At 44.5% G+C, this 106,571-nt stretch overlaps 5 protein-coding genes across 16 annotated transcripts in view; 1 reads left to right on the top strand and 4 right to left on the bottom strand.

Moving 5' to 3' along the window:
* The window catches only part of fam131ab (family with sequence similarity 131 member Ab), an 8,330-nt gene extending 77 nt beyond the window's left edge, over positions 1 to 8,253 (bottom strand). The window contains exons 1-4 of the mRNA XM_076100839.1: positions 8,160 to 8,253; positions 7,884 to 8,066; positions 1,966 to 2,097; positions 1 to 696 (exon numbers count right to left, since the gene is read on the bottom strand). The exon at positions 1 to 696 is cut by the window's left edge and continues 77 nt beyond it. Coding sequence (XP_075956954.1) covers positions 5 to 696; positions 1,966 to 2,097; positions 7,884 to 8,066; positions 8,160 to 8,229 — 1,077 coding nt within the window. The 5' untranslated portion in view covers positions 8,230 to 8,253 and the 3' untranslated portion in view covers positions 1 to 4. The remainder of the gene's footprint in view (positions 697 to 1,965; positions 2,098 to 7,883; positions 8,067 to 8,159) is intronic.
* Positions 8,254 to 23,408: 15,155 nt separating this feature from the next.
* alp3 (alkaline phosphatase 3) lies at positions 23,409 to 36,451 on the bottom strand. Its single transcript, XM_076100494.1, has 11 exons — positions 36,382 to 36,451; positions 34,449 to 34,565; positions 34,028 to 34,143; positions 32,871 to 33,045; positions 31,248 to 31,420; positions 31,003 to 31,143; positions 30,436 to 30,505; positions 28,839 to 28,973; positions 26,527 to 26,718; positions 24,203 to 24,319; positions 23,409 to 23,704 (listed from the first exon to the last, which is right to left on the bottom strand). Exons 1-11 carry the CDS (start codon positions 36,449 to 36,451, stop codon positions 23,409 to 23,411), a joined length of 1,602 nt encoding a protein of 533 aa, XP_075956609.1.
* Positions 36,452 to 47,225: 10,774 nt separating this feature from the next.
* eif4g1b (eukaryotic translation initiation factor 4 gamma, 1b) lies at positions 47,226 to 82,878 on the bottom strand. Of its 12 annotated transcripts, none has more exons than XM_076099882.1 (33): positions 82,833 to 82,878; positions 77,044 to 77,098; positions 76,781 to 76,902; positions 76,166 to 76,252; positions 74,695 to 74,727; positions 74,154 to 74,174; positions 73,459 to 73,653; positions 73,003 to 73,096; positions 68,258 to 68,400; positions 63,553 to 63,645; positions 63,041 to 63,122; positions 61,082 to 62,209; positions 60,867 to 60,955; positions 60,479 to 60,665; positions 58,916 to 59,049; positions 58,565 to 58,729; positions 58,048 to 58,464; positions 56,485 to 56,631; positions 56,081 to 56,317; positions 55,840 to 55,944; positions 54,698 to 54,985; positions 54,435 to 54,546; positions 54,230 to 54,350; positions 53,704 to 53,945; positions 53,435 to 53,562; positions 52,859 to 53,031; positions 51,507 to 51,632; positions 51,302 to 51,383; positions 51,033 to 51,131; positions 50,649 to 50,795; positions 49,602 to 49,683; positions 49,286 to 49,426; positions 47,226 to 48,924 (listed from the first exon to the last, which is right to left on the bottom strand). In XM_076099882.1, the coding sequence occupies exons 3-33, from the start codon at positions 76,853 to 76,855 to the stop codon at positions 48,737 to 48,739; spliced, it is 5,361 nt and encodes a 1,786-aa protein (XP_075955997.1). In that variant the 5' UTR covers positions 76,856 to 76,902; positions 77,044 to 77,098; positions 82,833 to 82,878; the 3' UTR covers positions 47,226 to 48,736. The 12 variants fall into 12 exon arrangements, with proteins under 12 accessions (XP_075955997.1, XP_075955996.1, XP_075955995.1 ...); XM_076099881.1 differs by having other exon boundaries at positions 68,258 to 68,403; XM_076099880.1 differs by having other exon boundaries at positions 68,258 to 68,403; positions 72,994 to 73,096.
* Positions 82,879 to 83,782: 904 nt separating this feature from the next.
* psmd2 (proteasome 26S subunit ubiquitin receptor, non-ATPase 2) lies at positions 83,783 to 92,894 on the bottom strand. Its single transcript, XM_076100069.1, has 21 exons — positions 92,685 to 92,894; positions 91,579 to 91,635; positions 91,314 to 91,478; positions 91,092 to 91,213; positions 90,534 to 90,758; positions 90,271 to 90,429; positions 90,007 to 90,151; positions 89,276 to 89,336; positions 88,988 to 89,134; positions 88,805 to 88,911; positions 87,806 to 87,933; positions 87,515 to 87,602; positions 87,262 to 87,424; positions 86,846 to 86,947; positions 86,594 to 86,745; positions 86,416 to 86,499; positions 85,695 to 85,863; positions 85,321 to 85,415; positions 85,088 to 85,214; positions 84,837 to 84,955; positions 83,783 to 84,489 (listed from the first exon to the last, which is right to left on the bottom strand). The coding sequence occupies exons 1-21, from the start codon at positions 92,808 to 92,810 to the stop codon at positions 84,307 to 84,309; spliced, it is 2,724 nt and encodes a 907-aa protein (XP_075956184.1). The 5' UTR covers positions 92,811 to 92,894; the 3' UTR covers positions 83,783 to 84,306.
* Positions 92,895 to 93,366: 472 nt separating this feature from the next.
* Positions 93,367 to 104,940, top strand: prss59 (serine protease 59, putative). Its single transcript, XM_076100952.1, has 9 exons — positions 93,367 to 93,620; positions 94,076 to 94,257; positions 95,536 to 95,768; positions 96,866 to 97,001; positions 98,747 to 98,861; positions 102,246 to 102,447; positions 103,226 to 103,316; positions 103,393 to 103,595; positions 104,630 to 104,940. The coding sequence occupies exons 1-9, from the start codon at positions 93,420 to 93,422 to the stop codon at positions 104,734 to 104,736; spliced, it is 1,470 nt and encodes a 489-aa protein (XP_075957067.1). The 5' UTR covers positions 93,367 to 93,419; the 3' UTR covers positions 104,737 to 104,940.
* Positions 104,941 to 106,571: the final 1,631 nt, after the last annotated feature.

Consider the following 106,571-nt stretch of genomic DNA (forward strand, 5'->3'; position numbering starts at 1 on the left):
GGGATTAAACACTGTTGTTGGGCTCTCCTGCCCTCTCCTCCTCCTCCTCCTCCTCCTCCTCCTCTTCATCCTCCTCATCCAGAGACACAATCCCGGAGGAGGCCACATCGGAGACCCTCCTGCGCGGGTCGTAGGCGGGCGGGTACTCCGCTCCCTCCGCCTCCAACTGGCACACGGTGCTCTCATAGTCCTTGCAGGGGGTGTCGTCGTCCTCGCCGGGTGACAGGTACGTGTCAGAATAAGAGTAGCATGGAGAGTCCTGACCCCCGCAGGGCCTGATGCCCCGCCCTCCCCCGCCCAGGCTGTGGAAGCCGCAGTCCCCGCCTCCGCCGCGCCCGCCCTGAGCCGCCCGCTGAAGCCGGGCAAGCAGCAGCTCCTCCCCTCCCTGCAGCGCCGCCAGGATCTTGGCGGCGAGCTCGGCGGCGTTGCTGTAGGAGTGGGTGCCGCGGTGGCCGCCCAGGTCACGCAGGAGCGGATGGTGGTCGTCCAGGCTGTAGAGGCTGGAGCCCAAGGTGTCTGGGGAGCCCGCCGTGGGGGAGGGCTCTGCGCTGCCGCCTCCCTCTCCGCCGCCGCCTCCTCCTCCTCCTCCTCCTCCTCCTCCTCCTCCACCCTCGCCACAGGGCCCTCGCAGGCCCAGATGTTGGCAAAGCTGACTGTGGATCAGGTCCTTCAAGTAAGGCGGAAACGATGACACATCTAGAGGACAGGAAACACACTGTGAGCATGAAGTCATGCAGGAAGAAGAACATTGACGAGAGAAGAAATACGAGATCACCGAGCCTCCTGTCGGGTCACCGAGAGGTTGCAGCATCAGCAAAATCAACTTGCTTCTTTCTAGTCTTTATTTATACATCTTCGACTTTTTATGTACAATTATGCCCGAACAAGAGTTTCATGCTCTTCCACAGATCGATAGTTGGCGGCAGTAACACAAGAAACGTAGGGATGCACCAGCAAAAGGCAGGAAAAGAAGCCCGCTAGCTAACAATCACAGATGTAAACAATGCAGCTTTTTAAAAAGATACACTTGATGTGAGGAAGAAATATCCATCACTACATTTGTTAGTCCTCAAAAATGTTTTGCTGAATGTAACTTTAGCTCCACTGGGTGCCTTTAAGAAGAATAGGTTTGCTCTGGTTTGGCAACAGGAGCTCAAACTCACTAAAAGAAATGACTGAAAAATAACGGCAAAATACCATTAAAAAAACCCAATACAGAATTGAAGGTAACAGGACCTGTTAAAAAACCCTGAGTAAACAGATGTATTTACCGAAATATGTCAATGAGAAGAAGGAAAAATACCAGCAGTGGAAAATCATGAGAAAGAATAAATAATGTATGTATTAGAAATGACAGTAGTGATAAGAAACCAGCTGCAAAAATGAAAATGTGACATGATAGAGAAACTAATTATCATCTTTGATTTTCCACATTTTGTCCACCACAAAGTCTTAAACAATGGGCCCTCAGTCCGAAGAGTTAGAGTGGATTAGCGTCGTATACAGGCCGGCTGGTACGCGTGAAGCTCCAGTCACTAAACGGCCTTTCATCCAGAGAGTACGAAGCCACAGATGAAGACGGAGAAGCAACACTGAGCAGAATGTTATTAGCTGCAGTTCAGGTTATTGGTGGTTCAGTGTAATCAAGATGAAAGCTCGGGTGTACACACACACACACACACACACACAGCCATGGTCAAATACACTGTGTATTTATAACCTGCTCGCACACCATCCTCACACAGACGCCGTCTCCGCAGCAAAGGAAATGATATTAAAGTTGCAGGAGGGATATCAAATTGCGCCGAGGAACAAAAAAAAAAAGAGAGGATGAAAACTAGGGCACTGGGACAAGGAGAGATACAGGGAGAGAGGAGGGTGAGGTATTAGGAAAGAGAGGGACAATATGAAGGAAACAAATGGGATTTAGTGTGTGTGTGTGTGTGTGTGTGTGTGTGTGTGTACCTGTGCTCTGTGTGGTGGGCTCGTTGGCAGGCAGAAAGTCCTCGTCGTATGAGTCATCGTTGGACTCATCGCCGTCCACAGACGACCAGGCCCTCAGCTTTGCCTCCGCTATGGCAAACTGCTCTGCAACACCTGCACACAAACACACACACATATATATATATATATATATAAATATATACACACACAAGCTGCACATGTACACACACAAATACATGGTTGGCATGGTAGCAAGGAGGCAGCGGTCCCTCGCGGCTCCTTGTCGTGTAGCTGTTGGTTTGATTGGCAGGTCCGAGTGCAACAGCGTTGTAGTGTTAGACCGGACGGAGACAGACTTCCCATCACAGTCAGAGTTCTCTCAGTGCTCATTACGGCCGCTGCTCTTAAAGAAGGCTGCGTTTGATGCTGTTGTTCTGCAGAGGACGTTGGCAGAAGCACAAAGACGATCCCACGAAAAGCCCCGGACAACTTCACTGTTACGCCAGGAGAAACACTTTGTAATCAGCGTTGACATGACGGTGATTATTGTATTGATGAGAAGTCATCAAAACTCTATCGGTGGGACAGATTGACTTTTAACAGAAATATTTCATTCACCAATGAATTATCTATCTTTGCATTTTGATTTTTCTCTATCGATACTAATCTACTGTCACTTACATCCAACACACCATGAAGGAAGTGTTGAACCTGTGTGAACATACATTGATGTGTTTGCACGTACAAAAACAGCGACAATCAGAAAGAACAGCCCGTCTCTGACATCAGGACATGAAGGCATCGGCCAGTCTTTCACAATTTACAGTGTTGGTCTGTTTTTACGGTTTAGTCCACCCCACTTATATCCGTGATGGGGACAGAATGTTAAATGCACCTCTCTGTGTAATGCACTAAAACAACACACCCACTAGCCCCAAAACATGACCACATGGTTAAATCAATACCTGTTACACGGGGAACACAAACGAAACATTACATGCTTCACACTGAGTTATTGGATTTACAGTAGAAATCAAATAAACTGTTTGCAAAGCTACACTGTATTTACAGGGTTTATCTATCTGACTGTGCACGTGCATGTGAAACCACTTCCTCTGCTTTTTGTAGCTTGTACACACAGTAGCTTTCGTAGCTATTGAGGCGTAATCCTGTCGACAATGTTCTCAAGTAAAACGAATAAAAATATCATCTTCAAATCACAAGGTGTTGAGTTGAACGAGTTCATCGGTAGCTGTAGTCCTGTCGTGGTTATTTGCCCTCGCTACTATAATAATAAATCACCATATTTTGCAAACACACACATATAAGGCCACAGAGATGACTGTCAATCTGTGTGTGTGTGTGTGTGTGTGTGTGTGTGTGTGTGTGTGTGTGTGTGTGTGTGTGTGTGTGTGTGTTTCTGAGGTGATTCAGCATGTGCCAGAACCAATAAGGTCCAAGTGACCAATCGCCTTCGATCATCATCAGGAGCTGGCCAATCAGAGAGTAACACTCCCTCTCTCTCTCTCTCTCTCTCTCTCTCTCTCTCTCTCTCTCTCTCTCTCTCCCTCTCTCTTCTTTTCTCTTCTTTTCTCTTCTTTTCTCTTCATCTCTGCCTCGTCCACTTTCTCTCAATCCATCTGTTTTGTATTCTTTCCCGTTCATCCACTCTCTCCTGCATGTCGTGCCTTTTCTTCCCATCGTCTATCGACTCACCTGACTCTCCTCACTCCTCTAACGTTGGCTTCTCTTTCACCCGTTCCTCGTCCCTCGCTTCTCATCTTGATTTCTATCTCTCTGAATCTCTCTCCTCAGTCTCATCCTCTTCATGTCTCTCTCTCTCTCTCTGTCTGACTCTCTCTGTCTGGTCAATGCTCAGTATTCATGCGTCGTCTCCCACACAGAGAGAGAGAATCGATGCTTCCATTCATCTTCCACTGTAAGCTGGGCTCTGAACTTTCCTCACAAACACTGGGCACATCCTCCGGCAACTGAAATGGTGCAGGGCAGGCTGCTCTTTAGTTCTCTCTTGAAAGCCTTTTTTCTAATTCCTTTAACTCAGGATGAAAGGCTGTGTTCACCTGCATACATACTTTTTATGTCACTGACCTGCATGCCCCACATTTAATGTCTGCAATAGGGATAAAGAGATACTGTACGCCTACAGAGACACAGGGAACCACAGCTGTGCTCCTTTGTCTGTACGTCCAAAGAATCATACCCAGCGACCGTGAGGATATAATCACTGGTGCAGAACTGTTACTTCATAAAATGTCTCACAATAAACAATATGACTAAATGTAATGCAAATCTTAACCCTAATCACAAACTGTGCTATAAAGATGTTCAAAAGAATTAGATTATCTTTCTTTCTCTGTCACACACACACACACACACACACACACACACACACACACACGCTTGCTACATTTCTACAAAGACTTCATCACTTTATCTGAAGGTGTCTGTACACAGTGATACAGTTTGGCTGTAGGTGGTACAGTGGTTTGCAGTTTTATACTTGTCAGCGCTTATATATATATATATTTTAAATATTCAGTGGGTTAGAAGGCAACAGTAACTCCTGCACATGGATTGATCAGGCCCCCCTGTCACTCGAAGAGACACGTAACAACGAGCAAAAGATGCAAAATGATCATAAAGAAAGATAAAACGACTACAAAAAGACTCAAACTGATTACAAAGAGACACAAAACAACAACAAAGAGACATAAAATGACCACAAACAGACAGAAAACAACTACAAAATGATGCAAATAAACTACAAAAAAGCGGCAAAACCACGACAGACAAAAATAATTACGAAAATACCAAAAACAATAACAAAGTAACACAAAATAACTACAGATGGACATAAAACCACAGAGAGATGCGTAACGACTACAAAGAGACACAAAAACAACAACAACAAAAAAGCTTAACAACTATAAAGTCTTCTAGGAGAGGTGGTGGAGCCGTCCCATTGTCTCATAAATCATCCGCCCATGTGAATATAAAGCACAGCAGGATCGGTAGATTGGGCTGTCACTTGGAGCAAACACATCTTTTCCCAAAACCTAATGCCAATTTCCCAAAATTGCCAATTTGCCAATTTGCTCAGGCCACAAACACCTCTGCTGCACTACAGTGCACACACATACACACACATACACAGATGTACTTCCAGCAGATACTCTCTGTCACACTCTTTTATATATATACAAACACACACACACACACACACACACGCACGCACACACACACACACACACACGCACACACGCACACACACACACAGACACACACACGCACACACACGCACACACACACACACACACGCACACACGCACACACACACACACGCACACACGCACACACACACACACACACACACACGCACACGCACACACGCACACACGCACACACACACACACACACACACACGCACACACACACACACACACACAAACACACACACACACACACAGTGACATAAGCTTTCTGTGTCGTTCAAGGCTTGGCAGCCAGTTTCATGCACTATGGAGAGACACTGCAGGATTACCTTCAAAGAACGTGTGTGTGTGTGTGTGTGTGTGTGTGTGTGTGTGTGTGTGTGTGTTGGCAGAAGTCAGTCCATCAATAGGACAACCCCACCTGCATTTTCAATTCTCAGGATGCCTCCCTACACAAACACACACCGTTGTGTTCTGCAGTAACTAGCTTGTATACACACCAAACATTCACACTTCACACGTTCACACGCGCTCACGTTACACACTGACATGCTCGCTGACATTCACGCAGTGACGCCGTCACCGGACTACAAGGAGAGAAGGAAAAAAAGAAGGAGTCAGCACAACTGGCTCCCTGATGAAATGGACGTGCGATGATGTAGGCTGAAGAGACAAGGAGCAGTACAACGCATATAGTTCAGCGTGGTGTGGGGCAACCGTGGCTCAGAGGTCGTCTTCCAATCGGGAGATCGGCGGTTGGAGCCGCGCCTCCTCCCGTCCCTGCTGACGTGTCCTCGGGGAAGACACTTAACCCCAGACTGCTCCCGAAGGCTGTGCCATCAGCGTATGAATGTGTGTGTGAATGAGTGAATGATGACATGTAGTGTAAAGCGTTTTGAGTGGTCAGAAGACTAGAAAGATGCTACACAAACGCAAGTCCATTTACCAACATGTCTTCCCAACCCTTGACTGCTAGTCAAAGTACACTAATGAACAAAAGAAAGGGGTGTGCAGAGACCTCGTTATTGTGTCATTTACAATGAAGCAAAGCTTCATAGTACATGTGACTCTACCATAAATCTATCTATCCATCTAAAGAACTGTTTTGTGTCCCTTTAAAAATCTGCTTGTTTGACTCCCTACAGTCGCACATGAAAACAAAAGTCATGTGAATATTACGATATCAGAGAAACAGAAAAAAAAAGAAAGGAGAACAGAGGAGGCCCGTAGGAAAATGGCTCAGTCACGGTGACACTATAGCCAGGAGCGAAACGTTACTGTGCAAATTAACCTTGAGAGTCTGCATTGCAGGGAGCGAGCGAGAGAATGGGGGGAGGGGGGGAAGAGAAAAGGGGGCAGAGAGGAACTTTAAAAGAGGGGACGGCGTGAATAGGTTGAAGGGGGTAATCAATAGAGGGGGCGGGAGAGAGTAAGAGATAAGAGGAGGGGGGTGAGCGGCGCTCTGAGAGGAGCTGCAGAATCAAACATTTACACCTGGAATCAACACGCGATCTGTATCTGGAAGCTCTATCTGGATTATAACATCTAATCTTTTTATTTATCACCTGGTATTAAAAAGAAGGGATCTTCTTATCTTGGCTCTGCCCGCGCTGTGATTCAGAGAAGGTCAGGTGACCTCTCAACTTCCTGGGAGGATTTCGATTTGGCAGATCTCAGAAAATAAACCTCGTGATGTAATCAGGATTATCCGAGTTTTGTGCTTTAAAACACAACAGATTTGATGAACAGAAAGCAGTTTGAGGTGCGTGTCTGAAAGATGCTGCGGTGAATGCGTGACGGGTAGTGCAGGATCCAGTGTTTCTGGGAGCGTGACAGGATGACTTGGCCTCTGCTGTTTGGGTAGATGTTTTAGCATTTTTGCCTTTTTGCCTTTATGAAATAATGACGGACAAAAACCATACGGACAGACAGGTTGGGATATCCCCAGCCAGAATCAAAGTGGGGGACGTTGCTGTTAAATGCGTTCCACTACTACCACACTATCTAGTATGCCAGACACAGATTAAATACGTCCCAATACAGAGCATGTCAAATGCAGTGTGCGCCAGAAATACCAGGATGTCCTTCTACACACGGTCGCATTGTGAAGCATGCAAGACAGCATGCAGATATATGAGCAAGAGGGTCAAAGTTCAAGGTGTCATGTTATGAGGAAGAAGGATGATCTAATTGAATGCATGAAAACAGTACGCACTTTGTAAAGAACGGCAGCAGTGTGTATTAAAAGTATGCAGCTTATATGTCTCATATATGCTGCATACTAATACACTGGAGTGCCATGTTAAATGAGTTCATGCCGTACAGATTACATTCACACCTCGCTGAGATCTGATCACAGATGTGGTCCGCTAGACCCTGTGAGCGTGTTAACGGCAGGTTTAAATGGGGAATGGTGGAAAAAAATAAGCTTTTTTTGAAGATAAATTCTGCAAATTCTCTTTTTGATTTTGATCTGCTCCTTATTTACATATGTTTACATTGTGGTCATGGTTTTTCATTTAATTGGGATTTGTTTCTGTGATCATTATTTTGATAAGCTGTCTGGCCCGAGGTGTGTGAGTCATCTCTTCGGTGTGCTTGTCTTCAACTCATTCGTGCACATTCAAAAGCCAGCTCTCTCAGCTCAGACTTTATGTAGTAAAGCAAGGTTGTTGTTTTCTGTTTGTGCAGAAACAGAAGTCTTACCGGCAGCGAAGCGGGCCTCCTGCTCTCCCTCCGTGAGGTCCGAGTAGGAGTTGAAGTCCGATTCCAGGGCTGCTGGAGTGTCCATCGGCTTAGACCAGCCTTTCCACTCTATCAGGCGGGCCACCCTGCCCTGAGCCATGGCTGTAGGCTTTGTCACATGGTCCTTCACTACCTGGGAAATACCTGCAAAAACAAATATAGCACGGGTGACGCTACAGCATAACCTTTGAGATGAAATGCACTCGTGAGCTTTTAGGTTGATTGTCGCACACTCACCATGCAGGGAAGATCGCGCTAACGCAGCGATCTCTTGAATGGTGAGAGCTCTTCTTGATTTTGGTAACATTTCAACGGTGTCATCAACATTCACCTGAAACGACAAGAAAAATAAAAAAGAAGTGTGAGTCAGGGGGAGAAAACTGGTGCAGTAGCTCAGCTCAGCATGAATGTGAGCCGGAGTCTGAATGAACATCCCGGGACACAGTGTTGTCTTTTCACGGAGAAGGGACGCCTCTGCTCACAGCACTTCAGTGTACTTTGAGGCCTTATAGAAAGTGAATAATTCTCTCTTTACCCACCTATCAATGTATTTAATGGGACACAAGCTGGCAACAACCACGCGTGTACGTGCATGCTCGTACGCACACATACCGCGTCTTATGTCAACACGTTGACGCTCCCGACTCGTCAAACACCGACGCTTGCTCAGTGCCCCTCGGCCTCAGGTACCATGTAGCGTCTGTGTGACGCGCCAAACTTTCAACTGACGCCGATTCAAACCCGTCTGCGTCATTATTAGACAGTCTGAAAAAAACTGATGTAGAAATAGCACGGATGCGAAAAGGTCCAAAGGGCTGGTGGGAGGGGCCAAACAAACACAGGACTTTCACCCAGGTGACCACCTTTAAACGTTGACTTAGTTTTGTTACCGAACTTATTCACCTTTCCTATTTCCTCTTTCACATGTGAACTCAACCATTCAGTCTGTCTATGATTATATTTTATATTTGTTGATGCACTTTACCCTTTAATGCTGTAATGCTGCAAATTTCCCCGATGTGGGACTAATAAACGACTGTCTGATCTTATTTTATCTTATCTCTTACCTTACTAACACCAGTTACGTAACAAGAGTACTTATTTTAGGCAACAAATATACTTATTTGGACCCAAACCACAATCCTTTCTAAATCTATACATGTAATTTTGTTGCCTAAACATAACCAAGTAGTCTTGTTGGGTAGGTAAAGCTACTTTGAAGTTTATTTTGAAATGACACTAACGAGCAGAAACTGTCACAAATAATTATGACCTAACATCTGTTCAGCTAATTGTTGCCATCTTACTGTATGAAACACGTCTGGTTTGCATGTTACTTCGTGAGGAAGAGTGGAAACAAAAGCTGAAAAAAACAAGAAGTCAATGACACTGAAGTGGTTTGTTAAATTAGCCTTCTGGCTAATGAGCTAATAGTGTGTTAGGGTAACGCTGACTCTTATCAAGTTTCAACTAATGGATCTATGGCTGCAGACAATAAGTCATAGATAGAAGAGGAGGAAGCATCTCTGGTTCTAGATTATTTGCTGCATGTTTGCACATTATCTGGACATAATCAAGTGGACCTCTCCAGTGGTGCCAGATGTTTCAATGCAACTGAATAATATACAAGTAATAATACATGAAAACGTGTTGAAAGGAAACTGATGATGTGTCCAGACAGCTCGGTCCGTGAGTTAACAGAACCAGACAGTAGAACAAAGATGGAACCCCTCCTTCTTGTCTGTCCTCCGTCAAATCTGTCTCCTCTGTAAAGTCTAACCACAAAGGGAGTATCGGGTGTTGACAAGTTCCTTTGTCTGCTCTCTTTTTATAGCCCCACCTGTACTCACGTGGGAACCGGTCACGTCAACACCAAAGAGCTGACGCCACCGTGTCGCCACTCAATATGGGTCAGCACACTCGGCCGACTGAGCAATTGGATGACGTCTACAGGGACAGGTCGAGTCCGGCTCTAGTTTCACCTGCTTTCATTTGGAAAAACAACTTCACTCAAAAGAGCCGCAGTAAAAAAACATGAGAAGCGTTTGAGTATTGGAGTCATTTTGAACTTAAATCTTTCATTATTTGGGTCACGACCCAACACAAACTGATCTGCATGGATCAGCAGCATCACCCTGACCTTGTCCCGTCAATTCCACTTAATAGCAACAAAATACGAGCCACAGTAACAACTACGAAATACAAAATCATCCGTCAGAAGGGGCCCTGCGAGAGCGGAGGGGAATCCCGAGCTTGCGGCGGTATCAGCGGCCGCCGCGAGGCGCGATAATCCTCTTGTGCCGCAGAGCAGCTCACAGATCAGAGGGAGGATAATCTGTGTCACACGGCCTCCGGGAGGGCTAGACAGAGATATTGCGTTGGTCTCTAATTAAAAAAAAGAAATCTGATGTCAGACAGGCAGTTAATGTTGTCCACCCACAGCTGAATATATGTTTTATTTGTTTTCAAATAGTGGCCCAGAGAAATAGTATCAGCATGGTGTGGGAGGATTTCATACATCTCCAGGGATATCCGACTCACACTGCTCAATGCCCATAAACTTGACTCTATCAGTATTCTCTTCAAGTAGTGATGATATGAATACTCTCTCAGGGACATCGCTACTCTGATAAGAGTAAAGTTTGAAAAAAACATGTTTTAGTGTACAGGTAGGCTTTAACAGCAGAGGACATGAGCAGCACTCAGAGCGGACCGACGCTTCAGTTTGCACACTTATGAGGGAGAACACTTAGTAAAGATATTTAGCCTTCATAGGAATAGTGGCACAAACACACACATGCATACATGTCAGGAAGTCGGTCTGGTGAACACAGACAGTGGAGAGGCTGTCATGATGCTGCTCAGGTTTGACTTTTAGGAGGCAGAGAGCAGGCTGACAGACATAAAAGAAACTGAGCTGACTTGTGTCTCCCACACCCACAGAAGCACTCTTCAAGGATCTCAGTATTTTGTTAGAATAAACAGAACGCCACAGGTTTACAAAGTGGCTATGGCGCATTTATTTTTTTAAGGGTAATTAAGGTGTCATCACAGCAGGAATCTATTTTGTGTCATTATAACTGGCTGATTGAGTCAAAAATACCCTTTTTTGTATTTATCAAACGTCAACCGCGAAACACAATAATGCAGACGCATTCTGCCTGTTGCTGTTCAGTAGCACATTCTTCTGTACACACACACACACACACACACACACACACACACACACACACACACACACACGTGGAAGACATTATCCAAAATTATATGATTGGGTGGAACAGATTGGCGTGATATCTGCTTCCCTGGTGGAAAATAACCTGAACATCCACCTCTTCCTACACTCCGTCTCTCTCTCTCTCTCTCTCTCTCTCTCTCTCTCTCTCTCTCTCTACGTCTCAACTTTTTCCACAATGGGAACATTTCTATGGCAACTGGTCACCACGGAACAATTCCTCCCCGCGCTGCCTCATTCACTGACGACGTCACACACACTCAGAGCGCCAACCGACGGCCCACAACAGCCAAATTAATAACTCCTGCACGTGCCTTCCCTGCTTTCAAATGACGTAGACGTCGCTGCTGATCACGGGCGTCACAGACGAGGCATTTGCATCAGCGTGGATAAATTCAACCTCTTTGAAGCTGGGGAAATGTCAGATATCTGGTTTAAAAATGTGTTGCTCCAAAAATGTGATTCCTAATACAAAATCTGACCAAACACAGCTAATGTTGCTCTTCTGGGGTGCCTGATGTGTAAAGCATTAGAGATGCGTCCGAACCCGTCTCTCACGGTGCCCACTATTCAATAACAGGCCTGAGTGGCGTGATAGCGAATAGTGAGAGGCTGCATCTCATAATGGATCACTTAGGCGCCGCTAATCGTCGCCTGGCTGGCTCGCTGCGACACATCGGATCCACACCCAGATGGCGCGCTCTGACGGATAAAAGAAGGTGGATTCATCATCATCTCTGTGGCACTAAGCTAACCCGTGAACTTCAGCTCCAGAATTTCTAGACGCAAAGGCCGGAGGGTGTTAACTGTTTGGCTTGTACTGCAGTAGATGATGATGGTTCATTGTGGATGCACCAGTCTAACCAAAGAGCCCTCTAAGCCACTTCTTGTCTCATCTAATATCTTAAGAGTATCCTGTCAGTCCATCTGCTTTTTGCGATATGAAACCCCAGAATCAACTGCATCAGAAACTCTGGTGCAACCAGTGGAAAGGAAAACGTGATTCTTCCAGGTTCTTTGAAGTCAACTAAGCATTCAAGTGAGCCACTAAAAAACAATGTAAACAGCTCACAGCTGAGTCGATCCAGCCATGCATGTGTGAGCTAACGGAGTAATCAGTCTGGCTGTTCAGTAGTAATATCTTCAAGAGACTGCGTGTTGTCCACATTACACTCAGTGACACTGACAATCCATTTGAAAATCCCAAATTAAAAATGATTTGCTAATTTCTGCTGAATGGCTTGCAAATAATTAGAAAGCAAGTGGTTAACATTAATGAGAAACTTAAATGGAGAAAGAACTCCAGAGGTTGGAACACACGTTAATAAGGTAATTAACAATCCTTGGAAAGGGATGAGAAAACAATGTTCTGCTTCGTGTGACGAATTACTGAGAGACTGTCATCTTTGATTAGGGTCTGTGTGGTCCGCCGCCAACTAGCTTATAACACACTGGAGGTTGATTGTCGCTTTGCTCAAATCATAAAGTGATATTCAAAGGACATCCAATAGTCTGTGTAACAATAAATACAAATGTCTACAGAGATTGGATTATATTTTTCTTATGAAGTAGGTCAAACAAGACTGCAGGCTCATTCAAGCATCACAGTTAACTGACATTTAACAGTTATATTAGCTGATTATGACTGGAATTGCAGTTATTTAACATAATATATATATATATATTTTATATTGCTATGGTTTCCACAATAGGCGATTTTTCAGTTGCCTATTTACAATCTGAATTTACACAGTAGGTTGTTTGTTCTGCAGCCTAATGCTTTTATTAACCCTTACTGCACATTTAAGGGTCACAATAGCAACACTCCTGGTTTAAGAACAACTTTGGGCTCTTTGGGACTTTTTACCTTCAAGCACCTTGAAGTGGGAAACGGTGTCAGAAATCTATTTTCTAAATTATCCTTTTAATGTCATAAAAAATAAGTTAAGAAGCGAGGTACACCTTTCCACTTGAATGCCGCATTTGCTTGATTTGAATCGTCTTCATCTATTATAAAACTCTTAGAAACATCAACTGACCCGTGTTTTAATGAGTTAAGGCACGAGGCCTAAGTGAGCTTAACTACATTAGCTAGGCTGCAGATTTGACCCAAAAAAAGAATTAAGGGGCACCTCGCTGAAGTCCAGTGCGCCCAAAGGTGCTGTCAGAATCAGTCTGCGCGCCAAGCAGGTCCGCGTGTTCCCCAAAAGCGCGAGGTCAGACCAGGAGGTCGCAGCGCTCCAGTCCACGCGCAACGAACCGTCAACGGCCACTGTCAGGAGGAAGAGAGCCACGTGAAGATTACAGAAAATACAAATAAAAAAATAAAAAATCATAGTCGCCCCGCATCACATTTCTCGCTCCAAAATAAACAAGTTAAAATTAATATTATGACAACAATGTTTCCACTTTAACGTGGCAATAAGACATTGTTTCATAATATGTATATACTTATTTATTACTGGAGCAAGAACAACTATCCATGTGTTGCTTTATGAGCAAAGTTGCAGCCACCATGCCATCCAACCCATGCCTCCAGGGGGACCCCAGGGCAGCACTGAGGGGCGATGACCATATAAGCGAATGTAATGGTGTCGTATCTCACTGCAGTTTTCCCCCCAAAGGAAACCACATTCAAACGGTAAATTCATTTTTGGGAAAAAAGGTAATCCACCAAAATAAAATAGAAAAAGAGGGTCTGTGATCGCAACTGTGAGGCAAACAGATCTCTTTGATTTGAATAGAAAATATTTAAATGGGATAATCTTTTTTTTTACAGCACCATCAATCTGTAAAGGCTTGATAATATTTCAGAGGGGTGGGGGGGGGGGGGGGGGAGGGTGCTGCAGAAATTTAAACTAAGAATCCTTAGGCTTGTACCACGCACGTCCAGAAAGTGTTTGCAATCACTATGAAGTAGCTCTGTTTCATCATGTATGGTACAAGTCTAACCCTTTACTGCAGCGTACTATGTAGTGGAGACTTGTAGTGAGATAATGTGTGTGTGTGTGTGTGGGGGGGTTCTACTTCCATGCACTTCAAAAGCCATGCCATGTCATGCAGGTAAGGCTCTGGCAGCAGCCCAAGCCTGTTTGATGTTTTATGAAGTTGGTTCTGCTTTTGTCAGCGGGAGAGAAGCAGTAAAACACGCGCACACTTAAAAACAAAGCGCAGAATAAGGGACACGCCTGTGATGGTCTGATGCAATTGTTTTGTTTTGTTTTTTACCTCCCTGATGTTCAATCCACATCATCAGACGTACGAGACCATATATGGATGGAGCGCAAAAATATCACTAAGCAACCTGCAAATGTCACACAACAGATATAAGACTATTCAGGGTTGACTACATGGGTTTAACCTTTTCATAACAGCTGCCCTCGTCATGACCCATGACACGCTCGTGGACCATCGGGGACTGAAAGTCACGCGCGCTCCTGTGGGTCCTTGCACAGTTCCCCTCCAGCGTAGCAGAGCCATTTCAGCACCTGGACAGCTCCCAGCACAGCCACATACTGAAGCTCCCTCACATCCTCACATACACATTACACACACACACACGCGTGCAATCCTGCGCGTGCTCACCACTCTTCAAATCAGATTTGCCAAACGAGATTAAGAGGAGGTGGTTGGGGTGAGGGTGAGGGGGGGGGGGGGTCTAAATGTCAGTGCCTGGCTCTTCTTTCCACCCTCGCCGCTTCAGGGAGGCGTTTCTAGTTACCGTCTGTGAAAAGGACAACTCGCTCGATTAGTCGCCAGCATCCATCTCGAATATAGAGTGCAATATCAAGACCAATCACTCACCCACACACACACACACACACACACACACACACACACACACACACACACACACACACACACACACACACACACACACACACACACACACACCGGGTCACAGACCTGCTGTTTAAGCACGCCGAGATCAAGTTGCCCCACCAGCAGAATTCAATAGGCGCCGTTTAATGGGGGTGTGATGAGATCAGATGCCCGGGGTTTTATTGTCTCGTGGAATCTAGGCCACCTTGGTCAATGAAAGTATTGTTTGGAGGAGTGAGAGATGCGCACGTGTTTTTGTATACAGGCACGAGATTGGTGTCCAGAATGTGCCCTGTGTCATTTGAGCCCGGCACACACACACACGTAGGCGGTGTAGCTGTTTGCACGCGCACCCAGAGAGGGATTTTATGGCGACACGTCAGCAACTAATTGTCAGGAAAAAAAATTGCATTTCACCACATCCTTCTCCCCGTCTGTCAATTAGTTTGCTGAGCGGGTTTTTTTTTTTTTTGCGCGACGTTGCGCACACCTCAACAGAAATGTTTTTTTGCATTCACGTCCGCAATGCACAAGTCCGCTAAGTCATCGCAGTGCACGCGGCTTTGCTGCTGCGATGACCCAGAGAGTCAGACCCAATGATGCAGTTTGAGAGACACACGGTGATGGGTTTATAGATCTAAACGGACACGAGCAGTCTGACAACACGAGACACGTATAGATGTGCTGGATCAAACTGAGAGGTCACACACTTTTTTTTTTTACTCGGGGAAAACAGACTGGAACCTGTGGCGCGGCTCCCCGGTGAGGCTCTGCGGGCAATCAGCCTCCATCTGTGGCTAATTTGTTAATTTGTTCGACGTCTTTTTTATCTTAATTAATCTCCTTCCTCCCGACTGAGCTGCGGCTCCAAACGTGTGTCCTCTTCCCTCAAAGCAATTGCAGTTTTCATTTTTATTTATTTATCTATTTATTTCACTTAGGTCTTTCTCTCTCACACACGCACACACACACACGCACACACACACACACACACGCTCCTTCTCTCTCTGTAGTTCCCGTTGTCGTGGAAACTGCAGACAGAGAGACCTCACGGTGCATCTCTCTCTCTCTCTCTCTCTCTCTCTCTCTCTCTCTCTCTCTCTCTCTCTCTCTCTGTCTCTCTCTGTCTCTCTCTGTCTCTCGCTGTCTCATGTCTTCCGGGGCTCTCTGAGAGACTTATGAGCGAATCAACACAATTAGGTCAAGACCAGCAGCAGTGTGATGTTACACACACACACACAAACACACACACACGGGCAAGATATATGAGAGTCAAACAGGTGGCTGCTTTATCGCCCCCGCTGTGTGTTACACACTCTTGATTAACCATGCACACGCGGTGGCTATGTTGAAGGGTTGGTGTCCTTACGCACTCCATGACAAGGAGACGGGACGAGGCGCCATACTCATCAAGCGACTACGAGGCGACAGATTACACAACCAATTAGAGGTGGAGAGAGAGAGAGATGTGTGAGCAGGGATATGACGGATAAAGCAGTGTGACAACGTTTACATCACCAGAAGAAGTGAGCGCGCATATACACGTCTGTCTGGGTGACAGACACGGATGGATGGATGTATGGATGGATGGGCACCAGGTTTGCTTCATGGATGCTACAGAGGAGACCCAGTCAAATGAATAACAGGAGGGGGGTTATTGGAGGTGGGGGGGGGTACACGCGTCAGAGGTCGGGTATCACGTAGAGGACGACATTTAGCCACCAGCGGAACGGATGGGAGACCACGTATGAGCCCATACAGCCAATGTGTAAACAACCACGAGTGTGAAAAGATGCGGTGACAACAGGGAGCTTGTTTCTTGGCAACAAGCGGGTGATCTCTGCTGCAGGTGTGTGTGTGTGTGTGTGTGTGTGTGTGTGTGTGTGTGTGTGTGTGTGTCTCGGAGCACCGATGGAGTCCGTTTACTTCAAACGAATCTATGCATTTTACTTTAAGAAGGAGAGGATGATCCCGGAATCCAGATTTTTTTTTTTTGCTCGGTCGCGTGCGTAAAGGAAGACACGAGCAATAACAAAACCAACAATTAAAAAAAAGCTGTCCTACCTTGCAACTAAACTGGGTCAGCGCGGTCAGAACCATCGTGTCTGGATGAGTCGATCTCGTCACAGATACATAAAAGCCGTTTAAAAAAAAATCAGCGCATCTCCTCCTCGTGTCTAGAGCACCTCTCGTCTCCTCTGCCGTCAGAGGCGTGCTCGCCAAAATAAAAAAAAAGAAGCTTCTTGCAACTCTCGAAGCATCGCGATGTTTAGGCTGCAGATACCATCCCCTCGAGCTCCCCCCCCCCCCCCACCACCACCAACCCCACTAAAATGCACCCAAAACAACACCATTTATCATCTAATAGACTGTTTGGATTCCAGTTATTACAACAAAAAGGCTCCTTTTTCGCACGTGCATATGATTCAGCAGCGCTATCACATGTCTCGCATCTCGCGGGCACAGCATGCTGTGCACTTCAAGCACCCACATTTCACTCTATAGCCTCTGCAGCCGCGGAAAGGCTGCAGCAAAAACACAATGCGAAAAATAAATAAATAAGAAATCATTCAGGCTTCCTCCAGCGTGCGTGAATGAAGAGCAGATTTAAAAACAACAAACTCTTACCAACTGGCGCTTTGGAGCTGATACAGCCCATGTTCGCAGCTGCATGTAGAGCCTTTTTTAGGAGAGCAATCTATCACATCTCTTCTCGCCCCCCAAAACACCCCCCTAAAAAGAATTTCCCTGCGTAAGAGACGCCGAGCGTACCTCACTGATCCAAAGCCTGTGTCACTCTCCTCTTCTACGGAGGCTCCGCCGGGTTCGCGCTGCTGGGCACTTGTGCTCCGTGTTTTCTGTCTCCTCTTTGTTTTTCACCTGCTTCAAATCCATATATAATGTTTGTGCAGCTTTGTTTTTTTTTTATTTTATTTTATAATTTTTATCTTGAGTTTCTTGGATGAGTCTCAGTTCTACGTCACCGGTTGAAGGGTCGAGTCCTGCGGTTCAGCACCACAGCGCAGACGGACAGCGCGCTCTGTCAGTCCGCGGCAGCATGGGTCTCTGTCTCCCTCCGTGCCTTGGCGGCTGCAAGGTGGCCCCCACACACTTTCTTGGTCACTGCCGGTGAAAGTCCACACCACCCCGCTGGCACAGATCTCCGGTCTCTGTGCGCTCTCGTGCTGTCACCCGGTTAGACTGAGAGGCATTGGAGGGTGACGCTGGTACAAAAATCCCACGCTTAACTGCTTATATACAACCCCCCCTACACTCCAAAAAAACGAGTTTCCGCCTCCTTGTTCTGTTTTCCCCCTGCTAGGTAGAAGCGGATTGAGACGTGATTGGCTGGTGTCACCTTACATGCCCGCCGACATGAGGAGAGAGGGCGGAGTTAGCTGGCGGCGCACACACACATTAAAGAAGCAAGTTGTCAACCAAAGGACTGTGTTTCTTCTCATGTGGATATTGGCTGTCACTGTACCATACTGCATATTTCAACAGGTCTAAAGGGGGAAATAGAAGAGTTGATGACAGCCTGCAGCAGAGTATGATGCGGGGAAATAATAAGAATAAGAATGCAACAAATAAAAAAAAACTTGTGCTTATAGAAGGTGAGATGTTTTGTCCCTCCTGTCAAGATCAATTCACCAGTTGGAGGGAGAAAAGGTCGTGTTGGACCTTCACGCGGCCACAGGCTGTATACATGGTGTTGTGCAGCCATGCAATAATAGGGGACCGTCCAATTACGGCAGCAAATGCACGTGTGAGGAACATTTTTCAGGACATCAGAACCCCATTTCACACTCTCACACCCACCGTGTGGTAGCTGCAGGCTTATTACGACCTCGAAATATAGGAAACGCTTCTAAAAATACGCCTTTGACGTTCCCTCTTCATGCATGTTCAACCAGCGCACTCGAAGAACATGAATAAAAAGAGAGTGGACCATTGTGGCCTATTTGTAAGCGACCCACTCTCACTCTCAGCGTCTTTCTGTCCTCCGTCTCTCTTAACGCCCACCAGGACTCTCAACCCTGCAGAGCTGCTGACCCACGCGGCCGCATCCCCCGCTACGCCTATTACCTTTCACCGGAGGACAGATCCGGGGGACCTCTCACAATTCATCCACCCAAAACCCGAGGACTGAAACGTCCTCTGAATGGCTTTGAACCACAATAGTGATGATAATATTGACTTTGATCCCTGAGCGCAGAGAGGTGCACCGTGTGGCACTATGTAAAGACGTGGAAGGGTCTCCCACATATATGGGTGCTTGGCACATGCTTTCAGGACTAGTGCCCCCCCCCCCCCCCCCCCCTCCTCTGCGCGTCTCTGGGTGAAAAATACACTGACCTCGGTGTGTTGTCAGTCATTACATGTCCACACAAATTGTCCCCAGAGGTGTGATCTCACATGGCGGCTCTTTTAGTGGCTGGATGCATTTTACGTCTTCGTTGATTGCGATCATAAGATCAAGTGAAACAGAGTCACCTTAGATGTGCACAGTAACACAATAACCTGAAGATATTTAGTCCGCAAAATGTGCAAAAAGATCCCCAAAAAGAGAATTTGGATCGACGCTACGGCGCGCGCTGTGTGCAGACAGAGGTAGAGTGAGAATAGAAAAAACCGCAGATGATTTCCCGCACTGTGAGTGCGTCCTTCAGTGCCATTATGAGAACATCAAGTGGTCATAAATGACCACATTTATTGACAGAAAACACTGGGGGGATACTGGGAGGTAAATGTGCAGTTTGTGTCACTTTGCTCTTCACACATTCAACACGTGGGAGGATTCGTCTCGCCGTTATCCGTGCTCAGGTGAGGTCTTCTCATGTTCTGTGGTTCTACAGTTCAACGCGCAGAGCCCTTTGCTCCTCCGTGCTTCCTCCTTTCCTGCAATGCGCACCCAACTTCTATTTCATAACACATGGAAGTTGCGGCAAAAGCCACAGAGCTTCACGGAGCCCGATCCGCCCCCCTCTTCTCTCCGCACCACATGGCGCTTTTGTCTGGTGCTCTAGCGCCACCGGAAGGAAGGATGCACTACGGGCAGCAGCGGGAGCGCGCAGAGCCTGTTGCGCAGTACAGTTCAGTGTACAGTGACTGCAAAGCTGAAGGCGCGTGGCTGTGTGCTGGCAGAACATGAGGGGATGCTACTACCAGAGCCGCAGGGCACGCTGTGTTTCAGGCTGCATACATGCAACCTCCATAGCTCTTCATCTCACGAGTGCAATGGAAAAGGTGTGAAATAATAAGGAAAATATTTTTACAAAGGTCCGTTTGAAAGACAAATAATCCAAACCATAAAATGAGCAGCACACATAAAATGGCCAAATGTCCTGGTTAATATATATTATAGTTATATATTTGGTAACGGATAAATGAGGTCACAAGCTCTTTCTCATTTTCAAATATGCTCGGTAAGGTGTTCATTGGTTAACTGCATAATATATGCATATTAATATAATGTATATTATGAGGTAAACCAAGATAAGGCTTGAGATGACAGTTGGAGTGACAATTATTCTTGTTTTTTACAGATAATTGCTTTACATGCTCCTTATTTTTGCATTTAATTAGCGTACAATACAAGCTGCTGATTCAAGTTCATCTCTGACTGAATTTGAGAAAAAAAAAATTTTTCTGGAGCTTTCAACCGCACTTTACAGTCTTCATCAGCCCAGCCTTATGGTCCTGACCAAACTCCACCTGATAAAGGTGAGATGAGAGCTGAATGTGTGGAACAGCAGCATGAGTTCAACGGAAGTCTGCACTGAAGCTCTGCATGAAAGCTCCTGCAGCATCCCTTCTGCTCAATTACTAAATGAATCAAACTTCTGGTGCAAGTCAGTGGATAGAGTGTTAGATGCACTTGTTTTCTGTCAAGTCAAACTGTAGAAAAGAATGTTTAAAACCAGTTTGCTACAAGCCTACAGCAGCCTCTCAGCTGAAGAACAGCTGACCGACTGGGCAACACGAGACATGGGAGCAGATCCTGAACCTAAAACAAGCCATCAACCGCACAGAAGGACCTGCTGCTGGTGCCATTCAACGAGACTGAAGCCTTCAGCCAGCAGAGCAAACAGGCCTTATGAACTGTTCTAGAGTTCCAGTGCTGAGACTGCAGAAGGAGGTCGTGATGGAGAGAAACCTCAGGAAAAGGAAAATGAGGACGAACGGCATCAGAGAGGTGAAGAACACGAGAGGAGAAGAGAGTGACGGGTGCTTTGACCCAGACTGCTGTCTCCAGCAGGCGGGAGGACACTTCCTGTCCCCTCGGGGCGTCGAACGAGAGTTCGGTGGAGAGGCAGCAAGTGTGGGACGTGAGTGCTGTGATGGAGCAGGAGATGTGTGTGGGGGGGGGAATAACTATCCAGAAATAACTAGAAGAATATGATTAAGAACCTAATTTAGATTTCAGTTTAATCTCAGTGCTGTAAACAGTTTAGTTTTAATTGTAAGAACAGAATAATATCCTCCAAACCATTTCTGATCTATTAAGAACTTGATTTTAATTGCAATTTAATTGCACTTTTAAAAATTATTTTCCTTATGAATTGTTTCACCTTTGCTTCCTGAAATATGATAATACAATTTCATGATTGTTTTAACTTGTGTGAAAGGAGTCGTGTGTTCCTGCTCGCTGCGGCTGATCATCCTTCATACCTGCGCCTCCTCTCAAGCTGTTGAAGAGGTGATCTATAAAAGAGCACGGACCGAATGTGTGTGAAAGATGAGATCACCTGAAACCAAAACGATGCCCCCCCCAACCAGACTAAATGAGTACAAGGAGGTTTAACAAACTCCAACCCCCAACAGATGTCCACAATAATTACTACAATCTGTCACCCTGCAGATAAAAATAGGTGCTCTTTAAATACGTTCTCATTATTAAAGGACTGCTGAAGGAATGTCGACGCTCCCCACGAACCTCAATTAGCACTGCGGATATTGGAGAGAATCAAAGGAATGAAAAATTCGTTGGCTTTTTTACACTCATCTTGTATCAAAGGTTGGAAGATCATCAGCTTTTACAGACTGGAATCTTATTGGCCGAGACAATATCAGCACCCTGTGTGGTCTCACAGAGCAAATATAAAATATGTAATAATATAAATATGGTCTGACGTGTTGCATCTGAATATGTACACGTGTAAGTAAAGCTCTTTCAAAGTGGAGCCTGAGGAAATGAATGTATGCAATCACCTTGTAATGAACAGACTTATTATAGGTTCATATTTCAAATCATTAATATAAACGTATACCTTAAAGGAAATAGTTTTACATGTTGGGGAATATGTGCTTATTTCATGAGAGTCAGATGAGAAGAGTGATACCGCTCTCAAGTGAATGCTAAATATGAAGCTAACAGGAGATTAGTTTGGTTTAGCATGAGGACCGGAAGCTGAGTCTGACTCCCCAAAATAAACACAAATCCACCTCTGGAGCTCCCGACTAAGGCGTCATATCTCTTTTTTTAAAATCTGTAAAGAAAAAGAAGTTGTGATGTTACTTGAAATTACCAACTGGAACTATTTTTTGCCGCCATGCGTCACCAAAACTCCAGGTTGTAGCTCCTTGATTATAGTGCTGAGATATGACAGCGGTATGAATCAGCTGAGTCTCAGCACGACAACCATTTCCCCAAAATACTAAACTGTTCCTGTTGAATGTGGCATGACGATCGCATTCTGTGAAATGCATTTTTAAACATAAGAAACATAAAGCAGGAAATGGAAAACGGTTCATTTGTAGTCAAAGCTGGCACGCGCACCTCTCCAGAGAAAACCATCTGTCATGTTTGGCGATGTTACATTTCTCAGATGAACTATATGATTAGTCGTTGCTCTACATTTAAACTTAAATAAACCATTTTAAATGAATTAGATTAAAACACATTGTTATAAAGCTGAAAACAAGCGCTTCTCTTGCATCTAGAAAAATTGACCTTTTGGAGTTTTTCATATGGCGACGAATGATCTGATTAAAAAGATTCAATGTTTTTATATATTGTATGAAGGAGCCATGAATGTCACTACATGATATTTACATTCTTATTATGTATTAATCAGTTTATAAAAGAGCAACTCTCTCTCTTCGAGGACTGCTTTATTGATCTGACAGGGATTCAACACGTAAACACAAGATTCATTTACATTAAATAGGTTCTTATCGAGTTTCATCTAGACTTGAACAATTACTTTTTTCTGAATTTCAAGAAACATTTCTTAGTTTGTGACTATTAATAATCAGATTCTCTCTGTTTTAACATTATGCAGTCAGGGCAGCAGAACCCCGGTTCAAGGGTTCACATCCCAACTCTGCTGAAGCGTGTCTGAGCTAATCCCTGCTCACCCCTCCGTGACCTCTGACCTCCCAGATGTGGCGAGTGGAGCGACATCAACACTACGGGAAAAGGGACCTTACATCAGCGCCATAAGCGCCAGCAGAGCACTGAGCAGAGCGACCGAGCCACCAGCCGCCCCGGCTCCGTTGGCGACGGTGCTTTGCACCACGGGGGCCTCAGTGTGGCTCTGGCAGTGCCTGAGGTCGGCGCCCACGCAGGCGGCGTAGGCCATGGCGTGGGCGACGTAGTTCTGCTCATTGACGCCCTGGAAGAGGTGGGCCATGGGCCCGCGGGCGAGCACCGCCACGTCCTCCCCGCTGTGGGTGGCTGACTTTGTGGGGACGGCGGCCAGCTGGACGTAGTCTTTATCCTCTGGAAAAAGAGAGAAGTGTTCGTAACTCGTTGCGCTGCCCCTAGTGGCCAAACAAAAATCAGTTAATGCAGCTTTAACGGAAGCGCAACTCAACTTTTTATTACTGAAGCTGAAAAGATGAGACAAAAAACAAATCTTCCATATCCAAGAGGGATATTTCTCTTTATCCTTTTAGTATTTATTCTTACTGGAAGACTCCTATCTATTGTCTTTCTTGGTTTATAAAGAAAATTAAGCAAATTAAATTAGAAAGAGAAAGTACAACTGATTATATTATGAGGAAAGGTCACTACGGGACATGGATCCAAACACAGAAGGGTAAAGATGTAAAGGTCACTCCAGTCGTTCCTCGTTTCCTGCTGTGTGTCTCCAGCTTTCCTTTGTGTCCTCCAACGCTCTCAAGATGGAACTCTGAATTGCCGACCGGTTCAGGAGCGTTTTTGTAAGTCTGTGGCATTCTTGAGACGAAAACAAAGAAGTAACAGGCTCCATCTTACTTGTGTTGACGTCGCGGATGTCTGGACGCATGCCGTTGGTGATTTTGTGTCCGGGTCCGTTGCCGTACATCAGCGTGGTGTAAGGCAGCGCGTCAGAGGCCCACAGCGGAGATTTACCTGCAGAGTCCAGAAAGAGCATGAAACATTTATCCTTTTTTTCTGCCTCAAAGTTCTAAACACATGCATACATGAACACACACACACACACACACACACACACACACACGCACACACGCACACACGCACACACACACACACACACACACACACACACACACACACACACACACAATCCTCAGGGGGCTGCAGGAGGTCCAGAGCTTGTTGAGTGTTTCTCTCCAGATGAGCCATTAGCCTGGCGAGTCTCCCTGCTGATGAAGAGCTCAGAGTTTCACAAGCACATTAATCACTGCTGCACTGCTGGGAGGGGGAGGAGATGAGGAGGAGAGGAGGAGGAGAGGAGGAGGAGGAGATGAGGAGGAGAGGAGGGGTAAAATAAGGTTATGACCGGAAAGAGAGTGAGGCAAGCTGGGAACAGCACAACATAACACAAGTGCCCGATCGATACAGAGTTGTGAAGGCTGATACAGACGGGTATGTGGGCTGAATCTTTAAAAGTGAATATTTTCAAGCTAAGATGTAGCAACAACTCTGAAGCCTTTAGGAGACACTAAAATTCAGGGTAACGCTTTATATCACGTGATACATTCCAGTGTAAATCCAATGAACAACGTACTGCCCACTGGTAGGGAAGACCCACATGAAGTAAGGGGGTAACAGATTCAGCGTTTAGGAGAGACCTGGAAAATAATTACACCACGAGTAGCTTTGTAATTACCCCCGTACATATAAAGCCTTTCAGGGTGCCGACATCCCTAAAGGCTTAGCCTATATTTCCCTTCACAATAGCAGTGTAATGAGCAGGAACTATGTGTGGCACAACCAGCTCCTCTAACATCTCAAATAGGAGCACAGAACCTCCAGACTGTTGCCCACTACTTTCAAAAAACACAAACAAACATACAGACTATCTTTAAAGCTAGAGTAAGAGGTAAACACGTTTCCCCCTTTTTCTGAGCCTGTTTTTCTTAATTTAACCATTGGTTCACGAAATGTCTGTGTTTTTGTGTCAGTCTGAACGACTTTTTTTTAGGGACATTACATTAGAGATTAAAGTTAGGTTCAGGCAACTAAACCACGTAGTTAGGTTAAAAAAACACATCATGGTTGGGCTTAAATAACTACGTACAGTTAGGTTTAGGCAACTAAACCACTAACAGTTAGGTTTAGGCAACAAAAACAAGAATAGGTTTAGGCCATTAAATCACAACACGGTGTCAAACACCGGTCTTCTGGTTGAAAGACCTGTTTGTTGGATCCACCCCCTCCCGTCCACCAATAGTGGTCCTTTTGGACACTATAAAGTACATCACTTGCTCTGATTGTTGGTCACATAGACACATTTAATTTGTGTGTCCACCACAAATAAGGTTCCTCGTTGACTTTCCATCTGCATTATTTTCGCCCTGAGCAAAAAAAAACAAAAAAAACAGCAATTCGTGCACAAAACCGTTGTGACTGTTTCATGATACATGATACGCGGCTGCATATCACCACAATCAAGCGTAGACAGAATTGAAGTTAGTACAACAGTCTAGCAGAGGAGAACATTTAATTTTGACTTTCATTTGGCTTAATGGATGTTCCACATGGGTCTGGTAGTCCCACGTCTTTATAACATTCAACAGTTTTAATTTCAGAAACCTGAAGGGTTTGGATTCATCAGCATCTCAAGGTTTAACCCACCGGGGAAAGGAGGGAGAGCGAATGGAGGTAAGGAGTAAGCGAGGTCGACGAAGAGACGAAATCAACAGGCGAGAACGACTGATACAGCGAGGAGAACTCGGAGGGAATAAAGTCAGAGAGAGGCGTCAACGTCGATGGTCAGAGACAGGCAGAGGGAAGAGAGACGAGGACTGAAATAGAAAGGCCGCCGGCTATATGTGTTTACGCGGGCTGTAATTGCAGAGGAGAGAAAGCAGAGGAAATGTCAAGCTGCTGGTGGCGGAGGCACACTGAATCTGATGGGAAGCAGGCAGAGCACTGAGAGGCGTCACACACACAAAGACACACGCAACAAGCACAAAATGCCACCTCGGGGTGTCTATTGTCATGGCAAATGAACACACCTGGAGGAGGGGGGGGGGTGGAGGTAAGGATGGAGGTAAGAGAGGAGAACTGAAATAAGTGAGCTGATTTCAAACGCCTGCGGCACATTTTTAGGAAAGCAAGAACAGAATATAGGAAATTCAGTTCATAATTACCCAGAATGCTCTGCCCTCGAAATGGGTATCCATTGAAGGTGAAGGGGTGGGAGTGGTCGGCCATCACTACGGTGAGAGTTTCGTGCTCTTTGGTGAGTTCAAGGCCCTTGGCGATGGCGTAGTCGAAGGCGACCGTCTCGTGGAGCGCCATGGAGGCCCGGCCGGCGTGGTGAGCCTGGTCAATACGCCCGCCTGACCACAGAGAGACGGAGGGGTTAATGAGGGGGGGGGGGGAGTAATGGATTCTGGGAACTGCTTGGTACTTGGTGAGAAAAAGTGCTTGGTTTTCGATAATTTAGCAGTTTAGACAGTTTAATTAACCAGAAAGCACTCATTCATTTATCTCATTTATTCGAATATAATTAGGCTGACTCATTAACACAAAGAAATATTTTACTCAGAAGCGAAAGAAAGTGATGTGATTCCAGCAAATAGTAAAGCTAGTAGAGCTTGAGACTGCAGACTTGGACTTGAGCCAGCCTGAAGTCACAAAGATTAGGATTTGGACTGAACCGCTGTGAGACTGTTTGAGACTTGACTTAAGATTTTAAGTCTAAAATGTTGACGTGGTGAAAACCATCGAACATTGAAGAACAAATAAGAAAAACGAGAGACATGCCTTTCATTGACACACATTGTTAATATGTAACTGTTAGTCCTGTACATTAGTTCATGAAATTGTTTAAAAGCCTGTGGTTGTGATGGACAGCCTTCAGAGACCTAAAAGACGTGTAATCTGCACTTCACTTCTGAAGACTCGTGACCTGACTTTGACTTGTCCTTACAGACTTGAGATTTAAATTGGAACTCCTCTGGAGTGACTGAAGTCTTGATTTAGAAACTGAATCGAATTACTTGATATTTGCTTCAGACGTTTCTCTGATGACCCGAGACTTGACGCTGATTAGTGCAAATGTGCGAGCCAACAATTGCTTAACATGGGGCGACATTATCAATTCATTTAGAGACATGTTTCTGAGCCACCTGACACATATGAGTCCAATATCCACCATCCGTTTAGCTCTGCTTCCTCTCTACCTCCTCCTAAAGGGAAATATCTGGCTCTAAATGCTCCAATATGTGCATCAGCTCGCTTGTCTTGTGTTACTTTAGTCTAGACTTGGACATGTCTGAAACTGACTTGGACTTGATTCAGACTTGTCTCTAATTACTCAAACCTTGTCTTGGACTTTTCTCAAATAATTTGACACCTAATTTGATTGGTAGCTATTTACTTGATAATTGACACCGACTTGTCTCGGATGACTTGAGAGTTACTTTGATTTGTATCTTTTTACTTGACACTTGACTAAAACTTGCCTTCAACGACTTGCGACTTGTCACCAACACGCCTTTCATTTCTTGACACTTGACTTGAGGTTTGCAATTACAAGATTTGAGACTAACTCGTACTTGATGACTTGGGACTGGACTTGTCTAGAGATTGTGATAAATCGCTGAGGGGGGATAGGGAACTGTAATTTTGAGTTGCCAAGCCTGTAAAGTATCAGATGTTACATTGTTAGAGGTGAGCAGACAACTTTTTTGTTATTCAAGAGAGTCTGAAAATTATCTCTTGGAATAAAACATAAATTGGGAAAGGGGACCTACTTCCTCCAGCAGAGAATTTCAGACAAAGTTAATGTTATTTTGTTGCCATTTGTTTGTTTTTTACTTCAGCACATTCTTCCTCTCCTGTCCTCTCCCACCGGCGTTTCGAAAAGTGAAGTAAACTCTGGTTAGTAAGTTGCGGTCTCGGTGAGCTGTCAAGTGATCGGGTGCACCATATGCCCGCTTCTATTTATACATTTGCCTGTTATTTTAAAGTCATTGTGAAGACACTCGGTAGCACCACGGAGTCCCCAGGCGGCTGCCTCAGATTAAAAAGGGAGAGATGGATGAGGAGGCCGGCGAGGCAGCCGTGTGGAACAGAAACCCGTCAGCCAACCACACTCCGCTGTAGCACACACTGCGGCAAACTCATCGAGCTGTATGCAGAATCGATGTCAAGTCACCTGATCCACTGCAGGCTCACGCTGTTCTCCAACGTGGTGGGTACTGAACTACCGTTAAAACTCAATATCAGGGCTGAAGTCGCTACAATATAAACGTAAACACGTATTGATGTTTTAGCAAACCACAACAATTACCAGCGTTTAATTGCCACGTGGGGACCCTTTTGTGATCAATGATTCTATTGATCCACTAAGACCGGCCAGGTGAGGGCTTTTCTCTCAGGGGATTTCATTACCCAACCTTTGACGGATTAATTGATGGGTGTTTTGGAAGGTTGGTGACGCTGTTGTCCTCACCCTCCACTAGCAGGAAGAAGCCTTTAGGGTTTTTCTGGAGGATGCGGATGGCCTTTTCTGTGGTCTCTACGATGGACGGGTCCATGTTTGGGTCCCTTTCCGCCTCAAAATGCATATCACCGGGTTCAAACAGAGCTGGGGGAAGAGAAGGGCAGACCAAAATCATTTTTATGTAAGAAGGAAAATACAGCACGTCAGTTTTATCAGCCTACAGTGGAGGCGCAGCAGAAAGGAAAGTCCCATTTTCCTCCTACTACTACTGCTATTTTCAGCACACAGGAAGTGATGAACCACAGTGAGAGGCTGACAATCCAAAGTCTCTACAGCAGCAAGTGAGCACTCAGTCCGGAAAAAGCATGATGACTGAATCACAAAGAGCTCCACAGAATACCTTTTAAAATCTATACTGGAGGAGGCGGATGCAAAGAGGAAATACCACGGTTTGAACATTCGGACACAAGTGGGTTTACACTTGGAGCTCGGCCATTTTATTTTATTTTCTGTTGGCAGTGTATACTGGTTGGTTAGAGTCACTTCACAAGATGAAGTTAAATTAATAATTCTACAGATTTTCTGCCAAGAGTCAGATGTGAAGATTAATGCCAATCACAAGTGTGTACCAGGCGGCAACCTCCGGTTCTGAAGAGTGAAGTCAAAGCTTCATGTGTTAAACCTGCATTCTCTCTAGTGTCCACCAGGGGGCGCCTCCTCTGGTTGTGTAGAAGTCTATGAGAAAATGACTCTACTTCACTCTTGATTTATTACCTCAGTAAACATTGTAAACATGAGTTTATGGTCTCAATCTCTAGTTTCCAGTCTTCTTCAATACAGCATGACGTTCATTTAGTGAATGATGGTCCATTTAGAGTCAAACAGACCATAAAGCAGGGGATGCTTTAGGGGCGGGGCTACACTGTGAATGACAGGTCTCTACCAGAGACATATACGGCGTCTCTATGTCACTCCTCTACCGTCCAAATATGGTGACTTCCGTGCATTGGTTGCAAACAAAAAGCCAACATGGCGACAGTAATCCAAAAAGTTGAAGGCTTCCAAACGGCAGTCCACAAACCGATGGGTGACGTCACGATAACTACGTCCACTTCCTATATATATATATATATATATATGGTCTGTACCATAAATATGAAGCTGGATCCAGCAGCCAGTTAGCTTAGCTTAGCATTTGTGTACAATCTGTAAAAAACAACTGATAAAACAAACCAGTTTTGTTAAGTTTTAGAGCTGCTGGTGGTTTGATACCTTCCAGCAGAGCCATTCAGCGATCACAATAATGTGAAAAGAATCATGACATCATGTCTGTTATTGTAACCACAACTTTGTTTTGATGACAGATTTGATACATCTTCAACGCTGAGAATGTTTTTGCTCCTTGAAAACGTGATGCAGGTCAGGCGCAGTAGTTTCGAGGTAAAACATTGGAGACTGACATCACTAGTACGAGATGAAATGAGGAAGCTGGTGGATGAACCAAGGACACTACTGATGGTGTCTTCTTCAAGGGAATGCTCTGCTAGAGAGAAAAGCATAAAACAACCATGGGAAACGTAAAAATAAAAAAAAAGATAAAACTCACCCATGAGGTAGTCTGTTTTTTCAGGGTCGACAGCATTGAAATCAGTTGTATTCCACACGTAGTGGGCTACCTGTGTCAGGACACAGACATTCACACACTGAGTGGGATTCGTGCTCGCTGTGAGTCACCCAATGAGCTTTTCTTTGCCGTACGTTCTAGTACGCTGTCCTCAAAGGCAGTTTCCTCACCCGACCGTGAATTAATGTGTAGCATTTGAAGAAAACAAAAACATGATGTGTTAATGTTAAACCATCTGTGAGTGATTACAGACGGTGCACTCTACAGGCCACTGTCAGTCTGCAGGGGGATGATATTCATGACACATATTGGATGTATTCCTTTGTCATTTAAGTGGCAAAAAGCTCCTTTTATTAAGTGTTTGCATGAAAAGTGTTTTCAACAAGGAGAGCTCCTTAAAAAATAAGTGTACTTGTAAGTGTGATGGCATTCAATTCCCATTATTTTGTCATTTTTGCAACCTCCCTTTTGTCCGAGAGTTCTCCCGCATGCTGCTGCTATAATGAAGTCTCCTTCCTTGTTCACTGTGTCTGATTGAAGACGTGTCACCTTTCCAGTCTTCATGCTCCGCCACTCATCGATGAGGTTGCGCCCGTCTCTTCGTTTGCCCCTGGAGGTGTAATCCTGGGGGTACTCTGGGTCCTTAGTGCCCCTAGGGGTCATGTACATCCTACCACCACCGATGATCACCTGCAAACACACACACACACACACACACACACATATATATATATATCGTAATGTGTGTTGCAAGCTCACGGCGTGAGACTGATCTGCGTTACGGAGAACCTCACATCTATGTCAGTGTTTTTGAGGAGCTGTGAGGAGATGTCGGTGCAGCCGTCCCTCTTGGCGGCGGCGGACATGTCGGCGTCACTGTACCACTTCCTGCTGGCGCTGTGGGCGTAGCTGGTTGCCGGGGTGGCATGCTGCACCCGCGTGGTTGTTACAATGCCGACAGACTTGCCTACGAGACGGATTTCATGCTTAATGTGGGTGTGTATCAGCTTACATGTACAAAATATAAACTCTGCTGCAGGCTTGTGTGATAATAATAACACAGGATCCGTTAATCAGAGACGTTCTCAACCCTCTGCAGATACTGTATATTGTGATTCTGTTGAGTTGTGGGGTAGTAAATATTCTTTAATCACCTTGATGTCCAATATTAATCCCCCTTAAAGCCCCCCAGTAGCAGAGAGTAACACAGTGCAGGGACACTGAGATGAACGGGCTGGAAGCCACACTGCACCAATGTTTTATGGGATTGTCTCACTTTACTGCAAAATCTATACATATCTATAAAATGAATGTACGACTTCAGATGTGGCTTTAAACAGCTTCGGCAGTTAGACCCTTTGTCCATATTATACTGACTGTTAATCGTCCCAACACTTGGAATTTCCAAGAGAAGATTAAATTATGTTATAAGATGAGAGACATTCACACATTCCCAAGGCTCCAGAGTGCCAAAGCTTCCTTTGTTTTCACTCAAATCGAGATTCTAAATACACCAGGACAGAAAGCTTAAGGATTGTCACTTTAATAGAGTTTATTTCAGCATAAAGAAAGCAACAATTTAAGAAAATTGCAAAAAGATAAACTAAATTTAGTGTACTATTTGAGGAATTTGAGATAAGTACCATTTCTGAAATGTGTTTTTATGACAACAAAGACTTAAATTAACAAACACAGGGTCAGGGCCAGGGCACGCCGTGTGTGTGTGTGTGTGTGTGTGTGTGTGTGTGTGTGTGTGTGTGTGTGTGTGTGTGTGTTATGAGATATTTATGGCCGTTGATAACACGGGAACACGATAAGAGTCAAGGTGCTTCCCTGTGCATCACATTCCTCTGCAGTATAACCTGCAGGCTGCCCGGTGGCCCATGTAAGACCCGCTCTGACGGACTCGGCGCTCAGCGGTAAAACCGGGTTCTGCTGAGACCTGAGGGGTTTAGTCTCTGAACACACTATTATGCGAGTAGTTGTACCGGTAAGTACATTTTAAACTGCTTATTAATGTCTATTTTGTAACTATAACTCGTCCTGATGTTGTACAGATTGCAAAGCCCTTTGAGGCAAACTTGTGATTCGTGATATTGTGCTATACAAATATCATGAAATTGAATAGTTGTACTGTGTTAAAGTGTGTGTGTGTGTGTGTGTGTGTGTGTGTGTGTGTGTGTGTGCGTGTGTGTGTGTGTGTGTGTGTGATGCCTGATGTTTCAGCTTGTATTGATCTCATGGTGTCCTGGTTTCAGGGAGTTTACTTCTGCTTCTGTGACCTCGATCGGCTGTTCCAACACTCGTATTAGAGCATCATCATTGTCATCATCATCATCATATTCTCACATAATAGCGTCGGGGTGCGTTCCATAACAATGGTAATAGACGTCTGTACTGTCCTGCACGAGTCTCACCAGCATCTTTGGCCCACTTCAGGATGGACGTGACCTCGTTGCCTTTCTGCGTCTTGCAGACTCCGTTGCGAGCCGCTGCATTGACTCCGATGGTGTTCAGGTTGGTTTTCACTCCACACAGGTACGCCGTGGCCGTGGCTGCACTGTCTGCAATCTGGAAGTCCACACTGTAGGTCTACACACACACACACACACACAAAGATGAGCCTAAATAGAATCTAGTGTTGGACAAAATTAACTACAACTTCTATGTTTTTCCGTGTGGAAAAATTGGTCTTGCAGCAGAAAATAATAATACAAAAGACAAAAATGTAATATATTAATAAATTAGCAAATGAAGCATTGAGTGTAACAATAAGAAACAATTACAGGATTATAATCTATCGAGGAAATGGAGCCGTAACAATGAACTGCACATTTATCTTTTAAATATAAACTTTCATTCACTAAACGACTACTTCACTCTTAGCCGGATCGTTCCAGTGACATCTTGTTTTGAAAGTCTGTTTTGTCTTTTCGAAACATTTGACAAACTCTTGTTGAAATAACATTCAAAAGTATCACTTCTTTGCATGAATAGGAGTGTGTGTGCAGAATAACTGCTGGTAAAAATGAATGCTTTACAAACTGATTTTGTTAAAAGTATATATTTCCATGGCATAATAGCTTTTTATGTGGTAATATAACAGATGGTAAGAAGTCAGAATCACCTCATAACTCAATTTTGAGCAGAAATGTATTTGCCTTAGTTGGGCAGAAAGCTTGATATTGAATGCAGGTTGTCACTGATCACACACAGATGATGTGCTGCATAATGCAAAGGCTACTCCAAGATCCCACATGTGCACTCTCACATGTATTTACACATCAGTGCACACGTTGAGGAGAATATTGAAGCTGACGTTATCCTTGCGAAACTCTTAAAAGTATACGGAATGCATAATTTAATATCATTTCCATAGAACTACACTTCTCTCACATGACATGGCCGATCACATTTGAGCCTCTATCGAGCACAGCAAACAACTCTATATTAATGAGTAGATATGAATGCACAGGTACCTCTACGTCTGTCCATTCATCCATTTATGAGGTGTGTGTGTGTGTGTGTGTGTGTGTGTGTGTGTGTGTGTGTGTGTGTGTGTGTGTGTGTGTACCTTAGCCAGTCCCACATTGGGGAAGGTGTCCATGGTCATCACCGTCTCCTCTCCCGTCTGGTTCTCCAGCTGTCCCTTGAGAATACGGGCCGCCGTGAAGGTTGTGATTCCCATACCTGATACACACACACACACACACACACACACACACACACACACACACACACACACACGTGTCTTCTATTCATTCCAGACTCGATAAATAAACTCCTAACTGCTCTGCTGGGATTGAACCGTCCCTCTGGAGTGTTTTCCTGCTGTAAAGATCAAAGTCTCACTGAACATCTTCTTGTTTTCTTTGAAATATTTTGTTGGTTTGTTGCGCTGCACATCGGTGGAACAGACAGGAAACGGGGCACAAAATGCTCGACAAAAAGGTAGATCAGAGGGTAATTCCTATTTCAGATGTTGTGAAACTCACCATCTCCAAGGAAGAACAGGATGTTCTTGGCCGCATTGGTGTTGAGCTTCCTGTCCAGCGCCGACTGCAAAGTCTCCCGGGCCTGTGACCTCCAGAACTCCGGGTTCTCCTCCTCGACTGTAACCGAACACACAGATCAGACCGGGCTCAATAGTATTCCTGTTGTTAATCTGTATTTTTCATGCGATGTTATGCTTTGTAGGTTTTGCAGCGTAATAACCAAAAGATGAGTAACTACAGAACAAAAAGCTGCAGATTAAAGCACAAACTTCAAACTTCAATGTGACAGAGAGAGAGTCAGAGAGCCTGCAGAGATCAATGTGAGCATGAATAAAAAAACAAAACACTCCACTGATCTTTGTTCAGGCCCTCTGGGTTTCAACCGTGTGTGTTAGCCTGTTTTATTTTTCTCCAGCTGTCAAACCTCCCACACATGCCCTCTTATCTGCTCAAGTACACGTCCCTGTGCTGTAACAGGTATAGTTTGATGCAGTAGTCCACTAACAAGCAGTAAATGCTGATTGCAGCCGGTTGCACAACTCCACAAGTACTGAGTGTGCTGATTTTCAAAAAGTTTGGGAAGCCTCTTACAAAATGAGTAAATGATGAAAGGAAAGGTGGAAGCTGAGGACAGAAGGAAAGTGAAACGAGGGTAAAAAGAGAACAGAGTGAGAAGAGACAGTAAGCCCTGAATGCTGGTGATTAAGGTTTGAAGCAGCAGAGAGAAAGAAGTAGAAAGGAAGCCTGACTCCAGGGTAAAGGGGTGAGGATCATACATCATGCTCAACATATTCAGGTCTCTGTGATCTGAAGGAGGAATCTGGAGGTTTGTGTGTAAGCAGAAGGAAGGACAACTACAGTGAAAAAGTAGGTTATATTTATGTACCTTCACTGCTGGAAATCTACAGATGAAACACTTAAATAACTGAAATACTAACGGTTGAAGTTGTAGCTGAAGTGGAAGTCGAAGTAGCGGTTCAGGTGGAAGTGCTGAAAGAAAACTCCGGGTCCACCGGGTCCACCGGGTCGGGTCGATGAGGTTTGATTACATATGTACACATGTGTACGGTTGGAGGGAGACACATCTGCATATCAATTTATTGCAGCCCTAACAAATTCCGTTGGTGAAACAGTCATTTCGCAGCACATCTGAGACTCAAAACTGTTCATCCAGCGCTTCACAGCAGCAGCATGGAGGAATCTACTGCTATGACGGAAGCACAAGTTTGTGACCTGCAAATCCAGCCCCGGAACAGGCGTGCAGCTCGCTATCGACAGGCTCACAGAGATGGGCCATTAGAGAGACGGGGCCGGACAGCCGGTTAAAACTTTATGGATTTGTTTTTGACGTTTCACCGGCTCACTGATGCGGCACACCACCCTCGTCCCCTGTAGGACGGAACGCCAGGACACCACTGGTGGAGGACACCTCTGTTCAGGTGTCAGTTAGCACCTAACGAGTGAAAGCAGTCGAAGTGTCGCTGAATTTGTAAGTTAAAGAGACAGAAACACTGAGTATAAAATGTGACCCGAGATTAAGAAAATGAATGATGTGAAAAACGTGGAACTAATATGATAAAGCACAAAGGGTGGATAAGGGTTTAAAGTAAGAATGTAAAGTATTAATGGGTTCAAAGGGGGTGAAGAGGAGATGACAAGGTTCAAAGATGAATGGCATTTTGGGGTTTGAGTATTCAAAGCAGCAAAAAAAGGTTGAAAAAAGTATGAAAGATAAACGTGATGAAGAGTTTGACTAAAGTTTCCAGAAGAATGTGTGAGAATGTTGAAACCTCACAAAAAAAAGTCCAGTAGAAGAAGAAGAAGCTGAAGAATAATAAAGACCATTAAAAAAATGTGTGTGCGCGGCTGAAGTGAGCAAACTGACGAGTTCACAAAAAAACAAACCTGGTCTTCTTCTCTTGTTGTTTCTTACCTTTGGCCCTGGACGATCCAAACGCCAGCAGCAGAAAGAGAGCCGGGACGACAACTCTCGTCAACTCCATGGTCGTGTTCTCGCTCCTCTAAACCTCTCCCAAAGATCACCTCTTCCACTGAAATAATGCTCCAATCACGCCAGCTGTCAATCATCTTTAACAACATGTCATAAATGCATTATAACCCTGAGGCCGTTAATGACCTCTGACTGTAAAGGCTGCGTCAGGGTTTTGGTCGGAGTCGAAACTTCGTATAAAAAGGGTATAAAAATAATACACATAGAGCTGCATGATTACAATTATAAATGGAGAGTTGGGATTCTGTGTTTCTATAGGGTTTGATCCAGTAAACAGTTTAAAACTAAGGATTGAATTAATTAATAATTAACAGTTGTTAAAGCTTTGATGATGGTGGTAAACGATAAAAGCTTATTAAGGACATTATTTATGGCACTGCTAAAAATCAAAGGGGTGGCAAACAGCTGTGGAAAGTGTGTGTGTGTGTGTGTGTGTGTGTGATTTGCAATCATAAATGAACTGTACCTGACAGGGGGGGGGGGGGGGGGGGAACACTGTTGTGTAAGTGAGAAAAGACACACTCCCGCTGGGACTGAGCTGAATGGCACAAAACACTCTCGCCATCTATTTTCCAATGAATACATTAGCCAGAAGGGGAGTATTTGTAAATCGGCAATCATGTGCTGTTCGATTGCTTGTCCAAAAGTTGTCCATCGCTGACAGTGACGGAATAAAAAGGTAGGACGGCAGCTGGTGCAAAAAGGGGAGCGTGTTGTCCTTCTTATTCAACAGGTACCGTGCGTCACACTGCTAATGGGGACATTCATTAGAGATGATTTGATCCCTTCATGTTCCCAATGAGGTCACTAATTATAGCCTCGCGATTGCGGACGGGCCACTGATGACGAGGACTGTGGGGTCATTTGTTGAGATGCAAAATGGGTTAAATGCCATGAATCAGCTGGGGAATGTGTTTTCTTTCTTCTTACTGCCGTTAAGCAGGTAGAGCAACTAAAAGGAAACATATTTACATGTACTGCTGCAGACCAACACAAATAAGAACACGTTTGTGTGATTTGAGGTTTATAATTGTTAATAATGTCTAGAAAGGTTTTCAAGCAATACATTTTTTTAAATTTTAGATGAATTACTTCCACATAAGTACATGTCTTTAGTGCCCCACGTATGCAGAAATTGCTGCGCCTTTTGGCATTCTGAGCTAAATGCTAACATCAGCGATGCATGCTCACATGCAGATGTTTAGCAGGTATATTGTTTACCATGTCAACTGTTAGCATGCTACCAAGTTAACGCTAAACACATAGTTCAGCTGAGACAGATGGGAGAGTCATTAGGTTTGCAGGGATTTGGTTACAAACGAACGTATTGGACAACATTCTGATCCGATGGTGGCGTTGGAGGAAACGTCAGGATATGAAGCGGTCATTAGGGTTCATCCTCTCGGGACCAAGACCGTCTGGACAAAATGGAAAGGCAATCCATCCGATGGATTTTGAGATATTTCAGTCTGGACTAAAGCAACCAGAAAACCAACAAGGCAGCGCCACGTTGCTATCTCTGGTAGAATGTCGCTCTGTGTTTGTAGTCTGGTCACCTTCAGTCACACACTGCTGGAGTCGGTCAGTGGGACGATGTTGGGTTTTGGGGACTTCAGGTGCGATGAACTGGCTGCTGCTGCCAGTGGAAACAAGTCAGGATATCGGTACGATTCACAAAGTCAAATTTCAGCCCAGTATCGTTGCAGGTCGTGAAAGTCACCAAATTGAAATCTAGTGATTCGTGTACATTGACACAAATTTCACGGACTTTAAACTACGAGACCAGTGTTCGAAACCGTGTGTCCCAAAGTGTGGTTCTGTTACCCAATGCTGTGGTCTGACTAAGTGGCTTTGTTGGAGATCGATAGATTGTATTTTGTGACTTTTACACAAACTGCTGTGTTGCAACTTAAGATGTTTTTAAATCCAGGGGTTGAAAGTAACTAAATACATGTACTCAAGTGCTTTATTTAAGTACACATTTGAAGTACTTGTGTTAGGTTTTTAAGAACAAAGGATGAAGGAGCTTGCAGGCCGCAGGTACTTCTTACTGCGCACGCGCATCAGAAGAATGAGCTGGACCCGGTCCAAAATTAAAACAATATTTAATGTACTACACAAAGTTCACTTACAAACTGAATTAACTATCAATAGTAATGTTCTCGAGAGCAGAGACCACATACACGCATCTCCTCACAGTCCGGCGCGGCCAGTTAGCTGAAAATGAGAGCTGCAGTGATCTGAGGTAAACTCCCTAAAACATTGTCTTTTGTATCCCCTGAGAGTCGGAAAGTGTCCGATACTGTCATAAAACATGTGAATGACCCTCCGTGGTGATTAGTGATTGGCTTCATTTGAATTCTGTCCCCTCCCATTATCGATCCCTTAGCAAAACATCTTGAACTCCTCCTCTCCGTCGTGGTCAGTTTTGGCATTTGACCGTCCCACTGGCCCCATCCTCCATCGATGAGGTCGCCTCCATTTGCTGCTGCATGTCTGACACCTCACTCAGAATCCCTATCTGACCCTCAAGACTATTCTTAGTGTTTTAATACCTACAGTGACTATACTTCTATGATTTAATACATTCAATGAGTTAATATACTGCAACATATAATATCCTCTATAAGTAAGAATATTGTAAACCTATAATACATTCCATATGGAAACATATTGTGACTAACATATTTATTATTGTAACACTTCTACTCACCACTAGGGGCGTTATTAAATCCTACTAATAATGCGTTTAATACTGAAATTCTCCACACTTGTAATTGAGTATTTTCATTTTATGTTCAGAGGGAGATTTTAAACGTAACCCACTACATACATTTACACAATGAGACCCACATTTACCAGCTGCAACATTAAAGTGATACACACAATATCTTAGTGATTATCCATACTTGAGCACCAGATCATCACCTGAGTACCTCTGGTGAAGGTCCACTACGTGAGTCCAACCGGCTGACATGTTTGCCGGTGAAGAGACGCGACCACACTCACCGGTTTGGGTCTCAGCAGCCTGCGGGACGGCACACTGTTGCACACACCCGCTGCCATCTGCTGCAGTGTTATGAATCATGTCGGTGTGATGTAAGCTCATTACTTGACTGTTGCCTACACACGGTGGTGTGGCGGCACTTAGCCGTGAGTCATAAAATAACAAAATGGTCTATTTTATTGTTACAAGAATACAATAAGTAGAAAGCATGAATGTATTGTGAAAAATAAGTATACAAAATAAGAATAATTAGTTGGATATTTTTAGAAATACCATTTTTCTTTCTTACTTGTTTATACTTTCTTCTCCAGTGTCATGTCTGTACGCTAAATTAGGAGCTTACTCCAGCAGTCGGTTAGCTTAGCATAAAGAGTTAACAGGGAAACAGCTAACGTAAGCTAACACAATCTGTCTACCAGCGCCTTTAAAGTTCTTAAGTTAAGTGAAAAGGCGTCATTCCAAATGGATCTTCACTCTAAAAGTGTACAATTATTTTGGAGAGATCTTTTATTAATGCAGTGTTCCACATTAATTTATACCCAATAACATGGATACCAAGATTATTCAAATAGACTTTGCCGTTGCAGAGATACACTCTTTTCATTTCTTCTCATGTCTTTTTGGAGCCTCAGCCAGAGGACTCGGGCTCAAGAGGCTAATTAATGCATTTTCCCAAAATGAGAAACTATTACCTTAATGTGATGTTATGTGATGTTGTGGTTTTGTTGCCTAAACCTGTTTCCTGTTAAGACGGACCGTTACTTTGAAAACACTGTATTAACGTAACGAGCGGAAATTGACACTTGTAGGAAAACTACAAAAAAAAAGGGGAGTAACTTTTCGTAGGATATCATAAGAACTGTTGTATGAGGATAGTTGATTCATTGATATAAATACAACACACAGGCCTATGCACATGTATAACTGAGATATGGAAACTTAAAGAAAGCAAAAAAGTAAATATATACATATTATGCTATATTTATAAGTGTGTGAATGCATTTGAGTCTCCAACATTAATCCTCCCGTAAGACATAATGTGAACTCTTTTATGTGTGTGTGCTCAGTGTTTGTCATGTGGGGTTTGGGTCTGCTGATGCTGTGGATGATGAGGATGAGGATGCTGAGGATGCTGCGGATGAGGATGCTGAGGTCAGGGCAGAGAGGTGTCGGCAGCTGAGCTTTATCACTGACCTCCGGGGTAAATCCTGTGAGACGGGGAGGGGGAGGGAGACGAGGGGAGATCTTCAGCCAGCCAGAAAGAGAATGGCTCTCAGAGTAAGTGCTGTTATATGTTGGTCCAACACTCACAACAGTCAATTTTCCATATTCTCACAGTAGCAAATAAGATATAAAATGGGTCTGGATTCATCTGAGAGAAGCTTTTAGTGATGCTACGGGGTGTCGTATGGCATTGGGAGTTCAAAGCAATCATGTCATCGTTTAAACCCTCCACGGTCGGCTGATTGGTGCAGCATTAGCGGCCAGGCTTTGTCCAATGTGAGCAGATGTTCCGGAGAAGTATCTTGGAGTCTCTGAGTCACGTTTTCAGTTGTAACGCTCAGTCTTCGTCCTTACTGAAGAGGGTAAATATTGTTGAAAGTGGACCGTCTACCATTGGACAGGTGAGGAGTGAAAACACAACACACACACACACACATCAGAGACGATTAGAGACAGAATCAATAAGCAGACACAGAAATAAAACATTTGACTGAGCAAGTGACAGACGTCAACTCTGACGGGACAGAAACACGTGACTTAGTTCAGACGTTTAAACTCTCAGACTCAAATGAACTCAATGGGTTTGTTTTCAGATGTTTACTCACTGAAATTGGTTGAAGAAAGAAAATTTGACTCACATGTTCTCACACAAATGTTTGTTTGTTTGTTTGTTTGTAACCGAGTTTCCAACATGAAAAGCTATTAATTACTATCTTCACTGCAAAAATGAAAGTCTAAGTAAGATGAAATATCTTAAATCAAGGCAATATATGACAAGATATTTCTTATTTCGTTTTTATGTTCGAGCATTTCACTTGTTTCAAGCGTTTCATCCGTAATTATCTCAGTAAGGTATTATGACTTGTTACTGAGTTACTGAGCAAAGACAGTACTTAACAAAGTCAAACTGTTGCTTTAAGAACAAACGTTCTCCAGATGTGCAACAGATGTCATGTGTACAGAATGAACAACATTTACAGAGTTACAACACATTCAATGCATATGACAGAACCACGGCAGGAGGCAAGACCAGGGTCCAGGTATCACCAGGATCCACGGAAACCTGCGAGGTGGGAAAGCACAGAGACTCCGGTGAAGGAGCAAAGTCAGCAATGTGCGTTAATGGTATCGATAGCTGCGAGGAGAGAAAGCACACAGAGTGAGTGAATGAGAGCATAAAAACCATTAAAAAGGATTTGGTAATCCTTAAATCATTTTGGTGGCACCAAACATACTGAGCTAAATTACGAAAAGTGCTAACAGACAAAATCTATTCTGAATCCGATGTTACAGGTCAGATATGCTGCTGGTTTACACGACAGGAGTTTGGTGAGAGTATATTACCCCATCATCCTACATCGGACACCAGGAGTACCCTCACGCAGACTGGCACATGACATACTCGAGGAAGAAGGCTGACCGCCCACCATTAACACTGACAGCAGCCTGTGGATTGCCCACCACAGCGACATGCAACCATGCAGGACGTAAGAACTGTCTCTCCCCGACAGTTCAAACGCTCACCGTCAGCATCGGAACAAGTTTAAATTTAATTTTTTTAATTTAATTTAATTTAATTTAATTTAATAGCCATGGAATCTCATGATTGCATGGCTATTAAATTTAAAACATTTAAATTAAATTAAAAATTAAAAATGAAATTAAAAAATTAAAAGATGCATGTGCCACAATAACGGCAGTGGCCAGTGGCCAGTGTCCAGATATAAATATGATCCATAGAAACCTGTGAGTGAATGAGAGCATAAAGACACTGTCCTAATGTAGAAGGTTAGAGTAAATCCCAACATTTTGTTTTGAGGCACTGCTGGCCTTTCAATGTCATTAATAAATGCTTTATAAGGCATAAATAGTCCTCACTTTAGATGAGCTCACATAAAACACTTTACTAACAAGTAGTAACTACCTTAATAAATCATGAATTAATCATGAATTGCAGTATTAATACGCATTTATAAAGCATATATTAACATAGTCCCTAACCATTATATATGTAAATGCATGAATAATGTACATCTAAATAAGTTGTTAATCATTTACTAACACTTAATAAATATTATTAATCATCTACAACTCCTTAATAATTGGTTTGTAAAATATATAATATTTAATTTACAAATGGGGAATCCATCATTTCTAAAAGTATGAAAACACAATAATGAAACATAATAGACAAGCGTATTGATCAAGAATAAAACATTTATAACTGTTGTTATGAACTACATACTAATGAATTATTAATGTAGGAACAATGCTTTATAAATGATGAATTAAGTGTTTACTCATACTTAACTAATGCTTCATAGTGTGTAGTGATTATAAAGTGCTACCAAAACGAGTTATTACAAAACAAGTCTAACTTAATATTTTACATTTTGATGTTTTTTTGGGGGAGACATTATTTCAGAAAGTATGTACATGCTTGAAAACCTACTGCTATACTGAATGTGAGCATTACAACTATATATACTGTATATAGTACAACGGCCCCCTCTAGTGTATTTAGGAAGGTGACTACTGAAACCAACTCAAGGTAAGAGGAACAGACTGAAGACGTCTCTCGGAGGTTAAATTCTCTGTGCTTTTTTTGAGGATCATAGTTTTGTTTTTTAGCAACATGGGAGGAGATGCATTCTACAAATGAAAATGTGTAAATAATTGGTATTTTATATGCCGATTCCAATATTTTTAGACTCACTATATCTAAGTTAGACTGCTTATAGAAACAAGATACAACATATTTGTATAAATAACAGATTCAGTATTATTTGGGCTCTGTGGCAGAATTTTGACTTTAATGTTTAGAAATAAAATTCATAGAAACTAACAGTTAACTTGAACAATAGTGTACATCAACACACACAAATCCAGTGCTTCTTAGTATGCGTACAGACGTGTTTTTATTTGGTCACTTGTCTATTGTAAACACCCTGCAGACTTAAGAATGAGAATGCAAACACCTAGAAGTGCTTGCATTCGGATATCTTTGGGAAGTACCTGCCTCGGTTCAGCCACATTACAAACAGAGATGAAATCCTGCAAACAGTCAGCAGATGTGCACAGAAGGGTGTTCTGTAAACCATTTAATTCCCATTAGAAAGCAGCAGATGCAGATAAACACGATTGAAGAAGTGTATTTAAAAACGTTCAGCAGATGGCTTCAAATGGCATTCCACTAACCATCAAGCAGATGTGCAATCTACTAACCATCAAGCAGATGTGCAATCTTCAGTACATGTGAAACCCCACAACTAGAAACCCCTCATCCATACAAACCTGCTTTCTTCCAGATTCTCCAGCTGAATCAGATGCAGCCAGGCACCTTTGTGTCTGCTGCTGGAGGGAGGTGTTGGAGCTCAGGGGTCCTGCAGGTTAATGTTGTAGGTTCGTCTCTCAGGTGAAGACCTGAGCACGATAAACAGTCACAGTTATTGAACAAATGTTCTCTAGTAGAGCCGTTACAAACAGAACACATTGCCTTCAGACATAAAGCATTTCCAAAAGTTGGCGAATTGAATGCAATGTGCATTATTAAAACCCAACAGTTAAAATGGAGGAACAGGAGCGATAAACACTGGGAGGCTGTACTTAGCACAGCAGTGCTCCGAGCTAAAGGCTAATGTCAGCATGCTACGAGATGCTAGCTATGGTAATGCTAACATGCGCTCTCTTAGCTTAGCCTGTTTGTTGGTTTATTTGGTAGGGACATTGCACATTAATAAAACATCACTGTAAATACGTCAGAGTAAGCCAAGAAGCTATTTTTTCATCTGTTAGCATGCTAACATTTGCTAATTAGCAACAAAGCCTAGCTAAACTTGACATTGAAATTTTGCTCTGACAAAGGCGCTATTAAGCCTCCGTCAACCTCCTGGTGGCGCTAGATGAAAACTCAAGTGATCACCGGACCCAGTTTGCAAAATCCAGGGGATCCGTTGCAAACCTTTCAGTCTGTGAAAGCTGGCCTTCTCAAAAACAATCCGTTGATTGACACTTCAGACCTCCTGAAAGTCTCATTAGCAGAATTTCTGGGCGTCTCTAAAATCACAAGACAATTATTTGTCACTTGCAATTGTTAACATGTCTTTTAAAAGCTTACTGATGCCCAGCGGCTTTCATTATCATTATAAGTTGTGCGAAGCGAACCCGTCTTGACGTCTGTTTGTGGAACTAAACACACTCTTTTGGACCAAGATGCATTTAGGTGTCCTGGACCTTATTCTCTATTTCTGGGTGGTGTTGAGGGGCTGAGTCCACTCTCCTCCCCAGCACTGACATTTCTGTATTGTCTGGAGACTTGAACTTTCTCTGTGTTTACTTCTCTACCACAAGTAAAGCAGCTTACTCACAGATGTGGATTACATGGACAGTGATGGAAGCGCAGCTTAAAAAAGGGGAGCAGTCTAAAGAAGCAGTGGTTTGTGAGTCGCTTCTTATAAAAAGTGCAGTTTTATTTCCAGGAGAGGCTCCAGCTGACCTGACCTGCATGTCTTTGAGAGGAAACTGGAGCATCAGGAGGGAAAACACTCAGTACTCAGTAGATTTCCCTTTTCTTTTAGACGCAGTGTGATCACGTGGACTTTACCACCGCTTTATAACTAACACAAGGCCACGTCTACAAGTGAACATTAAGTTCAGAAGTGAGGATCTTTCTCTGTAACGAGGATTTTTAAGTTTAAAAGTACACCTTATCCAATGCAGTTTGGCATCTTTTTGTGTGACTTTTTTTTGTCTGTTAGAAAAGAAAGGTTTATACTATATACTGTATATACATATATAATATCTATATAAAACACATGTATATATTTGATGAGGTCATTTAAAATGTTAAAACATCGACACTAACCTGTGTTTGTCAAGATTGTAAAGGACATACAAAGCACATTTTGTACCTCCTGTGCATAAAGTGTTAAATGCTATTATTAGAAATACAATTTAGCATTTTCATCAAATTACAATGTAATAAGTGCTCTAAACCTTTAGGATGCAAATACATCCGTTCATATTGCAACACTATAAAATGTATTTAATTGCACCTATTGGGCCAAACAACAAAAATAAAAAAATCCCAATATTAGGAGAATACTGAATTGTAATCAAGAGTCATATCCTGTGTTTGGAAACATTGAGAGGATGAAATTTGTAGGGCTTTGCAGAAACACTGTTTGTTTGTTCAAATGAAACTTTTCCAAATACTGACGGCCAAGTCTCACTTTCTGGAGTTCCCCGAGAAGTCCGGCACTGCGTGTTCATTCAGCGTGAGGCCTCGTCTGTGGGGAACACTCGCCTCAGAACCCACGGGGATGACATCACAGACGTCCGGTCTGCAGTCCGAGCTACAAGTTACTTAATTCCTCCCAGAGACCACAGTCCTACTGGACCAGCTGAACCGCTTTAGTCCAGCAGGCTGTTTGTTACCAGGTGCTGCCTCACAGACTTCGAGGGTTCAATCTAAGATATCACTGAACATCTGAAACCTGTTAGCAACTACAGCACCCATGACTTCAGGACAGCTGCTAATTGTTAAACGCTAAATTGTATAAATGCTCGTTAGAGCAAGGTGTCGTCATTACCCGCCAGTACGGATGTAGTACAGATTTAGTTTAGAAAACCTGATGTATGAGAGGAAGAGATGCTCAATGGCAACTACAGCAAACTCCACCTGCAGGTGAAGACCATGAGATGTGGATGAAAGCTCTAGAAACGGCAAGTAAATAGACCATTAACTTTCAAAAAGCCCGTATGAAACTTTGACACGATGTGAGTTAATGTTCGTTGACATATTTGGGGTAAGTATTTGCATATTGTGATCTTTTAAATCGCCATACCTATACAAAAAAAACAAAATAAACATACACACCCGTGCACTCCACAACCCGACATGGTCCTCTCACGTCTCCATCCTGGTGACGAAAGCTCATAAACGGCTTTATTTCTTAAGGAAACTTAAGAAGGCTAAATTCACGTCCCAAGTTCTTGTCAACTTTTAACAGAAGAGCAATAGAAAGCATCCTGACTGCAAACATTACAAACTGGCATGTGATGTGCACGACTCTACAGCGGGTTATTTAAAAAAAGCCCAGATCATCATTGGTACCCATCTACTCAGTGATATTGGTGACAAGAGGTGCCTGCGAAGAGCTCAAACGATATGAAAAGACAGTTATCACCACCGTCACAACCTGTTCACCCGGCTGCCTTCTGGTAATAGATACAGAAGCATCAGAACGGCTTCCTTCCTCTGGCTGTGAGACTCAATTCATCCTCCACCCTCCAGCCATGATATCGTTTTTTTGTTTTGTAGCAAAATGGGAAACAATCTGCATCTTGCTGTGCAACCCTGTTGTACAATGACACTAAAGTAACCTTGTATCCTTGATAAGCCCGCTCTGATTGTGGCTCCGGCAGTAAACGCACAGTAGAAGTGATCTGTTGTGGGGCAGAACGTAGTATTTGGGATCAGAGATGCCGGTTCCACACCAGCGGGACAGTCGGCCTTCACAAAAGCACAAGTTACTGGAGTTTTTTTTTTTTTCTTTTATTGGCAACGATCTTTATTATCTTTTCCAGTTTTGGATGTGAAAAGAGGCTTTAATTGTTTTTACTTTAATTAAATATCTTCTTTTTTTTTTAATAAAGTAAAGCAAAAAAGTATTTACAAATTTTCAATTAAATTGTGATCAATGACTTGTGTTTGGATAATTACAAGCACCTTCTGCCAGCTGAGGAGAGAAAAATATAAATACAGGGAGAAGACTGCCACTTTGATTCAGAGGAGGAAATGACATGGCGCTCATGTTCGCATTACTCTTTGAAAAAAACAGTTATATATTTACAGAACTCTCCTGAAATGCATCTCCACTCATGGAAGCAGAAAAGGCCGTAGGATTCGTCCTGTTAAACTTTTTTTTTTTTTTTTTTTTTTAAGACCTTTTTCATTAAAGTGGATTTTTACTCTCGATACTTTTCAAGTTTCAGTATTTTATCTTTTTTTTTAAAATCCGACACCAGGCTCTGCAGGAGGGTGCAGCCCCTCGCTCTCCGTTTCCTCAGTCAAGTTTGTTTTTTGAAGCGCAGAAAGCAGCGGGCACACTAAGAGGGCGTATTGGGGTTGAGGGGTGTTGAGGAGTGTTGGGGGGTGTTGGTGGGGGGGGGGGGGGGGGGGGGAGAGCGTCACCCCGCCCTCTCTTCCCCCCCATAAGCAGCAAAATGGTCAAAGTTGGTCGCCCGGCTCCTCAGTGACACCGTCCTCGTAAAGTCTGTGCGAAGTCTTCAACCGTTACTTTACACCCCCCCCCCCCCCCTGTCTGAAATGTCCGTTAGGCAGCTCTCCACACTCTTCTTTGTAGTTTTCTATTTTATTATAAAACGCACACTCCAACCATCCAACACTGGAAAAAAACAACAAAAAAATCGTGAACAAAAAAAAGTTAGCCGTCTACATGAGCGCCTCATGTAGACCAAACGCAGCGCGTGTGACACGACAAATGCCACCGCGTCGCGTTCACACGATAAAGGATGAAGTCATCAAAAATATAAATGTGAACAGCCTTTAAGTTTCTCTTATAATCTGTCGTTAAGCAAAGTGTCTTGAATAGTGTTGCTGTGTTTGCGAGGACGAGCCATTTGAAAACAGGAGATAAACAAAAAAAAAGAAAATACTGAAGGAAACAGCTTTTATCTCCCGCGGCTCGCTACGCTTCTCAGCACTTTCTCTCGTATCTACTCTCGCTATTTAATCCTGTATTTTTATTTATTTCAAAAAAAGACATTCAGTTGCGCAAGGAAAAAAACAAGAAACCCAAATAACAAAAATAATAAACTAAAGAAAAAATAACATGATAGAACGTTCGATCCAAAATACAATCTCTCCCAGTTGAAGATTTTATTTTTCTTGCTTTTTCTTTCTGTTTATGCAGAAGGTTTTTGCTGATTCAGGGTCTTCTGAATCATCCACAGAACGTCCGCTCCCCCACCCCCCAAAAGGATCCTCTCTGAACTCCCACCAGTTCCTCCCAGCGGGGCCCTTTAGCTGTTGTCGGACTCGTCCTCGTCCTCGGCTTCGCGGAGCCAAGTGAAGAAGGCGGTGACGGACTTCAGGGCCACGCCCTTGCCCTGCTGCTCGGCGGGGTCTTTGCTCGACTCCCACTTGTAGAAGGCCTCCTCCTTGAGCACGTCCTCGTCGTAAAGGGTGTCGAAGAACATCCGCAGCAGGTCTGAAGCGGGGACGAGAGACGGGGAACGTTCACAAGACATTTCAGGACACTTTGAACTCGATTTAAAGGAGCGGGGTTGCCTCTTCCGGAAAACACCACACCTACTCTGATTACTGACTCAACTATTAGTATTTCGCCCGTACCACCTACATAGTACTTTATATACAGACACATAATGAACACAATACAAAAATGGCTCCAACAAGCCGTGTGTAGGATTCAGGGGGACTTACTGGAATATCGGTAAAGCCAGTTTCATATCATTTACGTCTGGGAAAAGTAATTCTGTCTGCATTATTTTAGCTGAAAACAAACATCAGCGTCTCTGAAAGTGGTAACAGGAGGGAGAACATGAACTCACTGGCAGGTTGCTCCAGCTGCACCATGAGGCCCTGCAGGGCGTACAGCGCCTGCAGCTCCTTCTGTTCGTCCAGCAGGTATTTCTGCAGCACCTTGGCTCGCTGTTTGATCTGCTCGCCGTCCACCTTGTTGGGGTTCTCACCTACGGGTGAAGACAGAGTTTAGTTCATGATGCAAAGGAGATTAAATCTAGTTACTTGCAGGCATATTTGCATCGACACCAGCACCATAGGCATTATTAATATCCCTTTCATCTTTAATTGGGTGCCATGTTTGTAGGCTTTATTGAGGGGTGTAAAGGGTGCACGCTGACTCACAGACGACCGCTGACTGGCAGACGCAGGTCATCAGAGCTCTGACGAACATGTTGGAGGAGGTCTGCTGCTCGTCCAGGTTGGCCTACAAAAGGACAAATTCATTTACACACGTGCAGAAAAACAAAAACTTGTAGCAGCTTGTTGGAAACCTGTTAAACATCTAAACTCTGAGTTTTTTTTGTAGGTAAGTCCGTTTGCTTCGTTGCAATCAGCAGCTGCTCTGATTTGAGCAACTTCTTCTGACCAAGGTGACTAATAAAACACACTGTCGGGTTCAGTAGCTTCTCTTAAAGGTCTTGCATGCACACCTCGAATAAAACATTCCTCTGCAAAAAGGTGAATTGTAGTCAGATCTGGGCTGCAGTCAAATACTAAAAATGTTTCCTAACCACTTTTCCTTGACGGAAAACATCACGAGGTCTTCAGGACTTAAGAACAACTGTTGAGCTGAGAGAATCCGACTACGTAATTATGTAACGCGGATTATGGACTTCGGCCTATTTAAAGCACATCTTGGATGCTTCTCTTCGTGCATTCTTTGCGCTGTTTCATGTAAACAGCTCGGTTAAAGATATGACTTCATTATGAAGGTTAGAAATACAAAAGGAATATAGACGAATGCTGCGTCACTTTAAATGTTGCTGCCACAAAGAATTGTGGGTTGAGATGATCTCCTTTCCTTTGGTAAAGGATGGTCTAGTGCACTTCAAGCTAGAGGAGATAAGAAAGGAAGCATTGAACCACCTTTTGCATTTAGAGGGTTCGACCGGCTCTTATCGAGGCTGCCACTTAAGATACTTCAGTGAAGTGAAACGCCTCTAAGAAAAGAAAAAAAAGACCATCCGACCGCAGCCTTGGTCTCGTGTTTGTGTCTGAATTGCACAGTCATGACAAGTCATCGCTTTACTTTTCTCCCTGAAATGAATGCGGTGCATACAAAGACACGACCAACGTCTCATTTTAAAGAGGTGAAGACTGTGAATGTAACCAAATGGAAACAAAGATGGAAGGAAAAGATTCCTCTGAATTTCACACAGGGATACGAACCTCGACCCAGTCAAAGATCCTCTGGTTGTCGGCCTTGTCCTGGATCAGTCTCTCCAGCTGTTTGGTCACCTCTGCAGAGCTCAGCTCCTTCTTTTTGCTCTCCTCCTCCTCCTCCTCGTCCTCGTCACCCAGCGTGAACTCCACGTCCTAGTTAACGCCACGGAGGCAGAAACAGGCTTTATGCACATCTTCATGTCACCTCGACTGACTTCTACCAGGTTTTACTGCCTGAAAACAAAAGTCCATCTTCTCTCTGATGGTCTCGTTTACTGATAGAGGATCAGGACTAAACCGAGACTGGTTCAGGACCACTTAAAAGTTCCTCACAGTAACTTAAATTTTGTAGCAAACTCCCTCGGCTGAAGCTGGTGAGCGACCTCTCACCTGTTCCGTCACAAACTTGTTGACGTCCACGTCCTCGGGGAGGAAGTCTTTCCATTGGAGGCCAGCCTGCCTCCACATCGTGCGCGCCTTTTTATGGCTCTAATGAGGGACAGACAGAGTGGTTGTAGACTTACGGGACACATTAGCTGATCACACCATCGCTGGTTTCAAATGTACATAAACGTTAGCAGCTGGAACCGATTTTAAAAACCTTTTTTTATAATTTACAATATAATATCGATAAAGGATTATAGTCTATTGGTTCTCACCATTCCTTTGCAGAGTAAAGTGAGGATTTGGACCAGCAGGACTCCAGCCTGACCCTGAGGGATCAAAGGCTTTGTAATCTCCCTGGAGGAAAAAAAAGAAAAAGTCACCCATTAGACATCAAACAGCCAAAAGGTTATCTTCTCTGGCAGATTTCCCCTTTTTTCCAAACATGCCGAAGGGGGTCAAGTGAGGCCTGGGACTGACCTGAAGAGCTCTCCCATGGGGATGCCTCCCTCGTGGAGCATGGGAGTGATCTGTTCTGCCAGGTACAGCCAGATGTGGGGGATGTCTATGGACATATCTTCAGCCACCTCCAGGATTTCCTGAAGCCTGAGGAAACACACACACACACATGTGGAGCAGAAGGTTATTCAAGGTTTAAAGGATGCAGAAGTAGTTCAGAGAGCAGATGGGTAAACGGAGCAATATGGCACCACATCGACACAAACATATGGATTTCTCTTTTTTGGCTGAGCATAGTTCACTCGCTGAAGCCAACGTCTCCCCTGCGGGCTTCTGTTCATCTGAAGTCCTGCTGTTATAAACTGGACTTCTGGCAACAACTTGAAGTGTTCGGTCCAACAGCACTCGCTCTTGGACTTGTATCTTTACTCATTACATGCACTCTGTTTAGTTAGATAGGCAGATATATTCTTTATTGTCCCAATGGGACATTCAACACATCTCGGCACAAGCAAACAAAAGACATTAAAGAGGACAGAAAAATGCAATAGAGGTAAGAACACACGCACCCTGAGGTATCAGTGTGTAGTCTTCGTACCCTGTTACAGCCGATGTACCCTCCACTTATTTTAGGCTACTGCTTTAAAAGGAGTTCTCTAAAGGATTGAATTCACACCTGTGATCTCTGAGCTCACACAGAGTACAGAATGTGGGATGGATTACAGAGGATCCTCTTTATCTGTTCGAGTACACGCTGGTCAGAGAGAGGCCGGAGATTATGATGATCTTTTTTTAAACCGAAGAGTTTCATTGCAGTCTGAATCACACGGGATTACTTTAGGGATACAGGAAGTTTCCCAAACTTATATCTGTATATAAGGAGTAGACGTAGTGGACTGATGTTTTGAAGTCTGGTGTGTTGGCCGTCGCCATCTTGGCTTTTTTGCAACCAGTGAAGTGACCATATCTGGACTGAGGAGGAAGTGACGTAGAGACACCGTATACGTCTCTGGTAGAGACCTGTCAATCACTGTGTAGCCCCGCCCTAAAGCATCCCCTGCTTTATGGTCTGTTTGACTCTAAATGGACCATAATGTACTAAATGAACATCATGCTGTATTGAAGAAGACTTGAAACTAGAGATTGAGACCATAAACTCATGTTTACAATGTTTACTGAGGTAATAAATCAAGAGAGAAGTAGAGTCATTTTCTCATAGACTTCTATACAACCAGAGGAGTCGCCCCCTGGTGGACATTAGAGAGAATGCAGGTTTTAAGACGCTTCCGCATCGGCATCACTCTTCAGAACCGGAGGTTGCCACCTGCACACAACATACACATAACTACATTATAAAGGAAGTCCTCACTGACCCGGTGTAGTACTGCTGTGTTTGGAGGATGTTGCTCTTAATGAGCTGTTGCAGAAGCAGGCCTATGTGCTCCCTGGCGATGGTGCTGCGCTCCAGCGTAGACTCCAGCCCGTTTCGCACAAACACAAAGAGCAGCTGAGCGCTGTTCATCTCCTGCACACACTGCACAGCCTCCTGTCGGGACAGAGAGGGACACACACAGATCGTTGTAAGGATGCAACTGTGTCTGTAATATACACTAACAAGGAGGGAAATAATAGAGGCAGGTAATTCAGCTTTACGGTTTGTAATTATATCTGATTGATAGACGCCTCTCCGTGCATCAACAGGCCTCTTAGAGTCGTATTTGTTTCTGCTAATCCAAACCGAACATTTCCTGCTTCTGCAGCTTCAAATTCAAAGTATTAAACAGAAACTACGTCGTGCCTTTTATTGTGAGGCAGTCAAGGAAAAGACATCGATGTAAGGACGGACAAGACCATGTGCAGCGCTTTCTGTCAGCGGGTCATTTGTTGAGCCATTTTCCATCCTGCACATAACGGGTTCTTCTCATGTTCATTAGCATATCAGCGCGTACCTTCATGTCCTTGATGTGGAGGTACTCCTCGATGATGGCTGTGGACTTCTTGATCAGCTCTTCCTCGGTCAAGGCGGGCTTGGTGGGGGTCGGGGGAGGTGGAGGGGTTGCAGCTTTCTCATGCTTTACTGTTCACACACACACACAAATCAAAAAAATTAAAATTTATATTCTAGAAATCTAAATGTAAATTTAGCAAAAACTAAATAAAAAAACAGCTTTACTATTGTAGAAAATCCTGGTATCTAAACATGAGTTCGGGTCCCCACCGTTCTCTTTGCTCCTGGCTCTGTCTCTGCTGCCTCGGTCGTCCGTCATGCTCGCTACCCGGCGGACGGGATCGGCCGACCCGCGCTGCTCTCGTTCCCGGCTCCGCTCCTCGTTCTCCCGACTGAAGCTGCGCTTGGTGACCTGCAGTCGGTTCCGGTCGCGGTCGTCCCGCCTGTCGAAGCGGTCGCCGCCTCGGTCGGAACGGTCGAAGCGATCGCTGCGCTCTCGACTCGAGCTATTTCTGCAGAGGGACGGAGGGAGAGCAGAGTCAGGGAAAGAAAACACTTATAGGGTATTGGTAGGATTTATATTCTAGTACTCTTATCGATACTCTTATCGGTTCTTTTTGATTATTGCGTGAGAATCCAGTTCCAAAATCTTTAAAATACATTTGCAGCAACAATTAGCTCAGTCATTAGCCCATTCTAGACACAACCGTAAACTCTGTATTGTCGCACTGTGCATTTGGTACATTCTGAGAGATTCTGTCTGAGTACTCTCGGGGAATTGGGTCCCGTTTCTCACCTCTGAGGAACTCGTCTGTCTGACTCCAGAGAAGAGGCCGAGGACGGCGCCGACTGCTGTAAGGCTGAGAACCTGTTCACAGTGCTGGTGGCCGGACGGCCGCTTGGCTCCGGGGCTGAGCCTGAAAAATACACGACATAGTACGTGTTGAGTTTTTAAGCTGTGAGTCGCTCAACTAAATATCACATCGGGCTGTGAAACCTACCAGCTTCTGCAGGTTTGGCAGTGGTGCCGCCGCTGCTGCCCTTCCCCCAGCTCCCCCATGTGCCTTTACCACCTGGAGCGAGCAACTGATTGTTGAAGTCGAGAACAGGAGTCTGGAAAGAAGAAACTGAAGGTTATATACACACACTTCCTGCTAAAACTACAAACATTAATGACGATTAAGTACATTAACAGATACCTCTGATATGTCTTATTACAGGTGAAGTGATGAAAAAGGGTCAAAGTAAATTTCCTCTCTCCTACCTTTGTGATTTTGCTAAGACGAGAGGTGTCGATGGGTCGGTTCTTGGAGATGGGCACCGTATTCCAGCCCTCGTCCTGGGGTTGAGAGCCACGGCCGGGGGTGTGAGAGCCCCCGCGACCTCCTCCTCCTCCTCCACCCATCCTGCCTCCGCCACCACCGCCCATATCCTTCTTGGAGAAGAGGGCTTGCACCTTCATTTGCTCCCTCTGCTCCTCCAGCTCGGCGTCTTTGTGGATCTGGTCGATGGTCTTGGGGCCCTGGTCGCCTCGTCGGGACACCCAGTTGTTCTGTGGGGGGGAGACATTGTGAGTACAGGGCGGAGGGGACGTCGACAGTTTCCCTTTTTTGACATGAAGTTTCGTATAGTAAAATAAAAAGTCAATCAAATGGATGGTAAGTGGCCTTTCTAGTCTTCCCACCACTCAAAGCGCTTAAAGCTACACATCACCATTCACACATGCAATGCAGCTCATCGGGATCTAATCTAAATGCAGCAATTTGGGGTTCATGACACTTTGACATGCGGACCGGAGGAGCCGGGGATCGAACCGCCAATCTCCCGATTGGTCGACTCGCTCTACCTAAAGGCATCCTAAGCCACAGCCGCCCTCAAAAAGTTTTTAAATCTGTAAATGTTAGTGTCGTTTTTCTGTCCATATCACCAATTCCTGCTACAGTTTCTCATTAAGGGAACAACATCCTTGTTACTCTCCAGCCTTCGCCTAGAAAGGGAACAACAAAGTGTGTGTGTTCAACAGTTAAACCGTTTATTGTAGACTTATTATAGATAGATATACATTTTTAAAAAACTAACACCATGCCAAATATTTAACAGCCAAAATGATCAAAAAATGAAAAAGCCAAAAATATCCCTAGTAATGTATCTGGGTGTATAAGAGAATATATTTTGTATCTATCTGGCATATATATCTGGCATTAAAATCCGTACCTTTGATATTGAGTTAGTCAGTGACAATGTTTAGACTTTTCTTTTATATTGGACTTCTAAACGGAGATATTTTGGCAACAAAGCTCGGCAGTGACGGCTGTCTGCTCGCTGCTTGGACCACCATCATCTCATGTGCTGTAGGTTTGAGTTGTGTACGCTAAGTGATGCGTTTGTGTCGTGCAGACGCGTTACCCGTCGGAGGTCGATCACATCCTGCAACATGAAGCGGATCCTGGACGAGGTCTTCTTGTCCTTGATTATTTTCTCCATCTGATTGAAGTACTGGTCCATACGAGGCTGAGGAGGACCACAACAGGTTGGTGAGTATCTCCTGCACTACGATCCAACTGCACATTTATCAGCATGCATGCATCCTCCTCATCACACCATCTAACCGTGTGTGTGTGTGTGTGTGTGTGTGTGTGTGTTGTACCTTGGCCTTCTCAAAGTCTAGGTCCTTGCCGATGGTGGACAACAGTCTGCACAGGCACTCCAGGGACTCCGCGTCGTGGTTTTTGAGCAGCTTCACAATGCAGTCGTGCATGATGACCTCCGTGAGCATCTTGAGCTTGAACAGCTCTCCGATGAACTTGATGTTGCCCAGCGAGCGCCTCCTGGCCATGTCTTTCTCGGCTTGTAGCGCAACAGTGAGCCGCTGCTTCTCCTCCGGCTGCCAGAGAAAACAATGTCACAACGGGGGGACAGAAAGGGAGATTTTAGAGGAGGGGTGGTTGGTTGTATGGAAAATCCTGATACACGCACACAACGACCAGCATGACTTATTTTTAGTGCATGAATAAAGCCCCCCAACCGGTATGCTATGAGGCAGTACTGTACCACTGTGGCAGCCTCCAGCTCCTTCTGCTTCCTCTCAAAGATCTCGTCATCGTCTTTGTCCTTTTCAAACTCCTTCTGGCATCGATTTAGCAGCAGCTTGCGGAAGTTCACAGTGTTTGCCGGGTTATCTGTGGTTTGGACTTTAAGCTGAAAGAGAGCGGAGGAATAAAAAGACATTTAAAAAGACGACAGGGTGCAGTGATATGTAGTGTGAGTCACTCCTCAGTTCCTCAATCACCTGGGCCGCTGTTTGAACTTAAAGGGAGAGTTTGGAGTTATTTTAAGAGGGTCGTACGAGTTATTTATCCAGAGCAGCTAAATGTCTTCCAACCACCTAAAAGAAAGGCCAACCTAGAATAAAAATCTAGTTTAAGTGTTCGCTATATTTCTTCAAAGCCACCAGACTCCATTGGTAAAAACAGTCATTTGACCTACAATCAGTGAATAATCATCACAATTAATGTGGATTTATTATCCTCGAAGAAGAATTCAAGATGTCAAACGGATTAACACAGATGACAACTAACCCAAAAAATAAAAAGTGCTCGTCAGATTTGGAATTTGCAGCTGAGAAATTCAAACGTGCTTCAAACAGAGAGTCGGACAGACCGCTAACAGCCACGGGAGATGATTCTGACCACTTTTCAAAGGCTTAATAGCTGCAAGTATGTGAACAAGCTGCAGTATATTATGGGTTTTAGGTTATGCTTTGGAGGAAGCACTTTAATCTTCACTTTGATGAGAGAAAAGGCTTCAAGAATGAGGATAAAAGCCTTTACACACAGCGAGGGTGCTTCTTTTCGTGCAATAAATATTATATTTGTCATGAGTACTTTCACACAGAACATGAATATTACAAAAAAAGCTTTCGCACTGCGATTAAAAGCATCGACCAATCACGTTGTGCTGAACAAACATATTCAAAATGTGCTCTATCGCATACAACACATAGGCTCCGTAGTCCGAACCAAGACCGCAAACTTTATTACTCCTTTCAACCTTGTGACAAAGGCAGCTGTTCTTACCTTTCACAATAAAAGCCCTGGACATGTCCACTGCGTAACCGTTTAACAGAGGGAACTCAGAGCAGTTTCACTAAAAGGAAACTCGATAAAATAGCTTACAGTAGCTTTAGGCTGCTGCCAGTCGCTGCACTGGGTCAATGGGGTCCCGGTAGTATGAATAGTTTTGATTTTAGGGTCATGTATTTGTCACGACAGTGTGTAAAGGCATTTATTGTCTCCTTTGACGAATAGTATCTTGGGGAAATTTTTCCCAGCGGGACGAATGAAGTGTTTATAATCTTCAAAATTATATTAAAAAAAATATGTAAAATTGGTTTTAGTCTCCAGAAAAGTATATAGTCAAAACAAATAGTCTGAGGTTTTAAACTATTGTCTTGTGTCTCTGCAGAAATAAAATTTACGGAGCTTATCGTTTAACGTGCATCATAGCAAGATGTGCACAACTGGAGGAGTAAATACCGAAATTCAAACGGTCCTTGAGTGAACATTCAAGCTTAGTCAACACATATCTCCATTATGTGTGTGTGGCACCACTTACCCCCATAAGGCAGCGGCACAAGTTGGCGTAGGCCACCGAAAAGTCTGGCTCGGAGATCGCCTTCTCGAAGGTGAGATCTATGACTCCTTTCAATCTCTCCTCAGTGTCAATAGTCAGTTCCGCCACCTGTTTCATGAGCTGTTGAAACTTCTGCGGGGTCAGTTTGTTGAGGATGCTGCGGACCCGTTTGAACAGCTCCTGGGTCTTGGCGTGCTCCGACTCGTTCTCCTCGGGCTGCTCCTCCTCCGCCGCGCGGGTGCGGACGGGTTTCTTCGCCGAAGGTTTCCAGGCCTTCTCCGCCTTGTTCAGCTGCACGTCGTCGCCCAGCGACATGGTGGTGATGATTTTCCTCAAATCTTTGCGCGGCATCTGCTGAGAGCGACGCGGACCGCCGACCCCCATGCCCATACCCGGAGGCTGCAGGTCAGAAGAAGAAGAGGGGGAAAGGAAGAAAGACACCGTGAACGTTCAAGCGCAGAGCTCTCGGAGGATCACATTGAGAAGATGTTGAACTTACTGGTCCTCTGCCACCACCTCCGCCGCCACCACCACCACCACCACCACCACCTCCGCCTCCCATTCCAGGCCTGCCGAGGTTGGCGAAGGAGGGTGTGAAGTCGGGGCCGCAGTTCATTCCCACTAGACGACTGGGGTCCAGTTGACGCAGTGGGGCCTTATTAGCCTGAAAAGACAAAGAAATAAACAAAGTGAAACGTTATTTAGATATTCTGGAACATATAATGCTGTCATCTTTATGTCTATTTATGTTTCCAGTCGCGGGGACATTAACTACATCCCCATCAGTGCTTCCGGGCAAATATAACTTTAAAAATGAAAGATGGTGCGTCTATAGTGCGAGATGTGGCACCTTGTCCAGGACCACGTCACTGATGGCTGGCAGACCCTCGGGCTTGCTCATGCTGGCTGAGCTGAACTGGAAGCCCAGAAGAAACTCTCGGTCATAATGCTTCTTCTGCTCCGGGTCGATTGGCTTCCATTGTTCTGAAAGAGAAAACAAAAAACAGGAAGAAAAATAAATGAGCAGATCAAATTTTTAAAAGATACATTGTCCCTCTGCAGAGCTTTACTTCAGAATAAGAGAGCAAGTGACTCCAGGTCATTATAACTGTAGATATCGTCGTGCCTCATAATGTCCACAAGGTGGCAGATATGCTGGAAAATAAATTAATTAATAAACCATGTATAGTACAGTATATATTAGGGGTGGGGGAAAAAATCGATACAGCATAGTATCGCGATATTGTATCGATACACGGACGCCAAGTATCGATCTTTTATTATATAAACTATAAAAAGAAAAAAAAAAGAAAAAAAATTACTAGAAAAATCAAATCAATTGCTTTTTCAGTCCACTAGATGGTGCCGAGTTGTTTTCTGGTGAGGTCAGGAAAGGTCCCGGGTCAGCGTGATTGGTAGGAAGTTGGTCAAAACAAAGAGACATCTGGCCTCACAACGGGGTTAAATCTGCCAACAGTAGCCAGGCTCATGGGGAGAGTGCAGCGCATAACTGTCTCTGCACTCGACGTCCACGCATCGCAAGTTATACTGAGTTATATAACTCTTATATCCTACTTATACAAGTTATAGTTCATATACTGAGTCCACACGTTTGCATTTAGTTAGGTTGGACTATGTAGTAATAAAAACAGTTCAGTTTGTCAGGTTCATGCAACATTTATGACATTGTTGGTCAGTCTGTCTGCTTGACAATCCTATTTGGCTGCAATAAAAATGATTGAAGTGAGATGAACAGACTGAAAACTTTATCTTATTAGATAAAACACGTTGACAGTTTTGAAGTTGAAAAAAGTAATAAACCGCAATATAGGCCTATGTCATCGCAATACTCAGAATATCGCAGTATCGTGATAATATCGTATCGTGACCCAAGTATCGTGATAATATCGTATCGCGGGATCTCTGGTGATTCCCACCCCTAGTATATATGGACCGTTTCGTTTCAGATAAAAATCCATCTTGGGTACATTGAAGTTGAATTAAGTCAGTTTTTAATGAGGTGTTTTTGTGTTTTGTTGTGCAACCCTGTTGTACAATGACAGTAAAGAACCTGGTAAAAAACATGCTGAAATTACTTATTCTCATTTGCTTTGATTTCTTTGTGTTTATATATAATAGAGCAAAGCTTCAAGGAGGCTAACGGTCATGACCTACAATGCATCTATAAATTAAAAATCTCCCCGTTTAATCTTCTTCTTGAGCTTATTGTTCAAATATGCTTCGTTGCCATCACATAACTATCGTTTTCCACTGAACACTCGTATCAACAGAAGCACAATCAGGTGAAACGCCACGCCCTCCTTCCAACAAAGCAAACATAAACGTGCTCCGACTGACACGTCGCCAACTCGTGAATGTTCACGCCGAAAGGTATCAAGGTCCAGAGACCCACCCTCTTTGTACTGGTACTTCTTGTCATCCGGCTGAATGTTCTCAGTGTCCCGCTTGTCCTCCTTGTCCTCCTTGTCCTCCCAGGTCATGTCAGGATCCTCTGGGGCAGGAGGGGAAGCGGCAGGGGGCTTGGTCTCTGGGGCTGGGACGGGGGTTGGCTCGGGCTCTGGTGGAGCCACTACCTGCTCCTGGTTTAAAGATGGGAGAGGGGTTAGAAGTCAGACTGCCATCTTAAACTCAATATGTAAAATAAAACAACCCTGAGGGGGGGGGGGGGAAGAAGCCTCTTTTCTCACTGGACTATGACCTCTAGGGGTTGATTTGAGTTAAAAACAGGTCGTAAAGGCATAGAAATTCGTTAATAAATGCATCACTGCACATGCACACACCTCTTTAAAGGCATCCAGGAGGTCTCCCACTGCCTCCTTTTTGTTCAGATCCTTCATCTTCCTCTTCTTCTTTGGCACAGACACGGCGGCTAAAAGACAGAAGACAAACACAATCAGCCTCAGATCAAGACAAACATATCTGGAAGAAAAGTCCTGCCCAAGAAGATGTTCTATTAATCATGGAGGAGAGTATTTTTAGCACGTAACCAACTGACCTTGCATAGTAGCTTCTACGAGGGCAGGTGTGACCGCCTGTGGAGGACGGGTGTCCTCCCTCTCCTCTGCTGTGGGAGAGGGGGGAGCGGGCACTGTTTCGGGGGCGCTGTCAGCCGCGGAAACCGTCTCCGCAGGAGACGGCTCCTCTTCCGCGGCCACGGAAGAGGAGGGCACTGGGGTGTCTTCTTTGATGTCCAGGGCAACTGGAGGAACCGTGTCTTGAACTTCGGGCTCGGCGGGTTCTGCCTGGATGACTGCATCGGCAGGAATCTCCTGGACAGCGGGGGCGGGCTGATCAACAGGGGCGGGCGCGGCTTCGACCACGGGCGCGGCTTCCACAACGGGCGTGGCTTCCACAACGGGCGCGGCTTCCACAACGGGCGCGGCTTCCACAACGGGCGCGGCTTCCACAACGGGCGCGGCTTCCACAACGGGCGCGGCTTCCACAACGGGCGCGGCTTCGACCACGGGCGTGGGCGCCGCCTGAGTGACGACTGTGGAGGTTTGCATGACGTCCGGCTCGGCGATGGGGCTGTCGTCGTGCTCCGTCGAACCTGCGGCGGGCTCCTCGGGGTCTCGCGGGTCCGGCAGCGGCAGCCCGTTGGGGAGGCGGAGCTCCTCCGGCTGTGCGATGGGAGACTCCAGAGGGGCCTCCAGGTGACAGGGTGGCAACACGACCGACGGCCTTTCCGGCTCCGGCTCCGCGACACCGTTAGTGGTGGAGGGAGGCGTGACCGGAGAGGCAGCTGCCTCTTCCGCTTCAGCCTCCTCTTTCACCTCCACCACCTCCTCCTTTGCCTCTGTGGGTTTCTTGTCTGTTTTGCCTTGTGCGGCAGAGGTGCGGACAGGGCCGGGGAGGGGTGCAGGGTAGGCGGGCACCTCGGGCGCCGACTTGGGTGGTGGTGGGGTGGCTTCCCTGGGGGAAGCTGGGGGAGCATCCATCACGTCTGCAACGGGAGCACGAGTGGGAATAGTGTCGAGAGGGACGTCCTCCGTTTCTGATAGTCGAGGGGATGCGGGGGGCTTAGTGTTCGTGTCAGAGGGGGAAGCCTCTGTGGGGATGTGGTCTGCCTTAGCAAGTTCAGGGGTCTTTGACGGAGGAGGGGGCGTAGGTTTCCCTCTGTCATCTGGAGGGTCAGAAAAATATGTTGTCAGAAGTCTGAAAAGCAGTTCGTTCAGCTCAGTTATCATTTCACAACATCAAACGGTATTCATGGAGATTTTACAGACAACGGATCATATTCACCAAACATCTAACGATACTGATTTAACAGAAACAAAATAATATCTCTTTGAAAGTAGGAGTTTAAGATGAACAAATGATCAGTTTGTGGAAAAAAAAAAAAAAATATATATATATATATGCGCTCTGTGTATGTCATGCATCCAACTAGAAGTGGGCGATATATCAAATATACTCAACGTATTGCTGTATATTCTACGTTAGATGTAGTAAATTACCATTTAGCGAGTACAAAAAAAACTTTGAAAACGACGTTCAAATTAGCCCCACGCTGTTTTTGCAGTGTATGTATATACTATGCATTATGGTAATTTAATTTCATGTTTATTTACAAATAAATATACATGTAGAATTGCACAACAATTATCCAATCGAGTGTATCAGAGCATTATTTACTACTGCTAATATCCAATGCTCGTCCCTAAGATTGTGTAAAAATAAAAATAAAAAAAGAATCGACTTTAAAATAAGAATGACCTTCCGGTGAACGTGATTTCATTTAATTTAAATATAAATAACTAATAAATAAAATACATAAAGAAATAAATCAAAATAAAGAAATATTAAATAAATAAAATCCAGTCCATGGATATCTATGCGCGTCTCTCTCTTCAGCTCTTTTTTCTCTTCGTTTTTCTTAAAAGCAACATCTTCAATGGTGTTCATTGTAAAACCTGTCCTTGTGTACTTGTGTGACTGTGCATGTGGCCCTCACCTGGTCTAACCAGAGCCGGCGAGGCAGCAGCTGGCACGCTCTCACCGTTGGACTGGACCACCGCTGTACCTTCTGATCCCGTCTGTCGGGAGAAACACAACACACCAGAAAGTAAAGCATGACCCGAGTGGCGAGGACAACACTCATTCTTCCACTTGACAAAAGAGAAAATAGTTTCACGTTAGATCCTCGTTGGATATATGAACCAGACATCAGAACTCCAACAGCAAACCATAGATCAGCTTGCTTTTGATAGGTTGTAGTGCAACACATGTAAGAGTCCTGGCTATTGGCAGCATTCCTCATAAAGCGATAACATATGGACGGAGCAGGCAAGTCAATTCTTGTTTCAAATACTTGAGATGCTATAACGGACAACGCTGACATTCACACAGTGCTAAGTAGAAGCATATCGCAGCCAAGTCATTTTTTACTATGCATCAATTTCTCAATTTCAATGAAAACATTTTATATGCGTCTAAAAATCCAGATTGAACTGTACGGTAGCTCACCTGTGGTGGGGTTGGGGTAGAGCCACTGCGGCCCCCGGACATAATCTCCTCTGTAATGTCTCGACCTCCCTGGTTTGGGTCTCTTATTCTGATCTGTGGAGCAGAGGGAAGAGAGTCGCTCGTCAGGGTGAGAGCACAAACGATTACAGGAAAGGAAAGGAGAGAAGGAAATGAATCCGTACGTGAGGATTAAGCACTTGAGAACTTCCCTTCCACAAACGCAAAAGAGAAAAGGGCTGAAAATGTTTCGGGGGTGAGGACAGCAGCACACGTAAGAGGAGAGCTGCCTTCCCATGATGCAACGGCCTGCAGTCGTCAGCCCCGTGACTCTCGCTGGCTGCCTCCGATTCAATGAAAAAGCTGCATTTCGCACACTGTGAACGCTGAGGCACCGAAAAACCAACCAACAAATTCCTCCGCTTCGCAGCTGAATGTGCTTCGGCCAGTTAAGTCGCATCGCAGTGCTGTTTGGCTGAGCCGAGGATCGAGTCGGCAGACTTAAAAAAAAAAAAAAAGGGCCGATTGTCAAACGAATTCCGCTGCTGGTTGAGGTTGTTATGACTCTCATGAAGGCAAAGCACAATCAGGGAGTGAAAAATATAATCTGATCCCTCACAAGGAGTGCCCATACATTACAAAACGCATGCTTTTCCATCCAGCTCCCTTTTCTTTCTCTCACACTCTACATACTTACCATCGGCAGCCAGAGCTGTCATGCAACTGGTATGAGTCACAGCGCTGCTTAAAGTAAAGTATAAAGTCCCTGGACAGAGATTCAACTGTGAAAAGAGTTGAGCTGCTACAGTCTCCGGCCTACTTTGGGCGTTTTTAAGAACAATATTTGCTCGTTGCCACTGACCTTTTTTCCTCTGGTTCAACTCCTCTCTCGGAGCCTTACAAACCCTAGCGGGCCTCTTGGCATCCTGGGGCCGGAGTAGCCGTTCCAGCGGACTTTAAAAAAAACCCACAGACCCCGTGGCTGTAGCCCAGTGAAGTTTTCCCCCTCCTCGGTTTAACTCGCACACATCCAGGCCGTGATAAGAGCTACAGGCCTGCAGAACAGGGCTGGGCCTGACTGTCAGTAAGCTAGCTAGCAACTTGAATCACACTCTCTCCCTCTCTCTCTCCCTCTCTCTCTCATACGCTGAACAGAACAGGGAGGGGGAGAGGGAAAAAAAGAGAGAGAGGATAAAGCGACTGGCCTTGTAAAGCTATGGTATTGGAATGTGCAAACCCTCCCACAGAGGCTACCAGACAGTTAACGGGGCCGGGAGTGTGACGGGGGGGCAGAGTAGTGGGGCAGGACGGGGGGGGGGGGGGGGGGGGGGGGATAGGAGGGTTTCTAGGAAGACGAAAACAAGTTAGCGTTATCAAATGAGCTGCAGCTATTAGGAGAAACTCCCCCCTTTCCCCCTCATTCTCTCTCCGCCTGCTCTGTCATCCTGCTCACTCAAGTCACTCTTTTATTTTTTAAGGCCCGCCCCTTTTGAGGGCAGAGGAAACCAGTACAGGAGGAGGAGGAGGAGGAGTGGGGTGCCACAGCAGCAAGCAGAGGAAGGCTGGTTGGTTAGCCCTTCCGGCTCAGAAGGGGGAGGAGACCGGTGGCCACGTGGAGCTGAGCTATGTGCTGACATGTCCTTCACCTCCCTCCCTCCCTCTATCCCCTCTGGTTTTTCTCTCTGACACACGGGGAGGGGGAGAGCAAAAGAGTAGGAAAGTGGAAAAAAATAAATGTGCAAAGCTACAACTTTTTGCATGTAACCAGGAACTAAACGGCATAAATCAGGTGAATGTTGGCAGTTCGAAAGATAACAGTCCAAACACAAACTCACTCTCTTTCTATGTCAGACTTGCAAGCAACTACATAAGTAAAAAAGCCACCTAGCCACACTGTCCTGCAGATAGAAGGCCACACTAAACCCTTAAAATCCTTAATCCTTCAAATAAAAACACCAAATCTCGACCTACTTTCTCAAAGAGCATCACCCCAAAACAAGAATGCAGAGTCTTATGTCTGAAGCACTAACAGTTCTCTCAGTCTCTCCCCGTCCGTCATCTTGAGGGGATATACTGACGTTTCACATGACGGAGACAGTAATTGTGCACGAGGGCCAATGGGAACAAGCCAAAGTCCGACCACAGTCGCTGATAAGCAGTCAGGGGATAACGTCAGATTCAGGATGTTTGGTCAGATGAAGACGAATACCCGACATGAAGTACAAAAAACAGGATAAAGCCTCATCACAAACCCATACCAACTGTAGTAAGAGCTCAGAGATAGCCAAAATAAATTTAAAGACACACCGACACAGACGATAAACAGGGCAACGAAGGGAAAACAACGCAAATAGAGCCACGAGGTTGAAAAAACCCTGAACAGTGCAGGAGACGGAATATTTTAATTTCTAGCTGGATAAAAGAGTCTCTGGGGAATCTGGAAACATCTAAAAATGACTTCTCAAATGTAAGCAGCATCACAGGAGTGTAAATAAAAGATGAGTACACCAGAGGCACCATCTGGGGCCACAGTTCACAGTGAGCTACCACATACCAGGCGAAAGCCATCTTAGAGAGCAGAGGAAACACTAGACATACTGTAGAATATGTCGCACAGCAGCTCACTCTCACTCCGCAACCACCTTAAGGTCAAGTTCACCGCTATCTGTTTCCATCAGTGGACTGAACTCTACGTCCAGACTCAAGAACGAGTCTGGAGTCACACTGAGGGAGATTGCAACACCGCAGACGCGCTGCATTATCTAAAAAGCATCGGGTCGTTGGGTTGTTGTATTATTTGTTCATATTACTGTGAGGGAGCTGTTGTATAAACACAGAAAAAGGTCAATCCAAAACAGCCGTCGCTTACAGTGACTCTAATGTCGAGTTAAAGCATTCAGAGAATTATCAATTCTCTCTTGATTTATTCCCTCAGTAAACATTGTAAACATGAGTTTATGGTCTCAATCTCTAGTTTCAAGTCTTCTTCAATACAGCATGATGTTCATTTAGTACATTATGGTCCATTTAGAGTCAAACAGACCATAAAGCAGGGGATGCTTTAGGGGCGGGGCTTACTGTGATTGACAGGTAGCTGGGAGCTTTCAGTGCAACTTCAACCCTTTCACAGTGTGTTATCACTTCACTTCGAGAATGTGGTCGCCTAAAAATTGTCTTAATCAGCTTTTAGTTATACTTAGCTCCACCGCCTCCTGTCACTTCTGGTTGCAAATAAACCAAGATGGCAACAGCCGAAGTGCCGAACGCGAGGCTTCGAAATGGCGGTCCACAAACTAATGGGTGACGCCACAGCGACTACTTCCACTTCTTATATACAGAACATACACGTATACAGAAGTCTGGTAAGCGTAGTTCTATATCTAATCTATCTACAGAAGAGTCCTGGAAACAAAACGGATCTGTGAGCTTATGTTTTTATTTGCTCTATTGATCTAATACGGGGCGTGTTTGAAACAGTAACTTCTCCCTTCTGACATGATTTGACAATCGTTAAATAAACCAGTTCATATCACACCTGCACGCTGCAGGCTGTTTACATTTTTGAATTACTCATGCGTTATTATATTCCCACCCCGCTTTGTGCCAAGTCCCGCCCTGATGCGCTACGATTGGCTGGTACTACTGTGCTGTGATTGGCCATCTACACAGGGCGGATCTGGTGACGTTGACGACGCCTCTCTGATAATAAAAATGAACTGAGAGCTTCCAGACTAATTGCATTTTTGTCTGGCAAGCTCATGATAATTAATATTATCTAACTCATTCTGTGTTTTTTTATGTACGTAAACAACTTGAGCATAATAAACAAAGCATCTGAAGCCAGACTATCATATTGTGCATCTGGAAGTCAGATTATTCACCTTGGTGACATGTTCCCCTCACACAGAACTGTGCTCGTCCCTCAGTGATCTCTGAGGAGGACTTGCTGCTTTCATTCGCTCCTCTAGCTCCTTGTTCCCGGGTAGAAACTCATAGATATAGGTCCACATATTCAAGAATACTTTACTTCGTTCTGTTTTTGGTCAGTTCCTTTGATTCCTGTAACAGCAGGACGACAATATTTGGATCCGTTTCATAACTGATATTTCAATATTTCCACTTTGGTGGCATTTCTTCCTGTTTTGGACTCATGGCATTATTTACAGAAACAGACTTCATCTGTGTTTTGACTAACATGAGAACAAGTCAGATGTTCTGACACTGACTTTACTCTGTGTAAAGTTTACAGATTAGTGTGATTGTTGTGTGTACCTGAATGCATCGTGCATGTTGCAGGAAACATTATATTCTCACAACATACAGTACAGAGCAGGCATCAAACCCATCATTCAAGAACCAAAAAATATTATTTAGCTAGTCTGTAATATCACCAAGATGTATACAGCCACATCTACACAGTAGCTGTTTGGGTCTGGTATGTTCTAGAGAACACAGATATCATGTATTCAGATGGACTCAACACTAAATACTAGTGCAAGTTACAGTACCTGACCTTCACTGATAACCAGATCTAGTCCAAACAGAGCTGATAACAAAAGTTTCCATTTTAGGAACAGTTCTTTTTGGTCTTTCCTATCGATGTTTCCACCATCTTTAACAATGTTATTTAAAGGCCTGTTCTAGGTTCACTCTGTGGGTAAAATGGTGGAGTTGAAGTTGTAAGTGTGATGCAGGATAGCGACCGTACCTGTTTCCGTTCCCGCTTGGTGGCGATGTGTTGGGGGGGCTGAGGTGGTGGTTGCGGCTGCTGCTGCTGAGGGGCCGGGTTCATAATGACGGGCGCCGCCTGCACCGAGGGGGTGAACTGAGGCTGGGCGGGGTAGTAGGCCCCTGCTGTGGATCAGACACAGACCAGAATGTAAACCAACACACACTGATACAGCCAAAACTTGACAGAGGCGCGCTTGACAGCACATAGCTCGTGTTTACACCATGGCATTACGTTGCCAATGATCTGAAAGTCCTGTCGGGCTACTTGGAGGCAGTGAGAAAAGCTGCATCTAAAAATGTGAAGGTTTTTATTTCTCGATGATTTGCAGAGCAACAGCTGCAGCTTTACGTCCACAGCAACGTTATGAGGTCAACTTTTATAAAGAACCAAAGTTCTGCTCAGTCACAACGGAGGCTGTATTACAGTTTAGGAATCTGTCGAATACTCCAGTACTGAGCAACTTTACATTTATGTGAACACACGAAATTAAACACCAACTTGTTGAATATTTAAATCTCTATCGCAGAAGCGTTTCAGTGTTGCTGTCACAACGTTTTGTCTAAAATAAACGGGTTAATCTCAACGGATGAGCGATGAATACATAAATCAAACACATAAATGTAGGGACTTAAAAAGGACAAACTGATTATTTAACTCTAATCTCTCCATTATTGTGTCATCAATTAAATACCAAATCAATGTGAAACACGTTATTAATATCGGACCATACAGGCAGACTGTTTTTGACTTTATCGTTCCGCGTCATTAAAGGGAAACAATGTGGGTCGTATATGCAAATAAACAACGTTTAACCTCCCACCATGTTGTTCAGTCCAACGTGACTAACTCAGAGTGCTCATTTTAATCCAACCAAAGATATCCATGACCAAAAGAAATACACGGTTCATTAATAACCATAATAGTTTTATTTATTTAATAATTTATCCACCAATCGCTTCAGCTCTACACTTGTTTCCAGGCAGTCTGAGTAATCTGCAATCTTCAAACTGTCAAAACAAGGCGCCTGAAAGCTGCAACTGTTAACTTGTCCTCATGACACCACTGATTAAGTCAGACCTGTATCGTTCCCCTCACTTTGTTTGCCGTTGTGCCATCTCACACCCCCTAAGTGTTGGAAGTGAATGCAACGGTCAACAGAAGCAAACATGGCACCTGGAAGGCCCTTCGGACCACGACGCGAGCCAGCTCTGCTCACAAACTCGTCAACAAAGCTGCTGCCAACATGCACATAAAATAAAAAATAAAAAAAGTTTCACCATCATCAAAGAACCTCTGTTAGCCTCCGCGGTCAATAATGTCGACATCCGCCCACTCGGGGACATCACCTGGCCTTGTAACCGGCCTGAGCTCACAGTTCACAACTGGTCGTAGCCACACTTTCAAAGAGGACTGAAGTGAAAAACAACTAAAAAACCGGAATCCTCAGATTGCAGAGGCCTCTCTCGCGGCCCCGGCGGCAGCTTGCTCCTGCTCCGCTCTTCCTCCTAATGCGTTTCAGTGTAACTCACATTACCGAGTTTGCATTGGGGCAGCGCAGCCTAAATATAGGCAAAAAAACACCACACCGGCTGGGGGAAGAGAGCGCGCACGAGAGGGAACGGGAGGGAAGACGAACGGGAGGGAGAGAAAGAGGGAAAGAAAGGGGGAACATAGTGTGCTAAAAAAAATTAGAAAGGCAGAATGAGATTTTTGTTGGACGGCGCCCTGATACTCTAAATACGAGAGAGTCAAGACGACACCTACCCTCAGAGTCCTGCTGCTCTCGAGACCCTCGGTTCCCCATGTTGAACGCCTGCTGAATGCAGAACTGTGAACGGACAGAGGAAGGAAAAAAAAAAAAAAAAAAGGAGAGGGGGTTTCTGTTCAAACCCCCTCTCTGAACTTCTTCCTGTCCTCTCTACAGGTGCCCTCTCAGAACGACCCCTCTTAACGCCCAGCCCTCCCTCTTCCAGCGTGTCGCTCCTCCCTCTGACCTTCCTGATTCCTCTCTTGCCTTTCACTTGTTTTTTTAACCTCCCTCCCTCCCTCTCTCTCTGCCTCCCCCTCCCTCCACAGTGTACGCTGGTAGCCGAGCTGAACTATTCAGTTGTGTCATTGAGAGTGGCTCTGTTTGCGTGTATCCCCCTGTGATCTGATCCGTGCTGGCATCACCAGCTACTACAAAGAGGGGTGGGCTGCAAGTGTGCACACGTATGCGGCATGAGCGGAGCAAATCACTCAGCTCGGGAGGGGTGGGGGTCTTAAAAATAGTCACCGTACTCCGTCAGCACCGTGTGTGTGTGTTTTACTTGACTGCTAGAAAAGGAGTCAATGGTCAGACAGACTGCACCACTTAGAGGACCAGAGGGGGGTGTTAGCGGAGCGTTATGGTGGTAGCTCCTTGAGGCAAAAAGCCAAAATCATTTCCAGGTAAACAATCAATCTGTATTGCTTTTCTCGTTTCCTGATAAAACCTGACACAGCCCTGGACACCTTCACAGCCGACACAGTGGTCCGGCCCATGAGAGACCAGGAGTTTGAAACTCTCTCACTGTCACATGACCGGTTATTTTGGAGTCATGTGACAGCCTCGCGTCGTGACACGCAGAACGATCCACGTGACAAACATCCTCTTCCAACACGAACACACCAGTAGCACAACAGCTCTCTCACAAATCCAGTAAATTAGCACCAAGTCTGGCAGAGACCAACAAACAGAACGGACGTGTGAGGCCAGCCGTGGGTGCGCTGCCATAAAGGAGAGACGGTCAAGTATTTCAGAGGTGATCTGTTTTTCTGGAATTTGCATTTCGTGTCGCTTTAATTCGAGTCAGAAGTACAGAACAATAAGTGTTCATAGTACATGTTTATGATTTATATAAAATACTTTAAAAAGACAGACAGGGACTAAGTTTATAGGTGAACTTTATAGGCCGACACGCCTGAGGGAGTTAACGCATTACATTTATTTAGCAGACACTCTTGTATTCAAAGCGACAAACAAATAAAAAGCAGAGTCCTCCACATTATGCTGGAAGGATTTCTCTCGTTGCATCCTCATAACCTAGATCTCTCTCGATATCAGAGAGTTTAGGGTGAAGTCTAACATAAATACTTGTAATGTTACGCTGCGACATGAAGACAATCCCCTTTGACAGAATACCGTATATTAGATTTAACCGATCTACGGTCAGCTGTATTATACACAGTATATATGCAGTATTATGATGCGTTTTCTACATGAATATAAACCAGTTACACTTAAAACAAGCAACCTATTTTTGCCTGCTGCATTTCACACCAACTGTCCTTCAGCAGACAGAAGTATGAATAAGCCGACGATTTGAGTCTGCAAACAATAGATTTTATAACCATTCACTACACTCTTTAATTTCTAGTTGCATTTTTTTCTTCAAACATGCACACGCAGGTGCAGAGGTGTTTCTAAAGCACCGTGCACATCGTACAGAGCTCACACGCTGATGTGCAATAGGGCGTGAAATGGAAAGCCCATCAGGAAGAACAGTGTTTACAGTCCTGTATTCAGGCCAGCGCATTGTACTGCTGATGAGCTACACTTTAAACAAAGACAACACATAGTTGGGATGCCTGCTGCTGGGGTGGGGGGGGTTCAGCAAGTTTGTTTTCTTGTGATGCACCGATACTCAGCAACCTCTAGAGGGGGTCACAACACACGGGATCACCAGCACACATCTGTAGTGCTACTGTATTTAGGAGCAGATGTGAAGATATGGGAATTAAATAAAAGTAAAGTCCATGTGTATGAAGTCTGATAGCAGGTACAACACATTTTCATATTAACTAGTCCTGAGCAACAATTATAATTCTATGAGTCTGTGAGTTATTAAAGGAAGACAAGAGCTCTTCTGTAAACATTGATATGAGGAGAAATACAAAACAGGAAAGTTTAGGTGTTGGCCAGAGGGGAGCAGCAGACGGACAAAGTCCAGAGCGGCCGAGAGTATCACAAACAACAACAACAAATGTATTTAAATAGAAGTGACGGGAAAGTCTACTCGTGTTCTGGGAAGGTTATTTTTAGCATGCCAGTAGAGGAGAGGTGTAGAAAAGTCTTTACTAGGAGATGCATCGCGATGTGGACGACTCTGCATCGATGCAGAGGCGGAACATAATCGGGAGTTCCGTTTCATCTCGAGTCTTTGTTTTGCTCTCGTCTACTGTATACCATTAGCTGCTCTGTTGTCAACCATGAAGATGTTCTGTGGGGAGATGCAGTGACTTAAACCAGAGAAGAGTAGAAGAGGAAATGTCTGCTGGAATAACTCGTGTAGTGTAACATACCTCAGGCATTCAGGAAGTGCCCCGTCTAAGAGCTGCTTTGTGAAAACCTTGTTTTTGTTGATTATAGCTCACAGGATTTACGTTTTATTTATGTTCCGGGGTCGCTCACACAGATCGATGCAGCTTTATATATTCGGACCAATTTTTAAAAGCACTTTCTAAATAAAAAGACAGTTCACATTTATCCGACTCTTGAAAAAGCAGCCATGAGCAGTATTATCAGAAAAAAATTGAGCTGCATTGAGAATCGTTTCTTTGAATCCTTCTACCTTTTTAGTTTCACTAAAACTTGTTTGGCTTTCTAACCAGCAACGGCTCCCGTGTCCGAGTGTGTCTCTCTGTGTGTGAGTGCGAGTGGCTCAGGTGAGGCCCCAGGTAGAGCCTCTTACCATAAGTACCATATTCAGCGGGGCTGGTGCCGGGGTAGAAGCCGGGGGTGCCTGCTGGGACCGGGTACTGCTGGGGCGTGGCCACGTAGGTCGCTGACCGGTACTAAAGGAAACAAAGAGGAGGAAGAAGCAGGAAGACAGTCAGGTCATGATGATCGGTGCTCAAACACAGTCAAAGATGATGAGTCAGTGTTTTCTTGATCTAGACTTTCTAATGTTAAGATGTCATCTGCTCTGAGAACTGTTCTTGTTGCTGCTGTTTACATTCCTTATGATGCAAATTCAAAAAAATGCTACAAAAGCTCTATATTATATTATAAGATGCGAGGAAAAATGTTGTTTGGGTGCATCATGTTAGCTCAGCTGTCCATATACCATGTGGCTCTGATAAAACAAGTCTCTACTTGACTGACCGACCGACCGACCGACCGACCCCCCCCCCGGTCTGTGCACCCCTCCCCTTACCTGTCCCGGTATGAAGTAGGCGGCTCCCTGCGGCGAGCTGGGGAAGGGCAATTGTTGCCCGGGGATCATCATCATCTGAGAGCCGGGGCCCGGCTGGTAGACGTGGGTCGGCGTCACAGGGCGAGGGCCGCTGTTGGGAGGGACGCCCCGAGGCCCACTGCTGGGTGGCAGGGTGGCCCTGTTGGTGTAATAGGGCTGGAGGGGGGAGCAAACCAGAGAGGGAGAGGAAACACGGACAGAGAAAACATGTAGATGATAGCGGGGAGGACAAGAGAGAGGACGACGTGGGAAGAGGAATGGGATGGAGACACAAATGAATACATTATTAGTTACCTTTCTGAAACCTCCAACATAAAAATCCTCCCCCATGCCCGTCTCTGACTTTATCTCTTGGACCGAGCTTGTCCTGTCTAACAGCTCGGCTCATAGTTTGTCCAGGAATCTGGGGCTAGAATCCAACTGGGAACATATTGCCTGCCAGAAGAGATAAAGCAGCTAATGCGGGTTCATTCAGAGCCTCCTCATTGACATTCTGCTGCCGCTGCCCGGGAAGCTCACCGCCGTGGCCAAACCCAAAATGACACTGAGCCAACAAAGCCACAACAACTGCCAAATATTGGACACATATGCACTCAAGATGGTGAGGGGGGGGGGGGGGGGGGGGGGAAACTGGAAGAAAGAGGAGATTGAGTTACCTGTAGCGACCTGAAGCCTCCCTTCAGCAGCGCAAACACAGGCCACACAGACACATCAAATGGAAGCAATAAGGGGGAGGAGATTGGGAGAGAGGGGGGGGGGGGGGGGGGGGGAGAGAGAGAGCACCACGATCAGTTAGAGCAAAGCACCCAGAAACTGTCCATCCTGAGCCAAGCCGTGAATTCACAAGCAGCATGCAGAGAATAGGTAGAGCAGTGAATCCAACATAAACTAGGGCTCGCTTCTCTTTAACAACATGCAGACTGAGACTAGAGGAAAAGAACTGGGAGATGTTTTTCATAACATTGTTAAAAAATACTTAAATACATTCATATCATATCCTTTGGGTTTATCACAATGTTTGGCATCATAAAATAAATCATTTCCCTCATGAAGACTTTAGGGAAACTACTCTGGTGAGTTTCACGTCTAAAGCTCACATCAGTATCATCTTATTAGTAGTGGAAGCACACCGTGGAGCCTCTCAATCATCTCTACTGCCTCTGACATACGTTACAGGATAGGAACTGCTGTTAGTACCTGTTGGTGTATAGGTCGGGGCCCTGGGGCAAACTAGAGGAGGAGAGGCAGACAGGACAGAGGTTAGAAGACAAAAAGCACCATCCATGCTTCACTTCTTCCACTTCTGCACTTTTGCACTTTTTAAACGGCCCTTAAAGGGATAGTTCGGGTTGTATGAGATCCATAGTAGGTGTGTGACCTACAGTAGATGTTTTCACTGCTTTGCCGTCAAGATAGCCTTTTACCGGAGGGGAAGTGAAGCAGTTTTAACAAATCTATGCTCTCTTCAAAACCACAAGATTCCGTTGACAAAAACAGTAATTTTACCTCGTAGAAGACTGAAGTTAGCGGTCTACCTCTACCTCAATCGGTTAGTTTGTTTGTGTGACTTTGGTGAGTTAAAGTGTAGTTCAGATTCACCAAAGTACACACGATAACACAAACAAGCTAACCGATCACGGCCTCGATAGACCAGAAACCCCTGTGTCTGCCAGGTCAAATTTATATATTATTATATATTATATTTATATATTTTGTCAAAGGAGACGTGTGACTTTTTAGAAGAGCACATCTGGATATAACGGCTTCGGTTTACCCTCAGAAAGAGATCTCTGACAGCACAGTAAAGCAGTGACAATATTCAAACTATTGACCCTAAAACTGATTATTTGAAGGTGGCTAAAATGCCGCCTTCGTCCAAAGCAGTAGATTGTATGTTTCTCCAAACTCCATCTACTGTCGGTAAAACACAGACTGTGGATGAATACGTCATACAACCTCACAGCCAAACGATCCCTTTTAAGGCGAATATATAAACTTCTGTTCAAACAGTGGAAAGCTGCCATCCGACTGCTGAAGAGGAGTTTCAGCTTTCTAAAACTGACAGCCGTGCACACTTAAGCAACTGCTTTTCTCCATTAGTGTTTGATTGCTTTTACCCAACTGCATTTTGCTTACTAATTTATTTACAATACAGCGATGTATTTTAAGAAATGTTAAAACACACACAAAAACAATCACATAGTTAACATGACAGTAGACTCCAAGGGAAATGATAAATAAATATAAATGCAAACTGCTTCCCCTTCCTCCAGTCAGTCAGGAGCGTAAAGGAATAGAGGAGTTGAAATGGGGTAGAGAAGGTCAGTGTGAGCTCGGTGCACACTAAGCAGCCGTACTGTGTGAGGTAGAGCACCAAGGACAGGCTGACACCGACGGTTAACAATGGTGCACAACTGGTGAGCGTAAGGCCAACAGACATGCAGGCAGTCTAAGTAATGCACAGATGGATTCAGGAGACTGTACACTGTGTTTCTACAATACGGGAAAGAGAGGACGCACATCGTCCCAACGTTTGACAAAACAAATGATCCATTTATAACCTGCGCCAGAAAAGCCTGCAGCTCCGTATTCTGCTTTAATATCTGAACTTAACTTGTTCTGAAATGGAGCAAAAATCCACCCGTGTGGGTCTGTGGGTCGGGCCTACCTGTCGGGCCTGCGGTGCCGGGTTCATTTGTGGAGGCGGTGGGGTGGCAAACACAACAGAAGGGGGCTGCCCGGGGGGGAATGAGGGCTGCAAGAGACAGGAAGTGATGTCAACAGCAGTAAAAAAAGCATGCCGGCAAGAGGAGTAGAGAGTGAGAAGGCAGGGATGAGGTACATTGTCTTAACAGCACCTTTTTCTTTGTCTTAAAAGAGTCAATGCAGGATGTTTAAGTGGCCAGATGGAAAGATTCTGTTAAGTCACTATCTCTGAATGAGGTGTAACAATGGTGATAGAGCCTATGGCCCGCTCTAAAGACTTCTAATACAGTATTTGAGATCCTGGATGTCTGGCGACATTTACAAGACAAGGCTGTGTGCAAACCAAACTGCTGCAGCTTCACAATAAAAGCTTTTAACTCGTAGTCAAAGGAAACACAAGTTGACTTTTATCATGAAGTAGTTTGTCTGCGAGCTTGACGTTTGAAATATTGCAGCGAGTAATGCAGCGAGACGGAGCGGCAGTGAGCTGTTAGATGAAGAGCTCCACACCTCCTTACAAGAAGCCTATCATTGCCACACTTTGTTATTAAAACAACAACAGTTTGTTATTGCTCACCTGTGACAGGCCGGGGGAGGGGGCAGGGTGGGGGTTGGAGGGGGGTCCTGTTAGAGGCTGTGGTGCTTTATTCATTTCACGGAGTTCCGCATGGGGAGGCGGATGTGGACCTGTGTACAAATCTGACGAAGGAGAGAACAGGGGGGGGGGGGGTTAAACGGATCTTTATTATAAATCAAGAAAAGCTGCAATTAAGGTGAATCGTCACATTTAATACCACAGTAGTGATGCTGAAAGGAAGGAGTGGAACGTGGCGTACTTACATTAATGAATCCTTGTGAAGGTCCTTAGTGTGGTTACACTGAGGAACGTAGTTTCCTAAGAGACAGAAAGAGAAGCCTTGTTAGCATGTACAACAACCTAATTTAATAAAAGTCACTATGAACCAAAAAGATGGAGGATTAAAAAGCATGTATTCTTTAAACAAACTGCCAAAATTACACCGTTAATCATAGCCAGCCGCTGGAAAAAACGGACTATAGTTAGATTTCAAGTTTCCGACGGTTCTTGAACACATCACGTGCAATGAGACTTCAAAAACATTCTACACGCCTCACTTGAAATTTTGTCCCAAATAATCCGTTAACACTAAATAGATTTTGTAAAAAAACATTAAATTCTGAGCTTCTGGAGTGAAAAAACTAGGCCACAGAGGGTGAAATATGACGGCAGCTAAACCACCTAATGTTCAGAGGGTTAACGGCTGGTACGACCTCGAGAAGACAGATAGTCGATGAGATTGAAATGTCGCAGTTCAATCCGTCAAAATCATTACAGTGTGAAACGGTCCAAGCGTTTAGGTTTTTCATAACTGGAGCATTACAAACAGTGAGACTTGTTCAGTCCATTTGTACAAGATTAATCCAGGTCGGTGTTAATAACGAGCCCCATGTTCCTACAGCAGGTGGGTCAGTTACACCTGCAGCTCACATTACATCAGCCCTCAGAGGGTCTAGTTCACCCGATGACTTAGTTTTCCAACACACAAGCTTCCAATCCTGATTTTTCACCGTTAATGTAATATAATTAAAACATCTAGAGATATTTGTTGGTAGTTCTTTGGACCAAAACGCTGCAAAATTAACTACGGTTGAGAGAAAAACAAATAACCGATAATCAGATGGTTTTTTTTTCCCCTTCAGAGAACACTTGACATTACCTCCACTCGCTAACGTTTTGTGCTTATAGCTCAGCAAAAAGTGTGCATTAAACACAAGCACCCGGAGGCCAAAGTGAACCGAGTTTTGTTTACCAGCTGGAAAAAGAACCGTCTCAGCATCAAAACTAACTGTTGGATATCTGGTGGAGGAAGTCGAGTGTTTAACTTTGTGGTAAAGAGACATCGAGTTAAGGGAACTGAAAAATACACCAAAAAGGAAATATAAAATAAAATAAAGGAAAATAAAGTCAAAAATATGCATTTATGTCAGAATGTCGCCCACTTAAATAATCTCCAGCACTGCATAAATCAAAGCTTTCTCATTTAATCCAGTTACAATCATGTCCAAAACCTTAAAAAGGTTCCATGACATATAACGTCCCGTTAAGATGCGTCAGGCCTGCATTATCCAGCACCATTTTGGTAGTACAGTCGTACAAAATACTCCTTGTCCCTACTGCAAACACAGAATATCAGTGTTTTATACTTAAGGAGTTGTGCTAAGCAACATACAGATTCTCAAATTTAGGGTATTGTAATTGTATCGGTACCAATCTGTGCTCTTTCATTTAAGAGTTTCAAATCTGAGTGAAACTGATTTAACTCATTCTTCTTCAATAAGTAAAGTTACATGAGGCTTAAACTACACACGAGTTACCCAAAGAGGAGACATTCATACACCAAGATTATATTGTAGGTTTGTAGCAGGTTTATAAACTGTTATACGTTTATAATAGCAGTGAATAAGTAACCGTTTATTGGTGTGTCCAACCGATATACAGTCCATTTAATCAGGACACAACTTGCAATAATACAATTCTAATGTATTAGATCAACTCAAGGAACAAACCCTCTGAGCTGCAGTGTTTGTCAGAATGACTAGAACTAGGAAGAGAGTGTCACCCCACTGACCAACGGATCACTTCATGACTCCAGCGTAGTCATCCTCCTTCCGTTATACGGTCCTTGTAATAGCGACACATTTGTTTTTTATAGCGCAGACCAACATTATATCTCTCCCACACGCAGCAGTGTAAAAAGCCTGAGTCATGATGAGTCTGGGTGTTTTTTCTTTCCTCAAGAGGAGGAAATCACGCTGTAACCATGAACACACAAACAGACTAAGGAAAATACTGTCCCACCAACCGGGACGCTAAATCGACCCAGGGCCTGTAAGAGTGCACCTACGTCTCCGAACTCCTCCTCCGTTTCACGATCTCAACCACACACCAGTGAAGTGTCTTGCACAGCTGCGACACCATCACGGTGAAAGCATCCGTCCACAGAGAGAGACACACCTGGCTATGTACTAAAAAATACCCTCTGTGGAAGTTCCCGCTGCAGCAGGTGTCTCCAGGACAACATTTTTGCCGCGATGACTCACACACAGACTCAAAAAGGTGAAAACAAATACCAGCTGTCACTGTGGCAGCTGGTAAAAGATAATGGATTCTAACTCATACAGCCAGATGAAAATCCCAGGCTATTTGTATTCTCTGCATACATTGTGTTATATGCTGTGGGATGCTTTACCCTGGAGTAGTGAGCCGTGGCTGGCTTCTTAATTAAGCAACTACTGGGCCAGTGACGCCCAGCGTCAACACCGCACTCATTACTGTAGTCTGCAGAATTAATGAAAATTAGACATCAGTACAAACCCTGGGAACAGTTTGAAGCGATGCATAGTGTAACTAGTAAAAAGCCAGAGAGCCCACTTTTTCTTTTTGCAAGAATCTGTATTTTAGGTGAGTTGTGCGAGCTAGGCACACACAACCTTACCCCACCCCCCCCAATTCACATACAGTTTAGTCATCTGAGCTGGTCTGAGATCCAGCCACCAGCTCCACTGCTAGTGAAACATGTGGCTTCAACTGTTGCGTAACCCTGCATGCACTCCCGCTGAGCAGGAGAATATTTGCAAAAGAAGTTGGTGGTCACGTCACCTACAGAGGGTGAATACATATGGATGCATTTTAAGAACTGGATACCCCCAAGATGGCTCCTATTCAGTCCAATGAGAGTTAGTTGCATGTAGCAAAAACAGGTTTCAAGCTTCCGGGTTTACTTCAAACGTATGAGAAGCAAATTAATATGCGCAGTGGGGTTTCTCCCACTGGCCCCGCCCACGAGTTCCTGATCGACTCATAGACACGACATTTTAATGACGACAAAGATTTTTAAATACTTTTACTTGGTTCAAGGAAGTATAAAACCTCCATGGAGCAAAAATTCATACCAGACCTTGTTTGCAGGTCGAGTACTGTCAATAGTTTTACAGACATCTCTTTTACCATGTTGGGGAAAATGCTTTTTGCAGGGGGATTTTTCACTGCAATACCACAAGGGACAACCAGGTAATCGAAGAGATGCTAAGCGGTGGCGCCGTATCCGGTTCTTGTTATTCAACTATTGCAGTTCTGGACAGAACTTCCTCCTCCTCCTCCTCTTTAGCCCCAGTTCTGACTGGGCCAAACTAAGCCTTCCTTTAGCCCCAGTCTTAATGGCAAATCTGGTCCTCCTCTATCCCTAACTATACCCCCAACCAAAGCCTAATCTAGCTCACGTTCCAGAACAAATTCAACTGCTTACTGAGAATGGACTTTTTCCCCAAACACCATCTACGCTGAGAACTAAGCAACCTTTACTGTCTGGGGAAGTCAGTTAAAAAAAAAAAAAAAACATGAGTCACTGGCTTTATCTACATGGTCTGCTGCAGATGTCACGATACTTTGCAAATGCCATAATACACATAGCACATGGATACTTATAAGGACTACTTATAATGCACATTCACACACTGATTCCTCAGCTTTAACTAAAATCTCAATGTGACTTGTGTTAACTCCCCTGTTATATGCAGTTTACTGGCCTGCAGGCTCTGAATTTTAAATCTCAACCACAATCCGAGATAGTCCCGACGACATAATCACGGTCCTTTTGTTCTCAGACTACAGAGACGCAGAAGACATCACACCACTGTTTTCACATTATCAACCATTAAGTGTAAGTGACGAGCACTCATCAGGAAACGTGGATGTTTAGCGCCACACGCCAGATAACTGCATAATATTCTCCTGGGCTGATGAATGGTCCTCAAAGATTATTGTTTGCAGGGTTAGGTAAAAAAACAACAACAACATCATCATCAGCCTAGACTAGCATAGGAAACTGCATCCATTTTGGACCCACACTCTCAAGCTAAGGTCACATGTCTGCAGCCCTTAACATCACCCTGCAGTAGAACACCAGCTTTAAACATGAACAAACCAGCAATATATCATAGAATGTCAACGCTCATACCCATTGATATAACGTTAGTGTGTCTGATCCAACTGTGGGACACATTTGCAATGGCACAGGGGCGTGTCTGCTGTGTCTATACACACACACACACACGACATATATCGGCATTGGATTGTAATAAACACACATATATCAAGCGCTCGGTCACACCAAACACATACCGACACGGTTTGCGAAGACGTGCTGGTGCTGCTGTGTGTTGTGCAGTTAGCCATGTTGCTAACTTTCCTATAGGCCCAATCTGGATTCCACCACGTGGTTTCTCCTCCTATTGGCGCGACGACTACCCGGCTTCATGCCAGCCACGCCTCAGCCGATACATGTCTAATGACAACCACCCTACTGTGCTTATTATACACCATACTACACAAACGACGTTGAGGGAAGACAGTAACGACAAGAGGTCGAATCGTGAATCAATGAATGGGAATGTTAACCTAAATTAAGCTAAAGTTACCGGTTATTAGCTCGTGCATTCGTGTGCAATAGCTCAAAATGCTACTCACATGCACAGTACCTATGCTTCATAGCTTCACCTAGCTAGGTGATACACACACACAGCAGCAGTGCTGTCAACTGTGTTGTGACAATGAGTAACCTAACGTTACCGTAAACGAGCCAGAATGAGTCAGAATTTCGCAGCCCAACACCTCGCCCAGTTTAAACAGCAACATCACCCACCTGGGCAGCTCTACGTTTAAATTATGCATTAGCAACATGGGTAAATCACACATTTATCAAGGTTTTAAAACCATAATTCCTTCATGCATGCTAGATTCATCTGACAATATGATATACTATCACATAATGTGTTGACTGTCTGGCTCATTAAACAGAGGAAAACCTTGCTTCTGCACCAACTGGCAGACTGGATCACAACCAGATCTTTTAACCACCGTTAATACTTTACCGCCTAACATAAACGATTTCAAACTACAATTGCATGTTTGAAGATATCAATAAAACAGTAATCATATTCGCAATCAACAACTGTCAACATGCATGTTTTTTATTTTACAACCAGACGAGCAAATACACAAACTCCATCACCTTCTGCTGAGAGGTGCACAAACACAGCTTCGACACAACTAGCATGGTTTAACCTACTGCTATCTATAGCCTACCGTGGGAGATAGCTAGCTAGCTAGCAAGCGGTTATTGGGTTAGTTTGTCCAGCTAGCATTAAACAAATCACGTAAACCGAAGAAAACAACAACATTGTGACGCGACAGTCAACGTGTCAACAATCAAATAAAATAAATCACACACAATATTAGTATATTTCTAAACTTGGGTGTATATCGTAGCGTGTTAGCTTGCTAGCCGGAGCTAGCTAAAGTGAAGAAAGAACACCCACGTCGCGTTAGCATGGAATGCTAGCTAGCCATGCTAGCCAGCTAATCCCTGAAAACAGAGCAAGGAACAGCAGAAAACCAGCGAAGAAGAAATATCTTAGATATATCTCTTGACTAAAAAGCCCAAACATAGACACGACTGTCCTTCCAGAGTCTCTCTCAAACAGCGACTTGACATATATGTGATATTTTTGAGCATTTTAATAAAGAATTTGGCTCAGGACCGTGGCGTTACCTTTCTCTCCTTGAGTCCGCAGAGCCGGACGGACGGAGAATCTTCCCGGAAGCCGGTAGCTAGGTACTTCCGGTGAAAAATCCCATCACGTGAAACTTTCCGTGTAAATTCGGGCTGTAAATACTGTATTTTTCGTATCTTAAAATGGGGTTTATCTTTATCGTGTTTTAATATTTTAATGTTATCATAAATACATTTAAAATGTTTTTTTTTAAAGCCAAGTTCGCATTATTTCATACAGATAGAAATAAGGAATGTTTAATTGTACCTTAGTTTAACTTAGCCCCCCATCTATACCTTAATGCATCTTGTATTAGAATAATTGTTAAATTATATATATATATATAAATATATATTATATGTATAATTATAATAAAGAACCTACTTTTTTAAAATTGTCAGAATTTAAATCTGGCCTCAGGCTAAAAACTTATTTAAAATTAAAAAAATTAAGTCTCTCAGTGTAAACTGAACTCAGTGACATGATAGACCAAGGATACACGGTGTAATTTATATTATAAACCTGAAAGCAGGCTAATGCAGAGAGACCAAGTGCTCCATAGAAGTTTATAAATTAAACAAATGTTTATTTAAAAGAAAAAAGAATTGCAGTCTTGCTTGAGTACTTCAACTGGAAGTTAGTGGTTACTATTTATTACTTATGTTTATAAACATTTTATTAACTTATTTCAGCCAATATATATGCAGCAGACAAGGCAAACAAATGTCACACGTTGCTTTTCTCTATAAATATGTACTTGGGTGTTTTATTTATGTGCATGTAGAGAATATTTACATGTGTGTGTAGAAGAGTTTTATTTCCCTCATGTCTAAACCGCTCCTCCTTATAGAGAACTTGCCGCCTGCTTATTTTGAGTGACAGCACTCGTGAGTTTGAGTAAATCATAATAAACAACATTTTGCACCTAAATCAACACAACACACAGCTATCACATTTCCACCACGTGGGTCTGAGTTTTTATTTTTGATTCAACCTTTTACAGTACTGTAACAAAAACGAAAAAAAAAATAAAAAATACAAATAAAAACAGAAGCAAAAAGGTGATGATGAGGATGAAAACATACTTTTGAATGCTCTCATTACAAAAGATGACGTACACTGAGCCGTTGTTATTCAGTTACTGAACCGGTGAACAGTCAGACAGCTGGTTCAGTGCATGTGGGAGAGGTGGATCAAAATTAGAGCAATGAGGAAACCATCTATGTAGAGTGGATACGGTCCCAGTTTTAGCCTCCCTGTGTCCTCCCAGTCCAATTAACCAGACCCCCCCCAAATATGACTGCTGGAGCTGGGCCACAGACAGCAGAGAGAAGACACAGCGAGGAAGAAGGATAGGCCTGCCTCGCTCTTTGCAGCCATGCGGTACACTACTAAATATAACTGCCAAGAGCCATGGAGGGCTACCCTTCCACACACACACACAGAGGGAGAGGACAGTGAGAATGAGTCAGTCTAGGTTTCATAGTTGGGGTTCTTGCGCAGGATAATAAAGCCCTCCAGGATGGGGGTGACGGGGAGGTACTCCTCTGTGGCCAGCTCCACCCTCTCTCCGTGGGCCAGCAACACCGGCGTGGTGTGGGTCTGGAAACCTGTGATGGCCTTTGGCTTGCCCGCCTGGCCGACGACATCCACGGCCTGTAGACAAAATCATACACACACACACTCATGTTAAACAGACATTTCCACTTGAATTTTTGTTGGTCATAAAATTCCATAATTTCTCCATCATTCCTGCACATTTATTCTGGATGAATGATGAAAAGACTTGATACCATTCTCGCATTTGTCTGTTAAATATGAAGCAGGAGAATGTTCTCTAACTGGCTCCAGCGACGTATTTAACGGTCAGACATGAGAGTGGCATCGATCCTCTCGTCTCATTCTCAGCAAGGAAGCAAATGTCCCCAAAATGTCAAACTAAGAAGTTTGGAAAGCAGAATTTCTACAAATATTCCGGTGGGACTACTGTTCCCGGGCTTCACCTGTCCGACTCTGACCGATACCGGCAGCGGTCGCAGCTCCTCGTCGAAGGTGACCAGCATACGAGGCTGCATGGCTGCTACCAGCCCGTAGAGAATGTAGTGAGACTTCCCCAGGATGACTGCAATGCACGCAATGAACACAAGGGGGGGGGAATGTTAAACACTGATGGAATACAACCTTTTGAATTATAAAAACACAAAGTGGACAAAGTTAAGTGTGTGATGAGGCAGCAGGAGGAAAGTGAACTAACTGTTCTTGACGTCGAGAAAGGAAACGAGCACGGTGAGCAGTCCGGCTACGGCCACCTGACTCATGAGCTGCCTGTCGCCGTGGTAGGGACAGAGTGTCAGTGTGCCTTTGCCCAGGTGAGTCAAACCCTGTGGAGGCACAAACAGCAACAGTCAAGAGCCACTCGCTACAAACATTTCCGAAAAGAGCACTCGTGTCCGGCACAGAGCGCCCTGTTCTTGTGTCTCCACCCACCTGAGCCAGTCGGACCATGAAGAGATTGTTGGGGTCTTTGGCGTGGTACTGGGCCAGCTGACGCAGCATGGCGGCCAGACGGGCGTTATTTGTGCCTGAGGAAATGGAAAAGATGAGGAGACTGTTGAATATGTTGAGGGAGTGAACACGAGAGGCACTGAGGAGAGGAAGCGGTGTGCGTCAGCGAAAATTATGATTTATTTCAATCTTATTGTTTGTACTCAAAACATCTTGTTTGTCAACTTCTTTCTTTTGAATAAAGTTTTTAAATAACGGCTTACTCACAAAATAAAAAACTCCACCTCCACCTACAGGGTTTTAGTATTGTTGCAGCTGTGAACACAGTTAATGTTGTTCTCTGTAACCCGACTTACCGCTGCCCACCATGCCCATGGCAAAGATGGAGTTGTGGGACACCTCTGGGTCGGCGTCGTGGGAGAACTTGCTGAGGGTGTCCAGGATGTTCAGACGAGGGTTGGACACGGAGATGAGGGCCAGGGCGAGGGGCACCGCTCGCCTCAGGGTGGGCTCACCGTACCGCAGCTGAGGAACGGGAACACAGAGGGGGAGTAAGAAGAGTTTAAGACCAAGAGAGGAACAAAAACATTTGGGTCTATTTGGATTCCCTTCTTCACACTCACTAAAGTACGGATGACGTAATGTGGATCAAAAGAATGGGGGGGGAAAAGGGACACGGCCAAGTCAAGACAGCCAGACAATAAGGTCTCTTTTTTTAAACAGACTCAGAGGACAGAGAGATCAAAAGAATATGAAATGAAAGGTGGTGAGATGGAGGAATAATAACTTATTCAGTACAGGGGTCCAAACCTGTCACCTTTCGGCAAAAAAATTGGCACTTTGAATCCAAAATAGGTCCTTTGTGTGATTTGTGAGAGAGAGGTCTGTCTGGTGCCCCTGTTGGCCTTCTAGTACAGGAAGTATCCCGAGCAAGAAGTACCCCAAACTCTTTTTGCCACTTTTTGCCACCTGAACCCTCTCGGGCATTCACATCTTTGTGACCTCTTCCTGCAGCCCTGCAGTAAAGGTTAAGGAACACACCAGAATAGAAAGCCGACAGTGAGCAGTGCTACTGACCAGATGTCCAAATGTCCGCAGTGCCATCTCTGAACCGATCTCCTCCCCCATGGCAATCAGGGCAATACCAAGAACAGCAACACCCTGAGAGGGAAAACATGAAAGCATCCATAAAGTAGCTGATAAAAGGAACGACTAAATACAGAAGAAACCCTGATGTTTGAGGTAATCCTGGTACCTGGTGGGAGCCCATGTCAGCAGCAGTCTCCTTCTTATCTTTGTCCTTCTTATCCTTCTTGTCCTTCTCCTCCTCTTTTTCCTTCTCCTTGGCTTCGTAGTGTTCGCTGCAGATGTGGAGAAGCTGCTGCACCTTCAGCACATTACCAGAACCTGAGATGGAGATGGAAAATGATTATACAGAAGTGAAGAACTGCAGAGATTGAGCGATGGATATCTGCACGTGTACAAACAACAGTAGGATGAGACTGACCTGCATATGCACAGATGTCCACTAGTGTGTTGGCAAAGCTGCGGAAAGGCTCGGGCACAACCTGCAGAGCTGCTAAAGTCGTCTCAATGGCCTCTCCTTTACCTACGAAACGAGAACACAAACAGAAGAGTTACAGCAGCTATGATACAAGGGAAGGGAAGATACAGCGACAACAGCAAACTAGCTCCCATGAACTTCACTACATTTTAACTGGCTGTCTCTTCGTCTTTATTACTGGAGCAGGTATGACACATGACAGACTACACGCGTCAACATCGCAGAAGGAAGTGCAGGGATAGTCAAAGTTGATAATGTTTCCCTGACGTCTGTCAGTGTCTCTCTCCGTCTCTCTGTCACAAGTTGCTTCGTTTTGTTCTCCTCTCTCTACGTATTATAGTAGTTCGTCCTTTGCGTACCCAGGTGGTTGAGTCCCAGGCCTAAAGGCAGCCAGCGGGCGTACGTGTCCTTCAGCTCCACCTCGCTCTTCTCCATGATGGTCTGGACGATGGTGGAGGTCACGTCGCCGTTACACGACCCGACCGCGATCATGCCGCACGCCAGCGCCGTGACTCCCACCACCTGAGGGATTCAACACAAACTAAACTGCTCAGAATGTGTGTGTGTGTGGGGGAGAGCCTTTAACATTAAAAAACAAAGACCCATCCATACCTCCATGCTGGATTTGGAGTCTCCCATGACGGGGAGCAGCAGAGACAGGACGTCTTCTCGGTTGGAGCCAGCGTAGGCCAGGCCCAGTCTGAAACCAGAGAGGACCAGGATCAGGACACGCAGACATAATGTTTAAGATCTCACTTCAATGATACCCGGAGAGATTCAAGTGTTAACAGCAGCACAAGAAACAACGTATGGGACAGTTCACTGTCCCTTTAACAAGCCAGTTTACTATTACTTTACTGTATCCTTGACTCTTAACTTTCTACTTGTGCGTATTGTCCTCACCCAAAGATGGCTCCTATCCTCATGGTGTTGCTGTTGTGGAGGACGTAGTCAGAGAGCAGAGCGAGGGCCGGGTCACACTCGTTCCTCACACCGGAGTTCACGATGCCACAGGCCAGGAGGGCCCCAGACTGGAGGGGAGAGAGCGAGACGATGCAGGTGTAAGAAAAACTTTTAGAGACACCTTGCGCTTGCTCTTTCATTGTTTCTGAGTAATAACCTTAAAGGACCGAGGGAAATGAAAAATACATCTTAACAGCACAAACAACCACGACAAACCCCGGTTCACAGCTGAACTCAGACAGCTACGGTTGCAAAAGGAACATTCATTCAGGAGTGAGGACATGGACGTGTTTGAAGAGTCAGTAAGGCGGTGAGAGAAACTTCAACACCAGCTCTCAGCTAGTGACTCTGCTTCTGTCTGGAGAGGCCTCAGACAGATCCCCCCCCCACTACATGAATGACCACCGCCTGGCACACAAGCTGAATGAGTTTTACTGTCGCTTTGATGGACAATGAGATAGTCCTGATCCCATCCCCCATGTCCCCATCAACCAGCTCCAGACCACCAGGTCCCCCTCCCCCAGCTCTATGGGGCCTATGCTCCACAATGAAGACTCTCTATTCTGGAGAGAGACGTCAACAAGTCAGACCCCCCGCAAAGCAGCCGGTCCGGACTCGGTCTCCCCCTCCACCCTGAAGCACTGTGCTGATCAGCTGTCTCTGGTGTTCACAGACATCTTCAACACCTCCCTGGAGACATGTCAGGTACCAGCCTGCTTCAAAGCCTGCACCATCATCCCCGTTGCCAAAATAAAACAAGGATCACAGGACTTAACGACTACAGGCCCGTCGCCCTGACCTCTGTGGTCATGAAGTCTTTTCATAGCCTTGTCCTTGTCCAGAATCCTTGTTTGTGTAACGTACTTGGCAGTAAACAGTTCTGACATCATTGTCTGAAAGTAACGTGAACTCTATGACAGAGACGTTTACGATGTTTACCTTGATGTAGTCCTCAGAGGAATACAGATATTTGTCGATCTGGGTGAGACCGCCGTCCACGTCCCACAGCAGGATCATACCCAGCGAGGCCGCGGCGCTCAACATACCTGAGGACGATTAAATCGCCTTTAGTCACCCAACAATCAAATCAAATCAAAGTCATTTGACCGCGTCTTCTCTTACCGTGGTCCTTGTTCTTGTACAGCCACTTGTTGCCGTCGTCTGTGAGCAGCTTGTCCTGTCCGAAGGCCGCGTTGACGAAGCCATTCACGAAGGAAGACGCCAAGTTCATGCGAGCCGAGTCCACCTGGGAGCCGCTGCCTCCGAACCCTGGTCACCCAAAAACCAACCAATGAGCAATCAGTACACACTACAGCTAACGTTATCTAACATGAGATAGGTAGACTGGATCTAGACGAATTTAAACGTCTCTAACGGAACACACACACAACCTGCAGACACGAGACTCACTGTTGTTCTCCAGGTGTGTTTTGTAGATGTCATCTGGGACTTTTGGTTCCATGATGTCCAACTGGGGAGGGAGACGAGTGTGTTGTTAATAACAGTCAAATGTGCCGAGTCATGTCCTTCTACGAACTATTATTCATCATCTGAACTGGTGGAGATACTGATCTCTCGAAACACAATCAATCCTCACTGAATACGTTTGGTTTTCTTGTCATTGTAAAATATCAGTTTCAGTTATTTAATACCCTGAGTGGAGCTAGAGATCAGCATCAGGAGACAAAGCTCCCCTATTGGACATCTCATCACATATAGTGTCATCACAACACCCATGTCTGCTTTTCTATGTAGAAACTGGTTTGTTTGTGTAATTTGTCTCTTTAAAGTCTGATAAATCTGCCTCCAGAGAAATCGGGTTAATGTGACTCATTCAATGAGATGTATTGAATTACCAGAAAAAAAAATACGATGTTGTGATAAATATAGTTCGAGATATGAAATAACCCAAATAATTTTGGCCATATGGCCCGGCCGTAGTTAGGATGCTGTAAAAGGAAAGATCTTTAAAATGAACATTGAATTTTTCCAGCTTATTTTCTAGCTGAAATGTGTCCTGCTTATTAAATGTGTTTTGAAAACATGGACAACTTAACAACAAGTTGAGTCTCCGATGTCTCTATTTTTCTCTCTAACTCAATACGTCATTGTTGTTTCCTCCTCCTCCTCCTCCTCCTCACCTCTCTGGCCAGGGCCAAGAAGTTGCTGTTGAGCTGCACGTTGGACATGATCTCCGTCAGGTCCTCGTAGTCCTCTACGTCCTCATTGAGCTCCAGGAACATGCCATGGCGTCCCAGCATGTAGGCCATCTGCTTCTGGATTACTCTGAGAGGCGAAGAGGGGAGAATGTTTCTCATACAGCACTCACAATGACACAGCAGGCCTTACGTCACAAGGAGAGGCCAGAGCATGTATGAAAAATTGTTTTTTTTAATCCTGCTTACATGTCTTTGCAGGATGTGAAGATGTTCTCCACCAGCTCCACGTCGTTGAGCATCAGGGCCAGGCGCAGGGCTTCTGGGTAACGGTTGAACTTCCTGAAGATGTTCAGGGAACTTCTCAGCAGCGCTGAGTTTTCGGGCTCGGGGACGTAACTCACACAGCTGGAGGAGCGATGCAGGAAGTTAGGTATATTTCAAAAAAGTCCTATTCTTTGAAATATATACAACATGGTAAAAAAAAAAAAACTAAATAAACCTGAACATACCTAGTGAGGTAGAGGCAGACTTTGCTGTAGGCGTTTTCGTCTATGTAGTCCTCCAGCATCTCCAGCCTCTCGATCTCCATCAGCAGGTCGCACGCCTCGTGCTCGGCATTGTGGGCCATGTTGTAGGGCACGATCTCCTTCACCAGCTTCAGCAGCGTCTCCTGCTGCGTCTTGTCGCTCTCCTCCACCTCCTGCCACTCCTTGGCCACCTCGCCGGCCAGGTGCCTGGAACACAACACACACAGAGAGAGAGAGAGAGAGAAGGTGTTCAAAAGTTCTGTTTCAAATAGTTTTTTTTTCTTCTATATTCCAAACTGAAAGGGATCAACTATCTTTGTGGTTGGTAAAATTGGAACATGGACATCATTAAAGATAGAGGACCAAAGAATTTGATAGCGAATCAACAGCACCCATTCTTCTACTGATCTGACAGTGAACCAAATCACACAAACATCAACAATTAAGGGATCTCTGCGTTTCCTCTGTTTACAATGCAGCTCCTCCAATAAACACGAGAGCGGTTCACGTGTGTTGTTGCTCGACGTCGTGTCTTCTTACCGGACGTATTCATGTCCCCAGGAGGCGAGCTCTTCCTGGGAGCCGAGCAGACGGTACTTCAGACACTCCCTCTCTCCGCTCATGGTCATGGCCAGCACCGACACCACGTCCCCACAGAAACGCTGCCAAATGCAAATAACATTAGAACGGAAATGGCAAAAACAATAGAGTGCACATGCATGTATTTCATCTTTTCCTGGCGTCAGCACAGTGGAGCCTCACCTTGTTCTCTCCGGGAGCCATGCCCTCGTAGATCTCTTTCAGCTTGCCATAGTGTGGGCGCAGGAATTTGAGGGGCTTGGGCACCGAGGTCATGGAGGTGGTCGAGGAGCGGATTAGTCTACGCAGCTCTTCCAATGCCGGGCGGTGCAGCTCTGTGTTCTTCTCCTGCAAATGTGTAGAATAGTGAGGGTTTATTTTCTGCCTTGTAAGGGCATTTACACCCCGACACACAAGAGATGTTGTATAATAATAAAGTAATACTTACACCCAGTCTCTCCACCATCATCTCCAGGTCCTCTTGTAACTGCTTGTCTTCTTCTGACTGAGAGGTAGTGAAGAAAACAACATCAGCTGTTATTAATGAAAGTTTCAAAAATGGAAAATAAAGAATAATGTACTGTTTAGGCTGCCTTTGATCTTGAAAATGTAGAGAGGTGACCATAGTTTTGATGACAATGATCATGTTTACTCGCTAACTGACTTCTTGAAAATATCAATCAACACCTAACAAGTACCCAAAGAGACAAATAATGATGTAAACTTAACTTGGTGAATTAATAGATGCATTGTGCCAAGCATTGTTTGCCATTTGGCATCCACAGGTAGGATGACAAGTTAAGTTTAACCACTTAAATGACAATAATTTAAGTGTGAATGTCCAGCTGGTGCATTTAGAGCTGCTGTAAATAGCTTATAAATTAAATCTTATTCCCTTATAACACTTGATACCAGTTTACTCTGCTACCTTTGAGCCCATGAATGTGTATATTTTTTATGCATCATGATGGTGACATGCGAACCAATTACAAATGTTTAAATGTTACATGTGTTTGCACTAAATTCCACATGTACCATCTAATAACCGAAACAAAATAACCTGACACTTGATAATTGATAAGACAACAAACTTTACAAGCTAATCTGACACTTCAGACCGTTGTAACAGTTAGAATAAGTGTTATTATAATGTATATTAGTGTGGGAGAGCTCATCTTAGCTGCTGTGTCATACAGCACGATGCCCAATGTTTATCATGACTATAGCAACTCAGGGAGCAAAGCTAACAGCGATGACAACCAGCAAGCTAACGTTAGCTTATAGGCTAGGCTAACGTTAGCTAATTTAGACGAGTTTGATCCGTACGATTTTTTTAAGGACAGCGGGAATTTTTAACAAATCAAAGACAGATTGGTTTACATGACACATTATTTTTTTCAATTAATAACAGTTTGTCAGTGATGTATTCTGAAGTGACAATGACTTCGGCCTTCTCCAACCATGTTGTCAAAGCGGCAGTGACTAAGGCAAAAAATAACACCTCTGGCTCCGGTAACGTTAGCTAGTTAGCCCCCAAAATACCCCCCAAATTACCAATTCTTGCTCCTCTTTCTTCTCCTTATCCTTCCCTGAGGACTTTCCTTTTTCCTTTTCCTTCTCCTTCTCCTTCTCATCAGTCTTCTCGGGCTGCTTATTCTCTTTGTTTTTTGCCTCCTCCATAGTTGCGGCTCTATGAACTATCGGCTAGCAAACGGAACTGAGGATGACTGCTGTGCTTCTTCTTCTTCTTCTTCTTCTTCAGGGTGGAAAACGTTGTTGTCTTTTTCACTTTACCGCCCTCTGCTGGTGGTGGTGTGGAACTGTGTGTACGTGGGTAGTTCATGTCCTGCGCAAAACACGGGAACTTTGAGTGACACCTTCGCGGTTAAATATATTCTTTTAAATTGTTTAGTTTAACGTTAAAAATAGTTTTAAAAAACTCGGGTTTTGGAGTTGCTGATTACGCATCCACGTTTTGGGTGATATATTTTAGGCCATACGGTAATGTCACATAACAAATCATTCAACAAAAATAGTGTCGATCGATTCATTATAAAAAAAATTAAATACATACTTATCGTATAATTCGTTTTTAAATTTAGAAAAACATAAATGGAGAAAATATCCTGTAAGTATCACCTGTGGTACGTGGAAATGAGCTTAGGTGCATTTCTCCCACGTTTTTGCGAGTCATTTAAAGTAGCAACATATCTGATCACATGATCATAACGAACGGAATCACATGCCCCCTGACTGCTTCCTCGTTTCTGTTGTTTAACAACAAACAACATGGCTTTTCATGGGTTAGGGTCGCTTCTCCGTAACGTAGCTTTACTTGTATTGTTGTCTGTGTTTGTTAACGGGGAGGGACAGTTCAGGGGCTTCAGGAGGTTTCATCATTACTCCAGCCAGAGGACTGTGTTAGACGAGCAGTGGTTCACTCAGAGACTGGATCACTTCAATGGTGCAGACAGCAGAGTGTGGAAGCAGGTAAGTCTGGTCTGTGTACATATGGTGCAAACACAAGTCACGAACTTATTGTCTCATAAAGAATAACTACAGTGCAACAAGGTGCACTTTTTAGGTAAAATTACCTCAATTCATGTTGATTTCATTTGGCTGGATGACTATGAAACACTCGAGTTGTGCTTCAGGAGAGAAGGCAGACAATTTGAATTTAAAATAACATGTTATTTTCTAATTTAATTAATTGTTTGACCACTGCAATTGTGTCTGTAGTTTTTTTTACACTGTAAACATCTCTCTCTGTCTCTCTCACTCTCTCTCTCTGTCTCTCCTTCACCTCCTCTCTCTCTCTCTCTCTCTCTCTGCCTCTTCTTCACTTCCTCTTTCTTTCTCTCTGCCTCTTCTTTACTTCCTCTCTCTCTCTCTCTCTCTCTCTCTCTCTCTCTCTCTCTCTCTCTCTCTCTCTCTCTCCCCTCCAGAGGTACTTTGTGAATGAAGCCTTCTACAAACCGGGGGGTCCGGTGTTTCTGATGATCGGGGGGGAGGGTCCGGCCAATCCGGCCTGGATGCAGAACGGGACCTGGCTCACCTACGCCCAGAAACTCGGAGCTCTCTGCTTGATGCTGGAGCATCGCTTCTACGGAGAGAGTCACCCGACCCCGTGCGTTTGAACCTTTGCTGATTTACAATTCTCCACCTTGTATGACGTTCTATTCACTCCGAAGTCTAGTTTGAGATCCGTTTATTTAAAGTCTTTGGGCAGGCAGGTGCCAGACAGGCTATTAAATAACAGCAACAAGGTGCCACAAAACCTTTTCCTTTATGTATTCTACATCAGTTTTGACACGACAAACAAATTCATAGTTTTTAGCTTTAGAGACATGATTAAAATCAGCTTGACTCCTCTTTGACCTGTCAGGCTGGTAGTACGCTAACATATTGTCCAATAAACACAAAACCTTTGATTCTAGAGGACAATAGTTTTTAATTATCAAGGTTTATGTCTATTTTGGGATCATGCAGGGGCAGTAAAATAAGCCAAATACAAAATAAAATAAAAGATGCAACCAAGTGGATCTACTTTAGTCTGCGCCAAAGAAAAACAAGATATAGCTGCAAACTTCAGCAACACATTGCACCAATTGTGTTGCTTCAGTTTTATTTCCCGAGCTGCATTGAACGCTTCACTCCTCTCCACTTTTAAAAAAAAGTACAATACATGAAGAATCCTTTACAAATAGCAGATCAAGTCAATCTGTTATCATGAAAGGAAAGTGCAGTTTGGTGTCTTGATGCCGGAGTGTGTTGATGCCGGTGTAGCTGCTGTGCCACCAGATGGCAGCCCTGCATTCTAAAGAACGTCTCCGTGGCTCCCTGCTGGTTTTAGAATAGATTTTAAGATTTTATTGATCACTTTAAAGCACGTCTGGGTCTGACATACAGAGAGGAAATGTTGACCCCCTTATGAGCCAGCTGGCAGCCTCAGATCCTCAGGTGGGGCTCTTCTGGCTGTTCCAAAGTCGAGGCTGAAAACTAAAAGGTGATCGAGCTTTTGCCATCAGCACCCCTCGTCTTTGGAACGAGCTGCCTGCAGAGATAAAGCTCTCAGAATGAGTAATCTCTTTTAAATCACTTCTTAAAACACATTTTTACAGACTGGTTTTTATGTGAAGTCGTCACTTTACTGCTTTATTTTTATTTGTTGATTTTACTAAATTATTGAACAAAATTATTTTATTTTATTTCATTTTATTTTATTTTATTTTATTTCTTTTTGTTGTTTTTATTGCTTTGTTTTTGCTGCTTTGTAAACTCTGTGTTTAAAGCAGCTCTATAAATAAAGTTACTATTATTCAGTATCTGTCCAGGCTGAATGTTGGGACGCTCACTGAAAGCTACAGTATTTTGCTCACGCCTCCCTCTCATCTCTCTGTTTCAGTGACCTCAGCACGGACAGCCTGCGTTTCCTGAGCAGTCGGCAGGCGCTGGCCGACCTGGCTCACTTCCGCGCCGTGACGGCAGAGGCCCGGGGGCTGGCCAGCAGGAAGTGGGTGGCGTTCGGCGGGTCGTACCCGGGTTCTCTCGCCGCCTGGTTCAGGCTCAAGTACCCTCACCTGGTCCACGCCTCCGTGGCCACCAGTGCACCTGTTCACGCCACGGTCAACTTCCCAGGTATTAAGACACACACACACACACACACACACACACACACACACACATCATTGGTTTGCATTCTCATCTTGTAAAGACATGTGCCACTCATTTTTTGGATGGTAGACCAAACTCTATTTAAAAAACAGTGAATGTAAGTTTGCTGTCAGGAAATGAACTGCACACTTCTGAATCAGAAACGAAGTTTGCACATAGCGATTGGTGCATGACAATAAACACAGTGCAATAGTATATTATTTACAATAGAATGTGATGAAGAAACAAATTGAGAGTATGTTAAAATAACTCTGTTATTAAAGTTTCAAGTGTATCTAAGGCAGCTTTAGACGCAATACATAATGCACCAAACAACCGTTATTTAAAGGAGACATTTGAGCTCCTGTATCAACATCTCTGCAGAACGCATCGAGCGTTGCGTTAAAAAAAATGGACTTTTAATTCCCCACGTCTCGCTCCGTGTCTCGCGAAGTTTTGAGTCCCCGACAGATGAAAGAGATGAGGAAAGGTTTCGATCTCTATCTGTGTTGTGTTTGGCCCGAGCTCGTTGTTTTCCTGCAGGAAAGGCTGCGGGGGCGGGAATGGAGGTCAGAGTGGCTTTGAATGTGGACCTGCACCATCTCTCTCTCACACACACACACACACTCACACATACACACACACACACAGACACAACAGCGCTATCTTGAAGACACCAGTCGCTCTGACTTCTATAAACCATCCGAGACACAAAACATGTGGGTTTGCTCTGACGTCAGGTATCTGTTTATTATTTCCCAGAAACAACACTGCACCCAGTCAGCATTATTACCAGCGAGAGGCTGTGTTTTCACTCCAGGTGGAAACATTCTAAGATTTAGTAATGTGGAGCTTCTCCTCTGTTTCATGAACTGTGAAATTCACTTCTCGACCTCACCGAGACCTCTTTAAAATAAACACTTTCACAAGCACTTGACTAGAACTGGGTTCCCTCTGAAGATTAAGTGGTGCTTGTTGCAGCGCCTCAAAAATAGCCCCGTGTGTGTGTTTGACCAGCGTTCCTGTGTGTGATTGTTTTTAAGTGTCCGCCCTCCCCTCTGTCTTTACGTTCTATGTGCCAGAGTACTTGGAGGTTGTGTGGCGCTCGCTGGCCTCGGAGAACGCAGAGTGCCCCGTCATGGTGAAAAAGGCTTCGAGTGCCCTCGTGGAGCGCCTGAAGGACCCCAAGACCTACGACAACATCACCAAAGACTTCAAGTACGCTGTCTAAACTCTTTGTAGCCTATGAAAAAATAGCAGAGTTTGAGCTGACCAAGGCCTTGGATGAAGTACGTCATCTTAAAAGATCTGGGAGACGAATAATACATCATGATCTCCATAAATTATAAGATCATTTGTCGATAGACCATTTCCTCAGCAGATTGTTTTTGTTTGTTTTTTTCATTTAGAACATATCTGTATCTAATAAACCCGTGTCCGTTTCATTTGAAGTCTCTAAGCGAGCCCCAACAGTGAGCCAGCATGCACTCCACCAGGGTCTGGGAGTGGGAAATATAAAGTGTAAGGCAGGCATGGTGGATGTTAATGATTAGACCATGAAATCCAAATATCTGCTGAGGAAAACGGGCTGTAGAAAGTGCAGACAAAGACCATGTTGACGAATGAAGTAAGGTTGCTTAAAGCGAAAAACTTTCATAGATGTAAAGGAATAATTATGTGAGATTATGTGCACGAGTATCGCCTTTATTTTGGGAGGATTTTCCGTCTTAAAGGGAACATTCGCCACCTTTTTCGCCACCAGCTGCATCTAGCTGGCAGTGATGCAGGTGTATGTGAAGAACGACGGGATAATTCAGCTTCAATGCAATGCATCCTGGTACATGTAGGCACTGGCGACGCGGCTTCATGAGCAAGAGAACTCCACTTTCTCTGTCAGTGTATAATTTATTTTTTACAGCTCCGTGTTACATTATTATTATTCTTGATTTTCTTCCAAGATTTTCAGTCAAGCATGACGTTTGTCTCAGCCGGCCTTGTGCTCCGTCTACAGTCATTGTGTCTTTCTCTGGTGGTGTTCTGCATATTTAAGGTTGACATAGTGACTGTAAGTCAACATGGTCTGTTATACCGCTGCAGTTATTCTCACAGTGCTAGTTACTGTCTTGGAGACACACCAAAGCCTCGACTTTGTGTCTGACCACATGGGACATCTTTTTTGCAGATCATGCAGACGTGTCCTCGTGCAGACACAGAGGCTTGTCCAGCTTCTAAACCACAATGCCTCAAAGGATACACCACTTGCGTCACGATTTCATCGTGAAGGAAGAATCACGTGCACATGAATGGTTTCTAACATTAGCATGACTTGATATGCTGCCCAAACAAGGTCAGGCAGACGGTCAAAGAGTCTGTCTTTTTACCGCTTCAGTCTTTCACACAAAAGCCCTCATTTCAACCTACAGTCCCAAAGTCAGTGGGATTCATCCTCTGGGGACCATGATTGCCTGTACAAAATGTTTTGGCGTTCCATCCAATGTTTGCTGAGATGTTTCAGTTTGGACCAAAGTGGTGGACTGACCAACGAACACTGCTCTCCCCAGAGCCACTAACAAAGTTTGTCTTCCTGTATTTGGAGAGATAAGTTGTAACTCTGTGGATAGACGTAAACACAATCTACCCACATCCGTGGTTCAACACATCCTCTGAAGAAGTGCGTCTGCTGTGTGGAGCTGGTTTTTCGTACATAAGAAGCTCCAAACACTGGCTGGTTTATTGAAACAGCCTGAGGTTTTATTTCCTGACTACACAGGAAAAGAGAAACAATAACTCGATGCACTGTACAACTGCCAATGCTTTGGTCTAACTTCCCTCCCATTTCCCTCTCTGCCCCCCCCCCCCCCCCCCCCCCCCCTCCTACCCCACCTCCTCCTTCACCTCTTCTTCATCCCCCTCCTTACTCCCTTTGCATCCTCTCCTCCGTCTTCCTCCTCCTCCCCCTCCAGCTTGTGTTCCAAACTGCAGATCCAGACAGAGATGGACTCTGCCTACTTCCTGGAAACGCTGGCTGGCAACTTCATGGATGTGGTCCAGTACAATGAAGACAACAGGGGGTTTGAGGTGAGAGTAGACACAATAACATGGATTTTGGGGGCAGATACTGTCTTCAGATTTGGTTGTTTTCATGCCAAACTAAGTGCTCGTTGCTCACACCAACCTCAGACATTGAACTCCTTTATTGCATCTTTATTTCCTATGAAACTAACGGAACGTCTTGCTTCCAGTCTTTCAGGCTCTTCTTTTAAAGGGTCATTTCCAATAAAGCCCCTTTCTCCCTAATCATGCTGATTAATTCTAGCCACAATGTCATCAATTGTGAGAGAAATCTATCTCTACAATCTCTCCACAATTTAATATTCATACACTGACATGAATAGAGAAATATGATGGGGGGGAAAAATTCCAGGATGAAAGTAGCTGAAACTGAGCTTCAGGACATTATTTTTATAGACGGACCAGAGAAGCTATTCCAGTATAGTTCACTAAATCCCCTGTTATACAAACAATATATCAGATCTAACATGATTCATGCATGTGGGACTGAGAGCGTAGACTTTGTGCGGAGCCTTTTTAGGTCAGGGGTCGACCTTTTATCCAGTCGTGGTTGAGTGGAAGGCAGCTATGAGGTGTAGGAGGGCTACAGACAGCCCAAGCAGTATACTGAAACATAAGAAACGCTGCATTGTTTAGCAGCCGGGGGCCCTGGGATACTGCCAGGTCTCCAGGGCTGCATGCAGCCATAACTGGCCACACAAAATATTTAGCAGTTTGCTGCAGCACAATGCGAGATTAGCCGCGGACAGACACAGAGGAGCACACTCAGTCCCACGACCCATCGCATGATCCTGCTGGCGGAGATAGACATCAATTTACAAACTCGCACACAACTTTGTGCGGTATAATCCAAGTCTCATTTATCCAAAATCACGTGCATTTTCATGTACAAACGTGTGCAGAAGTGTTTTACAGTTTAATAGTAAGGTTTTAGTGAAGATGCATGTGTGTTTGGGAAGTAGTGAGTAGGGAGCCAGTCATATAACTGATGGATTGTTGTTGTTTTTTTCTTCTATGCAGCAAAACCAAGACTTTTTTATCTTTCAGGAGAAAACAGACAGATATATAGATATCATTCTCAATGTCCCCGAGCTCACACAACGAACAGATTCTGTCCTCTGGAGTGGAATTAAACCGACCGATAAAACTAATCCTGCAGATTCCAAACTGTGAATCATAATTCGTATTACTCCGTACTACAATTATATTGAATGATATTGCCCAGCCCTATTCCAGAAGAGGTCTCCGTTGTGGTGCGATGTAGTGCCCACAACACGTCTCATCAACATGTTTATTGTTATTATCTCTTTCTGTACATCTATTCCCATTTCTTTTTCCTCCCGTGGTGCTCTTTTCTTTCTGTTTTTACCAGCTCCCCTCCTTTTTTTCCTTCTCATCCCATCCCCTCTCTGTCCCTCCTGGTGCCTCGAGGAGACGTGAGTCCGGTTACCAATAAGCTGAAAAAGTAACAAAAGCCTCTGTGGTCTCTCTAGTTTCCTGTCGCCCCGAGCTAAAGAGACGCTTATAAAAGAACTGAGAGGAGTCCACAGCGCATAGCCCGGACCCGACGCAGCCAACGGCTCTGCCTCGCTGACACAAAGGGCCGCGTATGGAGCAAACCAGCAGGTTTTAGGTACCACTGAGGAATTTGGGAAAGGACTGAGGAACCGAGGGTGTAACTCAATCAGAAGAGGCCGCGCGGTGGCTTCACAGTTGAGGGGTTATCAATGGGGGGCTTTATAGAATACGGAAAGGGCGTTATGTAACGTCGTGGAACAAGTTCCTCTTTTTACACACAGGAGGTGCGGAGAGATGCAGGGATGCATTTAGAGTTAACGAGGCTCTCCTTCTGCACGTGGGAACAACTAACCACTGCCAACTGTTTCACTCCTCCAACCCTCAGTCCAGCATTTAGTTTGAGGCACATTTATACCTGGCATTGCATTGTGGGTTGTTGTACGGGCAAGGGATCATTCAATTATTCACAAGTCCAAGAGCTGTCTGCAACAATTGTTGATTTTTATATTCATCTCATGCATTCTGTGCAATATGTCACCAGTTCATTTATTGTTTTTATGCACAGTTTCTTTGACAGGGTACACAAATACTTTTTTGTAGAAATAAGTAAATTAAATAAATACAGGTTGAAAATCAGAATAAAAAATAAAGTCTCCACAAAGTTCAGAAATTAACTTTAATTGTGTCGACATCTTGGTGGCCGGGATCTATCTATCTATCTCTCTCTCTCTCTCGCTCCCTCTATCTATCTATCTATCTATCTATCTATCTATCTATCTATCTCTCTCTCTCTCTCGCTCCCTCTATCTATCTATCTATCTATCTATCTATCTATCTCTCTCTCTCGCTCCCTCTATCTATCTATCTATCTATCTATCTATCTATCTATCTCTCTATCTCTCTCTCTCTCTCGCTCCCTCTATCTATCTATCTATCTATCTATCTATCTATCTCTCTATCTCGCTCCCTCTATCTATCTATCTATCTATCTATCTATCTATCTATCTATCTCTCTCTCTCTCTCTCTCGCTCCCTCTATCTATCTATCTATCTATCTCTCTCTCTCTCGCTCCCTCTATCTATCTATCTATCTATCTATCTATCTATCTATCTATCTATCTATCTCTCTCTCTCTCTCGCTCCCTCTATCTATCTATCTATCTATCTATCTATCTCTCTATCTCGCTCCCTCTATCTATCTATCTATCTATCTCTCTCTCTCGCTCCCTCTATCTATCTATCTATCTATCTCTCCCTCTATCTCTCCCTCTCTCTCTCTCTCCCTCTATCTCTCCCTCTATCTCTCACTCCCTCTATCTATCTCACTCTCTCTATCTCTCTCCCTCTCTCACTCCCTCTATCTATCTCTCTCACTCTCTCTCTCTCTCTATCTCTCCCTCTCTCGCTCCCTCTCTCACTCTCTCACTCTCTCTATCTCTCCCTCTCCCTCTCTCACTCCCTCTATCTATCTCACTCTCTCTCTCTCTCTCTCTCTCTCTCTCTCTCTCTCTCTCTCTCTCTCTGTCTCCCTCTCTCCCCCATTTCTACACTGGCCCTCACGCTGGACTTTTGAGGATGACTGGTTCCCAGCTTCAGTTTCATGAGCTGGAACAGGAAGTGGTCTCTTTAAAAGCCACTTTGGATGTGTCCGCATAAAAACTCCCTCGACATGAAACCCACAACACAAGCCGGGTCCCTTTGTTGCACTCTTTCACTCTTGCACGTATATGTCACAAGTTCACGTCTCCTTTCACAATAAAAGCCCAAGCAGCAGAAAAGGACCATTCATCATGAGATCAAATTTACGCTCCTGATAAGACATCATCTTAACTCATTTGCTTTTTTTTCCTTCTTCTTCTTCTTCTTCTTTAGGGCGTGACGGGCACCAACATCACCATCAAGGTGCTGTGCAGCGTGATGGGTGACACCTCACTCGGGGATCCCTACGCCCGCTACGCTGCCGTGGCCCGCCTCATGATGGACACCTTCTCTATCAAATGCGTGAACATCAGCTACAAAAGCTACCTCGGAGACATGACGGACACATCTTGGAACGGGCCGGCTGCAGGGGGAGGTGGGTATTTACTGGGAAGGGCTGTCTGTGTGTATGTGCAGACATGGTTATTTTAAAATGTCACCAGCTATGTTTTACATACTTGGGGCCAGTTTGTTGGCAGGTTGGTGTGTTTTTTGGTGAATAACAGAGACAGTGTGACGTCACATTGACATTTTTCCACTGTCGTCTAACAGTAATGCATAATACAGGAGCAATCAGCTGCAGTAGAAGGTAGAAAAAACACCAGTAGCCTCAGTGGACCAGAATAAAACACAGCAACGAGACCGGTTACGTGTGGAGTTTGGGATGCGGTCACAGTCATGACGAAGCAAAAACCCATTTCTGGGTGTTGTCGGAAGGCTTTTTTTAGGATATGAAAAAATAAACTAGGCAATTTCTGGCTAAGGAGATCCATCAAACAATGTAATTACATCACGTAACTCCTAAAAAACAGTCCTGGAACGATGTGGAAATCCCAAAATAATGTTTTTTTTCTTAAAGTAAGAACATTAAACTAGTTTTTTATCAGGCTTTAAAACAACCAAGGTTTATTTAGCCTTGAGTAGACTACTCTAAGCATGACAATGCTATTTTTAGCAACCCCCCCCCCCCCCCCCCCCCCCCGTCTTGTGGGTTTCAGTTGCACTTTTTCCTCTCTTCATTTGGGCTGAATAACGAAAAAAGTGAATACAAACAAACAGTCATCTTCCCCTGCTCTGTGCTAGTTAGTGCATTGGTTTATACAAACCAACTGATTCTGCTGGCTAACGGGTCACTTGTGTTTGTGTGTATTCAGGGAGACAGTGGGTCTACCAGACCTGCACTGAATTTGGATTCTACCAGAGCACCGACTCGCCCAACCAACCGTTCACGGGCTTCCCTCTAGTGTGAGTACACCAAACATCGCCTGTCTCTGCCTAATAAATGTACGTTTTCACCTCCGCTCTCACTGCTCTCTTCTAGGTATCACGTGAAACAGTGTGCAGACTTCTACAACGTCAGCGCTGAGCAGCTGGCGGAGGCCGTGGCTCAGACCAACGAGTATTACGGCGGCTACGACATCCGCTCCACCAGAATAGTTCTGCCCAACGGCTCCATTGACCCGTGGCACGCATTGGGAGTCACTCAGGACATCACACCCGACCTCCCTGCTGTTTTCATCAAAGGTGAGAAAGCAGGGTGACGTTATACTGTCTTCTAGAAATAAGATTTAAAAATGTTTATTATGAGTCAAAGCTTCTTTGTGTTAAAGGTAAATTTCGCCACCTTTTTTATGTGGATGTCCACTCAGCGCTGATGGTGAATGTAGTCGACGGAAGCAATTCATTAGTGCGTGCTAGATTTAGTTCACGTGCGCTCAGTGCCGACATGTACCAGGATGCATTGCGGGCGAGCTGCTGACGCCCCGAGGGTTCCCCGTCGGCCACGTCCTCTTCCACAGCCTCAGGCTTCTCTCCGCTGCATCTGCTGTTGGACACGTAGCTAGTTTGCAACACAAGCGAAGAGAAGAGAACAGGAAGTTCTGTTTTTGAGCAGCATCTAGATCCACTAGCTACCAAGAGGCGGACACTAGAAATCCGAGCAGCCTTCCGCTCTTCCTCGCCTCCCAACTACGTCACTGTCACGTTAAAATGACGCCACTGGACGCAGGAAGAGCAACAGATTTTTGCAGCCGCGAGCTCATCTTTATGGGTCAATGTATAATATATTCAATCGACTACATTCACCATCAACACTGACCGGACGTCCACATCAAGGGGGGCGACTTTTTTCCCTTTCACTACTTGTTGAAACAGAGTTCCCAATTGGTCTGTTTATTATTTTTACAACGTTGATATCAGTAGAATGAGATTTAAGTAGAAAACTCCAGCCAAGATCATAGAAGACATCTGATTACAGTCCAGTTGTCCCTGTTCTTCTTTGTGTGTAGTCATCATAGCAGGTGTCGTGTAGGTAGACAGTCCTTTGACTAGAGTTTATCGATAATAAGCACTTGAGGAACTTTTAAAATCAGTTAACTGAAGACTGGATTTCATTTGTGACTGCTTCACGTTACAGAAGCCAAGCAACGGTTTCAGCGTTGAACAATGGCTCACTTGTTCAATTCTAACTTCATTAGGTGGATAATTGCTCTCAGAAAATCTCAGTTTGACTGCTTTTCTTATATTTATATACATATATGTTGTTCTCTCTGATCCAGGAACAGCTCATTGTGCCAACATGTACCCTGCCAGGAGCCAGGATCTCCCCCAGCTGGCTCTGGCCCGGGATCACGTCTTCTTACTTCTCCAGAGGTGGCTGAAGTGAAATGACTGACAGCCGAACAGGCCAATGGACGGCTCGGCAAGACAAACACATTTTAACTTCTGTCCAGATCGTACTGCTTCTTTTACTGCCACGTTCATGAATCTGCACGAAAAGGCATTTTACACAAGCGTCAGATGGTACAAAGTTCAGCTGTTTTAAATGAATGAATGAGCAGATGAATAAATAATACTTTTTTTAAATGACTGTCACGGATTTTTTCTCTCTCATTTTCAGTTTCATTTTGAGTCAACATTACAAAGGTTATATATATATATAATATATAGTGCACTCCTGGACAGAGAAAGATAGCTCAGTTGAATTAATTGGAGGCAGGTTTAACTTCACATTAACTGACTGTTTGAACTCTTTAACTGAAGACCAACGAGTTGCACCATCCAGAGATACTTCATCACACTCAATCATTTCTCATTTCACAAGAACAATTTCATAAGTACTGGGAAAAAAAAGAAACTTGTGTAAGTCTGTGAAATTAAAACGTTTCCCAACATAGCGTTTGCTTTTTGATACAATATGCGGCGTCACTGCCTTTTGTTGCATGCTATTGACCTATCTGCACATACAGGACACTTTGCGTGGCCAACTCTTGACAAATACATTTCATATTGAGAAACTCTCACAGCAAAGTTCATCAACATTATTTCCCTTTCACTGTAGCACTTGAAGGCTCCACAACACACTGAAAATCGTGTTTGAACAGGCAGCAATGAAACAAAAAGAAAACACTTTTCTGCAGAGAATTCGCCCAGAATTGTCTCTGGAGTTCATGTGTTTGCACGAGATCTACGTGTCGCACAAACACGCACACATCTGGTCGTGCTCGTCAAACAAGTTTAGTCTTGTTAGTCTTGTTTGATGATAAGAGAGCAGATACAATGCTGTCTGGGCTGCTCAACAGGTCTGGGCTGCTCAACAGGAGCATGATCAGATCTCCAGCAGGACCCAGAGATGGCGTATAACTGTTTGGGAAACTGTAATCAGGACGACATATTGCAATGTTTTCGTCTTTTGTCTTGGATTCGGTTTAAAAGCAGAGTCTGCATTAGAAGAACAGAAGTGGCCTCGCATGACAAGGTTGTATTAGACAGCTGTGTGTTCATTAAGCACCTCCAAAACACAGACACAGTGACCCCACTTTGCTTAACGCTGTTTGTTTTCACAGTCAGTCCCGTCTCTGTATCTCAGCTGCAAGACCCCCACTCCAACACACATACCACACACCCCCAAACTCTGTGGACCAAAAACCCTGCTCTGAGGCACCTGGGCATTCAGTCCACAAAGTATACATGTGAAATATATATTATTATGAAGAAGTCCAGTCTTTGTGAAAGCAAACGTTGACGATGGATTTACTCATAATTGCCCATACACTCTCATTTAATCCCCCTGTAATTCAAATCCCCATGCACCTCCTCTTCAGCCTCTTTGGCTGCAGCAGGAGTGTAATTGAGCTTCAGCCTCTTTGCAGGTGTGTGTGTGTGTCGCCACCCAACTGTGTCACCTCACCAGACAGAAAAGCGTCAGGTGGTCTTTTGTGAATGGTCACTTGGTTATGTAAATATAAAATCACATACAAAATGAATAAGCCCAAACTCTCCTATGAGACGTGTTAATTTAGCAAACTGACTCGTTGTTGTTTGTTAATCAATGTTCTGTTCTGCAAAGATGTAACATTAAAAACAAAAACAGTACTTGTGTGGATGCTTCTTTATTTTGTGTTGGCACGTGAATGCCTCGTGGTGAAGTCGTTTGTCCTCAGTGATTTTCCATTGAATGTGACTAAACATAACGGAGACGCCTGCTCACATGTTGTACCT

Source organism: Anarhichas minor, unplaced genomic scaffold, assembly GCF_050575085.1.
Source record: "Anarhichas minor isolate MPS153535 unplaced genomic scaffold, ASM5057508v1 ptg000026l, whole genome shotgun sequence".
Lineage (NCBI taxonomy): Eukaryota > Metazoa > Chordata > Actinopteri > Perciformes > Anarhichadidae > Anarhichas > Anarhichas minor.

What these genes read in the sequence shown, in the direction of transcription:
- eif4g1b (XM_076099880.1), bottom strand. Translation starts at nt 76,855, where the DNA reads ATGAATAAAGCACCACAGCCTCTAACAGGACCCCCCTCCAACCCCCAC. An exon ending in TCCACATCAAGGACATGAAG is followed by an intron (nt 53,032 to 53,434) that starts GTACGCGCTGAT and finishes CTGTCCCGACAG; the next exon opens with GAGGCTGTGCAGTGTGTGCA. An exon ending in GCAGCTGGAGCAACCTGCCA is followed by an intron (nt 48,925 to 49,285) that starts GTGAGTTCATGT and finishes TCCCCGCTTCAG; the next exon opens with ACCTGCTGCGGATGTTCTTC.
- prss59 (XM_076100952.1), top strand. Translation starts at nt 93,420, where the DNA reads ATGGCTTTTCATGGGTTAGGGTCGCTTCTCCGTAACGTAGCTTTACTT. An exon ending in GGAGAGAGTCACCCGACCCC is followed by an intron (nt 94,258 to 95,535) that starts GTGCGTTTGAAC and finishes TCTCTGTTTCAG; the next exon opens with TGACCTCAGCACGGACAGCC. An exon ending in AAGACAACAGGGGGTTTGAG is followed by an intron (nt 98,862 to 102,245) that starts GTGAGAGTAGAC and finishes CTTCTTCTTTAG; the next exon opens with GGCGTGACGGGCACCAACAT.
- alp3 (XM_076100494.1), bottom strand. Translation starts at nt 36,451, where the DNA reads ATGGAGTTGACGAGAGTTGTCGTCCCGGCTCTCTTTCTGCTGCTGGCG. An exon ending in TGGATCGTCCAGGGCCAAAG is followed by an intron (nt 34,566 to 36,381) that starts GTAAGAAACAAC and finishes GTTCGGTTACAG; the next exon opens with TCGAGGAGGAGAACCCGGAG. An exon ending in CTTCTTCCTGCTAGTGGAGG is followed by an intron (nt 26,719 to 28,838) that starts GTGAGGACAACA and finishes CTCTGTGGTCAG; the next exon opens with GCGGGCGTATTGACCAGGCT.
- psmd2 (XM_076100069.1), bottom strand. Translation starts at nt 92,810, where the DNA reads ATGGAGGAGGCAAAAAACAAAGAGAATAAGCAGCCCGAGAAGACTGAT. An exon ending in TGGGGACATGAATACGTCCG is followed by an intron (nt 90,759 to 91,091) that starts GTAAGAAGACAC and finishes GTTGTGTTCCAG; the next exon opens with GCACCTGGCCGGCGAGGTGG. An exon ending in GGACATCTGTGCATATGCAG is followed by an intron (nt 86,746 to 86,845) that starts GTCAGTCTCATC and finishes TCTCCATCTCAG; the next exon opens with GTTCTGGTAATGTGCTGAAG.